The sequence below is a fragment of the Lissotriton vulgaris genome, chromosome 4_1 (genome assembly GCF_964263255.1).
Source record: "Lissotriton vulgaris chromosome 4_1, aLisVul1.2, whole genome shotgun sequence".
NCBI classification, from domain to species: domain Eukaryota; kingdom Metazoa; phylum Chordata; class Amphibia; order Caudata; family Salamandridae; genus Lissotriton; species Lissotriton vulgaris.
In genome coordinates this window covers 1,980,502,349-1,980,646,527 of record NC_141691.1, presented here as the reverse complement: position 1 = coordinate 1,980,646,527, position 144,179 = coordinate 1,980,502,349, and the positions used below count along the sequence as shown (strand labels likewise).

Here is a 144,179-nt window from a genome sequence, read left to right as displayed (position 1 = left end):
AAGAAGAATTGTTGCCGATGGTAAGGGAGGTGCAGAGGCAGAATATCAAACCAGAAATATTGAGTGACATGGGTATTGAGTCAAGAATATTGTGGACGGAGGGCGTGGCTTGCTGCCGAGCGAAATGGCCGCAGCCTAGAGCAGCACCGGTGAAGAAGCGTGTCCCCACATTAATCTGCACACTAATCTGATGGCATAGTATGTACTGAAGGCCCCTGTCGGTGGCTGAACTCCGGCGCAACCCTCCGCCTCAGCTCCGGTGCCGCTTGGAGGTTCGTGAGCACTCTGGGAGTGCTGAGACGCTGGCAGCCTGCTGTTCTTTACCAGGCTGGGGACTAAACTTTGGAGGGGGCAGACCTCCGGGCAGAGGAGCGCGACATCGAGTGTCCGGCTGCTGCGGCGGCGGACGCGGGAACTACCTGAGATGGCTGCACCCCCGGTGGGGGGGGGAGCGTTATCCTCCCTACTAGCCCCCCCTGTGATACCGCGACCCGCTGAAGGCAGGAGAAGGCCTGCATTTGGTGAGTGGGGCTGTAGGGAGGCCTGCTTCGCTGGGCTGAGCCGGGAGCAAAATTCTGCGGACACCGACCTCCGGGTGACGAAGCATGGCGCTGGGTGCCTGAACAATACTGCGGCAGCAGCGGATGAGGCTGCCCCCCGGCGAGGTGAGAACGTCTTTCTCCCCCTCCTGGAACCTCACGACCCACTGGAGACAGTGAGGGCCCGTACTGTGCATTGGGGCTACCGGTAGGTCGCAGCATTGACCTGGCGGCGTGGGGGCCTGCTTTGATCCTCGAGACCTAGGCGCTGTGCAAGCCCCGCATTCAGCTTGACATAGGTGACTTGGTGGTCCTCTGGCCTGCGGGGCGTGAAGGAGCTGGGGCACAGGAGGTGAGGAGCAACGGCGATCGATTGGTGTTCTGGGACTGGGAGCTGCATTGTGGGGGCCTAGCAACGTTGGTGAACTTACCACACTCCACGGACCTATACTGGTGCCACGTGGGAGCGGCAAGCTCTGGGTCCCAGGATAGAACGAGAGACCCTCTGATCATAAGCGTGGGGACTAACTCTCGGTGGGGGCCCCTTGCAGGCTGGCCCTATACTACGAGTGCCATTCAACGGGACAGTGGGCGAGCTGCAGTGTGCGGTGTACCTATACCTGCCCAGAAATCCCCCCCCTTGAGTAGCCGTGTGAGTGGGCAGTGCGCTGCACCCGGGCGATCCACCGCTAACTGAAGAGGACCGTCTCTGGACGCAAAATGGGGGGAAGAGGCCCTCATGCTACTTCACATAGTAGCCTTGAAAAGTATGCCTATAACAAGGACTTTCCTCCACTCTCTCAGCGGAAAGACCCCACAGATAAGACAGCGAGTGACGGCGGTGCCCCCAAAGTAACGCTAGAGGACATTATGGCCGCCCTTACTGGGGTTCAATCGACTGTTTGCTCTACGGAGGTTCAATCGACTGTTTGCTCTACGGATGTTCGCCTCCTCAGGGCTGATTTTCAGAAAATGGCCACCAGTCACGGAGGTCGAGCAGGTAACCCAATCCCTGACAAAAGACACTTCCACATTGCTGAAAAGGGTGTCGCAATTTGAAATGGACAATAAATGAATGGCGGCAAAGCTGGACGACCAGGAGGGACGAGCGTGTCGCAATAACATGAGAATCACGGGCGTTCCGGAGAGTGAAGGGGGCCCGCCAATGGATCTGTACGTAGAGGATCTCATAAAGACCAGGCTTCAGCCCAGGGGACTCTCTACCTTCTTCTCAGTTGAAAGGGCGCACAGGGAGCCAGGAGGCAAGCCCAGACCCGGGGCCCCCCTAGGCCAACTCTGGCCCGCATCTTTAATTTCGGCGATCGAGACGTAATATTACAGACGGCGTGGGTGGCGCTGCCGTTGCGGATCCATAATTCCATTGAGTCCTTCTTCCCAGACTACACGGCGGCGGTGTCAGCACGGGAAACTGCCCTAGTCTATGCCCTTTCCAGCGAGGCTTCGAGTGGTGGCGAATGGTAAAACCCAATTCTTCGAGACACCTGAAGAGGCCCATGGCTGGAGGGATGGCGATGAGCGGAGGGTGGCAGACGTTGGAAACCCCACAGAACAGAGGACAATCCCGATGACTAAGAGCAGGCGGTGGAGAAACTCTGCCAAGAGGAAGCAGGAGAGTGATGATCTGTGCGGCGCTCTGTGACCGGACTAACAAGTAGAAAGAATTTACGAGCCGGAGTTCGCGATCACTGTAAAAGACATTGGACTATAAAGTACCTAGTGCCTTTCAAGCAGGGAATGATGTGGACTGTTCCGGACTTCTCCCCCCCTACACGCAAGTACTGCACATGGGGACTGGGTTTAAGCGCTATGCTGAGTTGGGGTGGCGGGCAGTTCTGAGCCAGTTAGGCAGGGAAGCAGGGTGGAGGGTGGGTAGGCTGGAATGTTCGAATTGTTCTAGGTTCTTTTGTTTTGTTTGTTAACATAGTTATTCAAGGCACACATGATCAACCAACTAGCTGCAAGAGCGTCGGAGTTGTATACCGGGTCACATTTTGTAATGCTGAGCTTTACTTTTGTAAACTATGTCTGCACAAACCCAACATGACACTAGTCCCCCTATGACTCATAGTCTCCGGGACCCCTTTGACTATACCGACATGGAACGTGCGGGGGCTGGGGGACAAAGTGAAGAGAAGTCTTGTACTGCAGTACATAAAGCGGTGCGCGCCTGCGGTGGCCCTCTTGCAAGAGACACACTTGACGGGTTCCACTTGCAAGGCCATGGACAGATGGGAGTACAAAATGGTGGCGCATGCAGAGTTCTCCTCAGGATCTAGAGGGGTGGGAGTGCTCATTAAGAAGAACTTCCCACTCGTAGTGCGCCAAACGATGGTAGATGACCAGGGCCGATTTGCAGCAGTTACCTGCCAGTGGGAAGGGATGTTGTTTAATTTTGTCTGTGTACATCCCGCCAACTTTACATACACTGGCGCATTCTGCGCTTACTGCATTCCTGCTTGCGTTGCCAGAAGCAATGACTATGTTGGGGGGCGACTTTAATGATATAGTGGACATTACGGTAGACAGGCACCCCATAAAACTGACATCACCACATAATCAACGTATGACCGGATTTCTTGATGCCCTGGGGCTCAAAGACGCCTGGAGACACCGACACCCTAGTACTAGGCAATACACCTTCCACTCTAGTGTTCACAACTGTCTCACACACATAGATTACTTCCTGGTGACAGCAGACGGCCTAGAGGGAATAGCAGAGGTAGATATCTGCCCTAGGGGTATTTCTGATCACTCGCCAATACTGTTAACCTACACGCGCCATCTGAAGCTTCGGTGCAGTCTATTCCCCATTCATCCAAATTATTTACATATACCGGAGGTGGCAAAGGGTATCACGGAAACTACCACACACTTTTTCCAAGAAAATACGGGGTCGGTGGAATCGCCCAGAACTCTATGGGAAGCTTATAAGGTAGTCACAAAAGGGCAAGCTATATCACTGATCACAGGGTACAAGAGAGGTAAACAGGCTGAACTCGATAGTTTAGAGGCGGACCTTGATGAAGCGACTGCTCAACACACAGATAATCAGATGCCTCACACTGCACAACGGGCATGGCTTAAACAAAGCGAGTATGTGGCGTACCAGAGAGAAATGGTCTTGGATAAACTCCAGGCCACGCATCACAGGGTGTATGAATTGGGGGATAAGGCAGGGTAAATGCTAGCTTGACTGGACAAAAAGGAGAAAGCAGATAGGATAATTGTGCAGCTGCATACGCCTACGGGCTCCTTAGTGACTGCCCACAGTGATATAGTAGACACACTAGCAGACAATTTTGAGAATGTATATGCCTCCCGCACCACGTTCACGATCGAGGACACACGGGGCTATATTAAAGATATTGCTATGCCGCGGCTTACACCGGAAGCGACGCAGCTTCTGGAAGCTGACTTCACAGTCGATGAGGTGCAGATGGCCATTGGTTCCCTGGCGTCCGGCAAGGCGGTGGGCCCAAATGGCTTTCCTGTCGAGCTCTACAAGTGCACCGCACAGGTGACAGCACCCTTCCTCCTAAGCATGTTTAATGACAGACTTCAGGCTGGCGAGCTGCCGAGTGACCAACGACTGGCTGCGATTGTGGCAATCCACAAGCCAGGCAAGCCCCCGGAGGACTGTACCTGCTACCGCCCAATCTCCTTAATTAACGCGGAGCCAAAGGTGTTGGCCAAGCTTTTGGCAATGCGATTGAACCCACATCTTTCGTCTCTGATAGGTCCCGATCAGTCTGGATTCATGCCTCACCACAGTACAGCGCTTAATCTGTGCAGACTGCACGCATTATTAGCTAGGCGAGCCTACCTCCAAGAGCCGGCGGTGATCCTCTCACTTGACGCCAGTATGGCGTTCGATACGGTGGAATGGCCATATCTGTTTGCAGCACTGCAGCACTTGGGGTTTGGTCCCAAATTTTGTGCCTGGATCTGTCTACTCTATAATAACCCAATGGCGCACGTGGTGGCCAATGGACACATCTCAAGAGACTTCCCGCTCGCATGTGGTATGCGGCAGGGCTGTCCTTGTCCCCCCTATTGTTCGCGCTAATCTTAGAGCCGTTCGCAGCTTGGCTCCGGTGGGAGCCCTCTATCAGAGGGATCCGCTGGACTGACGTCTGGGAGGATCGCATATCCTTATATGCGGACAACGTATTATTTTATCTGACCTCCCCTACAAAGTCCATCATTATGCTACTGAACGTATGCAAGAAATTCGGCAGAGTATCTGGCTATAGGATAAATTGGTCCAAATCTGTTCTCTATGTGCTGACTGGGCCGCCACCGCTGTTGCCTCCGGATTGCCCACTGCGAGTTACAGATGAAGCCTTTAAATACCTGGGCATATATGTGACGTCTGACCCCAATGAGTTTTATATCAAGAATTTGAAGCCCTAATTAGACCGATTTAAACGTGATGTGATGGTGTGGCGGAATCGCCCCCTCACCCTTCTGGGAAGGTCGGCGCTTTATAAAATGATGAAGTTTCCGCGTTTTCTCTATGTCCTCGAAAACACGCCATTCTTAGTCCTACAAACATACTTCCAGGCCATATCAACAGAGTTTCGGGTTTATTGTGGGGGAACAAACCGGCGCGGATCGCACAGGACAAACTGGTGCGCAGCTGGTATGATGGAGGGATAGCGCTCCAGAATGTTCAGTTGTACTACTGGGCCGTGCATCTTAAAATAATTAACTATTGGCTGCACAGCCCACAAGACGAGCCGGCTTACCACGCTGACAGACAAAGCCTGGAGGAGAAGGGACTGATGACAACTCTGTACAGGCGTCATAAGCCTCCGGGATTGATAGGCCCTACTGCACACACAGTCCATATCTGGTATCAAGCGCAAGCCCGATTGCGATGTCTGGGGACGATCACACAAATGACACCCCTGTGGGACTCTCAGCAGCTGGGCTGCCTCTGCAGAAGTAAGATATTCCAGCACTGGGCTCTACACGGTAGGGGACCTCTGGAAACAGGGGACGGTAGTCGATTTTGCGCATCTACAAACACAGTATGGCATGGCCAGACGGAGAAATTTAGATACTTCCAAATCCGACATGCACTCCAGGCAGTCATACCATTGGGTACTTCCCTACAGGAGGCCACCCCATTGGAGGACAGACTTGTGACGGAACACATGGTAAACAGGGCAACGTCTCTGACGTACCGCAAGATAGTCAACAACTTGCCAGATCCAACGCCCAAGCTGAGACAGACCTGGTCCTTGGACGTAGGCGACTTTGAGGACTCAGAATGGCAGGAAGCCCTATCCTCACCCTGTAATACCATCCACATTTCGCTTGGACCAACTCAAAGTGCTGCATCGCACATATTATACTAGGACAACACTGCATGCAATGGGAGCGGCAACGCACAGGTACTGCCTGCGTGGCTGTGGGGAGGAAGGCAGGTTTGTTCATACCATTTGGGACTGTTCTTATGCAGCAGCATATTGGGCCAAAATAATGCGAACTATTTCCCATGCCCTACAAATCTGTGTCCTGCCGAGGCGATGCTTAATAAACATATGGGAACCAAATGATCTCAATCACCGGGAACAAGTCTGGGCCATGCTGGGTATGCTGATAGCAACACGCAATATTGCTATGCTGTGGGAGTCAAACACACGTACTACGCTCCACAAATGGTGTAAGGATATGGATGAAGCGATGGTGGCGGAAAAGGCAGTTTATGTGCATCGCGGCGGTCCTCAAAAATGGGGAAAAGTGTGGGGGGCATGGAATGAGTTAAGGGGATACATTTGTCATCCGCCAGAAATTGAAACAGGTGAGGACTCATTGTAATAGAACTGCTGTGTCCTGGGGGGAGGGAGGAGCGGGTTGTAAATATGGGACTAGTAGTATGACATGTGTAAGTGTAAATGTATCCTATTATTCTAAGATCTCGATGATAATGCAGACTATAATGACTTTTGATGCATACATGACTGCCTTGATTTGTAAACTAATAAAAACTTTTTTTTTAAAAAAGGAATATTGTGGAAAAAAAATATTGAGGTAAATAATATCGATGTTAAAAATATCAAAATTTGAGTAAGTATGAAATTTGAAAATATCAATGTTAAAAATATAGTTCATAATATCGATTTTTTGTAATTTTATTTTGAAATATAATATATAGTTGTATTTTGTTGATGTTATTTTATTACTTATTTATTTTTAGGAAATAATATATTTTTAAAATTCTTGGTTTATATTTTTGAGGAGCGGGATGTTGGGTTTATAGGGGAGGGGTATATTTAAAATCCATTTGTTTTAAATAAATAGATTTTATCAAATTAAAACATTTATTATTCATTTGAATTATTTTAAAAAAAAAAAGAATTTCTAAATAATAATAAAAACGCAGTTGTTTAGGGATTTAGGGCTAGATGTAGGTAAATAGTATTTACCGATTCGAAAATACCGAATTTTACCGATTCGGTATTTTCGAATCGGTAAATGCTATGTAGCTAAAAATTCGGTAAAAATTACTGAATCGTTAAGATTCAGTATTTACCGAATCGATATTTACCGAATCGGTAATTGCCATTCATTCCTATGGGCCTCTAGGCCCATAGGAATGAATGGCAATTACCGATTCATTCATTCCTTTGGGCCTCTAGGCCCATAGGAATGAATGGCAATTACCGATTCGGTAAAATAGGGAAAGAGTCAAGGGTGGTAGGGTGTCACAATGACACCCTGTTGCACCCCTGAATAGTGCTTGTGTGCGAACGTGGCACACATACATGCCCTAAGGGCATGTATGTCTGCCACATGGCACTGGTGTAAATGCACAGATTTGCATTTACAGAGGTATTCGTTTATTTACCACCAACTAATAGTTGGGGGTAAATAACGAATCCTTAAGGCACAGAAGCACTCTTCAACGTGCTACCTACATGTCATTTACAGATTTGGTAAATACCGAATCGGTAAATGATGATTCGGTAAATACCGATTCAGTATTTACCGAATCTGTAAATTGGCCACCTACATCAGAAAAGCCTATTACCGGTCGGTAACGGCCGAAATTCGTTGATTTCGGCCGTTACCGACTGGTAATAGCCTTCCTACATCTGGCACTTAATTGTTTTTTGTTTAATTTTAAAGTGCTGAGAATAGAAAAAAAATGAAATTCATTATCTTTTTATGATTTAAAAAATAGTCAATATAAAAAAATGTGTGAGTTTGTTACATTAAAAAAATGAATTTATTCAAGTTTATTATAGGACTAATATATATATGCAATATGGTTAGTAGTTGTAATTGGTATTTTTAAAAATGTTTACAAAAATGTACAAATGTTAAATTAAAAATAATAATAATTAGTGTATTTTAACATAAATGTATAAATTTTATATTAAGAAAAAAGTAATTTGTGTTTTTAAAAATCTTTACAAAAAGTTATCCATTTTAAATTTACAAAAATATTTGACTAATATTTAAATATATTTCGGGAAAAACAAAAAAAATTAAAATTGATTTTCAAATGATTTAAAATATGATTTCTTATAATGTTTTATATCTTTCATTGAAAAAAAATAAAAAAAGTATTTTGGAATCTATTACAATGCGGCCCTTAAAAACCCTGAACTTTGGTCAGAACCTTTACAACTGCATTGTAATGGGCGGGTCGGTATACTTTCCGACCACCTAATTAACATATACACACTCAAAAAATAAATCAACCCCTTTATCCCAGCTGGCTTCCAACGGGCATGGAGAGCCTGTCTGCCATTTGGAATCTGGCCTGTGGTTTCAAGGGCAGAGCTTTCCGCCCTTAAGATTACAGTGCACATTTCTGACATGGTTTCGATGCCGGTCTGTCCGACATGGAAACCATGTCAGAAAGCGTGTTTGGGGGCCCACAGCAAGGCCCACTTTGGTGCCAAGGGGGCACGTTGATTCCTGCACATTGTGGCAGGCACCTTGAGGAGCCCGATACAGGGTGCAGGGATGAACTGCACCCCCCATTTCATTATGTGAAGATGCATTACGCCGGTTAACAGCCATAATGCATGCTCTCATAGTGAAATATAGGCATATAAAAAAAAACAATTCAATCAAATCCTAATAACGCGGTCAGGACCACCAATGGGATGTCGATCGGTGCCATGACTGAGACGGTATTGGGCGGAAGGAATCCCAACCGACATCAAAATCAGGCTCTAAGTGGCTAATTAAATCGCACTCCGACTTACGTCCGCCCACCACCCTATCGGAAACGGGACCTCCCGACAGGCTGTCGGCAGAGGCATTATAATGCGACCGCCACCATGGCGGCTGCAATGCAAAATGCGGACACCTTATATATCCCTGCACTATGTGGCAGGCACCATGCGGTGCCTGTTCCATGGTGCAGGGGTGTGTAGGAGGGGCACCTTAGGTCCCCCGAAAACCCACAGCTTAGGGCCGGGGGGCCTGATACGGGTCCCCAAATCCCCTTTCTGCCTGCCTTTTTTTGGTGGGTTAACTGCCATGAAAAGGAGGGCAGAAAGAGACATCATATTCTCTACATCGGTGCCTAGTGGACAGCACATTTGTAGGGATATGTTTCCTCTCCAACGCACTGGCGGGCTCAAGGAGCCCATCGGATGCGTGGCGGTCGTTCTTTCTGACTGCCAACAAACTGCCGCTATTATAATATGGAGGATGGGAACTTAATTACGATTGCGGTGTGTACGCCAACATCCGGCTGTTGGTGGCGGTCTCACCGTCATCGTAATCGGCCCTTAAGTTTTGAAATGTAAAAAAAATGGTGTAAATAGAAATGTTCTGAATTTTTTTATTATGTTTATTTGGAAATTAAACGTTTATGTGTATATTTTAGTTTTACTAAAATAAATATTGAATAAAAACAACAATTTTACATTACTGTATGATAATTTTTTTGGGTAAGAGAAGTATTAATAAATGTACCTTTTTATTCATTATGTATTTAATGTTGATTTAATTAATTTGGTTTCAAAATAGTGATTGTTTTTTGTTTAGTGTTTGAGAATATTTGTTTAGTTTTAATATTTTGAAATTGATTTGTTTTATGTTTTTCTGGGTTAGGGTTTGGTATTTTTTATGATATTTGTTAGTTTTGAGCAGGAATAGTAATTGTTTGGTTTTATTATCCAGCACTTTTCCTGAATTTAGGGCCTGATTACGATGGCGTTCAGAGGCCACTCTGAGGTCCTGTCGGAGCCGGAAAAACATAATTTGGTTGCGCCGGAAGAGATCTTCCAGACCGCCATATTACAATTTTTTTTGTTTAAACAATTTTTATTGCAGCATCAAAGTTACACAGCTTACTCATATTACTGCCCGTCTCCGTAATTCGCCCACCCCCAATAGGTCTCCCAGCATCACACAGCCATTCAGCCCACATCCCGGAGGCAGGGCGGCAGAAGTCTACGACCTGGGATGGCGCTAAATGATAAAGCAAGAATGCGAACAAAAAATTCAGCATCAATCAAGGTAGGGCTGTCGAATGACGGTGGGTACTGATTTGGGTGCGGGCGGGGATTCCCTTTCAGGTGACGAATCAGACGATTGATCCGGAAGGTAGATATGTGGGGGTGGCGGGGAGGCTCTATGGTAGGGAAGTAGCGCTCTGTTGTATCTACGCCCCGAACTCCGACCAGCCCCGCTTCTTTGACTCCATGTCCAGCTTCCTGGCTCAGTATCTGGCGGGGCAGGTCATACTGGGAGGCGATTTTAATTCCATTACTGATGTCACCTTGGATAGGTCTCACCCCCCACTGATTGCATCCCCGGTGCGCAGAGTGGCGAAGCAACGGTGTGACTGGCAGGCTGAGTGGGGGCTGGTTGATGTATGGCGGGGGCAACATCCTGGGGACAGGGACTACTCCTTCTTTTCTGCACTCCACGAGCTCCATGTCAGGATTGACACGATCCTCTGCGACCCCACCACTGCCGCTTTGGCGAGGCACACTGAGTATCTAGCTAGGACCATCTCTGACCACAATCCCCAATTGCTTTCCCTCCAGTGGCAGCGAGTGAGGACAGCGATCCCCAACTGGCGACTGAACCCGGACACGTTAGAGGATCAGGTCTTCCAGTCAGAGGTCCGTGAGGGGGCGGAGTCCTTCTTTGCGACTAATAAGGGAACGGCCTCCACTAGGGGGTTAGAATGGGACGCATTCAAGGTAGTTATGAGAGGCCTATGTATTGGGAAACACATCAGAGAAAGGAAGGTGGTACTGGAGGAGGTCAGGAAGGCAGAGGATGCATGGAGAGAGATGGAGAGACAGAGGCCGGAACAGGGGGCACTGCAGACACGGCTCCTGGAGGCAAGGGAATTGGTGGCATCGGTGACCGAGAGGCTGAGATGCTATGATTACAGGCAATACACAGAGAGGGTCCATGCATAGGGCGACAAGGTGGGCACACTGCTGGCGAGGCTGGCAAACCCGGAACCGCGAGGAGGTGCAATACTGAGTGTGAAGTTGGAGACAGGGGATATCGTTTACTCACAGAAGGCGATCCTCTCACGTTTCACTGGGTATTATGAGACCCTGTACCAGAGTCGCTCAGAGACGGAGGATGGTGCCCTATCCGATTATCTGGCGGAGATCACTCTCCCACAGCTTGACGGGGAATAGGCCAAGTCCCTGGGCGCTGGGATCACACTAGCAGAGGTTAGGGGGGCCATCAAGCATATGGCACGGAGGAAAACTCCAGGGGTGGATGGCCTTCCAGTCGAATTTTATGCTACGTTCGTAGACATATTGGCGCCCCAGTTGTTGGAAGTCTATAATGAAGCGTTGAAACAGGGCCGGCTGCCCGGCTCGATGAGGGAGGCACTGGTGGTGCCCCTGCTGAAGCCGGGGAAAGATAGTACGGATGTGACCTCTTATAGGCCGCTATCCATGTTAACAGTGGATTATAAAATCTTGATCCGCATCCTGGCCACTAGATTGCTGCCGCACATGACGTCATTGGTTCACGAAGATCAGGCTGGCTTTATCCCCACTCGAAATACCTCTGCTAATATTCGTCGTCTTGTGCGAGTGTTAGGTAGTGAGCTGAACCCGGACGATTGGCCTGCAGTACTGTCCGTCGACATAGAAAAAGCTTTTGATAGTTTGGGATGGGGCTATTTGGATGAGGTGCTGAGAAGGTTTGGCCTCGGATCTGGGTTCAGGCGCTGGACAAGAGTATTGTATTCCTCAGCTACTGCCAGGGTGCGACTGGGCTCGGTGATCTCCTCCGCATACCCGGTCCAGAGGGGCACGCGATAGGGGTGCTCACTATCACCCCTGTTGTTCGCCCTAGCTATTGAACCTCTGGCAATACGAGCTCGGTCGGGGTTGGTGCACGGGGGGGTCGTTTGCTGCGGCGAGCGACACCATATATCACTGTATGCAGACGACCTGCTGCTGTTTTTAGAGGACACGGATAGGGCGCTGAAGGTAGCAGTGAATGCGCTCACGGGGTTTGGAGCCCTGTTGGGTCTAAAAGTGAATTGGCGTAAGACCTGCCTTTTCCCGCTGAGAGAGGGGACATCACAGCCGTCGTTACCGGCATATGTGATATGGGAGGACACCTGTTTCACCTATTTGGGGGTCAGGATCTATCATACATCCGAGGGGTTGCTGGAGCGGAACCTGGGCCGGTGCCTGAGAGCCCTGCGGGGCTCAACGACGTTTTGGGCCACACTCCCGCTATCGGTGGTACGAAGAGTGGCACTACTCAAAATGGTAGCACTACCACGCCTCCTGTATTACTTTAGGACCTTGCCTCTATGGGTCCCACCAAGGTTCTTTAGAGACCTGCGGACCCTCACCATTGGGTTCATATGGTGGACCGGGAGGAGGCGAGTAGCACTAGACACGTTACGTAGGCCGAAACTCGAGGGAGGGATGGCAGTCCCGGATTTCGAATTATATTATTTGGCGGCGCAGCTGCAGATCCTCACACAACACGTGGCAAGGGAATTTCGGGGACCTGACCAGCACAGAGAGAAGGGGGTCCCGAGACATGTCCTATCTTATATTGTAATGAACCAGCATCTTGATGTGCGGGATCTGACACTTGAGGAAAAAACGTTGCGACTATGCTGGAATAGGAGTCGGAAACGGGCGGGAGTAGTACACCCGTACGCCCCGGAGATACCTCTGGGCATGTTGACGGCGTTGCCGCACGGAGGGGATTGGACCCCCCTTTTCGAGTGGGAGGAGCTGGGGCTGAAATCTCAGTCCCAGAATGTCTCATGTCGTCCTCAGACGCCGAACCCTCTTCCAACACCTCTCTCTGCGACCCCGTGATGGCTGCCGTCGCTTCTAGGGCCCCTTGTTTGTCCGCCGCCAATTGCGCAAGCAGCAGGGCCTGCTGAGTCTTATGTCGTTTTCTGAGACACTGTGACTGGCGTACCCTCGCCGGTTTGGGTCGATCATTCTCAGCTTTGTGTCTTCGATCAGTACCCGCTATGTATGTCTCCAGCCAGGTCCAGGCCTCATCCGGCGTCATGAAAAACTGTCGCGCCGTCCAGGATAATCCGTAGTTTAGCCGGGAACAGTAATGAATATTGAATCCCCTCAGTTCTGAGCTCCTTTTTGATCGCAAGGAAAGAAGCCCTAGCTCTTTGGATTTCCTGGGTATAATCCGGGAAGATGGTCACCAAACTGTTCTCCACTTTGAAGGGACCCAGCATCCGCGCATTTTGAATCAGCAGATCCCTATCCTTGTAATGGAAGAGACGAGCCACCCCCGGCCTGGGAAGGCGCCCCAACGACGGTGGAGTGGCCGGGACTCTATGCGCCCTTTCCAACGTGAAGAAGGGGGATAAACCCTCCGGTGCCACTTGCATCTTAAACCAGTTCTCCAAGTATGCAATCATGTCCGCCCCTTCAATTTTTTCTGGCAAGCCGACCACTCGCACGTTGTTGCGCCTATTTCTACTTTCGGCATCCTCCGCCCGTTTCTCCAGTGCTGATAGCCGTTGCAGTGCCCCCTCCAACTTCCATTCCACAGTCACCACCGCCGGTTTCAGTTATTGCACCGTCACTTCAGTGTCCTTCACCCGGTCCACCAGCTTCGAATGATCAGCCTTCAGGAGGCCCAGCCCCGTTGCAACCTGCGCTATGTCGTTATGGAGAGATTCTTTGGTCGCTGTAATGGCATCCAGGATCTGGTCCAGTCGCTTGCCCAATCGTATCTCTACCTCTGAGCCCCCCATCCCCTCCTGACCCGTCGGCGCGGTATTCAGCGGCACCTCGCCTCCTGCTGATCCCGGCTTCATCGCGCAGGCCGCACCACACACTATCCCATGTAACAACGCCCTCCGGCGTGACTTACTGCGCTTGAGGCCCGCAGGGCTTCACCAGTTCTCAGCAGTCTGTGCCACCAGCTAAATAGTAGATCCTCCTCAATCACCTCCCCTTCGTTTAGTGCAGTCCAGGTAGCCCCTGCGGCTCCACCACGGTCCAAGGTCTCCGAGAATTGGCAGGCGTCTGATGCTCACTTGGTTTCCAGTCCACCAGTTCGCCACTGAGTCCCGAACACTGGCATCGCCCGGTTGTCAGTCCCTCGCCCCCTCGGCCGACGGCCGGAGCGCCAAGAATAGGCACCCCCCGACACAGCCAGTCTGGGACTCGCACCTGTAGGCCCCCAGCAAGCCCCTTCCACAACCAGCCGGCAGCCCCCCGCCTGAAATCCTCCCGTTGGGGCCGGACACCTTACTGGTATTGCCTCACTCTCCGGTGCCTCGCGGTCCTGTTCCGCAATCTAGCGCTTTCAGCTCCCCAGGGGTAGGTCCTCTCACATCCGAGTTCACCCGGTGCTCTGCTTCACACCCCACCAACCTTGAGGCCTGCTCCGATAGGAGGCCGGACATCAGCCGTCCATGCCCACTGCGTGGCGGGGGAGGCAAGGGCTGCCGTACCTGCTCGCGGGTGGGCTCCGCCGAGTCAAGGAGCGTCCTGCAGCTCTCTTCACGCCGTGGGCCCTTTCCTGTGGGTCCGTGCAGCAAGGTGGGCTCTCGCCGGCTCCCCGGTCCTCTACTCCGGGCCTGTCGCCGATGCGGGTGGGCTCTGCTCGGTGTGCCTGTCAATCCAGGGGCAGTCGTGGTCGACACGGGTAGGCTCCGGTCGAGCCGCGTTCGCACAGGGGACACCCAGTGTGTCCGGTGGCCCTCTCCCGCCCAGCTGGGCGAAGCGTGCAGCCACAGGGGGGGGTAGCTGCAGGCCCGCGCGGCCCTCCGTTCCACGAGCGTCACGCGCAGCTCCTCCTACGCTGTAGTTGCTGCCGGCACAGGAGGGCACTGGCTAGTCCGTTACAATTAATCTTTCGCAACCGGGCTTTGCTCTGGCCCTCCACAGAACCCCGATCCTCGCCCAGGGGTTGTCACTGCTCCCCGGGTGTCCGCCCTGGATCCGCCATCTTAGGGCTGAAATCTGGCCTGGCTCACCGCTGGTCGGCGGTGGTCGCCCTCCACGGCGGCTCCCCGGAGGATGCAGGTCTCGGCGCCCGGCAGCCGCCGTCTCTGTCCAGCCTCGCTGTTGCCGTCTGTTCCGCCGGACCCCAGGACAAGTCCGCTCCCCACAGGGCTATCGGGGAGGGACAGCCGCCATCTTGGGAGCTCCTTCACGGGCTGCCCGGCCCCAGCGCCACTAAAGAAAACTCCGGCATCGAGACTCCTCCAGCTCGGATGTCGGGCCTCAACTGTGCCGCTGGCGTTCCTACACCATCTCCACGGTCCCAGGCCACTGTAGACCCCGATTTTCAGGATTAATAGGGGGATCGAGCGCAGAGCTACTAATAATAATAAAGAGCTTATAGAGCGCTCAGTAACGCCATCACGGCGTGTCCCCGCGCTGAAGCTATCAGTGAACCGCGAGAGAGCCTAGGATCTACGTTGTATATAGATGTGTTTTAAGCATGGCCCTAAACCGCGATTCACTGCTCTCCAGTCTCAAAACTGGCTGCTCCATCGGCGCCCAAGCCACGCCCCCCAGACCGCTATATTACAATGGGGAAAGATAGGCATATTTCCATCTGCCGTGGTGTTTCAGAACCAGACAGGAAAATCGGACGTCTCCATTGGCCCCTTCCGACACAGCAAAGACAGCAGTGCGGAAGTGCGCATCAACCACCCTCTCCATTACAATGCGCCAATCAGGCCATCCGACCATGGAGGTAGAAAAAGCTCATCTGAGTTGGTGGAAACAGAGGCACAGATAGAAGAAACTCAACTCCACACACCTCTCCACTTCCTTGGATGTCATGGATCCTGCCTTACAAGTACTGCCACTGCTCTACCAGATCCACTACTACCAAATATGACGCCATCGCTGATGCCACCCAAAATAAGTCAAACATATATCAACTAATGTATATCCCGCTGTCAAGTTCAGGTCCCCAAAACCACAAAGCTGGCCCATACCACGCTCCGCAGGTCTGCCCGACCCCAAGATGACCCAGTCACCACTCTGGGACAACTTACCTGTGGACCTCAAACATCTTGCTGAACACAGAAATCTATTACCATGTCCCACCCTCCTGCCGGGCACAAAGGTCCATTGTCACCCCTGCAGCGAGGGGTCCATTTACCGTCCAGACTGCTGCCATGTGAGCTGCCCGTGCTGGTCATGTAATAACAGCGGCGCAGCGGTGGGCAAAGATGAACATTTAGAGGCAGATGGGCCTCAAACACTTCACTGGCCACAAAGGGGCCAATACCAATATATACCAATAATCCACATTTGTAAAGCGCACAATGACCCGTAAGGGTCTCTAGGCGCTAGGGGCCTTCGGGAAGATTAAGCAAGCTATTGCCCAGAGTCACATGGTGCTGGGCTAATCTGCCGCTGGGGATCGAACCGTGATCCCCAGATTCCGGAGTCAGTTGTCCTAGATGCGGCGCCACACCTTTTCCAAGTTGTCATTCCCCCTCCCACGCATTAACTGCCATAATCCTGACAGCATATTGATCACAGACAGAGATCACATTTACATGGCAAATGCACCAGACTCACCATTGCCTTACTTGCCCTGCACTAAATAAACAATTTTCATATCTGCAACACTCATCTCCATCACACAATCCTTTTATATATATTCATTTTCTTTCTCTCTCTCTCTCTCTCTCTTGTAATGACAATTGAACACATACATGCACTGGTCTGTGGAAAGGGCCGAAACGAAAACATCACCCCTTCATCCTTCTAAAACCCATGACCTATTTACATCCCACAGCAACCATATCTGGACATGAGGGGGCATCACGCGTCAAGGTTCTGCCAGTGACAGCAATGTATGCGCACCAAACAGTGTGCTCACACCACTACAACCAGGGACACACATACCTGACCTCACCTTCAAGAGCAACATCAGAAAGCATGCCAGCACATTTCACTCTCCATAATCCATGAGTCACTCCAAAAAGGCCCCTCATTGCACTCACACTCTCATCAGCAAACAACATTGACACAAGCAGCAACAACATACCACATGACTTTTGACCACATGCAACTCAAACCCCGCAGCAAATACCATTGACCCAGCTTGTCACATCTGGAAGCACACTTCTATCACAGCTGCAGACATTCACAGAACTTGTACAAAACTGCATTCATGCACAGTAAACATGTCACCACATCGTGACGCCAGCACAATATGGCAGATCAAGGAGACAGAAGTGCAGCTGTCCCATAAAGCAGAGAGCCTGGACTGATTTTAGCACAAAAGCTTTCCTGCAGCCAAAAGACTAGACAATCGCAGAACACGGTCTCATTCTGCCTCTGAAAAACCTCTACAAAACCAAGGGCCCCCCAGCACTTCACCTTCAGAGTAAAGGAGCTACTCCCCTGCACTCCAGGCACCAAAACCGCATAGTCTGAGCTCTCGACTTGCAGATCCCTGGCCAGCCAACACCACAACTGCCCAGGAGAAGGTATTGCAGCTCTGAAGGAGCAACTCTCAATCCACACCAAGTATGAAGGCACCATGATCTACGAAGCGTAGCAGAACTAAACCCGGGGTACTGGATGATTTGCAACCCAAGACCAACTACAATAGTCCAAGCTGGACTCCAACTGCCAGAGGGCCAATCACCTGGTGAGGGAAGACGGCCCCCTGAGACCCACTCGCTGAGTGGCACAGCTGTCCTGCACCTGTCCCTCTGTGGTGCTTTGCCCCTGACTGTAAAGTACACTTTGGGCACCAGAGCTTGGATCACCTGCTTGCTCTGCACCCAGTCCCTCGGCAAGGGATTGTCTGAAACCTTGGTACTCCTGTGGTTCTCAGGCCCTTGTGACCTCTACATTCTTGAGTGCCCTCGGATTTGCCAACAAGTCCCCCTGTGTAGCCTCTTTTTAGGTGCTTTTTCCACCCCTTTCTTCGTAGTGCACCAGCTATTAGCTCTCCCAGTACCCGGCTCTCGCCCCAATCCGGGATGCTCCGAAGAAACTGGTGGTAGAACTTTGGACCCTGGCTCCTTAAAATTCGAATTCTAAAAAGGTGAACTCCTAAGTCCTACTGCACTATGATTTATTGCATTCTAGGTTTGTCTCCATATGATAACATTGTGTGTAATTGCTCAGGACTATATATTGCTTGTACTTAGCTTGTTATTGCTGAAACGTATTACATGCTTACATTGCACTGAAGTTCTTGCTTCAATATATATATATATATATATATATATATATATATATATATAAATAAAATACTTGCTATTTTTTTTCTTTCAAATCGGTCTCAACTTCATTCTTGATTGTGTGTACAACAAATGCTTGGCACTACCTTTTTGAGAAGCCTAACTGCTTGCACACACTACCACAAAATAGAGCGTTAGTATTCTCTATTTTTCCCTCTGCAAACAAGTAGGGGTCTCTCTGACCTCTCTGCAGTGTACCCCATTGCTGTACACTATATTGAGAGGGGGGTTTCCTACACTGAACATCCTGGACTGGCCTCTTAGGAGGATAGGTCCGAAACTGCAGTGTCCAAAACAATTCTCATTAAGGGGAGCATCAGAGAGGGAGAAAGGTGTGACTTCAGGAGGTTGAATGTGAACCCCAACAAGTGGAGCAGGTTTGCCATAGTCTGGAGGTGGAAGACAACAGACTGTAGTGAAGCCACCTACAACAGCCAATTGTCTTGGTAGGGAAAGTCGGAAACCCCTGACCTGCACAGATTAGCTACTGCCACGGCCATCACCTTGGTGAACACCCGAGGGGCGCTAGTAAGATCCAAGTGGGGCACGGCAAGCTGAAAGTGCTCTTGGCCCACCGTGAACTTCAGGCAACGCCTGTAGGCAGACAGGATGGGAATGTGGAAATATGCGTCCTGCAAGTGAAATGTCACCCTCTAGTCTCCGGGGTCCACAGCAGACAAAACTTGCACAGAGCGTCTTGAATTTCTCCATTTTCAAGAAGAGGTTGCGAAAGTGCAAGTCTATAATAGGACAGCGACCTCCATCCTTCTTGGGCACCAGAAAGTAGCAGCAATAGCAACCATAACCTACTTCTGATGATGGCACCCGCTATATACCTTAGCCAACAGAGCTAACACTTCCTGATGGAGCATGTAGAAATGATCTTTCGTCACCTTGTCGTAAATGGGTGCCATGGGTGGAGGGTCCAAAGAGTGGCCTCTTTGGACGAGCTGCAAAACCCAATGGTCAGTTGTTATTGATCTTCAGTGGCGCAGGAGGGCATATACTGCCACCCACTGGATGCCCATAATGGTTGGAGGGTGTCTAAGGGCCACAGTGCAGCTGTAGCATAAGGTAGGAGAGCCGGGAAGGCACAGTGATTTACAGGTAACCGAAGCAGAAGCTTACCCATAGTTTAGCCATTGTAGTAACTAATACTTTATAAGATGCCCAGGGCATCTCTTGGCCTAAAGCTGAACGAGGCCCAAGGTTTTCTGGAACACCAAGATTGTTTCAGATGAATAAAATGTTCTTCGTTAACAAAGAGCTACTGAAGATAGGAAGCCCCCAAAGAACAAGTTACTTACCTTCAGTAACGCTCTTTCTGGAAGAGACTATCTAGCTGCAGGTTTCTCACCTTTTGAATATTCCCTAGGCGTCAGACTGGATCTGGAAACCTTTAAGCAATGATTCCGCATGCCGGAAGGTGGCAGCTTGCGGCTCCTCCCGATGTCAATCCACTCCAAAATTTACATGGGGCCTATATACTTCAGAATTTACATGGGGCCTATATACGTGCCACTCCAGTGCTCTGACATCAGTTGCTTTTGAGACTGTCTGCGCCCCCAGACACAGAGCCCCAAAACGAAAGCGGTAGACAGTATGCTCATTCTTAGATTAACCCCTTCGCTGCGGCTATTCCGCCGCAGTGCTAAGGGGGTGGGGCGGCCGCGCGGCGGTGCTTGTGACGGAACCGCTCCGTCACGGCTCGCGGGTGAGCTGTGCTTGTGACGGAACGGTTCCGTCACGAACCCACCCGCCCATTAAATCGTCAGCGCAGGCGCGGAATTCGCGTGACGGAACCGTTCCGTCACAAGCACAGCTCACCCGAAGCTTGTGACGGAACGGTTCAGTCACAAGCATGCAAGGGGTTAAGGATCTTATTAAGAGTAGAGTCCAACCACAGAAGGGAGAACATCAGTGAGCAAATATGCAGCTAGTTAGATTCACTAACAGAAAGAGCATTAATGAAAATAAGTAACTTGTTCTTCTGAAAGAAACTTCTAGCCGCCGATTCCTCGCCTTCTGAATAGATACCAGAGCAGAAACCAAAGGAGGAGAGCTGTCGATGGACTAAACCCAGGAAATCCTGCAGAACCAAGTTGGCAAAGTGCCCTTGCTGGCAGACTTGGCTATTCAGACAATAGCGTTCATGAACATATGGAGAGATGCTCATGAAACGGCCAGGCAGGTGTCCAGGACTAGGACAGGGATTCTGCAAGCCAATGAAGTGATAGCAGCGTTGGCCCTAGTGGAATGGACACCCAGTCCATCCAGAGGCTGCTTCTTGGCCAGTGTGTAGCAGATCTTAATGCGGAGCCCAATCCAGAGTGAGATAGGTCACTTCAACACAGCCTTGCCTTTTGTTTGCTACAGTGAACACCACAGGCTGAGGGCTGATTGTCCACTAAGTGATCTTTGGTGTAATCGGTGTAGAATCTGAGCGCTCACTTAGGTTCCTTGTAATGTAATCTCTTCTCCTCCTTAGAGGGTAGAGTTGAAGCATAGAACACAAGCAGAGTGATGGTTTGGCTGACATTACATGGTGTCACAGTTTTCAAGAGAAAGGATGCCCAAGTACGCAGAACCAGCAGTTGAAGAAGAAGGTGGTGTATAAACACACAAAGCTTGAAGCTCACTCACAAGCCATACTGAAGTGATGACATCAACAGTTTTGTTGGTCAAAAGCAGTAAAGCACAACTATGTAGAGGCACGAATGCAGTACACATCAGATATGAAAGGTCATTAAGGTCCCATTGGGGCAACACAAATAGAGAGAGGGGAAACAAATGTTGCAGCCCTTTCAAAAACTGCATCTCAACAGGTGATTTAAATAAACAGGGCAGATCAGGAAACCGGAAGAAGGCTGAGAAGGACAAAAAATAACCTTTAACTGTACGTAGAGAAAGGCCTTGCTGGGCGAGAGACAGAATAAGTGAACATCAGACAGTCTGGCCCAGAGGGATTCAATTTGGTGAGTGCAGAACCAAACCATACATTTGTCTCAACGACAGGCACATACAGGTTGATGCCTGCCTGCTAAGATGATATCATTCAACTCCGGAAGAAAGTCGAAGGTGTCAGCTGTCATTGCTCAATCTCCATGTTTGAAGGTGGAGGTTGCAAAGGCCAGGGTGAAGAACTCTACTACTGTGCTGTGACATCAGAGAGGCAGCCTGGCAGAGGAGATGATCAAGCCCAGAGTTCTGGATACCATAATCTCTGTACCCAGTCCGGGGCCATTAGGATGACTTGGGCATAGTCTAACCTGATCTTCTTGAGATCTCTAGGCAGGAGTGGCATTGGCAAAAAGGCACAAAGGAATTCCAAGGTCCACCCAAGGTGAAACGCAACTCTGAGTGAGAGATGCCTTGGAAACTCCAATGTGCAGAAGTGAAGACAATGGGCATTGTCAGCAGTGGGGAACACACTGAGCCAAGGTTCTCCCTATTGGTGGAAGAGACCTTGCACCACCTCCAGAAGCTGCCACTCGTGATTCACTAGGTGCCAACAGCTGAGCTTGACCTGAAGTCCAACGATCCTGCCAGGTGGTACACCACCAGAAAAATTCTGTGGTGGTCTAGCCATTTTCAGAGGTGCAAGGCCTCCTGGCACAGGGTCTGTGACCCCACCCAGCCCTATTTGTTGGAGTACCACATGGTGATGGTGTTGTCTATGAGTACCTTTACCAACCTTCCCTGATGGATGTCAGAAAGGTCTACAGTGCCAGGCTGATGGCCCACAGATTCAGGTTGATACAGAGCTGGGACTGCTGGAGGCTAGAGGCTTCTGATCTCCACCTCTCCGATATGGCTGCCCCAACCCAGAAGAAATGCACCAGTCCCCACTGTCCGCTCTGGGTGGGGACAGTTGCTGACACCATTGCGGTCCAGTAGGCACAACTGCAGATCTTTCACAGTCTCCTTTCATATCTGGTTGTGGTTGGAAGGTCACCTTAATGTTTGTCCCACTGATACTTAAGATCCAACTGCAGAGCTTGTATAAGCCACCTGGCGTGCTTGAATAGAAGGATGCAGGAGGTGTTCAGTCCCAGAAGCCTCATAATCGACCTCACTGAAATCCAGGACCAAAGCTGAAAGATCAGATTCATAGCCTTAAAGTCCTGGACTCTCTTGCCGGGGGAAAGGCATGGAACCGAACTCTGTCCAGATGGCTCTGATGAAAGAGATCACCTGGGAAGGAGTCAGGTGTGACTTTGAGACATTGATGATGAACTCCAAAGATGACAGGGGGATTGCTGTAGTCTGGAGGTGGTTGAAGACTGGCAACCCTGATCTCCAAAGGTGCGCTGCTACCTCCGCCATCACGTTTCTGAACACCTGAGGGTCACTGGGGAGACCATAGGGAAGCACAGTGAAAATGCTCCTTTCCCACCATGAACTTCAGGTAGTGCCAATTGGCCGGCAGGGCGGGAATATGGAAATAGGTTTCCTACATGTTCAGTATCCAGGGACGATGCCAGACAAGACCTGGGCCAGGGTGCATTCTGAATTCCTCCTTTTGGAGGAAGATATTGAGAAGGTACAATTTGAGAATGGGACAAAAGCCACCATCCTTCTTGGGCACCCCAAAGCAGCAGAAATAACAATCACGACCTACTTCTGGCACATCCCCTTTCTAGATATCCCCTTTGGACAAAATCGCTTTGACTACCCACTACAAAATGGGGAGATTACCCTTCATTAGTCGTTGGGTGGATGGCGGAAGGAGTGGCGGGGGTGAAAGAAAAGGTAAGGTGTAGCCTTTGCAGACAATCTGAAAGACCCACCTGCATGAGATCATCACTTGACAACCCTTGTAGAATCGGTTGATCCTGCCTCTCACTGACTGGCTGTGATCTTGGGAGGGTACATTAAAGGAGCTAGGTCTCTAAAGGTGCGGAAGGGGTGATGGACTGAGAGGCACGCTGACCTTGGCTGGTGGGGTGGTGAGCGCCAAACCTCTTCCGTGAAACTGCTGGTGTGGGAAAGGCTGGCAATAGCGAATGCCTCTGCAAAAGCCACAAAAGGAAATTTTGAGACATTTCTGACGAGGCTGGGTGGAAAGGCCCAGAGAGCAAGCTGATTTTCTACTGTCTTTTAATTTTTCAAGGGCTAAGTTAGTTTTGGTACCGGACAAGCGAGTACCATCAAACAACATGACCCATTATGGAGGGCTGGTCATCACCCTTAAACCCATTGAACCAGAGCCACGCATGTTGGCAAATTGCTACACCAGTGCCTACAGCATGGCCAATTGAGTCAGTGGTGTCCAAACCACAACGACTTCTGAACTGGGCCGCATAACAGCTTATGCGAGGACAGGGCAAAGGTCTTCTGGAATACAGGAGAGGACTTGTGCCACTGAGTCTCAAAGGTCACGAGTGTAATGACCAAGTAAACAGGAGGTGTTGATTGACTTAACAGTCAAACTGGTGGAGGAGAACAAGCTTTTTCCAAAAGTCTCCACTTTCTTAGATTTCCTCTCAGAGGGAGTGCTAGGGACATTTTTAGGGTTTTTCTGGCTACTGGAAGCTTGTACCACAAGACTTCCTGGAGAGGGCTGCTGAGAGAGAAAAGCTGGGTCGCCTGGGACAGAGAAGTAACACCTGCCAATTTACTAGTGAACTGGGGGGCGGGTGAACAAGTTACTTACCTTCGGTAACGATATATCTGTAAGAAACAGTAGTTAGTATTAGATTCCTTACCTTAGAATATCCGCAGGCGTCAGTCTGGATCCGGAAACTTTTGCGTAACAGTACCCCTGCGCGTCGGCAGGCGTCGTCTGCAGGCGTCCCCTGCGGCTCCGCGTCTGTCGTTGGCGTCGTGCGCCGTGATGACGTCGCTGGAGTATATAGACGCCGCCTCCGCGCGCTGACGTCAGTTCTTTGCACACAGCTTTTCCGCGCCAGAACATGCAGAGCCATGTGAGAACCAACACTGGTGCCATTTTTGAAACACGGGCCCTGAAAGGGATGTCCCTAACCCTAGGTATCAGTTCGCAGAACGGGGAGGATGGGTGGGGCGGTAAGGAATCTAATACTAACTACTGTTTCTTACAGATATATCGTTACCGAAGGTAAGTAACTTGTTCATCTGAAAGAAACAGGTTAGTATTAAATTCCTTACCTTAGAATAGATACCCCAGCAATACCAACCCCGGTGGTGGGTCTGCGAACCAATACAATCTTACACCAGAAAGTCCTGGAGGACAGAACGGCCAAAGAAGCCATCCCTCCGGACTGGACTGTCCAGGCAGTAGTGCCTCGCACAAGTGTGCAGCGAGGCCCACGTAGCCGCCTGGCAAATGTCCAGCAAGGGAACTCCCCGGCCCAGGGCAGTAGTAGCCGCCGTGGCCCGAGTGGAATGGGCCCTCAGCCCAACAGGAGGCTCCTTCCGAGCCAAAGAGTAGCACGCTTTGATGCACAGAACGACCCACCGAGAGATGGTCCGTTTATTTATTTATTTATTTTTTTTTTTTTGTATGTTCTTATATAGCGCTCGACTACCCGGAGGCATCTCGGCGCTTGCCTTGGGAACCCGTCCTGGCTTTTCCCTGTGAGATAGCCCCTAACGGGCATCCCCAAGGTGAAAGCCAGGCATCCCGCCGCAGGGGGCCGTTGTGGAGATTAAGCAAGCTTAATGCCCAGAGTTGCAGAGTGTGAACCCATGATTAGGTCAGGCACCGAAGCGAGAATTATCGAGTCCGTGGACATTTGAGCTCAAGACCCTGCCGCGTCGGGAATTGAACCCTGGTCCCGGGTCTGACCTCTGCTTCAGGGTCTGCCTGCTCTAACCAGTGAGCCACACTTCTCCACATGTACCGCCCGCCCCTTCTTCGCACCCACGTAGCCAACAAACAGTTGGTCATCCACCCGGAACTGGCGTGTGTGATCCATATAAAATGAAAGTGCACGTTTTGGGTCCAGACGATGGAGCCGCTCTTCATCCTTTGAAGGATGCGGAGGCGGGAAGAAGGAGGGTAAGGTGATGGACTGCCCGATGTGAAAAGCAGAGACTACTTTGGGCAGGAAAGAAGGTCTAGTTCGTAAAACCACCTTGTCGGGATGAATGGACAAGAAAGGAGGTTTGACAGGAAGAGCCTGGAGCTCACTCACCCTCCTGGCAGAGGTGATGGCAACCAGGTAGGCCGTCCTTAAAGCTCTCTGTCAGGAGACAGAGAGGACAGGAATGAAGGGGCTCAAAGGGAGCACACATCAAGAAGGTCAGAACCAGGTTCAAGTCCCACTGAGGCATCACAAACGGAACAGGTGGATACATGTGTGTGATGCCCTTCAAGAATCTTGTTACAATGGGGGACTTGAACAAAGAAGGTTGATCAGGCAACCTTAGAAAGGCCGAAAGGGCAGAAAGGTAGCCCATGATAGTGCCCAGAGCAGAGCCCTGCTGGGCAAGAGAAAGAAGGAAGAGAAGAACCTCAGAAAGAGGGGCAGAAAGAGGATCCACAGCCTTTGCTGTGCACCATGCCACAAATTTGTTCCACCGACAGGCGTATACCGATTTCGTGGAGGGACGCCTGGCTGCCAGAATCACATCACAGACTTCAGGAGGCAAGTCAAATGGCCTCAACTGTTGCAGCTCAATCTCCACGCATGGAGGTGGAGGCTGGACAGGTTCGGGTGGAGGACCGTCCCCTGCTGCTGCGACAGAAGGTCCTCCTGAAGGGGCAGGCGGATCAAGGGACCGACTGACATGCTGAGTAGCTCGGGATACCAGAACCTTCGAGCCCAGTCCGGAGCCATAAGGATGACTTGGGCCCGGTCGCGCCTGATCTTCTTCAGCACTCTGGGCAGAAGTGGTATAGGCGGAAAGGCGTATAACAGACCGCAACTCCACTCGCGCCGAAAGGCGTCGCGTGCGAGTGCCGTCTTGGAAACTCCAACGCGCAGAACTGATGACATTGCGCGTTCTCTTCTGTGGCGAATAGATCTAACCAAGGCTCTCCCCATCCCAGAAAGAGGCCTTGCACCACGTCCGAGTTCAGACGCCATTTGTGATCCATCGAGCACCGACGGCTGAGTTCGTCCGCCTTGGCGTTCAGAGAACCTGCCAGGTGTTGAACCGTCAGAGTCACGTCCTGACGTTCCAGCCATTGCCAGAGGAGCAGAGCCTCTTGGCAAAGGGTCCACGACCCCACCCGGCCCGGTTTGTTGCAGTACCACATGGCGGTGGTGTTGTCTGTGAACACCTGCACTACACTCCCGCTGACAAAGGGGAGGAATGCCTTCAGTGCTAGACGAATCGCCCGCAGCTCCAACAGGTTTATATGGAGCCGGGACTCCGCCGGAGACGAGATGCCTCTGATCTCTGCCTCTCCCAAGTGGCCTCCCCAGCCCTGGAGGGACGCGTCCGTCACAACAACGTGCTCCGGTTGGGGAAGGGAGAGGGATCTGCTCCTGACCCAATCGCGGTCCGTAAGCCACCACTGCAGTTGTCTCGCAGTGCCCTCCGAGATCAAGACATGGTCGGACAAGTTGCCCTGATGCTGGGCCCACTGAAACTTCAGGTCCCACTGCAGAGCCCGCATTCGCCACCGGGCGTGATGCACCAGAAGGATGCAGGAAGCCATCAGCCCCAGCAGCCGCAGCGTCAACCTGACCGAAACCCGGGATAACGGCTGGAAGATGGGAATCAAAGCCTGAATATCCCGGACTCGCCGTTCCGGAGGATAAACTCGAAACTGCGCCGAGTCGAGAACCGCTCCGATGAAAAGGAGCTTTTGAGAGGGACACAGCTGTGATTTCGGCACATTGATGGAAAACCCCAGCTCGTGCAGGAGGTCTGCCTTCATCTGAAGGTGGTGGACGACTGTTTGGGGTGAGCCCGCCTTCAACAACCAGTCGTCTAGGTAGGGGAAGACTGAAACCCCTAACCTGCGCAGATGGGCTGCGACCACCGCCATCACCTTTGTGAACACCCGTGGGGTGCTGGTAAGGCCGAAGGGGAGCACGATAAACTGAAAGTGCTCCTGGCCTACCGTGAACCGCAGGTAACGCCGGTGGGCCGGCAGGACGGGGATGTGAAAATATGCATCCTGCAAGTCCAACGCTACCATCCAGTCTTGCGGGTCTAGAGCAGCCAATACCTGAGCCAATGTCAACATCTTAAACTTCTCCTTCCGGAGGAAGTCGTTGACGTTCCTTAGATGCAAGATAGGACGTAGGCCCCCTTTGTCCTTCTTGGGTACCAGAAAGTAGTGGGAATAGCAACCACGCCCTACTTCTGGCCCAGGAATGCGCTCGATGGCCCCCTTGGCCAAGAAGGCGGTAACTTCCTCCTTCAGAAGTGCCAAGTGGTCCCCCGACACACTGTGGTTCTGCGGTGGCATGGCTGGCGGAGTGGTATCGAAGGGGAGGGAGTAGCCCCTTCGGACGATCTGCAGCACCCACCTGTCCGATGTTATCGTGCGCCAGTGGGAGTGGTGATGGCGAACCCTGCCACCCACCGGCGTCACATGGGCCTGAAAGCACGGACTAGGAGGATTTAGTGGCGGATGCTGCGGGGGAGGTGTGGTCTGACCTCGCCGTTGTCCCCGACCGCCACCACAGCGGTTTCCACGGCCGCCACCGTGTTGATAAGTCTGTTGCGGCGCGTGGCTGGCAGCACGTGTGGGACCGCCCCTTCCTTGGCCACAAAAGGAGCGAAACGAACCCGCTTGCTGGCGCTGGGTCGAGAGACCCAAGGACTTGGCCGTGACCCTGGAGTCCTTGAAGCGCTCCAGCGCGTGGTCCGCTTTGTCGCCAAACAGGCAACTGCCATCAAACAGCATGTCCATCAAGGCATTTTGGACATCTGCCGAGAAGTTGGCGGATCTCAGCCAGGCGTGGCGATGAATCGCCACCGTAGTGGACATCGCTCTGCCCAGCGAGTCGGTCGTATCAAGACCACACCTGATGGAGTATTTCGCTGCGTCTCGGCCTTCAATCATAGCCTTGCCGAGCTTAGCCCGTACCTCCGGCGGGCATTCTGGCGGCAGGTCCGTGACCGTATCCCACAGAGAGTGGGTGTAAAGGCCCAAGAGGCATGCGGTGTTGCAAGACCGCAGTCCCAGACTCAGGGATGAGAAGACCTTCTTACCATATTGGTCGTACCTCTTAGATTCCCGGTCGGGCGGGGCTGACGGGAATGCGGTCTGGTTAGTCGAGGCCTGGATCACCAGACTCTCAGGGGTGGGATGGGTGGACAGGAACTTGGGGTCATCCGTACACGGACGGTGGCGTCTGGCCACGTTCCTATCAACAGGCGAACCTGAAGCGGGCCTGGACCACGTGCCCAAAAGAACGTCAGACAAGGCCTCGTTGAAAGGCAGCAGTGGCTCCTGTGGGCATGACTGCGGTTTGAGGACCTCAGTGAGGATGTTAGTCCTCACGGCCGCGATGGGGAGCTCAAGGTTTAAGGCCTTGGCAGCCCTCATCAACACCACTGAATAAGCAGCCCCCTCCTCCGTAGCCACGGTAGGAGGCGAGACAAAGCCAGGGTTAGGCGGAGTCATCTAGACCACTGGCGTCACCCAAGTCACCTGTCCAGTCCACATTGTACGGACACTCACGTGTCAGAGGGTCCTCATACCCCTCCCACTCCTCTCCGTAATCTACCTCCTCATCATATTCCGGATCAACCAGGTAGACCGGCTCCTCGGGGTTCACAGACCCCATCGGCGTCGGACTCTGTGTCGGGCGACGCCGGTTCGGCTCCGGGCCCGGAATCGGAGAGGGAATGGGGGCAGCGCCGCCCGGCGCACCAGCGTCGTGCGGGGTCGGCGGTAGCCCTGATGGAAGCGGCGCCGGAGAGGTCGGTTGGCCAGCCGGCGTCGATCCTGAAGGCCCCAGCGGCGCCGGGACTGGAGCCATCGGCGGCGTCGGGGCCGGAGCACCCGACCCGCTAGGGCCTCCGGACAGGGTCACAGGGCCCGAAGGCGCCGAAAGCCCCGTCGGAGGAGCCAGTTTCCTCATGGCCATGAGGAATTCTTCTATCTCCTCGGGCGTCGCTCCATGCCCAGGGACCGTAGGGTATGGAGCAGGCCGCGCAGGCGGCTCATGCGGAGCCGCGGGGGTGGGGCCACCTGAACCCCCGGCCGCATCGCGTGAGCGTCGGGGGGAGTCGGGGGTACGATGACGACGCCCCGACTTCTTGTGCTTCCTACCTGAGGAGCCAGATGAATGGTGACTACTTCCGGAGCGTTCGTGGCGGCTCCGCGACCGCTCCCTCGACCTCCGGCCGGACCAGGACCGTTCTTGACGCGGGGCCGACACCCGCAGCTCGAGTAGCTTGCGGGACCACTCCCGCCTAGCTTTACTCGTCAAGGCCCGGCAATCGACACAGGAGTCCACGTCGTGGTCGGGGCCCAGGCACCGGAGGCAGTCGGTGATGGTCCGTGACCGACATCGTGCGGTCGCAGTCATCACAGTTCTTAAAACCGGGCATCCTACCGGCACCGTAAGAAGATAATAAGATCAAAAAACTTTGGTCAAAGACCGGAGTACTGCTCTTTGGATCTGTGCTAACTGGCGCGGAAAAAAGAAGACCTGACGTCAGCGCGCGGAGGTGGCGTCTATATACTCCAGCGACGTCATCACGGCGCACGCCGCCAACGACGGACGCGGAGCCGCAGGGGACGCCTGCCGACTCGCAGGGGTACTGCTACGCAAAAGTTTCCGGATCCAGACTGACGCCTGGGGATATTCTAAGGTAAGGAATCTAATACTAACCTGTTTCTTTCAGATACTGTATTTAGCCCATAACCCTAGAAGGGAACCAGTCAGGACCTCATTAAAGGGGAGATGTTCCGAAGCAGTCTGTCCAGGCTGCAGGACTTCGGTAAAAGACTTTGGTTTTGACCTTCATAGCGAGGAACAAAAGATTGACGACTTTGGTTGGCCTACACATGACCATGATGTAGGAGAGAGATTCTTAAGTGGCTGGGCCAGGAGGAGAAAATACGGCAGTTTCCGAGGAAGTATAGAGCCCACTACATTCTTGTAAGGCTTCACACCAATTATTATTGGGAAAGGGCTGAGCAAAGTCATGATCCTGATCATAGTCATCATCAGAGTTAGTACCAAAGTGTAAATGCAATGAATGCTATCTCCCTTGAGGTAAGTTGGGTGGAGTAATCTTGGTTGGATTTGGTTGCGATGCCAGCCAAAGTCGAATTGGCAGTGAGTCTGCATTGGAGAGGGCAACAGCCTGTTCAGACTGCACGCCAGAGGATTACAGATTAAGAACCGGGCTTTTCCCATCGGATCTCCCTGTGGCTTATACTCTAAAAAAAGTCCAACCCGTCTATAAAAAGAAGATAAATAGAAAGCATCGCCCCAGTTTAGAGCACCGACGATCTCACGACCATGTCGAGCCGAATAGCGCGCAATCTAGCTCTTTTAAGACTGTTGGTCTCATCATCCCCGCAAACAAGGAAAGCTCTTCTATGCTCGGCGTCTGACGATTTAGTAGCAGCGATTTCTGAGATAGCCCTAAATACCTTGAAGGGCAATGTCCCTCTGAGTCCTCAGCAGCTCCGAGTGCTTAAAAAGAAAAGAAATCTGGTTAAGAAACTGAGCAATAAAAGGATCTCTATTAAAACTAAAAAAAAGTCTTGTCAAGCAGTCTGGGGGCTTCATAGGGTCGCTGCTAGGCATTGCTATTCCGCTTCTCTCAGGACTGCTGCGCCGCCGGTGATGGCTCACTTTGAAAACATGTATCTCGTGCCTAAACATCAGCTAGACAAAATGCGAAGTCCCCCAAGCGCTGATACTGATATTAGAAAATCAGCCACCGATCTGTTGGACGTCGAGATGCGTGAAATTCTTCAACGTAGCGATTTACCGGTGCACGAAAAGGCCAAGCTTTATACCGCCATCCTTCAAAAGTACCTGAACTTTGTCCATCATGGTAAAATGGAAAAAGAGGGCCTGACTTCATTCATGCCTGAAAGTCATGAGCTCCAAAGTCATGAGCCCCCGGTTTCTACCGTCAGAGAACCTGAATCGCCAGCCTTTAATTTAGTTAATGAAGTTATTAACAATGTTAACCCCCGGCACAAAAAGAAAGCCGAATTACTTCTTAATAAAATTAATCAAAATAAAGACATTGCTTTCTGGAATGATAAGGGGGAACTTCTTTATAAAGGTAATGTTTTTCGCGGTTCAAACCTGCATGATTTGGTCAGAGGCGCCACCCAAACACACTCTTTCGATAATAATAAAGTGCCTGTCGGTTGGGATGTCTTCATGCAGAGTCTAGCAGAATTGAACATACCGACATCTGTGCTAGGCAACGGCGGTCATCGTATCTACTTAGAAGATTTAAAGAACAACGCTGTTGCACCTTTTGTTATTCCTTCTCCCCCCGCAACACCGTTTTCACATGACCGTCATAGAGCACCCTCGCATGCCTACCGAGTTACCTCTGATAATGCTCATGACCCCTTAACCACCCCCGTCCAAGCACTCCCGCCCAAAAAAAGAAAACTGTTCAAGAGACCGACTTGGTTGTCTGAATAGCACCCTGGATTTATCATAGAGATCTGTGATTATTACTGTGGTAACTAAATATTGCTTTATGTAGCTATCTCATTTTTTTTATCAATCCTTGTAGTTTTGAAAGATTTTATGCTTGGTGGCCATACCGCATATTACTGAGTGTTGATAATATGCTTTTTGGTTTCTTGATTTTTATGTACCTCATTTTATGTTTGCTGCTGATACTGCGGTTTATATAACACAGAGCTTAATGTATTTCATGAATACCGATACCTCATTAATCAAAAGCTGTAAAATGTGTTTTCTATAAATTATAATTGTATTTTATAGCTATTGTGATTATTATCGGGTACCAAAAAAAAGATGCGATTCCTTTTTAAAAAATGTTATGTATCTTCCGCTGATTTTATGTTTGCTTTTGATTCTGTGATTTATATGCCACCGAGATTAATGTATTTGATAACAACCGTTACCTCACTAATAATGATAAGCTAGAATTTGTGTTTTCTATACATTATAATTGTATTATAGCTATTATGATTATTTTCAGTACCAAAAAAGATGTGATTCCTTTTTTTATGTATCTTCCTCTGATTTTATATTTGCTTCTGATACTGTGATTTATACAACACTGGCCATAATGTATTTGATAACAACCATTACCCCATTAATCATAAGCTGGAATTTCTTTCAATTTTTCTATTGTCACTAAAATGTTGTCATGTATACGTAATTCCATATAATAAAACTAATGACATAAAATGTGATTTTCTGTTATGTAAAACGTGATTTAAATTAAATTGCAAATACTACCCTGAAATAAAACTTGTCAGTGCTTTGATTTTATATTTAATAAAAAGCAATTTTTTATCTAAAATGCGTTATTTTTTTTTTAATAATGTGATGATATGACATATACGCGTAATTTGCCGTTACATTACCTATATCCGGCTTATGGAGCCCCATAAAAACTCTAAGACATGCCCGGACATGTCTGAACTACATGTAAAACGATGTCCGAACATGCCCGGGCATGTCTTGTTTTTTTACCTAACCCGTTTTCTCGCAAGGTTTTTTTTTATATCAAACTTTTTTTTATATCAAACTTTTTTATATCAAACTTTTTTTTATATCAAACTTTCTTTATATCAAACTTTCTTTATATCAAACTTTCTTTATATCAAACTTTCTTTATATCAAATTTTTTTAAATATCAAACTTTTTTTTTATATCAAACTTTTTGTATATCAAACTTTTTTTATAAAAGGGGTGGGGCCAAGGGGGCGTGGCCACCTGTCAAAAAATGCATGGTGACGAGTAGTGTACAACCTATACTACTGACATGCTTGGGTCTGGCATGGGTGCTGGTGGCAACGTCAGTACTCGAGCCAAGGGCTGATCATAGGGTTCTTTTGGGGAGCGTGGAAGTTGATTCGGCTGTTGAGGTATGCTGGTCCGTTGTTGTGGTGGGCTTTGTGTGCGTGGGTGAGGATCTTGAAGGTGATTATAGCCTCTATGGGGAGCCAGTGGAGTGAGCGTAGGTGTTGGGAGATGTGGCAGTGTCGTGGTCGTTTGAGGACCAGTCTTGCGGCAGCATTCTGGATGTTCTGTAGCTTGCAGTGAGGTTTTTGTTCATTCCGTCGGAGAGTGTGTTGCCGTAGTCAAGTCTGCTGGTGACTAGGGCGTGGGTGACTGTTTTCCTGTGCTCAAGAGGATCCAGTTGAAGGTCTTACGTAGGAGGCAGAGGATATGGAAGCAGGAGGATGTGACGGAGTTGATCTGGCGGTCCATTTTGACCTCGGAGTCTAGGATAATTCCAAGATTGGGTGCATGGTCCACGGGGTGGTTGGGCTACCGAGGTCGGGGGGCCACCAGGTGTTGCACCAGGCGCCGGGGTGTGGGCCCATGAGGAGTACTTCTGTTTTGTCAGTGTTGAGTTGTAGTCAGTTGCTTTTCATCCATTTGGCGACAGCTTTCATGCCTTCCTTGAAGTTGTGTTTGGGCTGCATTGGATAAGGAAATTGTGTGTCGTCTGCGTATGAAACAATGTTGAGTCCATAGGTTCTGACGATGGGGGCGAGACGAGCCATTTAGATGTTGAAGCGCGTAGGGCTGAGGGAGGACCCCTAGGGCAATCCACAGGTGGTTGGTGTAGGGTCCGAGAGGAAAGGGGGGGGGTCTGGCCTGCTGCGTTCTGCCAGAGAGGAAAGAGTAGATCTAGTCAAGGGCTTTGTCCTGGAAACCTGCGTCGTAGAATCTGCGTATTAGGGTGCGGTGGATACCGTGTCAAAGGCCGCTGAGAGGTCAAGGGGGATGAGGGCTCCTGTTTCTTTTCCAGTAGGGAGCGGATGTTGTCTGTTGCAGCGAGGAGGGCAGTTTCTGTGCTTTGGTTTATTCTGAAGCCCGATTGTGATAGGTCGAGGAAGTTGTGCTCTTCGATGAAGGTGGCGAGTTGGCTATTCAGGGCTTTCTCAATGACTTGCTGGGAACAGGAGCAGGGTCTGTAGTTTGAGGTCCATGGGATCCGCCGAGGGCTTTTTCAGGAGGGAGTTGATCTTGGCGTGTTTCTAGTCCTTGCAGGGTTTAAAACTGGTTTTCTTAGGGGGGTGCTGTCCCTTGCAAGCAGTTATGGATTTGAAAGAAAGTTGCAGAAAGTAATTGCTAAGAAACTAGGGAAGCTTCACATCCGCGTCTGTGAGGTGCAGAAAGAAAGAAATGCATATTAGCGCACAGGAGTGGTGCCAATATAGACCACTAGGTCATTTCCAGGCGGGAAGGCGTCTTTGCAGAACTGCAAGGTGTCACCTTCTGGCGCACAGAAGCATTGCTGACATTTTTTTGATCCAGTCGGATGCCTGGAGAATATTCAAAAGGTGAGGAATCTTCAGATAGAAGTCTATCAGAATAAATTGGTTTCAGATGAAACACTAGGATTTACAACAGTATGCAGCATCAAAACTGTATTTTCCCTATGAAAGCCTGGAGTAAGAGAGTAAAAGATTCTCTCGCTATCTTCTAACACTCCATCTTTAGGGCATATTTCAAGTCACCAATGCTGCACAGCAGCCTGCTGCATAACCTATGTCCAATTTGGGAAAACAGTCATGCAGTTTACACCTTTCCTCTACAGTTTAGCATCCTTACAAGGGCCATTTGGAGTTGTCAGACTTTATTTTATCACTAGTAAGTGGACTAACTGACTCAGCAACTGGGTGCAGTATATAGAAATCACATCATAAGGATTAATGCTTACCCTGGCACTTTCCCCGTCTGTGGTTTTCAACTAGATTCAACTGTCAGAAGGAAGATTTATTAGAAGGCTGTGAATCAGTAGCCCATAGATGACCAACCTTACTCTTTCCAGCACTGGCATCTTGATATTTGCAATTCACTAATGCATCTTTTGTCTGTGAACCGTTAACGCTTGTGTATTTGCTTCCTCTCCTTAACTGGGGTGTTCTGTTCTAGGATATATTTACAAGCTTGTACTGTAATTGTATTGCACAGATTATATGCCCTTGAGGATTTCCCAGAGCTTGACCCATGTGCCGTGCATACAGCCTTCTTAACATCTGCTATTCACCTAACATGTAGTTTCTACTCGGAAATGTAATCCCATCCTATAATATGAAGTGTTACTTTCTCCCTACCTTCGGGTGCTACTACTGAGGTATTGATTGTGCAATACCTTTACTCAACATTGTTCTGTATTTTACTAGTCGATTTTTTCCTGTAGCATTACACGTGGCCCTCTATGCGGTTTGTCTCCGGTGATGTTTGCAACTTGTGTCTCATCTGGAAACCCATATTGGAAGAAAAAAAATCGACACATTCATTTTTATATTGTTTGGCGCCTTTATTTGCTTAACAATTATGTCTCTGTTCGACTTACAAAGTATAGTAAGATTATCTAACCCAACTTTGCAAGTTCAAAGAATTCAAATACTGTTACAGAACAGGAAAAAGACACCAAAAGAAACATCATTCGAATTATAACATTTTGGTTTTTACATGTAGCCAGAGCAAACAATAAGGTTTCACAATCTATAATATGCTAACGTGGTACAGAGATGGTGAAATTGTACATTCTCTAGGCCACATCGTAGACAATAAATATATACTTATATTGCACTTTAAGATGAGAGTAACACTATGTTCTCTTCTAAAATATATTTTTCTTAGATAATTTACAGTGCAAGAAACTTTTTTCTAATTATAAATACTATAGATGTTTCAAGTAAGTTACCAATAAAATAAAGCAAAGAACATTATGTATAAACTTGTCCACTCTCACCTAGGAAGCAAAACAGTCACATGACGGTTAAAACCTTCAGCCCCCTGATTAGTGTTTCCTCCAAGACGGGAAACAATCGAACAAACAAAAAAAGCCCCTCTGTTTATTAACTGAACACATTGTTGCATTTTTGCATAATAAACATGAGGCTATTACTTGCCATACACAAGAGTGTTTCGTCCTAGACAAAACAGTGGCTGAAAAGAAACTATGTGATGTTCTATACCGAAAGAAAAAACAGAATGCCCTGTTCATAGTAAAGTAAAAAACAAAAAGGTTGTTAAATGCACCACCACCTTCGAAGCAAAGCCATGTTTTAGGATTGGCCAGATGAAAACTCTGTAGATTCTACTTATTTGTTTTACAAATCAGATGTGATCTCCAGCAAAGAACTACTGTATCTCAAATGTGATTTTGGAGATAGATGCACAGCAGAAAAGCAGGTCTCTACACAAATGAAATAGGCGGAGAGAGACAAACAGGAGATACCTAATTTACTAAGCAATGCAGAAACCTACAAATCTCATTCAGAATATGGTGTACCTACTTGGGCTAGTATCTGTGGATTGCAGCCGGATAGCTGATGGGTGACCGGTGTCCAAGTATTGAAAGATTTGTAAGAATAAGCACTAATGCTGAGATATGAAAAGAAGCCAAATGTTTTTATTTACCACAACCAAGAAATTAAAAATTAATTTTTCATAAAAATTAAAATAGCTCAGTTTGTATAAAATGAGGCAAAGGTTTGAAACGCAAGCCCTCATGGTCTGGGCAGAAGTGCCTAAGTAGAGTTGTGCTATTTCTGGCACACCATGGTTCTAGTGAAATGCATGCTGGTGAAAGTGGCATTGAAAATATGCTTCCTGACCAAAACGAGCAAATGATCAGTGCAAGTGTGTGCTGCTATATTTTGCTAGTTGCATTAGAGTGTGGTTCTATTCAAAACAGTGCGGATACTGGTTTACTTACAGAAACTAACAAGGTTAAAAAAACAATAACATTTGTTAAAGCAACCAAACCGTATAAAAACACACCAACCATAAATATTTTAAAATATATTTGTGCAAACTGTTAAACATATTCTTGACGGGTGACTGGGATAGGTTAGGAAAGGCATCCTAAAGCCTGATAAGTAAAGTTACACATTAGTTAGGCTCTAGGCCTGTAGTTGTACTCAAGAGCAGGACATTAGCAGAGGCATTTTGGCCAGTGCCAAACCTATTTGACATGAGCAATATCTTTGAGCCCAAGGCATTTAAAATCAACAAGCCCACAAATGAAGGAAATGACAATATTTGGGAGGTACTCTACCAACATACAAGAAATATTGTTCAAAAGGAAAATCATGTTAAAAAACACGTGACAATAATTCCATCAGTTTAGTAGTAGCCAATGGCGAATTTTTATAATGGGAAGTAAATGTTGTATGAATCCTATTTTATCCATTTATGTGTACTTTGCATACTTTATTTCTATCACAAATGTCATGCTTTTCATTTAAATTCCTCCCACGCAAGAGTGTTTCGAGCTGAAAAGAGGTCTTGGAAACTGCAAACTTGTGTCTTGCAAATTACATGTTTCAAGGAGAATTGTTTTTTTTTCCGCCCACCTAGTTTGTGATCCGTGCTCTAGTGAATCAAGGAGTCAGATGAAAAGAACAGTTATTTACTGAGCTTTGAGAATAGACAGACTGCAGAAACTGAAAAAATGGAGGCAATAAGTCTCAGCATGCAGCAAATGGTTAAAACTCTTCTCTCTAAATCTAGCTTCTTATCTACATGAAAGAAATATTATAACATTGGAATGTGGAGCCTCCATTGCAGACAATGGAGTGCTCCATGCTTCTATGGGCCGGTAAAGGCCTGCAGAGCAACATTCCAATGTTGTTTAAACAAAGGCCTCTCGGAGCCCTAGGGGATTTTAATCCCCTCTGGCTCCGAGAGGCCTTTGTTTAATTTGCTAGAACATTCTCCCCTCTAGTGGCAAAATGTTCTTATAGCTTTTCGTAGCTGGGCTATACCGGCTATTAAAGTCCTGCTCCCTTTTTAAAGGCCCTCGCTAAAGGGGGCCTTTAATAGTTGGTATAGCCCGCTACGGTGGGCTATAGTAAAGGTTCTAGCCAATTATTCGTATCTCTAAAGTCAGTTTTCTAACCATTGTTCCATAACAGGAAAGTACCAGCTAGGGTTATGCTGACAAGTCTAGAGGATATGACACAACCATCCTGATATATTAATATCCTTCCCTATTTAATTATTTTATTTTTATTTGTGTTATGGCCACAGTGTGCGCCACACTCAGTTACAATTCTGACCTTGATGCATAGCTAGAAAATGGAATGAATATCAGAAACCGGAGATCCACCGAGCACTGATGGATTATGCTCTTTTTGTAAAATTTTCTAAGCTAAGCCCGTCCTTAGTTGCTAGTCCATGGAAGTGTTAATATTTTCTCAGCACTACAGATTTACCAAACGGAGGTTTCCTTCCTCCGGTATGTAGAATTCACATCTTGTTTCATGAAGTAAGTATAGAAGACAAGCACACATTCTTCCAATGAAGTAAATTAAGACTTTAAAAATAGATCAAAAAACTGCAGAGAAGACTATAGAAAGCATCACAGAGAGAAAGACAACAACACATCACTACATCTTTCGGTCATGGAAAGATAAAAGAATCTGTAACCCATAGGTTCTCCATAACCTTTTTAGTTCACTTCGTTTACAGAAAGCTTGTTAATGCATGTCACGTAGAGTGAAGCTAGAGGAAGGAAATGTAAGCATAACCTAACCAACACCAACCAGTAGTAGATGGTAAAGTACAGAGATGCTTAAAAAAGGCTTGTGCATTTCCAGTTTAGCCGTGCAAATATTAGGTCATTAAAAAATAAAATCACTAGGACTTATGAAAAACCTTGTCCTTATTTAGTTAGACCGCCCAAAGCACTGGAGAAATGTGAACAAGTGGAAGTAGTTTTGGTAGTTAGACTAGAAGGCCATGGCTCTAAACTCTTCTTTTCCACTTAACAACACAGTCTCAACATATATTCACCCTGTGCCTAAATTCCTTTATCTGTCAAAATTTGCAGGGCTTCCATGCACACAGCACCAGGAGTTTTGACCATCTATGGAAAATATCTATCATCTTGTATCTAAGTAATCCAGGACACATGAAGTAGACGGCCGGTTTCACGCAGATTTTGTTGTGGTTTACTGTGGCAGTACTCCTGGAGTTTAGTAATGAGCCTGGGGTGTTACAAGCTAAGTTACATCTACTCATGGGAAAATCTGTCTGAATCGAGTACATGAAGTTTAGGAGTGACTGATATACTTTCAGCAGACGTACTGAAAATTGCATAAAAAGGCTTAAACAAACAGTAAATTATAATCTTCCTCCTCTTGGACATATGCATGAAAAGGTCACTAGTGCTTTTTGATAGTTATCCTTTGGGTCAAGTTAGAATGTATATGATATTAAATAGGATTTTTTTTAACCAATTCCTATTAAGTAGGTTTAAAACAAGTAGCATGACTTAATAAACCATCATAGCATTTAAAGCACTGTAATATAAAGGTCGTCCAGCTTTAAACTAACCTGTGCTGGTTGCGACACAAAAATGTTTTCCCTTTCTGAATATATGTGTAAATATAACACTTTCAAGTCTCTAGCGCATAGCGAACAAATGCACTCTTTCAAAAAAAATACCGGGTTACGAGGTGCGCAAATAAACAAAAATGGAAATAGAAGGCATACTTGTTTCAGAGCTTCACCGTTTTTGAAAATTACATTAACATTTTCCTGCAGAAAAAATCTGCTAGCTGGGACCGTTTTTTAACAACGTTTTTTTTAAATCGTGAGTTATATTACACATTATGGTTTTCATTGCACAGTAAAACACTGCAACTAGTTTAACCGCAAATGCACAATGAATAATTGCATTTGCATCTGAAGTATCTCGTTTAAAAAATATAAGGCAACAAGACTTTTGCTTCCCGACATTTTCGTGAACCAATCTCATTGAGGCACAGAGCGGGTTTCGTTTGGAAGTCATTAAGAAAGTTCCTAGGTAAGATTCCGTCTGGTTGTGTGCAGCACAGTAAGCCACAGACTAGAAACAGTGCAAATCGTATCATCTTCAAAGTTTGGAGTGTCATACATAAAGAAAGACTCATTACGGCCTTTTACGAACTATTCCAGATACCTAACAACAAGTAACTGTTCTCGGTGTTCTTTGGGGGTGAGCGCAGGGTTGCTCCTAATGCCGATACTGTTTACTTCAGTGACTGAGATAGGAAAGGGGTCAACTTTCCACAAATTACACGTATGCCTAGTTGTAATTAAACATGGGCTGCTAACACTCTGGAATGCATTTGAGTCCAAAGCCTCCATTACGAGTGGTACAAAGAGTAATGAGGTATTTATTCAACCAAGTAAATACCGACACGAGTTTAGGTTTTTACTAGGAACAGTAAATACCTCTTATACTAAGCTTTTACTTTGCATACGGTTACAAAGGTCTCTGTAACTACTAGGCATTTTGCCCCACAGGAAATATTTGGCCTGTTTGACCTGTTAAAATTGATCTGGATACAACTTCCGTACGATGCTTATGGCAGAAAACTCCTAAGGGGTCGGAAATGTTATCTAATGTTAACAGCAGTTTGTCCAGGCGTCTGAAATTAGCTCAACCCCGGAACAGGGATTGTATTTAATTTTAAATCCAGCATGCAAACCCTTCAAAGTATCCAGTCTTGGCATAGCTGCAGATGTCAGGTAGAACCACAGATGAAGGACTCAACATGAAGGAGGGGTTACGTTTTATGCGTTGCTCCTAGGTGTGAAGGACAATAGAGTTGAAACTCCCATCTGAAGACTGGTGTAGCAGTGCATTTACTTTGATTTCTTAGCCTCGCACGTGGCACTTTCAGCTCTCAACCTCCTGCTACTGGCGTCGTTAAAGCTGATCAAGTGCACCACTTCCTCTGGAAATTCCGGGGACTCCACCTACAAACAAGAAGATGGGCGATAAATCATATAAGCCTTTTTGATTTGACACATAAAGCACCTGCACACAAGAAACATGGACTGATTCACCACATTAGATGCAGGATGTGCAGCAACACTTCATCAACCTGAAATGGCAGAACGCAGCAGCAAGACACCATTGCGTGTATGGAAAGCTGGACATCCGGTCGCTGGAGGGGAGTGTCCTGTCAGTATTGGACTTGGCAGAAGTTACTGAGGGCTAGAAAGCCTGCAAACCTGCAGGACACTTTAAACTGCACTATGCTATTTAAATAAAAGTAGATAAGGGATCTGTCAAGTCCACATGCACTCAACGCACACTAATTTTAGAATTCCCCTCAAAAGTAACATGAAATGAAGTTACCCACAGTCACGGTTAACCTCTTCAGCGCGGCGCGAATTTTCACGCTGTGCTGAAGATTCGAAAAACGGGTGTGGTCATGATGGAACGGTTCCGTCATCAGCATAGCCCAACCGACGCTGATGACGGAACCGTTCCGTCATAAGCATCGAAGGGGTTAAGTGAGACCATCAATACACAGTAAAATGTAGTAAAGTATAAATGAAGATCCAAACAGGTAGAGACTTGTTGAACACAAGTTTATTCGCAGCACAGAGCAATACAGCAGATCACCATCTGGCCAGGCACCAACTGACCCAGCTGGAATTCTTAGGTGGAATCATAACATTGAGAACATACTAAAGCTCCACGTAGGAAACAGAGAAAACAGACTAAACACAAAAGAGCTATTTACAACATAAAACCACCACAATTTGCAAGCAGCAGTATAAAGTAGCTACCTATCATATCCTTAAAATCATGGAACCAATGCCATTGAGATGAATGTACACAATACAGCACCTTCATCCAAGGATGTTATGAGACATAACTACTGAGGGGGCATACAGGACAATGACGAGCCACAATACACAGGCTATCAAAGTGTCAACATAGTAGATAAGGATGCATAGTCATTGTCACATGCAGACACTTCAGTGTCACCCATCAGGTCAACCAAGTGCTCAACCTCCACAGGGTCAGATATGGTGATGGTCTACATCAACTTCCTGTAAACCAGGCTGTAAGCTTCACTTGATAACGTCAGAGAGTTGGTGGATGCTGCACGGTTCTGGATCGGACACACTATACTGGGAAGGAGGTGGTCAAGTATTGGGCTAAAAATAAGCAGCAAACTTGGCATAGGAGCCCCAGGTCCTTCATTGCTCACTGTGCTATATTAGAAGGGTTACAATGTATGAACTTCCAGCAACAAGAGGATCTTTGTATTAAAAGAAGTAACCCACTTACCTGGCTACATGTAATATAAATGTGCCATCTGCATTTTACATTATGTGCTTTGCAGGGGACATATTAACCCTATATGCTACTTTGATGCATAACTGGGAGCAAACAAAACACATATCTCTCCTGCAAATGGTGTAACCTCTAGAGTGGTCTTAACATTATTATTATTCCCTCAGATTTACTGGACACACAAAGATTCCACAGCTGGTGCCTTAACACCATAACATTTTTTAAATCGCAGACTTTGCAACACATTAAGCAGAACAGATTTACTGCCACATTTCTCTTAGCTGCCAATTTCTTTGTGGCAGACTTTCTAAAAATTAAACGCATAAAATGACTTAGATTTTGATGTTGCGTCGCTTTTTTGGCACAACCGCAATGCAAAATGCCACTTAAATCTTTTGATGTGCTCAAATATATACATGATAGAACTGCTGGACATACGTCTGATGTTTTAAGATATGAGGTCTCTTCCTTTGAGGTCATGGGTTGAGATGTCACTTCTAGTAATACAACATGCGATGCCACGCAACGGGATGTCGTGCATAATGTGTAACTTGGTAACTCCTCACACTTTTTGTTTTGAGGACTTGTGCCCTGTTTTTCAGTACCATCTAGGACTGGCAAACCCAATAGGTCTTGCCCATGTGAAAGCTATCAGCTTTGCCAAGGTCTTTTTGTAGAGCTGTATGGTTGCTATGCAGCATCGTAAAAAGTAAATTTTTTTTAAAGTGCTATAAAAGTTCCTAAAAAGGGCTTTGACACACAAAGGTAAATAAAAAAAAAGCACGTAAGAGTTCATTTCTTATAACCTTTAACCCTTTCGATGCTGATGACGAGCTCAGCTTGTCATCACCCACGGGTGGCGTGTGCTGATGACGAGCTGAGCTCGTCATGTATCGCGGAAAAGGGAAAACAGCCGCACAGCGCAAAAATCGCCGCAGCAGCGATGCGGTTAAGCGTGCTTTAAAGCAGCCACGCTGCTCTACAACATGGCTAAAAGCATGGGGGTAGGAAGTGTGGGGGACGCGGGGGACATATCCCCCCCAGATTTTGGAGTGGGGGGACCCAGGGGACAAGGGTGGGGGTGTCGAGGGGACAAAGGAATTTCCCTCTCCTGTGAACCGCAGGGCCATTAGCACGCAAAAGCGCATAATGGCCCTACACTCGACTTGTGACCTGCCTCAAGTTACCTGTGATCAGCTGCATGCCTGATAGGGCTAAAAGGGATTAACACCCCCCCTCCCTTCAACCCCCTTCTCCCTCGTCGTGTGTCTTAAGCCGGGGCTGCTGCAGCTAGAGTTGCTGTGCGCTCGGCTGGACAGTGTCTGGTGTCCGCCTCGGTCTCTGCTACACACGTTTTCACAGGTCTTTAAAAGACCATTTACATTAATTTGGAACTGGCTAAGAAGGCTTTGTTGTTTTGTTAACTTATTCCAGGACCCCCTCTTCCCCGGGGCCCCACTCCGCCTATTCTCTATTCCTTACTTACTTAATTTTATTTTTACTGTCACAGTAGGAGAATGCATTTAATGAAAAGGCATCTCACAAGTAGGGATGCCACCTTTCCAAAAGAAAAATACCTACCATTTGTTGTTTGCAGAGTCCGCAAGAGAACTTTTTGTTGAGAATATATTGTTGCTTAATTTTATTTTTTGTTGTAATTTAGTCTAAAATGTTGGTTTTTCAGAGCTAGGACACTGCTTTGTCGGAATGTTTTAAACCTGAATACCAATTTTCCTATGGGGGCATTCATTTTTAAACGTTGAGTGCAATTCTGTCTTAAAAATGTACACGCTTTTGTTTTACTTGTATACTGTGATCATTATTGCTTAGCCTCAAAATCAGTGACAACTTCTGCAACAATACGAGCTAGAATCAGGATAATTTCTCTCATTGTTGACCTCTGTTAAGGTTAGTTTTTTCTGACTTCAGTCTCACTTTGTTGATGATAATTGCTCAGAAGTGACCACAAGCATGTGTGAGCACTGTTAAAAGATTCTACAAAACCAGAAAATATTTTGTGGAGCAGTTATAAACATGCAGTACATTTTTCATTGAAACGAGTTTGACTACTTTCAGTTATGTGCAACATATGTTCTGAAGCGGATATCTGTTGCTAGCAAGGCTTGCATTTTGTAAATTCAAAGGGGAAAACTTTATTGACCAACGATTTTCTTAGGATGCAGCCAGGCAAATGTGAACCTGAAACCATGTTTTTGTAATTTACCACAGTGGTGACCAGCTTGCAATTGATGCTTGAACTCCTGTTCGGCTTTGTAGTTTTCTAGTGCAGGGGCTACAGCGTCTGGAGCTGGCAAGAGTGCCTGTAACATGTTGGAAACCAGAAGACTATTTCTATGGCACTCAGCATAACAAAGTAAATGATTTTGCTGATTCAATGCAGGCAAAGAATGGAGGGGGATTGCTGGTGAAAGGGTGCAAGGTCAGCAGTCTATGTATGAAGTTGTATGGAGGCTCCTCTACTGTGGAACAGAACGGAGAGAAGGTCCCATCCCCCACCTGATACAGCAGAAAGAGGAAAGGATGGCACCCGCAATATATTACTATTTTGAATAATGTATAGAGAATCTGTTTTCATTAAGTTTCCCTAAAGGGTAAGGCAGGTAAAGCAGTAGCAGCAGGTCAAGCTTTTCTAACACAATAAAAGCAAATTTACTAATTGAAGTGTGAGTGGCAGTGTGTGTGAGTGTGACAGAGTAGTAAGGTACAAAAGTGCAAGAGATATAGTGAGAGAATGTGTGTGTGAGAGTGTATGCATGCTATGCCTCCAGAGGGATTTTTTAGAGGTACCCAAGACTATTGCTGCAGTATCCATGGTAACTTTTTGGCACTGTAATATTGAATGTACTCATTGGCATATGGGGCTCGACCATGAAAAAATTAGGACCTTGGCATAGTGGAAGTTCTTTCTGACATAAGACATTTGAAAAAAATCAGATTACTCCTAAAAAAGCCAGGCCTCCTTTGTGCACCTTGAAAGTACTGGAATATTTTATGAATGCCCCATAAGGGTCTGCCACATTTTAGAAATTTGATCCCACAAATTTCAAAATATTGTCAGGGAAGAAGTCAACTCTCCCTTAAATCTACAAGAAACTTGGTAAATTGTTTTGCTTGCTTCAATCTGGGGAAAGTATCCCACCCCACCAATTACATGGATGTTTTTCCTCATATAATGGCTATAAGGTTAGGTCTGTCCCCGTTTCAGGAAATGCTTGTGCTGCCCCATTGCTGGGAGCTTGACCAGCTTTAGGGCGGTGGGACCTGTTGCAGCCGCACCTCGTTGACTTTGGTGAGGGACACGGAGTTTACAAATAATTTTTGGTTTAACAGCAAATTAACTTCCTTGTGCATCAGGCAGTTTACAGGAAACAATAAAAATGGCAAGATAACTCTAGTGATTAATGTTCCTACTAGTGAGAGTTCGAAATTTTGTCTAGTGAAAGTTTTGGCTCATCGTAAAGTAGTGCGGAGGGTTAATGTGGCTGCTGCAAAGAACATGTACCATGCAGATCACAAAACTGAGTGAACTATGAGTAGCACTAAAAACAATAGACATGATTTTTCCACATTTGGTCTAACTACTTTATGAATGCAAATAACAATAAATCATAATTTGACTATATTCCTGCCTTTCTCAATATTTTTCTTCAAAACTATCCGATTATATTTGTTTACGGGCGTACGGTCTCATGCAATGGGCGATTTGTATAGGGACGCTGGAAAGTGCACAAGGTTGTCCCTGTCCCCCCAGAAATGTAGTGTCTCCTACACCCCTGGTTAAAAGACCTTGGCAAATCCAATATCTCGCACTTCGGCGAGTACTATTGGCTTTACGATTGCTTGTTTAAAACACATGCAAATAGCACTCCACAAGAACAAGCGTTCCCCGCCGCTGAAGGTGTAATAGGAGCATTTAGCAGCGATTTACTTTTAGTTTACCCAGTGGAGCATTTTTTTTAAAGAAATAGAACATCAGCATCGCTAGAAGCAAATGTGACTGTTTAAGGCTAATGTGAAGCATATAGTTTGACGAATACTTAGAACTCAAAGTTATGACATATTCTTTATGTATCCAACAATGACTTGTGCATTATTATTATTTTAAATAACGAAGCAATAAATTACTTACATACGTGCCATTGTAATGACGGGGTTGACACCTTAAAATGTGCGATTAAAAAGGCATAAAAACACATAAACGGGTCATGCTGTGTTGTTAATCCAATTAAAAGTTCACGAATGAACGTGTGTCCTGTCCTAGCAAATCGAGTACTACCCTTACCTGTTGCTTGAAGATGTGATGCAAAGCCTTCTCCGGAGAACAATGCTGGACGTTCTGGCGGCTGATTAGCAGGGCGCACACATAGCCGTCCTTTCGGCTGACAAACCGCTGCTCCAAGAAGAAGGAGTGCTTGTCCCAGCAGAGCAGGCGCGTGCTAAGCTGGAAGGGCTCGAGCAGGCGCATGGGGCGGCGGAAGCGGATGGCGCAGACGCCCGTGACAACGCTGGCGCCCTCCGCGCGCAGCGCATTCAGGATACCGCTGCACCTGAAGAAGCAGACGCGCGCGAAGTCGGCCTCGCGCTGGTAGCGGCTGTTGTTCATGTGAAACATACAGCCCACGTCTGTGGGCATCACCCGGCCCTTCACGGTGTGGAGCGCCATCACGTCCCGCATGCCAGGTTTCATCCCAGCTGTAAACGAAGCCACTGGTCCCCGCAACCAGTACCAGCCGTCCAAAAATGAGAAAAAACAGCTGGTCACGCCTAGGCCCACGGACAACCACTTGGTGAGCTCCGCCGTGTCCATCTCCATCCTTCACGTTCGGAGGCTACCACAGAAGTCAAGTTTGGCAGTTACCACAGCGCAAGGTTCTAAAATAAGCACAACCGGTCCTAGAAAAAAGCGGAATTCAAATCCAGCTCCCCAAAAAAGGACGATGACAGATTAGGTACACATTATAACAAGTTTACAGCAGTTATAATATGATAATACACTAATTTAAAATGGCGGAGTTTTAAAAGGCTACTTATACTCGCCTCTAATTATTGTTTACAAAAGAACTACAAATGAAAATAAGTAAACCGCACGGTAAACTATTCATCACAGCAAAATAAGTGCTTATTCGCTACCAATTCCTTAGCCATACGTGATCATAAATAACAATACAATTTAACACAGACTTTACTAGTGGTCATCTTTTGTTAAGTCACACCTGTGTAAATCCATGGTATAAAAAAATATATTTTTAGGCCAGACCACCCTCATGAAATAAACATAAATAAACAAGCAATAATAAAACCAATAGATTTGTTGTTGCTGTCAGCTTATTGGCCTTATCAATGCTTAATTTTTAATGTTTATGTAATGAATGGACATGCAGCATATAGCTTGGTAGGATTAATATGCTTTACTTTACTTCTAGATTAAGCAAGGCGGCCAGCACAAAGGGCGCAGGTCCAAAGGTGCCAATCAACTCATTTGGCCTGTTCCACTAAAAAGCGATTTATTTGCCACGGTTGTGAATGATCCAGGACCGCACAAAACGCTAACAAGAGAGAGGTCTGTTGACAATTAAAAAATGAACATCATGACACCCCAGATTCTGAAAATAAAGAGAGGAAGAAATGTAACAGTATAGTGCCATATCATCTTGTCTAACTCAAAGTTGGACTACATGTCCCATTTGATCTTTGAAATACAATTGCTCTCTTCATGTTGCAGCAGATTAACTGATTGTCAAATAATGTCACCAGTTATGAGAGGTGTGCCATCATCTTCTCTATCAGCATTTGCCTACTGTCCTGTACAATGCTCTCTTATAAGTTCCATCTTTCTCCATTTTTTATGGCTCATTACAAGTTGTTGGGTATGCCAGGATTGTGTGCACCTTAGCAATGTGTGCCTTATGGGATTACCTTCATAAAATGTAGTTTTTCTAAAATGTATCTGCATCCTGCTAACTTTTTAATCCTTAATCTTAGATGTTTATTATTCCATTTCTTTGGCTATCACCTATGCCCATCATGGGTTAAAGTTTCCGCATGGTTTCAGCTCATTCATAAGTTCAAGGGAAATCGGCCACTAACCTAATTGACATTGCTTCTGTAGGACTTTTAGATGTACTGTACTGTTGCTTTTACATTCAAATTTCAAAGGATCACCATTTGTAAGTTTCCCTTTACATTAAGGTATACTGACTTCACCAGTCCATTACTTCGAGGATAGTAGGGTGTTGTCCTTTTGTGTTTTAGGTCCTTAAGCTCTTATATATTCTCTTGTATTTTCTACAACATGAATTGTTTGCACACCACGGTCGGTGATTATGTCATGGAGTATTCCTTCCCTACTAAGTACCTCTTCAATAAACTTGTTTTTATTTCACCTCTTTCCATTTGCTAGCTTCTATCCAAATGGTCTAATTAGGGCCTCGTTCAACCACTCAAAATGAGTTTGCTCAGCCACTTGCATCATTCCAATAACTGCAGTAACTTGTATGGGCAAGCAAATCATGAGATGGCTGCCTTATGCACATCACTCAAAGTCTGAGCTCTACGAGTAATTTCAAAATTTACAAATAATTTCAAAATCCCTTGTCCCATCACATACATGTGCACACGCTACTGTGGAAATTTGTCAGGAACTCCTGATTGTGACTGCGGGCTACGTTGCGCCAGGGTGAAACCCAGTTGAAGCCCAGTGTGAATCAGAGTGTTTTATGCTAAACTGTCTTTCATCAGTAGAATATAATAAAGCACTTGTCAGTTTAGCTCACTAAATATATTTTAGGGAGCACAAGCCTTATCAAGATGTGCTGCCTCATAAGAGGGCTTCTGGGTGGAAGAAAGGAAAAGAAAGAAACATCATGATTGGGGTCTACGGTGCGCAAAGGTGAACCCCAATCGTAGTCCAGTGTCAGTTAGTTATATCCACTTCTGTTCCTTAAACAGAAAACTGGTGATATCAGAGACAGAGAGGAGCATGTTGGGCTGAGCAAGCACCGTCTAGCTTAGGTCCGGTGCCTGGGGTCCCTTGTCCAGGACGCGGTTAGTGAGTTTTGCAGCCTATTTTTTTTACATCTTATGGTGATCTTATGTTGCATTATGCAAGTCTTCACCTTGCATGTTGTCATTCCAACGTACCAAAGAATGCAAGGGCAAGAGATCAGATATATAAATTTTTCGCTGATACAATTGGTGTGCTGTCTGAGCTCCCATGGCTTGTTGGTGCTAATATCAATTTCGAAAGTGTATGTGGTTTGTGCACACACACTCCACAGGAGCCAAACAGAAAATGTCCCTTCATCACTGGAAGCCCCCAGAGAGTGTTCGGTCTCGCCGCTTTAGGTGTCCTGGGTTTTATCCTTAAGGTTACTGCTTCGTTTGATGGCTAATGGAGGACGTTCGATCAATCTTTCTCCTTTGTTGAGAATCTGCCAATTCTTACAAGTCGATTTCTTGATCTAGCTGGAGAGTGTGCAAAAAGGGTTGACACAGGTCAACCTTGTTGTTGGCTCATTGGGTTGGGTGACCTCCAACAAACCATCTCGATTGTTGTTCCTCGCCCTTTTCGCTGCTCTCTGGACAATGGGAGGTAGATATGCTCAGTCCTGTAAATGTCCCGACAGATGTTGCATGTTCCTTGTATTTCTGAATGTAGGAGAAACTCTGCCAGAGACGCAGACACAGCCCAAATGGAAGCGTATCTCTCAGGGATTTTAGGTGGTAGCTGGTATATGGTAGTAATGCATTGCGAGTCATTTTGTTTTAAATACAATTCCGCCTCCAAACCACCTGCAGAGGTAAAGAGAAGTAGATCCATGAATGGAAGGCACGCCTTGCTAAATTTTCACATAATTTTCAAGTAGGGGTTCAGAGCATTCAGCCATGGGTGGGAGTTCAATCAATCAGGCAATTGTGAAGCGCCCTACTCACCCGTGAGGGTCTCAAAGCGCTGTGGGGGCGAGGGCAGGAGGAGTTTGTGGGCTCGGGGAGGAGGTGGGGGGCGGGGGGGGACAACTGAGATTTGGTAGTGGAACCCACATCACCAAGCCTGATAACCAAGATGCCATCAATATATCACTTCCACACGATGGTGTGGGAATGATGAGGATTATCAGGTGCCAGTAGCCCTCAGTCCCAAAAGGGTACATATAGAGATATGCCAGACTTGGGGCAAAGGTACACCCCATGGAAGTACCGGACATCTGAAGGTACAGATAGTCCTCAAATCGAAATAAATTTTATTTCATTGCTAGGCATCTACAACCAATGATAACAAAAAAAACTGGAGTGATAGTATCAAGGTCTTTTTCTCAAAGTAGAGCCTCTATTGTAGTCAGGGTCTCGCTCTGAGGGATACATGCGTATAGCGAATCAATGTCAAACGAGACCAGGTAGTCAGGCTCGTCTGTGAAAGGCATATCAGCCAGATGTCTAAGGACATCCGTGGTCTCCTGAAGGTATACAGGCATCTCCCGAATGAGGGCCCTCGGGAAAAAAATCCACAAACTGGGACAGGGGATCAAGAAGAGATCGAAGCCCAGGAGGATTGGTCTGCCCAGAGGTGGTCCTTTGGTTTTGTGGATCTTGAAAAGGACGTAGAAATAAGGGACAATTGGATTAGTCATAAGAAAGTCAGCTACTTTTGGAGTGACCCAGCCATTATCCTTGGCCTTTTCCAGTATGCTTTTAATCGCAGTAGATAAGCTCTTGGTGGAATTACATTTAAGAGTGTGATAAGAGCATCTATTGTCCAACTGTTTGAGGCATTGGCTCTGAATGTGGCAGTGTCCATGATTACTTTGGCTTCCCCTTTATCTGCTGGTTAAATGATTATCGAATCATCATTACTGAGGGGATTCATGGCCGTGAGTCCCTCTTATGGCACATTATATAAAAGGGTTTCTGTTTTGGTTCTAAAGCTGGAATCCACTTCTTTGAGTACTGCTTTTCAAAACTTAGCATTTCTAGTGGTATGGTATCGGGCAGATGGTTGAAAGAAGACTTCCTACTAAGATTAGTATTGGTCAAAGCAGTCTGAATGCTAGTTGTGGCACTCTCTATAAAGTAGAAAGGTAATCTAACTTTGCGAAAACATTGTGCTTGATGCACTAGGAATTCATTTCCTTTGTAAGTGGGCACAAAACCAAGGCCCCTGTTGAGCATCCTCAATTCACCAGGGGATAATACTCGGCTGCTCAAATTCACTTACTCACTTTGCCACTGGATTTAAGCAAGCCTGGCTGAAGACTGCTGTAATGCCAGAAACCTGTCCTAGGAAGCTTGATCCGGTCCAGGGAAGGCATAGCTTGGCAGTTCGGGCTGGACAGTTCCCATGAGGCACAGGGTCAGACTGATTTGCACATGGCCATGTCTGAACTGGGGTGGCAGAGTGGGTTAAAGAACGGTGATGGATTAAACCCAGATCTGTTGACTGGGTGTGAGTGTTTGATTGGTTCAGATGCTCCGTCCATCACCACCCCCCTTTTGTACGAAATTCACTACCAAGCTGTGTTGCTGCTCGTCCTCGGTTGGGGGTTGGTCTTGGTCATACTTAGAGTGTGATGTGGAGATGGAGAGAGGGCCCAAATGTACCTGTGCTTGTTGTTGATGTGGTCTCCTCCTGCCTCTTGACCTGCCTTGGCCATTTCCTAAAAAAGCCAGGTTGTAGAAGGGTGGGGGGAGGAGGTTTCACGTGTTCCATTGGTGGTTAAAAATTGGGTGTCGGATATCCCCATGGTAAAGCGGGCCACCATTGTTGTTGGGGTTGTCCCAAATGCTATCCCTGCCACCTCTCTCTACCCCTTTTTGGGGGGCCTTTCTGTTGTGGGCCACTCTAGCTGAAGTCTCTGTCGCTGGACCACTGATCTGTCCCAGAGGAGGAGTAATTAGAGCCATACTTTCGTCCCTTTTGGTTAAACTCAGGTTGTACGTAATTATCACCGATATAAGTGTACACCCTCTCTAGCAAAAATCGTGCTAGGTCTTTCTTAAATATCTTGATTTTCCTGGTTAACAGGGACTCTTTAGAAAAGGTTTTGTGGGTCTTATTGGCTCAATTGATCTGTTTAAGTGGAGTGGCTAAAACTATGGTTTTAAAATGCGTTTCTAAAACTTGGATCTCAACCAGGATCGGTCAGCGATACGTCTGGCCGTACTGATGATGAGGATCAGCCAATCCCTGTGGCACCGCCATGCAATCAGGGACCAATCCTTTTTGAAAGCCTTGTCCTCAAGGAAAAGTCTGGGGGCATTTGTCACAATCAGATCAGTTGGCGCACAATTGCCCTGCAATTATTCAGTCATGATGGCACCATGATTAATGGTGCCAGTATGTGATCGCTTTTGGTCAAGTAGTTTGGTTCCGTCATCAGACTGTACCACTGAAGCAGTCTGTGTAGTGCCCAATAGGCTGGGCGTGGTCAGATCGTCTGGACTATAGCATCCTCAAATGCAAGGCCTTGAAAGTGTGTCATAGTTCTCTCAATTCAAGTAGAAAAGGAAGGGAAAGACACCTAGAAGAGCCTGGGCGAGCTAAAGACAAGATCGCCCTCAAACACAAACAAGAGAGAAGACCCGTAGCTGCTCGCAATCATATATCACTAAGAGGGGGGTAACAGTCCAAGGAGATTTAAAGACCTGCAAGAGTTAGTTTCCCAACCTATACCTGTAAGAGTGAGCTCCCCAACCTATACCTGTACCACAATCAAGAAACCCTTGTGTCTTAAAGACAATACAGAACTGTCAAAGGAAGAACCTAGGCGCAAAGGGATATCCCTTTAAAAGGATGAATTCCATCACCCACCAAAGGTGGCATGCTTCATCATTGGGAATCTCCTCCTGCCATGATGCCTGGTCACGGCATGGGCTACACCCCCTCTCTGAGAGGGAGGAGCTTAGGGATGTGTTTTTGTAAAGAAGGGTACACTACATACCACAGTGAAGAGCTCAAGATAGTGGGGATAACAGAGCAGGTAAAAAGTGATGCTAAAACTAGCTCCAAGGTACGCATCAACCCTTTATTTGTGCATCCCTGGGCCAGGAATAAAAACAGAGCACTTGCGGGACAAACATTTACCAGTAGTAAGTGGCAAACAGTGGACATGTTTCAGACTAGTCACCCTCACGTTGAGGTGTAGTGACTTTCTTCAGGACCAACTTGTTAATGCTGCTGCTCAATGTGTGCAAATATCGAAAAATCATGAAAAAAATCTAAATCAAATATACAAAACCATCCAGTCATCCTGTACGTTAGTCTTAGATTGGTGGATTCACGACAAATTAGAAAATTAAATATTTTTAACAGATAAATAAAGTGTCTATAAACATAGAAACAAAAGGCAAAATTGAGAATAAAAAAAAAATATTGTAAACGTGGAGGAATTTGACATAGGAGAAAATTGTAAGTTGGTATCCTTATACAGATTTGTGGGCGCACTGCCAGTGCATCAAACAGAAAATAGTATAGACGATGCTTGGTCTCAATATAAATAAGAAAAGCTCCAACCTTCCCAATAAAATTTTTCTTTTTTTATATTTGTTTGTGAATTACAGAAGCCATTTCATCATTGATGTCTTTGTTTGATGAATGCTTATTTCAGTATTTTTGTGTATTGTTTTCAGTTCAAATCATTGAAATTCTTTAGAGTGGGTTCGCTGGATCCCAAAAAGGGCTCAGTGGGTGCAGCAGGGGGGTTTCCAAAAATGATTTAGTGGGGGTCCTTGGGTTCCAGTAATGATAAAGTAAGGCTTTCCACGGAAGTCAGAAGGTTAAGAACCACTGCTGTACACCCTACTATTTGTTCTGTTGGTCCTTGACTTGAGGCAGCTGAGGTGTCAAAGGCAAACTGCAGGTGCTGTGCAGAGCACGGATGATAAACGAGAGTTCATTTGTGACATATAGCAACATATACCGCTCTTCCTTCTCTCTCTAGAACCACAATGCGCTTTAAGGTAAACACGTCGCTGCTATGTAAAGCGTACATATGTATATATATATATCTGCTATGTAAATGACTGGATATGCCCAGTTCTAATCTCACCCCCACTGCGCAGCCTTGAAGTGGTCTAAGCAGCTGAAATGAAATACGAAACTGATGAATAATAAATGAGCAAGTCTTTTTACCTTAAAGAGCTTCTGTCCAGGGTTTGGAAAAGCTGTTAAGTGGAAGGACGTAAGATGTTGGCACCACAAATATATTCATAAATAATGTCCCTTGCTCGTACATAACAGCAGAGCGTGCCTAGCCTTTCTTCATTCGCTGTTGGGTTTCTAAGCGCACTGAAGTGCCTGGCAGGTAACATGTTGATTAAAAAAAACCTCTTATTCCACCCCCATGTTTTATATGTAGGACACGAAATAAGAGGTCTACAACCAGTACGCCACGCCTAGATCAAATAGAAACATTTGTAAACCATCACCCGGAATGCCCACCATCTAGGTCTTTTCATTTCTGTAATTTTGTATTGAGTAAAAAAAAATATATATATATTTACATGGAGCATGAGATATACATGAGTGGAAAATCAGAGAAAGAAGAAAAGAGGGAAAGGAAGGGGCGGGTTTATGTGATGTTAGGTCTAGGGGTCCCCACATGTTCGCCTGCCTATGGGTTTTCGGAGAGTGTTTCGCTGTGATGTTATCTGCCCCCCTTAAGAACGTGACCCAGTTGAGCCATGCTTGGGGCGCGGCTTTTGAGGTGTCCTTCCAGTTACTTAGGACCGTTTTGACTGCCGCCGTTAGCAATAGGTCAATGAGGTCGCGATCTTCTGTCGTTGCGATTGACGGAGACGTAAAGCCTAGGACTAGGCTTAGGAGATCTATGTGTATGTCTATTCCTGTGATCTCATTAATGAGTGTCCCAATTCTGTTCCAGAATCCCCTGACCTTAGGGCAGCTGAGCAGGAGGTGTTCTAGGTCCCCCTTCGCTTTGTGGCAATTCCAGCATGTATCGCTGTCTCGGATCCCCATAGCGGCCAGGTGGGCCGGTGTCCAGTATGCCTTGTGCATTAGCCAATATTTGGTCTGGTTGAGCGCTGCAGTTATTTTCTTCCTAGTGGAGGATCTCCACATCTCTGCTTTCTCTGCTTCGCTTAGCTCCCTTCCTGCTACCTCCCCCCAAAAGTTTGTGACCTTATCGTTTAGTTTGGAGTCCTTGGGGCGGAGGACTTTGTATAGGTGTTCCACTTGGTGTCCTAGTGTGTTGAGACTGGCTGCAAGTTGTATGAGCGGAGGTATGCGGTTGTTGAGGTTTGCCTTCCTGATGAGTACTTTGATTTTCAGGAAGTTGTAAAGCTCTATGCTTTGTAGGTTGTGTGTTTCTTTGATTGTGTCGAAAGTTGTGTATGCGCCCTGTTTCAGAAGGTCTTGGTCCGTGGAGATGCCATGTCTATACCATTCGTGCATGTCTAGGACCTTGTCTCTGTATTTCAATTTTGGGTTGTGCCATATAGATTCAAGTTGGCTGCCTCTTATGCTAGATGTCAATAGTTTGTCGACGCTCAGGAGAGCTGTTTTCGTGTTCTTCAGGACGGGGTTCTCCTTAACTGCTGGGTGTCGGGTGGCTGTGAGGAGGGTGATGGGGTTCATGCCTTTTAATAGTCCACGTTCTAGTGTTAACCATGCTGGGGTATATTCCTTCCTTGGGTCTAACCAGTGTAGTCCCTGTCTGGCTATGCATGCTACCTGGAATCTTTTGAAGGTTGTTATGTTCAGACCGCCCTGATCTTTTGTGAGCCTGAGCTTGTGTAGGCTTATTCTGGGGTTTTTCTCTTTCCACAGGAAGTTGTTAAGTATCTTGTCTAGTTTCTTGTGGAAATCTTCTGTGTTCGTCAAGGAGAGCATGGTTAGCATGTAGTTGACCACAGGTGTTAGCATCATTTTTATCGCTTCTACCCTTCCCCACCATGTGGTGAATTTGGGTGACCACCCCTCCACTTTCTCTTTAATTTTCTTGATTGTGGCCTGTTCGTTGTGCTCCAGTGTCGTTCTTAGGTCTCTCTCAAAAAGGATGCCTAAGTATTTTATGGGCTTCTGTTGCCATGTTAATCCGGAGTTCCCTAGTACCTCTCTTGTTGTGTGGATATTTAGGGGTTTGCATTCAGATTTATCTTTGTTGAGCTTGTACCCCGAGACTTGGGCGTATTTGTCGATAGTGTCAGTCAGTGCTCTAATGGATCTTTCAGGGTCTTCTGTGACTATTAGGACATCATCCGCATACGCCGCCAGCTTAAAAGTTTCTCCCCCTATTGGTATCCCTACTATATCTTCATTTGCTCTAATCATCGTGAGGAGTGGTTCAATGGCTAACAGGAATAGGGCTGGTGAAAGTGGGCAGCCTTGTCTTGTGCCCCTGCCTAGGTTGAGTATGTTAGATGCGCCTGCATTGACCACCACCCTGGCTTTGGGGTTGCTATATAGGGCCATCACCATCTTCCTGTAGTTCGGTCCTAAACCGAATTTCGCCATACAGCGCAAGCACGCAAGGAAGGGCCAAACAGACCGCGAAACACAAGCAACATAAAATGACAAACACCAACCAGGCAGCATTGCAACAGACATTAAGATAGTGTCCCTAAATGTCAAGGGTCTCAACAGCCCGGTCAAAAGAAGGAAGGTGCTCGAGCACCTTAAGAAACTCAAAGGAGACATCTATGTGCTCCAAGAAACTAGATTAGAAGCAGCAGACATCGGGCGCATAGGGGCAAACTGGATATGCGAGGTTGTGGGATCTCCAGCACAGAATAAGAAGAATGGGGTAGTAACAATTATCACCAAAAAATCCCAGCTAGCAGTGGCAGGCTCACAAGTCGACACCCAAGGAAGGACACTGGTGACAACTCTCAGAAGGGCAGGAGAAACATTTCATGTAGCGAACATATATGGTCCCAACACCAAAGATAAATCATTGTGGGAGGGGGTGGGATCACAACTACACACATTACCACTAGAAGACCTGCTGATAGTCGCCGGGGACAAGAACCAGGTTCTAGACTCAGCGATCGACAAACACCCAAACAGGCCGAGCCAAACAGCAAACAACCCTAACATCCTGAAGAATCTCTGCACCAAACTCAGACTGAGAGACCCATGGCGCCTAAGCAACCCAGACGCCAGAGAATACACATTCTACTCCAACCCACATAACTCATACAGCCGAATAGATTATATTCTCATGTCAGAAACACACACCCACCTCATAGACCACACGGAGATAGGACCCAGATCAGTATCAGACCACTCGCACGTAAGTCTAACCTTGGCGGGCAGACATAACGAAAAGCCAACCCGCAGATGGCGATTCGATGATAGCATACTCCATCACGTCTCAGCGAAAGCCGAGATAGAGGAGGCGATAAAAGAATACTTGCTAATAAATGACGCACCAGAGACAAACAGGGAGGTACTATGGGACGCACTAAAAGCCACCGTACAGGGTGTAGTCATGACGGTCAAGGGCAGATTAAACATAGGAAGGAACAAAAAAATTTAAGATTTAGAAAATGAAATTAAAAAACTGGAGAACAGCCACATAGCCAGAATGGAAGACAAGAACACACTCACGAATCTGACCAAACACAAGTACGAACTCAATAGAATATTGAGCGAGCGAGCAGGGACCTGGATTAACAAATATAAATCTATCAACCTCTGCACTGCAAACAAGGCCGGCAAGAACTTAGCATCCTACTTAAGAGGGAAACAGCGACAACACACGATAGGGGCTATCAAAGAAAGACAGGGCAACTCCATGACTGCAAACAAAGAAATACTAGAGGTCTTTAGAGATTTCTATGAGGGACTGTACACTAGGGATGATACACTAAAGGAGGATGGAGGCAAAGAGCTGCTAGGAACTATAACCACCCCTACATTATCAGCCTGTGAACGAGATATCCTAGAGCAAGACATAACGGATGATGAGATAGCCAAAGCCACAGCAAGCCTCAAGGATAATAAAGCGCCAGGGCCAGATGGCTTCACAGCTAGCTTCTACAAAAGCTACATGCACATCCTCAAACCCACAATGAAACAGGTATTCACAGAATGCGTCCAGACAGGTCACATGGCCCCCTCGATGGCTGAGGCAAACATAATTGTCATACCTAAGGAGGGGAAGGATTCAACTGAGGCTAAGAACTACAGACCGATCTCCCTCATCAATGTAGACTGCAAGATATACGCTAAAGTACTTGCCAACAGACTCAATGCACACCTACCCAAACCATCTATGTCTTTAAATACACGAGCAACGACAGAGAGAGGAGAGTACAGATTTCTAATTTAAAACATTTATAAAGCGCAGCGTGCACCGAACGGTTTCTTGGCGCTAGGGGAGGGTATTGGCTACAGAGGCAAAGGTGAGAACCGGTGGTAGAGCCGGGAAGGGAGGATTACACAGGGAATGCCTGTTTAAAAAGGAACGTTTTTAGTTCCTTGCGGAAGGATACATAATGGGTGGCCGCGCGTAGATGGTCTGGGAGGGAGTTCCAGAACGTGGGGGCCAGGGTGGAAAAATTGGACCCACCCCACTTTTTGCGCCTGAAGCGTGGAATTTGAAGGAGGGATTTGGTGGAGGAACGGAGTTCTCTGGAGGGAACGTATTCATTTATTAATGAGGAAATGAAGGCGGGGGCGGTGCCTTGACGAGCCTGGAAAACCATGCAGGCGGTTTTGAACAGAGAGCGTTCCTTAACGGGGAGCCAATGGAGCTCCCTGAGGAGTGGTGTGGAGTGATGATAGCGTGGGAGGCCAAAAACCAGCCGGGCAGCTTGGTTTTGGACCAGCTGTAGCCTCCTTAGACTGTATGCTGGTATGCCGTTGTAGAGAGCATTGGCATAATCCAGTCGTGATATCACTAGAGCGGCCATGATCATTTTGAGTGCCTGGGGGGAGAAGAAACGAGCGACAGTGCGGATAGTTCGGAGGGTGAGGAAGCAGGAGGAAACCACCGAGCTGATTTGAGAGTGAAGGGTGAGCTGGTTATTCATTTTAACCCCCAGTGTTTTGACCGTGGTAGAAGGAGTGGGGGCGGGACCAAGAGTAGGGGGCCAGAAGAGAGAGTTCCAGGGACTGGAAGAACCTCCGGTAAGAACCAACTCGGTTTTGTCCGGATTTAACTTGAGATGGTTGTGATTCATCCAGTCCCTGATGAATGTCATGGTGTGCTGGAAACTGGAGACAGAAAGAGGAGAGGAGGATAGATCAAATATGAGCTGGAGGTCATCTGCGTAATTATACACGGTGACCTCCAGCTGCTGGAGAGCGAAGATGAGGGGAAAGATGTAAATATTAAATAGTAGGGGGGACAAAGAAGAACCCTGGGGGACACCACACGTGACGGGGAGTGGGGTGGTTGTGAAATCTCCTAGCCGGACCGCCTGGGTGCGGTCCCTCAGGAAGGAGGAAAGCCACACCAGGGCGGATCCCTCAATTCCGGCCGCCTTGACACGGGACAGTAAGATGGTGTGGTCTACCGTGTCAAATGCGGCGGACAGATCGAGGAGTACCAGCGCCTGGTGTTTGTTGTGATCCATGCCCTTCCTGAGGTTGTCCAGTACTGATACCACGACTGATTCAGTTGAGTGCCTAGGTCGGAAGCCAGCCTGGCGGGAAGCCAGTCCCCCATTGGCCTCTACGTGGGTGCGGAATACCGCGGTGACATAGCGCTCCAGCACCTTGCCCAGGTAGGGCAGCAGGGAAATGGGGCGGTAGTTGGCTGAGATGGAAGGGTCAGCGCCGGACTTCTTTAGAATGGGCACTATGGTGGCTGATTTGAGCGTAGTGGTCACTACTCCCTGTGCTAGGGAGTTGTTAAGGAAGGCAATGGGAGGTTCAGGACAAGAGGAGTAGATTTGTTGGAGGATTCGCGCCGGACAGATGTCTGCCGGAGAACCTGATTTTACTTTGGGGAGTAACTCCAGAAATACCTCTTCGGTGAGGGGAGGGATGGAGGTGAGAAGGTTTTGAATGGTAGGAGGGGAAGGATCAACAAAGGCAGACGAGGGGGGGGGGGGATGTTGGCCTTAATGGTGGCGATCTTGTCAAGGAAGTAGGTGTTTAGTTGGTTGCATAGAGGCTGGGATGGGGGGATTTGAGGTGAAGCCCTATCAGAGTAGGCCAGGTCCTGCACTATGCCGAAGATCTCCCTAGGTTTGTTTTCAGCAGACATTATTTTGGTAGAGAAATAAGAGGTTTTAGCGGCAAGGATTGCGGTCTTGTAGTCGGCGAGTGATGTCAGATAGAGGGTTTTAAGTGAGGGACAATAATTTTTCCTCCAGTGTCTTTCTGCCTGTCGAACGGACAGTTTTAGTTCTTTTAGGTGGTCATTAAACCACCTATTAGACTCCTTAGGTCGCCGAACGGAGATGCGACGCAGGGGAGCCACTGAGTCACAGCCTCTAGCCAACCAGGTGTTAATGGACTTGGCTTGAGAGTCGGACGGCAAACCAGAGAGGGACGGGATAGAATTCAGAAGGTGGGACGTCAGAGTGGGAAAGTCAACTCTGTTCCAATTCCGCGCCCAGGTATTTTTGGCGTGGAGGACTTTGGGTACCGGATTGGGAGAGATGGAAAAGGAAATAAGGGCATGGTTGGCGTGGAGGACTTTGGGTACCGGATTGGGAGAGATGGAAAAGGAAATAAGGGCATGGTCGGACCAAGGACAGGGGGAAACCGTCACTGGGGAGACTGGAAGATTGAGGGACCAGACCTGGTCAAGTATGTGACCATGAGAGACAGATGTTGGAAAGACATCGCTGACGGCCACACTAGTAATCCTTCAATAAAATTAACAGCGTAAAGATACTAGCAGGGTCAGGGAGAGTTCACAAAAGTGATACACGTGTTTGAAATCGGAAAGCTGGCACTGTGCTGTAGCACATCACAACAGATTGACACACCATGCGTTCAGACTTCCTTGTGCTTTTCCTGCAAGGTGGCAAGCATTCTCTCTGTCTTACCACAGCTCCTCGTGCCTCTGGCTTTTTGTGTTAACATCTCTTGAATTGACGTTGTAGTTTCCTGCTGGACACGTAATGAGGTAACACCTCCCTTGGGGCAGTGCCAACACTCACCCCTAACCCATCCAACACAGGCATCACTAGTCCGGTGCCCTTCTAATAATAGGGGCTGGGTGCACGTGCTCTGGGCCAGTTACACCCCATTACATTAGTATCCGCATTGTCCTACACCTACCAATGTGGACCTAGGGCCCCAAACAACATCGGCGACGAGGCAGGATGAGCTCTGCCTGCCGCAGCCTACCATCCAGGTACCCTCTCACCTCAATCTGCTGGGGTGATGGGTTGCATTCTGTCCCGAGTAAGAGAAGTCGGCACACATACTGCAGCCTGAAGCACTGCTCTGAGAGTGAGGAAGGCACCCTGAGTGAGGCTTCGTGGTACTTCCTACGCAGTGAATGGTGATGCCCTGGCGAAGCGCAACTACAACAGGTGAGTGGTGCCAGACAGTGGTGCTGGTGCCAGACAGTGGTGCTGGTGCCACCATGCCAGACAGAACAAGCACTGGAAATGTAATAGGTCTCCCATTTGACGATGTAAATAGCAATGTCTTTTACCCATGTATTATGGAGTGTATGTATGTGGTCTGTAGTGTAATTTTGGGGGTTGGATTGGAATGGTTAGTTGTGGAGCAGCATAAAGCATAAGGAAGGAGAGTGAGGACGTGAAGAGCAGCACGGCTGTTAGAAATAGAGGCCTCTAGTTGGCAGAGGTAGGTACCTTTGTCCAAATAGGGACACCTGCTTCTAGTCAGGGTAAGGGGGATACACTCCTAAAATAACCACTGCTCACCCCCTTGGTAGCTTGGCACGAGCAGAGAGGCTCATCTCAGAGGCAGTGTGTAACGCATCTGTGAACACATACAGTAACACAGTGAAAATACTACAAATGGACACCACACCAGATTAGAAAAATATGTAATCTTTATCTAAACCAAAACAAGACCAAATGACAAAAATCCACAATACAGTATCAACAATATCCTTAAAAATAGGTTATTCACTCAAATAAAGGTTCTAGCAACAAATAACTCCACCTGGAGTTATTACAACCTCGTGACAAATGAAAATCCCAAAGAACGGCGCTGACCAGGAGGTGCGCGGCATCAGGCCTGGAGTCAAGCAGACCTACAAATAACAGTACCTTGGAATTGATGAAAGCAAAGACGGTGCACGGCGTCAGGGAGTTGATTAGTCGTTGGTGCCTGCGGCGTAGGTTCCTTACGACCCCAGGGGAGGTGATGCCTCCGTTCCTTACTTCACCCCAGGGGAGGTGAGACATTGGTTCCTTATTGTGTTGGGGAGGTGACATCACGAATGGCGTCGGTTCCGTACGACGTCTATGGGTTCGGGAGTCACCCACGTCGAGGATCAGCTCCGCGTTGATGGAGCACCACGTCGGTGAAGTCGGGGGTGCGGCGCGTGTCAGGACAGTGCGTCGTGAACGTCATGTCCTCTACTCCGGTGCAGGCAGCAGCCTTGTGGACGGCTTCAAAGTCGATGCGGCAGGACGTCGGCAGGCGTCGGGCCTACGGTGCAAGTCGGGGGGCGGTGCGTTTTGCCCTTCACGAGCAGTGACCAGGGCATCGGTGCAGGTAATGGCGTTGCTCTCCAGCGTCGGTGTTGCAATTTTCTTCTGTAGCACCTGAAAAAGCAGTTCCAGATGCAGGGAGGCAGAAGGGATGACATCTTTGTATCCCCGAGACTTCAGAACTTGACACAAGCTCAGTTTCAAGCCCTTATAGATTATCTTCCTCAAGCAGGTGGCAAAGCAAACAGCAAAGTCCTTTTCTCTGTTCCTTGGCAGCAAGTAGCCAATGCAGGCAGACAGCAAACAGCACAGGGGCAGTATTCCTCCTGGAATGGGGTCTGGGCCCCTCTTTTTAGCCACATAAATTATTTGTTCTCTGAAGGCAGAAAGCGTCTGTACCCAGCCAAAACCAGTTCTGTCTTCACTGGTGCCTCTTCCTGTCAGGAGGTGGAGACAGCATTGTCTTAGGCAGACAAGGCCCATTCAGGTAAAAAGGAAATCTCCTGCCCCTACTCTAAATGCAGCCCAGCTCTATTCAGCCCAGCCCAGACTCATCAGACTTCTAAAGCCACTGCCCCTCTCCAGCCCCTGTCATCCAAATGCCAGGCATGCAATACACAAACCTAGCAGAGGCACATTAGATGGTTAGGCAAGAAAATACCTACTTTATAAAAGTGGTATTTTCAAATGCAGAATGCAAAAATCACCCTTACTAAAAGATGCATTTTAACATTCTGAGTTCAGGCATACTAAACTTTACTTTTCCATCTTGTTCCTAGGGTCAGGTTTTTTTTTTTAAGATGTTGTAAACAAATGCCCCATACCGTCCTATGGGAACAGATAGCCCTGCAATAGTGAATCACTGCCAATTTCGTTTTTCACTATCAGGACATGCCACACACACCAGGGCATGTCCTACCTTTCACATACAATGCACCCTGTCCACAGGGATATCTTGGGCCTAGTTTACGGGTGGCCGATACGTAGAAAAAGGAAGGTTTAGGGACTGGCAAATGTGTGCACTTGCCAAGTCGACATGGCAGTCCCAGACTGCACATAGGCTCTGCAATGGCAGGCCTGAGTTACATTTTACCAGCTGCTTTTGTGGGTGACACAATCAGTGCTGCAGGCCCACGGCAGCATTTGACTTACAAGCCCTGGGCACACATGGTGCATTGTACTAGGGGCTGACAGGTAAATCAAATAACCCAATCATTGAATATAATCAGTATATCAATTTAACATGGGGAGCACTTGCACTGTGCAACCGATTAGCAGTGGCAGTGCCCAAAGCATGAATCCAGCAAAAACATATCACAACAGAGGAGGCAATCCATCAAAAATGGAAGGGAGACTCACGCCAATGATGCCAGGTCTAACACATGTACCCTCCAGCTGAAATGTGGGGAGAATTACCCTTCCCTTTGGGAGTGCTCTTCACCAAGGTGGAAAAATCTGGACAGACCATCAGTGTTGCAGTGTTCTGTAGCAGGGCGGTGTTCCAGCGTAAAGTCCATACCCAGTAGGGAGATGAACCACCTCAACAAATTTGAGTTCTCACCCCTCATCTGCATCAGCCATCTGAGGGGCCTGTGGTCGGTCTGAACCCGGAAGTGAGTCCCAAGCAAGTATGGTCTCAACTTCTTCACTGCCCAGACCACAGCAAATGCCTCACGTTCAATTGCCCTCAACCTCTGTTCCCGTGGAAGTAACCTACTACTGATGAAGGCTACAGGTTGGTCTAGGCCCTCTTCATTAATCTGTGATAGAACAGCCCCCACGCCATACTCTGAAGCGTCTGTCTGAACAATGAATTATTTTGAGAAGTTGGGTGCCTGAAGCACTGGTGCTGTGCACATGGCAGTCTTCAGGGCGTCAAAAGCCTTTTGACAGGTGTCAGTCCAGTTCACTTTCTTGGGCTGCTTCCTGAAAGTCAGCTCAAGGGTGCAACAATGTTGCCGTATCCCTTGATAAACCTCCTGTAGTACCCCGTGAGTCCTAAAAAGGCTCTCACCTGTGTCTGAGTCTTTGGGGGTTCCCATGCCAAGATGGTATCAATCTTGGGTTGAAGGGGCGCCACTCGGCCGCTTCCTACCTGGTGACCCAAGTGCACAACGGAGCCTTGCCCGATCTGGCACTTACTTGCCTTGATCGTGAGGCCTGCCTTTCGCAGTGCCATCAAAACTTCCCAGTGGTGCTGCAAGTGTTCTTCCCAACTGGCGCTGAACACTGCAAGGTCATCCAGGTAGGTGGCACTGAAATCCTCCAGCCCTGCCAACACCTGGTTGACCAACCTCTGAAAGGTGGCAGGTGCATTCTTCTTTCCAAAAGGCATAACCCGGAATTGGTAGTGCCCATCTGTTGTGGAGAATGCTGACCTCTCCTTAGCCCCATCAGTCAAGGCGATCTGCCAGTACCCAGACGTCAAATCAAACGTGCTGAGGTTCCGGGCAGCCCCTAACCGATCAATGAGCTCATCAGCTCTGGGGATGGGGTGTGCATCAGTCCTGGTGACTGAATTGAGCCCTCTGTAGTCCACACAGAACGGGAGTTCTGGTGTGGTACACGGCGAGGCAGCCTGTGGGACCAAGACCACTGGGCTGGCCCTAGGACTGTTTGAGGACTTAATGACGCCTAAAGCAAACATCTTGGAGATTTCCTCCTTAATGTAAGCCCTAACCTTGCCAGTCACTCTGTAAGCCTTGTGCTTCACAGGAGGACTGTCACCAGTGTCCACATCATGGACGCACCACTCTATGACACCAGGAACCAAGGAAAGTAGATCAGAGAATTGACCCAACAGCTGGCGACAATCTTGCTGCTGATCAGGGGCCAGTGTGGCAGAGAGGCTGACACCCTCCACTGGCCTATCTTGCTCTGTTGCAGACAGGAGGTCAGGAAGAGGCTCCGTCTCCTCCATTCCATCATCTGTCGCTAGGAGCATGCCCACTTCGGACCTTTCTAAGTGGGGCTTTAGGCGGTTAACATGCAGGACCCGCAAGGGGTTCCTGGGAGATCACAAGTTCACCAGATAAGTGACATCACTCTTGTGCTCCACCACCTCATATGGACCGGTCCACCTGTCCTGGAGCGCACAAGGCTCCACAGGGGCCATGACCCAAACTTTCTGTCCAGGTTGAAGCTCAATCAGAGTGGCATTCTGATCGTACCACCGCTTCATTTCCTCCTGGATGGCTTCCAGTTTCGCCTGAGCGAGATCCCTGAAACGCAGAGTTTGGTTCCTTAAGGCCAGCATGTAACTATACACATCCTGGGGAGGTTTCCTGGGAGATTGCTCCCAGCCTTCCTTGACCAGACTCAAAGGTCCTCTTACTGGGTGACCATACAAAAGCTCACAGGGGCTGAACCCTAGAGACTTTTGTGGCACCTCACGGTAGGCAAACAGAAGGCATGGCAAGAGGACGTCTCACTTACGCCTCATTGGTTCTTCAAGACCCATGATCATGCCTTTAAGGGTCCGGTTGAATCTTTCAACCAGCCCATTTCCTTGTGGGTGGTAAGGAGTGGTGAACTTGTAGGTAACACCACACTCCTTCCAGAGAGACTTCATACAATTAGAAATGAAGTTTGTACCTCGGTCAGACACAACCTCTCTGGTGAACCCCACACGGGAGAAGATCCCAATCAGTGCACGTCCCACCACGGGGGCAGTCACTGTCCTGAGCGGAATGGCTTCCAGGTACCGGGTGACATGGCCCACGAAGACCAGGATAAACCTGTTGCCCATGGCTGTCTTGGGGTCCAGTGGCCCCACAATGTCAATGCCCACCCGTTCAAAGGGGGCACTGACTACAGGGAAAGGTTGGAGAGGGGCCTTTTGCCTCTTTCCACTTGCCTGGCAAGTTCGACAGGTCCTACATGGGTAACTGAACTTTTCCGCATCCGGGGCCAATAAAAGTGGGAGACAAGCCTTTCAAAGGTCTTGTTCTGCTCCAGATGACCAGCTAAAGGTACATCATGAGCCAAACCCAGTAGGAAGGCTCTGAAGCGCTGGGGTACCACCAGCACACGGGCTGACCCAGGCTCAGCAATTTTAGGCTCGCTATACAGGAGACCATTCTCCCAGTAGATCCAATGTGATCCAGACTGATCACCTGCTGCCTGGTTTGTGGCCTGTTGCCTCAAGCCCACAAGAGAAGGGCACATCTTCTGCTCTTCACAAAATTCCTCCCTGGAGGGATCCCCATATTGCTGCCAATGGGTCAGCTCAGGTAGGTTCCCCAGTTTAGAAATCTGCTCCCCTGTATGTTCCAGGGCATCCCCCTTAGAGTCTGCCTCCTCCTGGACCGTGGGAACAATGGGGGCTGGTTTCCCACGCCCCCTACCTCTTCTCTTTAAGGCAGGTCCCTGGGCCATACTTTCAGGCTCCTGGGTCTCTTGAACACCCTTAGCTGCCATAGACCGAGTGGTCACACATGCCCACTCAGGCAGACCCAACATCTCCAAACGCGCCTTCCTCTCCACCTTAACCCAAGGGGCGCTTTCTAAATCATTGCCTAAAAAACAATCAACATGCCTGGATGGCCTCACAGCTACTTGAAGAGTACCAGAGACCCCCCCACTCGAAGGGAACTTGAGCCACTTTGCAATGGCTCTCTGTGTTGTCAGCGGCAACAACTGGGCAGAATGCATGAGGGACTACCTGCTCTTCAGAGACCAAGTGATCCTTGAAAGCTGTCACACTTGCTCCTGTGTCTCTGAGAGCCTCCACTCTATGGCCATTGATGGTCACCCACTGCCTGTATTTTTTTAGTGTTCCCAGGCAGCTGAGTTTTAGGGATCATCTCAAAGTCTCCTAATGAGACAAGGGACATTTCTACGGGACCCCACCAACCTGGGGCACCACTCTCCTCCTCACCCAGGGCTACACTGGCCATCTGACGGGGTGTAAATACTGTCCTTTCTGAAAACACTGGGGATCATACCAACGGTGTCCCACCTGCTTACACTGAAAGCAGGTAACAGGCCCCCTATGAACAGGTTTACCTGTTGGGGGACCTGACTTTTCAGGGGGAGGCTGCGAACCCTTACCTTGGTTCCTTTGGGAATTACTTTGGGGACCTTTTTGGAACTCCCTCGGTTTACCCTGGTCCCCCCCCCCCCCACTCTTCTGCTGGGGACCCTGCCTACCTTTGGCGGAGTCTCCCACAAGACCCTTGTGGACCCTGGCACTGACCCTGCGGTCCGCCTCTTCAGCAAGCTTTCTAGGATTAGTCAAATTGCAATCAATAAGGTGCTGGCGTAGCTCTGGATAACAATTAGCAGACAAGTGCTCCCTAGCAATCAAATCAAAGAGCGCTTGAAAATTATCAACATTGTTACCCCTCATCCAACCATCCATAGCTCTGCAAAAGAAAGGCACATATTCTACCCAAGTGGTTCCCTCCAGTTTCTTACAATTACGGAACCTCTGTCTATAGAGCTCTGGAGTAAACCCATACCTTGTCATCAATGCTTCCTTCATGTGCTGATAAGACATCCTATCCTATGCTGGGTAGGTCTAATAAAGTATCCCTCCCCTCAGTCAGAAAGCGGCCCCACAACCCCGCTCCCCAATCCTTCTCAGGGACCCGGTGGGCCAACATTGCTATCTCATAGGCTGCAAACCACTGACCAATATCTTCACCTTTGGGAATATCTTAGATGACATCCTTGGGAAGATGTATCCTGCCTTCTGAAGGCATAGATGGTGCGCTGCCACCAGAGGGATTGATTCCTAAGCCCTTGGCCTTGATCTCTAACTCCCTCAACATTCTCTCATGCTCCATTCTCATTCTCTCCATTTCCAAAGATAACCTGTTATTCTCGGTTTCCCTCTGACTCTCCATCTTAAGCTTAACCAACTCCAGCTTGTGCGCCATTTTTCTCTCCCTGTCTTCCAACTCTCTGGGGGACAGGTCTTTGGAAGAGATGCTGCTGCCAGGTGGGGACGCACACCTCCCCTGGCTGGAAACACTGGCCTATCAATTTCCCCATCTGCATCCCCAACATGCTCCACCACAAGATCAGGGACATTTCTGGCTTCTACCCAGGCCCTCAGCGCTTTTTGGTAGTCTTCCTTTTTAGAAATGCCTGGTATAGCAACTTTCAATTTCCAGCAGAGATACTTGAGCTGTTTCACAGTGTAGGTTTCCAACCGCTCTTCCTCAAAATCAAGATCCATAGGTGCAACAGATGCTGGTTTACTCATGGTTGTAAGAATTGGGAGTTTTCAGGAAAAACTAACAGTCCAAGTGTTAGACCCGTCTGCTTCTGAGAGTCCCCTCACCACTATGATTTCTTTTGTTCCCCTGTACCTCCCAAAATTTGTCGCTTTTGTCTACCAGGACCTTTTGTGTGCCGTTTCATGGGGCTAGATGTTCCTTGACGCCCAGTTGTTCACAAGGTTTTTGGCACCTATTTACAAGACACCTAGTGAAACCTGTGACATTACAGACTGGGATTGGCAACCTGAATGAATGACCTCAAAATGGTGGCCATCCATTTCCCTCATGTGAGTGACTCCCTTTGGAGCCTCCATGAACCTTGACCTTTCAAGGTTTTGGCGCCCTTTTATTTGGCGCACATTCCTGACAGGAATTACCTTATTTCCCTCAGGTACACAAAATGGCTGCTCTAGAACCCCAGTATGGTGGCTGTTAGGGTCCCAAATACCCCAGAAGTGCCATGTCATTGGCCTAACCCAAAGAAGGTTCTAGAACCTACTGGCACGAGCCAGCACCTCAGGGCACTGGCTATATAAGGTCCAGTCCCTGGCGGCCATTTTAGATGACCAAAAGACTAGATAGGATAATGATGTTCCAGATCTAGGTGAATAAGGAGATTCCAGACTTGACACCAGATTGACCCTGCCCTGTTGACCCCTGAGGCAGCTGGTAGCGCGGGCAGTAGAGCAAGCAAGAGTCACTGGCGTGGATCCTGACTGGCGTTCCAGTCAGCTGTTTGTGCGGTGACCTTGCGCCTACAGCGCCTGCCCAGCGAGTGCCTCGTCACCCCCAAGAGACTTTGGCCGATTTTCGTGTGCCTCCCCGCCTCCCCGCCCCCCCCCCCCCCCGGTGGTGAATTACGACTGACTCGGGTCGCGAGCCGAGAGCAAGTTCGCCGCGACCGCGAGCGTCTTCTGTGCCCCTTGTGTGACAGGCGCCTCCAGCGAGGAGCTCGGACGTCTCCGAGCTCCACCGGCGTAGAGTGCTTCCTGCGCAGACTGAGGTGAGGTGGTGCGCCGGGGCGGGGAAAGGCCGGCCTTCGTTGGGCAGGACTACTGTCTCTGCCCCTCCCCAGTGGATCGGCGGCTGTAGCTGTGGGCGGGAACCATCCCTGTTTGAGGAAGTCGGAGGGAGGTCCGTGGAGCCCCTGAGAACCCGTCGCTGGCGAGAGAAGTGCTGAACCCGACTGAATCGCTTTTCGATTGCAGCGATGTGAGGTGGGCCCGTTTCTTCAGGTGGGAAGCGCTGTTATAAAGGAACTGTGAACCGGCATTTATTTGACTGAGCGCGAAGATTGTGTGACCTCTTCGGCAGCCCCGTTTGGCAGTCTGAAGACTTGGAACTGGTGCCTCCTGAGTGCTAGCGGTGACAGAAACCCCTAGGCGCGCTTAGACCCCCACCGGCAAACAGAGATCTCAACCGGGTGGCAGCCGAGTGTAAATGAAGTGTTCACTGTCTTTCCTTGCCTTTTAGATATACAAGCATAACCCCTGTGTGATTCTTAAAGAGTCCCAGCACTCCCTGTTGTGCCCAGAGAAGCCTGTGTACATTAATGGTGAAAACGTCATAAACTGTAAGAGTAATCTTTCCAACCCGAAATGTATTTGCAAATGTAGTGTTTCTGAAGTATTTAATTGGTGGCAGCGATACCAGAATGAACCTGTAGATGTTCTTGTAACTGAACCAGTATTTATTCTGCTATACAGAAAGTGATATTTATGCTATTTATTGAAGATATTTATTCTCGATATTTATTCTATTTATTGACAATATTTATTCCTGATATTCATTCCATTTATTGATGAACTGTACTCCTAAGCTTATTTATTGAATCTATTCCAAAATTGAAACCCAGCAAATTGTGACCCAAAAGAAATGTAAATGTGCTTTCCTAATTGATCCCCATTCACAACAGAGAATTTTTACATAAAGGAATCGTATTTTTTTTACAACAGTGGTGTGGTGTGGTGTGGTGTCCTCCTTTTTGGTGGTTGTACAAGGAGATATTATTGGGTCAAAGCCGGCTTAACACGACAGCCTTCACTTGCTTTGACACTTGAGCCAAGCTACCCCCTTTGTGCTGGGCTTGCCCATCGCAGGTACAACACCAAGGAAAAAGGATTTTTAAAAAAAGTAAGTGCACTCACTAGTAGTGTACACCAATCACTGTATATGAAACACAAATGCAAAGTCCAAATCCTCACCGCTGACCACCAATGTTAGATCTAGGGGTCTCTAGTTGGCAATGGTTATCACCTTTGTCCAAATAGGGACCCTTACTTCTAAGTCACGATAAGGGGATTACACTCCTTAATAACCCCTGCTCACCCCCTTGGTAGCTTGGCAGGAGCCGACAGGCTCATCTCAGAGGCAGCGTGTTAAGCATTTATGAATATACACAATAATACAGTGATAACACTACAGATGAACACAACACAAGTTTATATAAAGAATACTTATTTTTATAAAACCTAACACAAGACCACCAATGACAAAAATCCACAATACTACACTTAAGATTACTTAAAAGATGATTAAAGTCTCTTGCTGTTAAATGCGACAAAGTTCTCTACAAAGTACCTGGATGCGTAACGCAAAGTGAACAAAAGGCTCACAAAAGGGGAGATGCGTCGGTTCCGTGACCAAAGGGGAACATCTGAGTCCTTCCTCAATGCTTGCGGAGAGTAGGGGACTTGTCGTGAGCCTCACCGGTGCGGAGGTGATGCGTAGATTCTCGGCCTGCGGGCCCGTTGCGGTGCGCAAGATGGCGCCTTGATGCGATGAGATGATCTGGTTGCGATGCGAGAAGATGGCGCCCTTGATGCGGCAATGCAATGACGATGCGATGGCAATGCGATGACGCCCTGGCAGCCTTGCGACGACTCTGTACTTTGGAGCCGCGACAGGCCCTGCGACACGCTTCTCCGGAGATGCGATGGCGTCACGCTTCTCCGGTGATGTGACAGCAGACAGCTTCTATGAACACACACTTTCAGGGAGCTGCGGCGAAGGCTCGCTTCTCCGGTGATGCGATTATTTCAGCTGCGGTGGCGACACGCTTCTTCTCGATCCGTCGCGCTTCCAGCTCCCAGCGGCACGCAAGTGACTGGAGTCACAATTCCCAGCAAGGAAATTCAGGAGAGAGCTGGAGGTGAAGTCTTTTGTCCCTGAGACTTCAGCAGGAGGCAAGCACAGTTCAAGCCCTTGGAGAATATTCTGTAGATGAAAGTACTTACAAAGTTCCTTCTCCTTTTCCTTGGCAATGAAGCAACCACAGCAGGCCAACCCAGCAAACAGCACAATGGCAGAGGGGCAGTCCAAACTTCTGCAGCTTCCTTGGTTCTTATCCTTGGCAGAAAGATTTCTTGTTCCAGAAGTGATCTAATTTCTTGGGATCAGGGTCCCAATATTTATACCCCAAAATCCTTTGTTCTTTGAAGGCAGAGAGGCCTTTGCCTAGTCCAAAGCAGTTCCTGAGCACTTTGTTTACATTACTCTTCTTTCTTTCACTGTGCAGGGCAGAGACATGAGCCGCCCCACAGGAGGGGGAGCCAGCACAGGGGAGGGAAGATCCAGCTCTGGAGCACTCTGTTGACAGGATTCCTCTTCTCCTTTCACTGTGCAGGGCAGAGACATCAAACAAGCCACAGCGGGTGGAGCCAGCATTGTAGAGGGAAGGCCCAGCCCTATTGAGGTCCCAGGTGCACTCCTCCCTCCCATCTGGAAGTAAATCTCTCTATTCACCACCGGGCTGCCCCAGCCTGTCTCCTGGAATTCCCCAGCCTGTCTCCTGGAATTCCCCAGCCCTGTCACACACAAACGCAGACAAGGAATACACAACTCAGCAGAGGCAGGCTCAAATGGTTAGGCAAGCAAATACCTGCTTTCCAAAAGTGGTACGTGCAAACACAGAATATTAAAATAAACTTTACTAAAAGATGGATTTTATTATTCCGAGTTCAGGCACACTAAATTAGAATTCCTACCATGTTCCCTGAGTCATTTAGGATTATAAGAAAGTAATGATCTAACTGCCCATTCTAACCTATGAGAACAGGTAGCCTTCAATAGTGAAAAACGAAAATGGCTGTAATTCACTATTAGAACATGCTACACAAATCAGAACATGTCCTACCTTATACTTACAATGCACCTTGCCCTTGGGCCTACCATAGGGGAGTCTAATATGAAGCAAAGGGAAGGTTTAGGGACTGGCAAGTGGGTGCACTTGGCCAAGTCGACATGGCATTGCTAGACTGCACACAGGCCTTGCAATGGCAGGCCTGAGACACATTTTACAGGCTGCTTCTGTGGGTGGCACAACCAGTGCTGCAAGCCCACCAGTAGCATTTGACTTACAAGCCCTGGGCACACATGGTGCACTGTACTAGGGGCTGACAGGTAACTCAAATAACTCAATCATGGAATCCAATCAGTATATCAATTTAACATGGGGAGCACTTGCACCGTGGCACTGATTAGCAGTGGCACAGTGCCCAAAGCATACATCCAGTAAAAACATATCAAAACAGAGGAGGCAATCCGTCAAAAATGGAAGTGTGACTAACGCCAATGATGCCAGGTCTAATAACAAGCATTTGCCGCGCGGCTGTGAAAGGCATACAGCCGCGAAAGTGATCGTCATCAGCTGTGCACGTCACACGCGCACTTGTGCGCGCAATAGTGAGCTGTTCGGGCTGGACTGTTCCCATGACATGGTCAGACTGATTTGCATATGGCCATGTCTGAACTGGGGTGGCAGAGTAAGCTAAAGAACGGTGATGGATTAAACCCAGATCAGTTGACTGGGGGTGAGTGTTTGATTTGCTCAAACACCCCGTCCATCATCCCCTTTTGTATTGTTTTTTTTCGCCCTAAATTGGCAGTGAGTTCCTTGCTCACTTTTCCACTGGATTCAAGATAGCCTGGCTGATGAGTATTATGAATCCAAAACCGGTCCCAGAATGCTTGTTTCCGGTCCAGGGAAGACATGGCTTGGCAGTTCGGGCTGGACTATTCCCATGACAGGGTCAGACTGATTTGCATATGGCCATGTCTGAACTGGGGTGGCAGTGAGCTAAAGAATGGTGATGGATTAAACCCAGATCAGTTGACTGGGGTGAGTGTTTGATTTGCTCAAACGCTCCGTCCATCATCCCCTTTTGTATTGCTTTGCGCTACGAAAGAAGCATTTCTCAGAGCACCTATGAAAGTCTCGGCCAGAGCAGCGCATGCGCTGGTACAGACCGAGACCTACAAAACTGTAAAGAAAGCAGCAGACACTTAAATGTGTGTAAAGAAAAATGTAGTCTCAAGAGGTAACATGGTTTCATGCCTCGTGCTTTTATAAGTATTAGAAATACACCCTTTGGTGTTCCAAAGAGAATGACAGCATTGTCAATAGCAAGAACATACGTGTAGTATCTGGTCCATGCTGTTTGCGTGTTGACACTGTGAGGTCACTGCCTGCACTGATGCTTCAGCTCGCACGTGTGGCACGCAGGGAGATAAATAGGTTAGGGTTTTGACAGTTGAAATCTGTGGAGCTGTGCGACACCGCACTGTTTTCATGTCTGCGGGATCAGCGCTATTCTTCTTGGAATAAACATTTTTTTATATAAATATTTTTATTTGCATTTTTAACCAACAACAACACAGCTGGCACGTCACAAGTGATTCTCCCCCCACCCAGGCAATCCCCCCTCTCTCCAACCCCAGTGACAACATTAAAATTATCAGTACAGCAAGAGCCCGTTTCCGTCCACCAGGCATCTTTCTGCAGTGTTCTTTTATTGTCCAGCAACTCCCCTTGGGTCTAAGGCCTGTAGCCTGCCCACTATCATCCTGGAACCCAGACACGTTCAGTAGGACCCTCGGCGTGTCAGTCTGATCCCAGACCCCCATCTAGACCATGGTACCTGCTCCATTTCCCCCAGACTCTGTGGAATTTCCGGGGGCAGCCTCTTGCTTTATAGGTAACTCTTTCCGCTGTCATATACAGGTCCAATCCCCTTCTCCATTCCCCCACTTGAGGAGGTGACAGCGCTCCCCACGCCCGAGCCACATCCCGTTTCGCCACCACCAGAGCCAGCATTGCAAAGATCAGGTGTGGGCGACTCAAGTCTACATCGTTAGTTATCCCCAATATTACAAACTTTGGTTCCACAGAAAGCTTGGAATACGCATTATTGAACATTCCTCACCCGAAGTCCTGTCATTTCTACAATAAGCTCCAGCATAGGGCGTATCAGAGTCCTGAGCACTAGAATATTGTTGTACCTTGATTTCTCTTTTCCCTGCTGCTCAGCCAGTATGAATGGGATGTGGATGAGGAATGTTAGAATGTTGATGAGTGAGCAGAATGCTGGAGTGCTTGGTTGTGTCAGAGACACACAGTTGGAGACTGTGTGCTGAGGAGCTAGAATGTTGCTCCTGGTGGGGCCTTGAATTATCTTAACTACCATCTTGCATCTAAGCTTAAATAAACCTCTAATTGAATTATACCTCACGGCTACGTATTCATCCTTGTAACATTAGCGACGATCTGGAGAAAAAACCCTGCGTGTACTGGCTCCTAGTTCACCTGAGGTGAATATATTTCAATTGAAAACTAGACTACTTGAATTGGAAACTACTGAAATAAAGAAACTTGAAAAGTAAGGAATTCAATGCCTCCTCTAGTCCCACCAGTGTCCTCTACCATCTGGACAGCCTGCCCTGGGAGTTTAACCTTCCTTGCGTCCATCTTGTGAACATCATTCTAGTGTCAACAATGATCAACATTGAATATATAGGTGTGCGGTGCATCGTGACAGTCTGAGCACCCTGCGGTGAGCAACCAGCAGCTTCTCCTGTCTCAAGATTTATGTCAAACAGGGACCTTATCCTTGTAAGAATTGGACTTTTTAGTCCTTCATCACTTTTGTTCATATTCAACTTTGCCGCATTTTTTTTGCTTTGAACCTGGGTGTGTCAGTTGCGCTCACCGTGAAGCCAGCCATGTCATGAATTTTGAGAAAATGAGCAGCCCAACAAGAGTCTCAACATTGGTGAGTTTTTGGCGATGTATGTTTTGGCATGAGTTTAGTGAGTTGCCCACATATACGCCCATCAAACTGTGACAGTGTGCCCATTTAAAATTGCTGTGAGCCGCGTGCAGCGCCAGCCGTTTAAAACAACTCCATCTCGGCCCCCCGCCCCATGGTCGGAACCTTCCTCTGCCTAAAAAAAAAGGAGGTCTTGATCTTGGATATTGCGGTTATGGGTAATATCCACTATTTGAACCCTGACTTGAATCTGATGATGTATCCGAAAAGGTTATAAATCCATTTCTTGATCTACCCCGATACTGTAGATTCAAGGAGTTCGGATTGTTATTTACAAAAAAATCGTCTTTCAGAAAAGGATAGACCTCATCCCATTTAAAGTACTTGATATCCTTCTCAACTTTTGTGATTTTTAAGTTAGTATTATGGATTGCAAAATCCGCAAAGGTATTTTCAGCTGCTTCCAATAATTTCTTAGAATCCTTAATTGTGCCGTCTCCCAGGATTTCCTGTTCTAATCTTTCAATTTCTTTGAGTTCCTCCTCATCTAATCGTAGGGCTGTCTCGACAGAAAGGGCAATCCAATCGATGGAACATTTAGTGCCAACGCCTCCAAAGCGATTTAGGTATGTTTTATCATTTGTAAAAATAACCGGGATGTTTTTGACTTGTAGGCCAACCGGGATGGTATTATTCTTAAGGTGCTCTGAAAGAACCTGAGCATGCAGCCATGTCCTAATGTTTTTCTTTTTAAGTGTTTCTATTTTATCTACATTGGTAGCCTGTGATGTTAACTTGTCACCGCTCAATAGTGATGGAGTTTTAGATAATTATGTACTTATCTCTGCTTCACTATAGGTGACTGTGATAGGCTCTGACAAATTATATAAACTACTGGATTTTCTCTAAACTGGAGTAGTGCGTGTTGACATAACCATCCATATATCCAATTTAAAAGGTACAAATATTTTATTTGAGCTATATAGGAAACAAGTACAAGCAAAATTTACCGAAATATTAGATCCCACAGGCGGATCGCAAGATTATTAATAATCAATATACCCTCACACTTAACCAAGTGTAATGAAATTCTTTTTAAAGACAGGGGAACCCGAATAACCCAAAGGCATCTGGGAATAAAGCAACTTAAACAAAGACAATGCCTATAGTGAACTTTTTTTATATTTTAATTGTCGAGAGGACACCACTAATTGCCCTTTCTTAGCCTAGAATCATGGTCATAAAGAAATAAATCTAAATTGAATCAAAGAATCTTGTTATCCTATATACATTAAAGCTACATAAATCACTCGTAAGAAAAATATTAAAGCTGTATATTATTTCTTTTAGCTTATTTAATCTTATTTTTTTTAGTACCTCATATTTTTACCAAACATATATACAAACCACATATACACAATTTTTACAATAAACACACATGACAAATTCAAAGGTAACCAATTATGTTGGTCTAAATAGCCCATAATTATTTCAAATAGAAGGACGTTGACTTGCAATTATGTCACAACATTCCCTTAATATGGTCATCAACAAAAAACATATATAGGAGGTTCAAAGGGTAAATTATTTTCTCCCTCTAAAATATATCAGGCTCCCAAATCATATAATGACATATATTCTATCTCAATTTTCTTATGTTGATGACTTATCATATACAGTCGACGCGTTTCAGCCTTTTTTCTACTTCAGGCCTCTTCAGGACATTAGGGCAATTCAACCAATCTATTCCTATAGGTTAAGATGTAAATAGACTATTAGTATATGCTCCTTTTTACATTCTATTATCATGTGTACACACACCTGTTAGAAATCAGGCAGAAACAGGAATTATCTTGAAGGATTTATTTCTAGCAATGCAGCACAGCAACTCAGCATCTGGCTGGCAGGCAGGAACAGTGGCAACTGACCTGGTGCCTAGCAGCAGTACAGGTTCTAATAATAGTGGTAAGAACACTGAAAGATGCAATGCATTTAAAGAGACATACCATTCAATGAAAATATATACAGAATGTAACACATCTCCCTTCCATAAAAAGAAAAGAGAAAGTAAAATAAAAGCCTAAGTAACATAATCAGCCAATCTAGGAGGAGGACATCTAGAGCGAGACGATATCTTAACTCTTGAAGAAATGTCATCATTGGGATGCAATTGTACACAAGGCTCAGAATTATTTAGGAATGAGGGACATTTGGCAACACGTTTTATGTTCCATAACTTGCCATCCTGAGTGATAACACTGTTGGTAAAGACTTTAACAATCTTCATAGGCTTACCAAATTTGTTTGAACACTTTGTGATAAAACCAGGTTTTTTAATCCTGACCCAATCCCCAATGGACAAATTAGGTTCTTTGGTCTTCCATCTGTTGTCATACCATTCTTTAACCTTACGCTGTTTACATTCAACTTTTTGTGCAACATCTTTTAACAAATTCTCGGAAAAAGAAATATTTAAACATTTGTCTTTTAACCACCATGGACAAATTGAGGAAGCTGGATCCCGCCCTTTTAACAGACGGAAGGGACTGACTTCAGTTGTAGAATGGAGAGTTATTCTATATAACCACAATTTTTCTCTTAGCGAATTCTTCCAACTGGACCCAACTTTAATGACATCAGAGACAAAACCTTTCAAGCCTCTGTTAAAACGTTCGACCAAACCATTTTCATGTGGTTCATAAACAGAAACTAAAGAATGCTTAATATTGAGTTGTTTAAGAAAATTTTCCATCTCTACAGAAGTAAGTTGCACCCAGTTATCAGTAACCAGTACTGACGGAGTGCCCTCCCTGGAAAATACTTCCTTGAAGAAATCTATCACAACATTAGTGGAGACTGAAGAAACAAATCTGACCTCAGGCCATTTAGAGTGGTAGTCCACCAGAACCAAAGCATAGCGGGAATCAACTGGAAGACACATAAATGGACCAGAAATATTGAACGAAATTTTCTTCCAAGGTTCACTTGGCCAAGTAGAACACTTCAAGGGAGGAACATTAACTTTTAACATTCTTTCACTTCCCATACAAACCTCACATTCTCTTACCTTGCGATCTGCCATTCTATCGATACCAGGCCACCAAAAGTAATTTCTTATGAGACGCTTCATAGCCGACATTCCTGGATGCATATTATGTGCCAAATCCAAAATTACCTTCTGTATACCCACAGGAGGAACACATTTGCCAGACTTGAAGATCAAATCATTTTCCAATTCTAGCTCATCCATGACAGAAAACATAGGTAAAACACTATCTGACAAATTCTTTTTGTCAGGCCAACCTTCCAAAATAAACTTCTTAATACTCTGTAAGGTAGCATCCTGTTCATAAGCAAGTTTCCAAGACTGTTCAGAAATGTCATTAAAAGAACCTGACAAAACATCTTGTAAACACATAACAATGTCAGCATCCTCAGCTTTCCCTACAAAACTAATCTTGCAAGGCATGCGAGACATAAAGTCCGCAATAACATTCTTCTTACCAGGAACAAACTCTGGAGTAAAACAGTATTCCTGCAATCTTGAAGTCAGTCTGGCTATGCGAGCAGTAGAACTCCATCCACCCCCGGTAGACAGAATGTTAACGAGGGGTTTATGGTCAGTCCTCAACAGAAACTTACTGCCCCAAATATAGTTGCGAAAATGTTCTATGGCCCAAACACAGGCCAACAATTCTTTTTCAATTACAGCATATCGCCGTTCCGTTTCATTGAGTGTACGTGAAGCAAAGCAAACATTCCACTCCTCCTTCCCAGAAATTTGAGATAAAACAGCACCTAACCCGTACATACTGGCATCCACAGTGATTATGCACATTTTGTTCATACAAAAAGGTCTAAGGGTGGGAGCTTGTAAGATGTCAGACTTAATAAGCTCAAAAGCTGTTTGTTGTTCTTGTCCCCAAACAAAAACAGAATTATTTCTGAGAAGTCGTCTTAAAGGTTCCATCTTAGATGCAAAGTTATATACAAATTTACTGTAATACTCGCACATACCTGCAAACGAAAGTAATTGTTCCTTATTCTCAGGAGGAGGTGCATTAGTAATACCATCAACATTTGATTTTTTTGGAACCACCCCATCCCCGGATAATGTATGTCCCAGATATTCCACAGAATGTTGGAACATTTTACACTTGCTAGCCTTCAATGTAAGACCATTCTCCTCCAACTTCCGACACACACTACGTAGATGTTGTAAATGCTCATCAGTTGTAGTTGAAAAAATTAAAATGTCGTCCTGGAAACACTTTACAAAGTTATCAAAATCTCTAAACAAATTAAACATCACCCTCTGAAATACTGAAGCCGCCGAAGCTAAGCCGAACGGCATTCTGGTATACTGGTATAAACCTTGAGGAGTAATAAATGCTGTTAAACATTTTGAGTCATCAGTCAGTGGAACCTGGTGATAGGCTGATCTTAGATCCAAAGTGGAAAAGACTTTCGCCCCTTCTAACATTGATACCACTTCATTTATATTGGGCAGTGGATGACAGTCTACTATGATATTAGCATTCAGGGCTCGAAGGTCCACACACATTCTCAAACTTTTATCGGATTTCCTAACTAAAACGATGGGCGAAACCCATTCTGCAGACTCTTATCGGTTCAATAATTTTCTCTGAAACTAAATCATTAAGCATTTTCTTCAGCTCCTCTCTAACATTAATGGGAACGCCTCTCAATTTTTGTTTGAGAGGAATCACATCCTGTTTAAGTTTGATTCTGTGGGAGTAATCTTTAACCATACCCAATTTATCTGAAAAAACATCTTTAAACTCGGTTTTAATTAACGTAGTAAAATTGGTTAATTTATCCTTTTCAACCAAAGCAATGTTACATACTTCCGCATTCACATCCAACATCACTGGATCCACTGCACGAGGATTGAGAGTAATCCCAAACTTCCATTGGTCTCTCCAACCCAGTACATTAATACCTTTGAGAGCTATATACAACTTGACACTCACACATCTTCCTTAGAACGTGAGATCTACAACAAAAAAACCTAACATATCAATTTTGCTTTCATTGAAACTTAAAGCACAAATATCAGGTGGTAAAATGTTTTTAAGACAGAGAACTGCACTTAATTTGATATCAAAATATTCCTTGGTAATAATTGTCCATGGAGAACCTGAATCAGCCATAAGGTCCAATTTGATATTTAACACTTCAACTTCACATAGTGGTTTTTTAATACCAAAAGAATCAGTAGGATCATTAACATTCGACATAGCCTCCTTCAAAAACACAACAAAACCCTTATTATTACCACAATGGTTACCCGCACATTCACACTTACATGCTTTGGAAGTTTCTTCCAGAACAGATGCCATCTTTACCTGTGCATTCGGAACTGATCTTTTTATGTCCTTACACATGTTGGAAAAATGTCCCATCCTACCACATTTCCTACATTCTCTGTTAATAGCAGGGCAACCACCATATGAGGCTAGATGAGTTTTACTACCACATCTAAAGCATATATATGTTTTATCAAATTTTCTTACAGTGCCATGAAAATTTGTCCTGCTGGAATTAAAATTGGAACTGGGATGAGACCCTACACTTGAATGAGGCTCTGTGCGTTTGAGTGCACAGACTTCATCCACACACTCAGTTTTATGTTCAGTATGTTTTTTAACTGTACTCATCCACTTCTCGGACTGTTCTAACGATTTAGCAATGGCAATAGCTTCGGACAATTTAGGATCTCCTAACTCCCAAAGTCGCTCTTCTGTTTTCTTGTTCTTGACGTGAACAATAATTTGATCACGTAACATCTCATCACACATAGTGCCAAAATTGCAATGAATGGATAAGGACCTGAGAGCAGTAATAAAATCATCAAATGATTCAGAATCATGTTGTGCTCTAGTATAAAACTTATATCTATTTAACGCAATATTTGTAACTGGTTTAAACCTTTTCTCTAGTCTCAATAAAGCTTCCTTGTATACATTAGTACCCTCACCCTCACCTTCAGCAGGTGGAATTTGTGGGAGAGCCCTAAAAACCATTTGCCCCTCTGATCCCAAACAGTGTAAAAGAATGCTTTTCTTCCTTTCAGCTCCCATGCGTTCCCCGTCGATTGCCTTCATATAATTAATGAACTCCTCCTACCAACGTGTCCAAGGTAAAGGAGGGTCCCCTTTATTTTGCAAAAATTTGTCCGGTGGATCGAACTGCATGGCCATGACTTAAAGTATGTGTGCCCTTCTATATATACCATGTGAAATAATATTCACTAATATGAATGAAGTTCACCGTTGAAAAAAAAAATGAAAGGCAAAACACAATCAAACAACAAAAAAAATAGTAAATGCACACCAATAAGAATTCAGTATTGTCTCTTAAGTCAGTAATACTGAAGAGTCAAATGTAAGCTGAAGAGAAAACAATTTGTAAGCGCCACCACTTACTTGAAGTCCATCCAAAAATAAAATTCGTGAAGCAAATCCTAAAAATAGCGTAAGCGCCACCACTTACTTGAAGTCTATCCAAAAAAAATAAAATCTGTGAAGCAAAAACCTGGAAATAGCGGAGATTGAGTCGAAGAAACGAAAGTTAGCACTGATCGACTCGGAAACTCGTTGCCGTGGTAACCGATATAACAAAATGGCCGCACGTAGTTTCCAAAGGACGTAGGACGTTCCGTTTTCCTTGCGTCACGACGTCCTACTGAGCAGTGTTCTTCGCGTGAATGCGCGCATGCGTCTTGTTGCTGTTAGAAGTACTCACGCGGGTCGAGGAGGTGATGCAATGGAGAGCGTCTTTGTTTTCCTTTGAAATGTTCTCGAGTCCCACGGTGACGGAGAGGCTCGCGCTAAGGAAGCCACGCCGAGATCAGGTAAAACAACCTCGCGCTTCAATGCGCTGACGTTTCAAATGGTAACAAGAATATTAAAATACAAATACATATGAAAATGTATTTCTCCAGGATAAAAGGAAGTAGAGTTACCGGATTTTCAGAGAAGTAGAAAGAAACGTCCTCTTAATTAGTTCTTCTGGGTTCAAAGTTGATTGAAAGTTCACAAACGATTTTACTCCACACCTGTGCTGCTTTAAAAGTTGATGGAGTTGAATTTGTTTTCTTGTTGACCCTCGTCGCCAAATTTTGTTAGAAATCAGGCAGAAACAGGAATTATCTTGAAGGATTTATTTCTGGCAATGCAGCACAGCAACTCAGCATCTGGCTGGCAGGCAGGAACAGTGGCAACTGACCTGGTGCCTAGCAGCAGTACAGGTTCTAAGAATAGTGGTAAGAACACTGAATGATGCAATGCATTTAAAGAGACATAACATTCAATGAAAATATATACAGAATGTAACAACACCACTCAACAGAAAAGATAACCAACTCTAAGAAACACAAAAAAACAATCCAATTGTACTCTAATTCCCTCGAGGTTATAGCAGCACATAGTTAATTAAATCTAACACCCAAAGTGACTGGGATATATTAAACACATAAATAAATGCCAAGAAATTATAATAACTAAAAGCCACTATACAATATTACAAACTTTGGTTCCACAGAAAGCTTGGAATAAACATTATTGAACATTCCTCACCCGAAGTCCTGTCATTTCTACAATAAGCTCCAGCATAGGGCGTATCAGAGTCCTGAGCACTAGAATATTGTTGTACCTTGATTTCTCTTTTCCCTGTTGCTCAGCCAGTATGAATGGGATGTGGATGTGGAATGTTAGAATGTTGATGAGTGAGCAGAATGTTGGAATGCCTGATTGTGTGAGAGAGAGAGAGACAGTTGGAGACTGTGGGTTGACACACAGTTGGAGACTGTGGCTGAGCAGCTAGTAACAAATATCAATGCGCGAGTCTGATTGGGTACTTTTTATCTGTATTACAATGACTAAGCTAATAAGATTCCTCAGCGAGTTGAAGTGTTTGTGTGTAATCCATCAGTGAAAGGAGTAAATCCGAGGTATTAGACCTGTTTAGGGGTTGAGGTTGTTTGCCTCGGATGTCCAGGGGCCTGTCCTACTAGGACTCTGCAAACTGGACCAAAGACAACCCTTTCTGTACCTGAACCCCAGGATAGCGAGGACGAGCTGTCACAAGCTTTTCAGGGCGAAGGTGTGGGGGTGCTCACACTTAGAGCAACAATCAACAGACCCAATAAAGAAAAGGTCCACACAGTGTTTTTGTTTGCAAGAAAGAAAGTACTGCCGGGACACAGCAGCATGTCTTCAGCCTCTACTCTGGTTCTGAATTCACCCCTTCTTTGCAGGGTTTACTCAGGGGTAGCAAGAATAAGGCCCATGTGCAGTGCAATCACCCTTAGCTCGTATGTGTGCGGTTTTAAACCTTTTAGCCTTATTCCTTCATGGGAAGATCAAGTCCTCTCAGGGTTGCTTCAGGACTATCTGGAACCCAGGCAAGATACCCACAGGTGCCCACAAAGCCCCTAAATTAGCTCACAAGAATACTTGTGACACTAGTGGCCTACTGGTAACCTTTGGTGGAGTTTCTTTGGCACCAGATAGAGGTCCACATTTGTCAGCACTCACCCATTGTCGTAGATTGACAGCATTGGGTTAGCATTTAGCTGAAGCCATCCTGCATTCAGAAGTTATCTTATCCGCTTTGTGAAAGCCATTTTGTATTTCTGGCAGCCATTTTGTTTGCCATGTGCTCTGTCCTCCCTCAGTGTTAACTGCGCTTGAAAAACGGCCTAGAGAAAAACTATGTTCAGCATCTTCCACTTCGCACATGCCCAGAAGTACCTAGCTAGTAGAATGCACCTGCTTCTCTAGTATAACTGTCAGGCTATTTTTGCTGCTGTATGGAAAAGTAACTCTCCTCCCATTTTGTTGAGCAAGTAGATCTTGTATGCCCATCTTAGTCATTTTGCATGTTTACATGAGCCAGGACTACCCCTTGCATTTATGCTTACTATGTAATCCTAAGCATATATTTGTATGCCCATCTTAGTCATTTTGCATGTTTACATGAGCCAGGACTGCCCCTTGCATTTATGCTTACTATGTAATCCTAAGCATATATAAAGCCCCAGTTTTCTGTACTCCGGAGACTGCCTCATTCAGTTGCTAAGGCTTCTGTGTGGCGTAGTCTAGCTCATTTGAGGTAATAAATATGTACTTTTATATTTCAGCTTCTGTGCCAATTTCTTCTTTGTTGATTTAAAAGGACTAAGTATCAGTGAGACCCCTGAGAAGGAAAATTAATTACTTCACCATCAATCATTTTGCAATCACGGTGGCCTGGATGGAGCAACACGATGTGACCCATGCAGTCTCAGTCGCAAGAAGAAGGGCATCCTGAGATGCAGTCACTACCAGATAGTAGGAAGGTGCAGTTGTAGCCCATGCCTGGGCCAACTGGGCGGCAGGTGTAGCCCCCAGCTGGGCCCTTAGCAGATTCGGCCACAGGGTCATTCAGCAATATTTCAGATGCAGCCCCACATGGGCCATTCACCAATATAGCAGATGCAGCTCTGCAAGGGCCATTCACAGATATGCACTCACAGCCCCACTTGCCCTTCAGAAATCACAGATTCACGGTTAATGCCAGGAACTGATAAGAATCTGGGGGAATGAAGGAGGAAGAGGTGAAGGGGGTAGGAGGCCCACTGGTACCAAGATGCTCCTGGATTGCTCCCGATTAGTCATGCTTCTTCTGGGTGCCGCACAATCACCAGGGAAATCTTTCAACCTGCAAGAGAAGGCAGATTCCTTCAGTCTAAGCAGGCAGGTTTCTAGGGGCTTTAGGGCACATACACAGCTCTTCTAGAAAGAGAACCAGACTTCAGGTGAAAATGGCTGTCAGGCAGACACCAACCATGGTTGCAGAGCAGTTCTCTGAGCACCTTGAGGAGCGCCCCCTTCCTAGGCCATAGAGGACTTGGAACTGGAAAAAATTAGGGTAGCTTGGATACCACTTTAATACACCACTAGCAAACAGGAGATGTGTATGCACGGCCTCAAACTGTATAACCAGGTTGGTGTTGCTCTTATTTCAAGTGTCCATTTCAGGTTATTCTCGCGAAACAGCCTTTGTGTAGTGATGTCCCTCACAGCACAGTTATCTCCATTCTGCAACAACAACAACTGAGGCACAAAGTGGTGTGATGTTTCTGCACCTATCTGTCCTCAGCCAAACTGAAGGAGTAATCAGGGAAAGACAAGAGAGTAGACCTCACCTAAAGGCCTCCTCACCTTCCACATAACAGTCTGTAGTCCCAGCCCTCACCTCTACCATCCATTTAAAGGCAGTGCTAGGGAGACTTATCAGCAGATTATTGCTAACCAAAAGGGCCACATACAATATCTAAAGGAGCACTGCCTCCACTCCCCTAATGTCAGTGTCCAAGACTCCACACTTCAGCTACAGAAATGTGAGCAATATGCAGCCACTATGAGAGAGCAATGTCCACACCCTCCATCTTCTGCAAGGTAAAGCCAGATCCGTACTAAAAGGTTCCCACTGGTAACCTTCTGGTCTCCATTACCCTGGCTAACTTACATACAGCACATTAGTACCACATGCCAATATGCTTCACACACAGTCAGGATGTTAGTGCAAAGGACTTGGCAAGTAGATAGAAGCAGAACTGTACACATGTGCACAACAAGGCCTACACTCCAGTGATCTTTAAAACAAGTATGCAGCTATCACCGCTCTACAAACTAAACACAATGACAGCGACAATTGGCCTCTGTCACAGATGAGGGCAAGCTTTGTGTGGCCCTCCAGGTCACAGGATAAGTAAATAAACTCTCATAACCTGGGGCAGGCATAGACCTTTGTGCACATGCTAGATTAGTTTGTTGTTTGTTTAATGTTTTATAAAGCACAAACCAGACCCCAGGGGGAATCGGAGCGCTTTACATTTAGGATTGTTGCTTTAAAAGTTACATCAGTTACAGGAGCATAGTAAAGTACAGTAATAACAAGCATTGGAAATGCAATAGGTCTCGCATCATTAGAGTTAGTGCTTTTAGAATTGTTTATGGTTTTTTTTTGTAAATCTTTAGCATTTTCGTTTCCTGTAGCCAATGCTAAAGAATTACAAATAAAAAAAGCTGTAAACCTTTCTAAAAGCTCTAACTCAAATGCTGTGAGACCTATTGCACTGTCGGATGGGGTTTTTTGATGGTGCTGTGCTGGGAGAGAGAGTGGTGAGGGGTTGGAGAAGGGAGGGGGCGTAGAGCAGGGGGCGGAGCTATTGTATTAGTGCTCAACCCGTACCTCTGGGTTTTTCAAAAGCATTGTGGGTGAGGGAGTTTAGATTCCATTTCTTTGCGGCGAAGAGATTTCACTTGTGTCATACAGTATCTGCCAAAGCCAGCCCATAAGTGAATGTCCTGATATTCAACAACATAAATTATTAAACAGACTTTTTGATCTTCAAGTACATTAGAAGACAAACTTTTACTACAAATCTATCAAGTTTATAAACAGTACAATTATGACTTGCGTAATCCGCTATTGTGAATTCATCGGATCTAAATGTTTACTTCATTTAGTCGATTACCAGGTCTCAATAATGAAATATTCGTATAATTTTCTTCAAAAGCTTTACCCACAGAATTTCCTCGATGTCTACCCTTATTGGCCCATCAATACCGCATAAAATACCTAGACCATCTTCCCCGACGCTGACTCTCAGCCCATTGTTTCGTTTGCGCTGGCAAAAATGGAACGTTTGGAGAATGAATTAGACATGCAGGGCAGCCCCAAAGGTGTCTGTTGCGAGGCTAATGAACATGTCTGGAAATGCACAGGCAGAGGGGAGTGGCCGCGGCGGAGCGAGCTCGCTGGCTTTTGTCACAACCACTCTGCAGAGCAGGAGGGGCAGTGTAGATGGAAATGGAGGAGGGCGTGAAGGTGGGGAGTTGGGGGGTTGGGAGGTGATGGTGTCGCCGTCCCCAGTCTTTTCTGGCTTGCAGAAGGCTACTACCTATGTGAAAGACCACACCAGTGGCAGATGGTGACTTCTTCTGGGGTGGGGCGACTTTGGAAGAGTTCACCTTGGAGATTTGCAAGTAACGCTCTAATCTGCGACTTACTTTGAAAAGTAAACGCTCTGGGGGTCCAAACCTGAGCGGCAAGGTTGTGCTGGGAGAGAGAGAGAGTGGGGAGGAGAGTAGGAGGAGGAGGGGGGAGGAGAGTAGGGGAGGCACGGCCTAGCGGCCGTGCAACCAAGAAGTGAAGAGACAAGACGGAGGGAAGGCAGAGAAGGGGAGAGGGGAGGAGAAATGCGACACGGCGGGCAGGGGAGGGGGCGGAGCGGGGAGAGGGTGTGAAAGCAGCAGGGGCCTGGAGTGCGGCTGAGGGAACTGAAAAAATGCGACACGGCAGGCAGGGGAGGGGGCGGAGCGGGGGTGTGGGAGGAGTGCGCCTGAGGGAAAATACATGCAAGGCAGGCGGCTGGGGGCATGTGCACGCACTTTTAAGCTCAATGCGCATGCGCATTGAGCTTGAATTTCACGGGCACTGCAAGGAATCGCCACGATTCCTTGCAAGTTGGTTAAAGACTGTTTAAGCCCCCATAGTCTCGCAAGCTCGATGCGCATGCGCATCGACAGGCGAGACCTAAAAACAATGTTGCTAGAGTTCGTAGGAGGGAGGGAGAGGAGGAAGGAGCCAAAAGCAGGGAGACAAGGAGGAACTGTGTCCAATGTCCGGCTGGGTAGGTGACGGTCGAGGGGGAAACCAGGGCCAATCTCCTGTACAGCTGTCTAGCAGCTTCACCGGGCATCAGCCATGTTGCTCAGGTCTCAGCAATCAGGAAAAAAAAAAAAACTGTTTAGACCCGAACGTATCAGAGCGCTTTACATGAATTTCCACAGTGTCCCAAAATCACATCAGTTACAGGTTACCTCAGTTGCAGGCCGCATATAAAGATAATGGAGGGTGAGGTCAAAGGAGCGTAGAAGGGTGAGGGGGTAGGGTAAGGGGTAGGGTAACGGGGCAGGGGGGCGGGGGGGAGACGACGGGGAGAAGAAGGGAAAAGTCTGCCCAAGGTCCAACTGGGTAGGTGACAGCCAAGGGGGAAGTCAACAGCCCACCTCCTCAATAGCTATCAGGCAGCTCCACCGGGCATCAGCCAAATAGATAGGTCTCCATGGAATTTTTTTTAAAAATCATAGAAGACTTGATGAATGGGGCGTAGAGGGAAAGGGGAAGGAGGGAGATTCGACAGAGACAAAGGAAGGTATGTCCAAGGTACGGCTGGGTAGGTGACGGACGAGAAGGAAGTCCACAACCCATCTCCAATTTAGCTATCAAGTAGCTCCACCGGGCATCAGCCAAAAAGCTAGGTCTCCTCTGTCGGAGGAAAGTTCAACATGGTCGGATTAAGGTCAGGTTGAAGTTCGGTTTATGTCCCAGTGTAGAAGCAAAACGTGGTAGGGACTACTACGGCAGCCATCTTGAGGTCAGGCAAGGGAATTCGGAATTTGGTGTTACATAGGACCGGTCCCAATGTTACTGTTCGTTCGAAGGGAGGTGTTTGTTGAGCAATGGGGCAGCTAGAGGCCAGAGACAGTGACTGCTAGCCTCCGAAGGAGGAGGAGAGTATAGCAACAAGGCTCCCCTTTTAGGCCGCCATTTTATGATCACGTGGGGCACCTCCTATATCCCTCTCACTCTTCTCTTAAAGATAAATTAGTCTCAACAAAATGAGGACAAGTCTTGAGGCCCTGTTGGTTAAACGTTGGTGGATGTCAGACGCCATTGCCAAAATAAATGCAGTCTGGCACTAGGGGCAGGGCAACATGCCAGCTTCCTGTGCATTTCTCGTGCATAGGACAATCCCGTACCAACACCAAGTTAGCAGAAGCAACGTTTTTTTCCTTCCAAGTTCGATCGCATGAGCACCACTATGATATTTATGTTATAAACCATCAGTGTAAACAGCTTCACACAGCATTTGCATTTTCTTTTAACTTACAGACAGGTTTGTAATGGCAGATCTTTTTAAAGAGTTTGGCAAAGGTATCTTCCTCCTGCCTATTATCAGAAAAAAGGCATGAGGGATATTTTCACTGATAAATTCGACATCTGAATTAAAATGTTTCCTTATGGTAAATTCAATACAGGCACAAAAGAAACAATCTAAATAAAACGGAGAGAGGAAAGAACATTTAGTAAGCGAGGTTGGGCACTTGGGTATTAGGGCTGCTGACAAGCATGCCATCCCTGTCCAGCAAGAGAAGCAGCACAGCCGGAGAAGGCAGACACTTCTTTCATCTTACCAACCCCATGGAGCGCAAATTGAGCAACCAGCCACACAGATGCTTGTCACGTACAGAACACAGAAGAAAGAAGCAAAATATAAGTCTTCAGCAACAGTGGATAGAGCCTAGAACCGTGGTAGGAGAGGAGCAGAGTCAACCTCCACAATAAAGTTAACAATTTTCAACATAAGCATGAGGATAAGGAGAAAGGCAAAGAGAGGAAAAGGTATACCAGAGAAGGTACCCTGAGAAACAAGCATTTGCAAACGTGATTTGCCACCCTAATGCAGGAGCCAACTTTAGGTCTGTGGATGAGGGCAGCAAGGCATGAATTACTACAACACTGCCAGAACCATCATCAAGTCATGGTTACTCACAAGATGCCAGGAATTTCCATCATTGTGCCAGGAAGAAGGTTATGTCAGGGTGAGGTAAACTCGAGCAATGGATGCCCATAAAATGCTAACAAATAACCTCATACTTCTAGGGCCGCCATTATGCCATGGGTGGGCACCACTGTGCCATAAATGCACACATGCCTAGAATGACTGATTGTGAAAGGACCATTATTATGCTAGACATTATATTAGTAGGTGTGCCCACAGTAAGCCAGGAATAACCATAATAACAGGGACTGGATTTTTACCCCAGATGAGCACCACAGCAATAATGCCCAAACTTTCCATGAATTATCATCATTACGCAAGAGCCTACCATTTTACCAGGAGTGGGCAATGGACATGTTCCCAGATGTCCAGAGTTTGATTACCATTATCACCATTGTGCTATGGCCAGCATTTTAACAGGTTGGCAATGGGCACAACACTCATACCCACTCCTCGCACGCATTCTCAAACTAGGAACCATGTGTGTAACATTCAAGACTTTTTAAATATGTATCTTTTGATGCAAAACTGACAACTGCTGATGCTCAAGGCTACCTGTCCTCCTTATCACTCATAGGAGGCCGGGAGGGTCGGGAGAGCAGACCCCAGTGCCTGAGCCGGGCCCAGAAAAAGGATCACGTGGAAGCATGTCAGAGGAGAGGGAGGGATTCAGCAAGCGCATGTGCCTGAGAAAGGAGGTGGCAAGCTAGAGTGTCCTGGATAGGTTGCTAGGTGGAAGAGGGGGGTACTGGGCATGTATCAGGGTATGGGGGGATGGTGTGTCTTGTGTGACAGAGGAAATGCCTTGGGGAGACATTGGGGGCTGCTCTGCACTTCTTCCCTGCCCCTGCCCCTTATAGGACTATTCGCCCTGCCCGTCTGTGGCAAACCCCTCCTGTCTTGGCAGGGTTGGCCCTCATCATTCCATCTGCATGGGGGTAGTACCTATGCTGTGGCCGACATAATACGAGAGGGTGCTGCTGGGAACCAGAAGTCCTGCAGTATCCTAGACCTTGTTATCTTGGCAAGTGCGAGTGGGTGACATTGGAGTATGGTGCGAGTGACAACAGCCGTGCAATGAGGCGGCTTTGTGATGGGGATTATCTTGTAATACTCTTCCCCTGATGAAATGCCAGCATAATGGATCCTTTTGGTTTTCCCCTTGCAATAGAGATGGAATTGTTTTTCACTTTCTACTGAATGGTAACAGGCGCTTTCTTTTCTATTACTATTAGGCCGTGGCTAAACTACTATTTTATGCCATTGAGGTAAAACATAAAAAGGGGACAAATAAGGCACTAGGGAAAGGCAAGCAGGAAGCATGGAATTGTTTAATGTTGGCCACAATATTAAGGATCAAAGCTGGTGTTTTTGCCTTTATTTTCAGAATGAAGATTTGTCTAGAACAGGAAAGTCATGCGCAATGCAATACAGGAATATTGGTAGCTTTGAAAAACATTTGTGCATCCGATGATTGTGGTACGAGTATGTAGTATTTGTGCTAGTTTGCAGTGATGCCTGAATGAGCCTGATGCTACCTAGGGACGTCTAAAAAGCAGGCTACCACAATAGTACCAGCTATGCACAGAAACCACATAATGGCAACAGAGCACTCAAAAGCATGTTAGTTCAAACTACAAAAGTAATTTGGCTGAGAACAAGTCTACATTTCTTTCAACGATAAAACAAGAACAGGCAATCGTCCATACAGCTAACACGTGTTTCACCCCACTGGACTTTCTCAAGGCTGTAAAGGAATATTGTGAAAACCACCATTATAATATCACAAACTTAGTAACAATACATCATAAAGCCAGACAATAGTGAAATACGATCAATGGAACACATTCTGAACTCCTAAACAATGAGTTTGTCATGTAAATCAATAGGCATAAAGTAGATAAACGAAATCCAGGTGTTGGTAAGGAACCCAAGCGAAATAATAATAGTATATTAGTGTGAGAAGTTGGCCCGATATGCAACGTTCGCTATTCTAGCGACCGCTATGTATCGTTCCAACGACCCTTATGGTGTTTGGTTGTAAGTCAACCTATAGACCAGCTATCCTAGTAGCATGGATACGAGCAGTCTAAGGCTAAAGACTCGAGAGGGCGCGTTAAGCCAGCTGTTTACCACACATGTACCCCTTGAACACCCAGTGAAAGGTCACCACACAAGTGTTATGAAAATAAACAGTATATTTATTAAGAATCACAACAGCCCTGTACTCTTTATGAGGACAGGGTACTAAGCACAAACCAAATCTCTTTAGCAAATACTTCAAGTGCACAGTTTAAAGACAAGTGTCCTAGGACACGGAAAGGTTAAGGCAAGTCGGAAGCGAGGGACTCGGGACCCTAGAGTAAGGAGGCTATGCAGGCACCGAAATGCCGAGTTACCTAGCCACGAGGGCTGCGGCTGCACAAGTCTTACAGGCGTCGGGGTCTTCGCTGACGAGCCAGGAGCCGGAAGAAAAGGAGTTGCTGGCCGGCGACCAGTGTTTGAATAGTTCGTAGAGATTGATGAAACCTGAAAGCAGAGGGGACCAAGTTCGTACTACTAGCCAGTAGTCAGAGGGTACCAGGAAGGCACCGGTTGGCTGTCACCTCGACCAGGTGAGTGGGCGACGCTAGGCTCTGCAGTCTCTCGGACCAGGAGGCGTTGTCGGCGACCACGGTGGAGGTGCGAGCTGTCCCACGACGGATGTCGCTGTCGGCGTCTTGGGTGGACCAGGAGGGTCCGGGGTGCCTCTCAAAAGATGGAAGCAGGGGCCAGTCTGGAGCAACCAGACCGGCAGTGTTGATTCTTGGTCGTCGTCACAGAAGGGCACGAGCCAGCGGCAAGTGACCAGACAACGTGCTGAGCAGCGAGCAGAAGGGCCCCACGCAGATCGTGGAGATGCTGGGAGACTGCACTTCGGTGCTGGAGCGGCTCAGGGTCGGGGCTTCTCGGACCCCAGAGCACTCACCAGAGAGTTACCTCGATGGTCGTGCTGGTTTTTAAGAGCGTGCAGGTTCTGATGATGGCCGGTCCCTCGAGGTCTCGTCGCACCCACAGATCACAGCTGAGCTGATGACGTGGGTAGAGGTCAGAGGTGCCAGGGAAGCCGGTTCTCGTCGAGCTGGGCCGTCGGATTCCTTGAGGAAGGACTTACAGCAAACCGCAGAGTTCTTAGATGGTGCCCGCTGATGCAGGGTGACTACTCCTTAGCCACAAGGGAGAAATCTTGAGAAGAGTCTTGAAGTCCTTTCGTAGAAAGTATTCTTGATTCAAAGATGATCTAATTTGGAAGGGTCCCCGCTCCGGCCTTTATCCTAAAGAAAGGGGTGGGTACATGACTAGGTCCTGCCCTAAGGGTGGGACCAGAAAGGGGGGTAGTTACGCCCCTCTCCCCTGCCGGACTTTCCCCAGGCCAGGGCTGTCGCCCCTGGAACTGGTTCTAACCGGCAGATGCGTAGTGAGCACCGGGGTGCCACTCCGCAGTCACCTTCTCGCCAAAGCCCTACCTACCCAGAATACACAAACCCTGTCTGGGACGGTGCGAACAGCGCCCTCGACAGGAAACCCTTTGTCCAAGTGCTCCTCGCTGGAAGGACTCCCAGCAGCAGGAGGTCAGACTTGTGTCTGTGGTGGCAGCATCCATTTTGTGGAGCTGAGGCTTTAGTTAACTTTAACCGGGGTTCACAGTTACGTACACGTCGTGTCCCTCTAGAAGGGCGGAATGCTAACCTCGTCGCCAGGGTTGGTGAGAGGGCAGCATCCCGATTCGTATGACACCTTACTCGACATGCCTTGATAACGCGATACCGGAGTTACCGATATGGCACGCGTTATCATGGAACAGCCATTGGGTCTTGATTCCGCAAGCTGCAACCGGGCTCGGCTCGGGCCAGAGCTTAGTTCACACGAGCCCATGCACTCTGCCTTCAGGATTGTCAAGGCCTGCCATAGGAGTGACTGATAGGGACTCGGGTGTCCATTGTATGGTTAGATATAGAGCTACTATATCTAAAGCAAAGGGTGATTACACGTCTTCGCCCCAGCTGTCATGCAGCCAGTTGTGTCAAATTTAGGAGGCCAGCCAGGGGTGGCATAATACATGCTGCAGCCCCTGGCGGCCCTGGGTACACCTACGCCCTGAGTTACAGGGTCTGATAAGGTGGCCCAGTACCAATTGGTATATGCACCTAGGGTACAGCTCGTAATTTAGAAAGAGAACAGCCAGGCTGTGGGTCTGATTGGCAGGCCCACAGCCAGAGAAAGTCGTAAACCAGTGAAACAAAAGCAAAAAATCTGGGTGATCATAGGATTGCAGACCCTACTCTCCTACATGACCCCCCCCCAAACGTCGGAACAACTAACTAACCTTGACCAGGTAAGTCTTCTTGTTCTAAGTGGAAATATCTGGAGAGCCCATCGGCATTGCCATGATCAGTACCAGGTCTATGTTCCACTGTGAAGTCCATCCCCTGTAGGGAAATGGACCACCTAAGCAGTTTGGGGTTTTCACCCTTCATCTGATTTAGCCACAAGAGGGGCTTATGGTCGGTCTGAATCTTGAAGTGAGTGCCAAACAAGTATGGCCTCAGCTTCTTCAGGGCCCAAACCACAGCAAAGGCCTCCCTCTCAATAGCTGACCAATTCTTCTCTCTAGGGGTCAGCCGTCTACTTATAAAAGCAATGGGCTGGTCTTGACCATCAAAATTCAGTTGAGAAAGAACAGCTCCCACACCCAACTCAGAAGCATCTGTTTGGACAATGAATGGTTTGGAGTAGTCCGGACTCTTGAGGAGAGGCGCCGTGCACATGGCCTGCTTTAGGTCATCGAATGCTTTTTGACAGCTCGCTGTCCATTGAACCTTTTTTGGCATTTTCTTACTTGTCAGTTCATTTAATGGTGTCACGATGGACCCATAGTTCCTGACAAACTTCCTGTAGTATCCAGTCAGGCCCAAGAAAGCTCGAACCTGAGTCTGGGTGGTTGGAGGAGCCCAGTCCCTGATGGACTGTATCTTGCTCTCCAGTGGCTGAACCTGACCTCCACCGACAAGGTGGCCCAGGTATACAACCTGTGTCTGCCCTATCTGGCACTTGGTGGCCTTGATAGTGAGACCTGCTGCTTGCAGTGCCTCCAACGTCTTCCGCAGGTGGACCAGGTGATCCTCCCAGGTGGAGCTAAAGACAGCAATATCGTCAAGATACGCCGCACAGAAGTCATCCAGCCCAGTAAGGACATGATTCACCAACCGTTGGAAGGTGGCAGGTGCATTTTTCAGACCAAAGGGCATCACCACGAACTGATAATGCCCACCAGGGGTTGAAAATGCTGTCTTAGGCTTGGCGTCCTCAGCTAACCTGATTTGCCAATACCCAGCTGTCAGGTCAAACGTACTTAAGTAGTTGGCCGAAGCCAGCCTATCAATAAGCTCGTCTGCCCTTGGTATTGGGTGGGCGTCAGTCTTAGTGACTGCATTGAGACCCCTGTAGTCTACGCAGAACCTCATCTCTCTCTTACCACCCTGGGTGTGAGGTTTCGGCACTAGAACTACGGGACTAGCCCAAGGGCTATCCGAGGGTTCAATGACTCCCAGCTCCAACATTTTCTGCACTTCACTTTTGATGCAGTCCCTGACGTGATCAGGCTGCCTGTAGATTTTACTCTTTACGGGCAGGCTGTCACCAGTGTCGACCTCATGGGTGCACCAATCGGTCTGACTGGGTGTCAGAGAAAACAGATGTCGGAACGACTGAAGAACCTGTTTACAGTCGCTCTGTTGATGGTCGGAGAGGCTGCCGCAAAAGACAACACCATCTACCGAGCCATCGTCAGGATTCTGAGAGAGCAGGTCGGGGAGAGGATCACTCTCCTCCTCCTGTCCCTCATCTATGGCCATGAGCAAACTCATGTCCTTCCTGTCGACATATGCTTTTAGCCTGTTGACATGAAGCACCCTGTGGGGGCTCCGGGGAGTTCCCAGGTCGACCAGGTAGGTGACCTCTCCCTTTTTCTCCAGGATGGTGTGGGGCCCGGACCATTTGTCCTTGAGTGCTGCTGGGGCCACTGGCTCCAACACCCACACCTTCTGTCCGGGCTGATAAACAGTCAAGACAGCCTTTTGGTCATGCCAAGCTTTTTGGAGTTCTTGGCTGGCCTTAAGGTTTTCGGATGCCTTTTCCATGTATTCAGCCATCCGCGAGCGGAGGCCGAGCACATAGTCCACTATGTTGGCTGCAGGCTTTTTGAGAGGTCTCTCCCATCCTTCCTTCACCAAACACAGGGGTCCTCTTACAGGATGCCCGTACAAAAGTTCAAAAGGGCTGTAGCCAACCCCCTTCTGTGGGACTTCTCTGTAGGCGAACAAGAGGCAGGGGATCAGGACGTCCCATCTACGCCGAAGCTTTTCCGGTAGTCCATGAATCATCCCTTTTAGGGTCCTGTTGAATCTCTCAACAAGCCCATTGCATTGTGGATGATAGGGGGTAGTGAACTTGTAGTTAACACCACATTCCTTCCACATAGCAGTTAAGTAGCTCGACATAAAGTTTGCACCTCTGTCGGAGACGACCTCCTTAGGGAAGCCCACTCTGGAGAATACTCCAACTAGGGCTCTTGCCACAACAGGTGCTGTAGTGGTCCTAAGGGGAATAGCTTCAGGATACCTGGTGGCATGATCCACTACCACCAGTATAAACTTGTGCCCTGATGCTGTCGGTGGTTCCATGGGACCGACGATGTCGATCCCCACCCGTTCAAAGGGCACCCCCACCACAGGCATTGGTATAAGGGGGGCCTTTGTCGTGCCACCTGACTTACCACTGGCTTGGCAAGTGACACAGGAGCGGCAAAACTCCTTGGTATCCTCGTTCATGTGAGGCCAGTGAAAGTGCGAGACAAGCCTGTCCCACGTTTTCGTCTGGCCTAAGTGACCTGCTAAGGGAATCTCATGGGCCAAGGTAAGTAGGAAACCACGCTGAGACAAGGGGACGACCAGCCTCCTGGTCATGCCAGGCTTGGGGTCTCTTGCCTCAGTGTACAGGAGTCCATCTTCCCAGTATACCTTGTGGGTACCTGTGGCGTTCCCAGCAGCCTCAGCAGCAGCCTGCTGTCTGAGGGGTTCAAGAGAAGGGCAGTCTAATTGGTCCTTCCCCAGATCTTCCCTTGAGGGTCCCCCTGAGCCCAAGAATTCAACTTGGTCAAGTTCGAACTCTCTCGGCTCAGTTTCCCTCAATTCCTGTAGGTCAGCCTCCTCTGAGACTTGATCCTCGACCTGGGGCAAGGGGGAAGGCGCAGCCTTAACCCTACTGCTCTTTTTCTTGGGAGGTGTCTGGTCCGTTGTTCCAGGATCCAGCACCTGCTCAGTGGGGCATTTCCTGACCTGCGACCTAGTCACAGCGAACACATGTGCTGGCAAACCTAACATTTCCATGTGAGTCCGGTGCTCCACTTCTGACCATTGTGACGACTCCAAATCATTGCCCAACAAACAATCCACTGGGAGGTCTGGACTAACTACAACCTTCTTTGGGCCAGTTACCCCTCCCCAGGAGAAAGCTACAATTGCCATACTATGATTGGTAGTGACATTGCTTGCATTGGTCACCAGGAATTCTGTACCTGGCATGATCTGTCCAGGGTCCACAAAGTTAGGCGTCACCATGGTGACGCTGGCACAAGTGTCCCTATAGGCCTGAGCCATCTTTCCATTTATGAAAGGCGTCTGTCGGTATTTGCCCAAAGTATTGGGGCTTACGTCAGGGGATGCGTCCGCGTCCCCTGTACTGACAAGGACAGCCTGAGTGAGTGTGCCAACTAAGTTGTCACGCCCCTCAGAACCCAGGGTTAACCCTACTAAACCCTTGGGAGGCGCACTACCACTGCTGACTGTACTAGGGGGCACAGGTGCCTTAGGGGCTGCAGTGGCAGGAGTCTGCCCTCCTCCTTTCTTGGTGCACTCACTAAACCAGTGAGACTTACTTTTACAGTACTGGCACCATCGTTTGGATTGGCCTTCTTTCTTCTTTTGGGGAGCCTGACCCCCACCCTCTTTGGGTTGTTGGGGACCTGTCGAAGACTTCTGGTCATTTTGTTCCCCCTTAGAATCTTTACCCTTCTGGTCTGCTTTCTTCTGACCACCTTGATTCTGGCCCTGGTTCTGTTTAACTCTCGTACGAACCCATTTGTCTGCCTTCTGCCCCAATTCTTGAGGAGAGGTCAGATCCGAGTCGACAAGATGCTGATGCAACAACTGGTTCTGACAATTGTTTAAAATTTGTTCTCTCATCATCAAATTATACAATCCTTTGTAATCAGTAACCTTACTGCCCAGCAACCAGCCCTCAAAAGCCTTAGTGGCACAATCGACAAAATCAGACCAGTCTTGAGACTGCGTTTTCTGGGTATCCCTGAACAGCACCCTGTACTGCTCAGTGGTTAGGCCGAACCCTTCAACGAGTGTACTCTTCAAGACTTGGTAATTGTTAGCGTCCTCTACCCTTGTGGTGAGGAGCTTGTCTCTTCCTTTACCTTCAAAGGAGAGCCACAAGATAGCTGCCCACTGACTCTGGGGAACGCCTTGCACAGTGCAGGCCCTCTCCAAAGCAGTAATCCATTTGTGGATGTCGTCCCCTTGCTTAAAGGGGGGCACTATCTTCCCAAGGTGTTTCGTATCGAAACTCTTTTCCCTATTACTAGGTACATTGCTGCCACCAGTGGGGACTGCCCCACTTAACTGTTGCTCTCTAGCGAAAGCAAGCTTTTCTTTGGCCAGGGCAAGTTCTTCCCTTTCGATCCGCAGATTAGCTGCCCTTTCCTTCGCTTCGTACACTCTCCTCTGAGGGGACGTCATCCCTCTTTGAGAAGAGTTGTGAGAGCCGTTGGTATGAAGGGATCTGCCAGAGCCTCTTGATAGAGATCTGGCTCGTCCATTCCCCATGTTAAGCTGACCTGATAGTGGCCCCAGGGGTCCCCCAGTACCGCTATCATGTCTGCTTAAGTTGGACCTGCTTAGTCTGACGACTTCTACCTGTCCCTTATCTGCCTCGTCCCCAGAGAGATCCTCATCCTCATCCTCCTCCACATCCTCGTTCTCGGTTGCGAGATGAATGAGGTCAGGATCGTCTCGGGTTCCCTCGAGGGGAGGCATGTCTCCTTCTGGATTAGAAGAGCTACGAAGTTTCTCAGCTCTCCTGGCATCATAAGTCTCCAAGAGACCAATCAGAAAGGACGTTGTGGGGTTAGACCCCTGCTGAATCTTCCGGGAGTGACACAATCGTCTTAACTCCTTGAAGCTCAGCACAGTATATCCTGAAGGGATGACCTGTGGAGGGTCAACTGACACAAGGGGAGACTCAGAGTTTCCTCCTTGGCCCGACATACTGTTTCTAGTGTGGTGTAAGTGATGCACCTACCTACACTATGTGTTTTCCTACTTTTCCCTTGCTAAGAGCTGTAGCCAAGGTGTGCTAAGCCTTGAGGAGCTACAACAGCTGGTTCAGTAGAACTCAGAGTATTCTAAGCTTTAGTTATATGTACTAACAGTACTTGTGCGATCTTTCAACAAGATATTCTTAGGATACGTGTGGTAAAACAACAGCAAGCTCAAATCCCAACCGCTGCTCACCAATGTGAGAAGTTGGCCCGATATGCAACGTTCGCTATTCTAGCGACCGCTATGTATCGTTCCAACGACCCTTATGGTGTTTGGTTGTAAGTCAACCTATAGACCAGCTATCCTAGTAGCATGGATACGAGCAGTCTAAGGCTAAAGACTCGAGAGGGCGCGTTAAGCCAGCTGTTTACCACACATGTACCCCTTGAACACCCAGTGAAAGGTCACCACACAAGTGTTATGAAAATAAACAGTATATTTATTAAGAATCACAACAGCCCTGTACTCTTTATGAGGACAGGGTACTAAGCACAAACCAAATCTCTTTAGCAAATACTTCAAGTGCACAGTTTAAAGACAAGTGTCCTAGGACACGGAAAGGTTAAGGCAAGTCGGAAGCGAGGGACTCGGGACCCTAGAGTAAGGAGGCTATGCAGGCACCGAAATGCCGAGTTACCTAGCCACGAGGGCTGCGGCTGCACAAGTCTTACAGGCGTCGGGGTCTTCGCTGACGAGCCAGGAGCCGGAAGAAAAGGAGTTGCTGGCCGGCGACCAGTGTTTGAATAGTTCGTAGAGATTGATGAAACCTGAAAGCAGAGGGGACCAAGTTCGTACTACTAGCCAGTAGTCAGAGGGTACCAGGAAGGCACCGGTTGGCTGTCACCTCGACCAGGTGAGTGGGCGACGCTAGGCTCTGCAGTCTCTCGGACCAGGAGGCGTTGTCGGCGACCACGGTGGAGGTGCGAGCTGTCCCACGACGGATGTCGCTGTCGGCGTCTTGGGTGGACCAGGAGGGTCCGGGGTGCCTCTCAAAAGATGGAAGCAGGGGCCAGTCTGGAGCAACCAGACCGGCAGTGTTGATTCTTGGTCGTCGTCACAGAAGGGCACGAGCCAGCGGCAAGTGACCAGACAACGTGCTGAGCAGCGAGCAGAAGGGCCCCACGCAGATCGTGGAGATGCTGGGAGACTGCACTTCGGTGCTGGAGCGGCTCAGGGTCGGGGCTTCTCGGACCCCAGAGCACTCACCAGAGAGTTACCTCGATGGTCGTGCTGGTTTTTAAGAGCGTGCAGGTTCTGATGATGGCCGGTCCCTCGAGGTCTCGTCGCACCCACAGATCACAGCTGAGCTGATGACGTGGGTAGAGGTCAGAGGTGCCAGGGAAGCCGGTTCTCGTCGAGCTGGGCCGTCGGATTCCTTGAGGAAGGACTTACAGCAAACCGCAGAGTTCTTAGATGGTGCCCGCTGATGCAGGGTGACTACTCCTTAGCCACAAGGGAGAAATCTTGAGAAGAGTCTTGAAGTCCTTTCGTAGAAAGTATTCTTGATTCAAAGATGATCTAATTTGGAAGGGTCCCCGCTCCGGCCTTTATCCTAAAGAAAGGGGTGGGTACATGACTAGGTCCTGCCCTAAGGGTGGGACCAGAAAGGGGGGTAGTTACGCCCCTCTCCCCTGCCGGACTTTCCCCAGGCCAGGGCTGTCGCCCCTGGAACTGGTTCTAACCGGCAGATGCGTAGTGAGCACCGGGGTGCCACTCCGCAGTCACCTTCTCGCCAAAGCCCTACCTACCCAGAATACACAAACCCTGTCTGGGACGGTGCGAACAGCGCCCTCGACAGGAAACCCTTTGTCCAAGTGCTCCTCGCTGGAAGGACTCCCAGCAGCAGGAGGTCAGACTTGTGTCTGTGGTGGCAGCATCCATTTTGTGGAGCTGAGGCTTTAGTTAACTTTAACCGGGGTTCACAGTTACGTACACGTCGTGTCCCTCTAGAAGGGCGGAATGCTAACCTCGTCGCCAGGGTTGGTGAGAGGGCAGCATCCCGATTCGTATGACACCTTACTCGACATGCCTTGATAACGCGATACCGGAGTTACCGATATGGCACGCGTTATCATGGAACAGCCATTGGGTCTTGATTCCGCAAGCTGCAACCGGGCTCGGCTCGGGCCAGAGCTTAGTTCACACGAGCCCATGCACTCTGCCTTCAGGATTGTCAAGGCCTGCCATAGGAGTGACTGATAGGGACTCGGGTGTCCATTGTATGGTTAGATATAGAGCTACTATATCTAAAGCAAAGGGTGATTACACGTCTTCGCCCCAGCTGTCATGCAGCCAGTTGTGTCAAATTTAGGAGGCCAGCCAGGGGTGGCATAATACATGCTGCAGCCCCTGGCGGCCCTGGGTACACCTACGCCCTGAGTTACAGGGTCTGATAAGGTGGCCCAGTACCAATTGGTATATGCACCTAGGGTACAGCTCGTAATTTAGAAAGAGAACAGCCAGGCTGTGGGTCTGATTGGCAGGCCCACAGCCAGAGAAAGTCGTAAACCAGTGAAACAAAAGCAAAAAAATCTGGGTGATCATAGGATTGCAGACCCTACTCTCCTACAATTAGCTCAACTGATTTCGGTGAAAGGGGAAGAGACCTTTGTTGTCTCCCCTATTATGGTGAGATGTCCAAGAATAGAGAGGAGTACAGTCCACCAGCTTAGCATGCCTAGAGAAACACTTGAAGGTATAGGGACCCCAAAATCTGAACCGAAGTGGCAGAGGAGAAAAGTGAACCTCATCAAGTGCAACTACATACCCCAATTGTGAGATTACAATGGAAAAAATGAGGAAATGTCCATAAGTAAGTAAAGTACATACCCTATATATAAACGTACTGACTAAATTGAGTATAGTACAGTATACTATGGGAAGCAAAATATATGAAGAAAACATGAAGAAATCGGAGATCGTCGCAACTCCAGAGATCGTCGCATCGTGCCTTTGCGAGAACAAACTTCCCACGGAACCTACGCACCAGAATCTTACAAGTGGCCTTCCTCCCCATACAGACCGGATTTGTCGCAACACGCCCGCTGCTGCAGCGGGGCTGTCGCAAACGCCTCCCCAGGGTTCTCAGGAGCAACGCATCGCTTGTTTTCCACCGCACCAGCTTCTGCTTTTGAACTTTGTCGCAACTAAAAAGGTATTGTGAGTAAACATGACGCAACTGTGAACTTTTCACGCAACTGTGGATTATTTTATCGCAACCTAAGGAACTTACATTACAACCTTAAGAACTCTTTTTGAAACCATATTCTTGAACTGTGTATGTTGGATTTTTGTCGTTTTGGTCTTGTGTAGTTTAGATTAAATACCTTTATTTTTCCAAATTGTTGTGGAGTCAGTTTGTGGTGTTTTCACTGTGTTACTCTGAGTGTTGGTAAAAATACTTTACACATTGCCTTCTGATTAGCCTGGACTGCTCGTGCCAAGCTACCTAGAGGGTGAGCAGGGGTTATCCCAGAGGGTTTCCTCCTTACCCTGACTAGAATCAAGGGCCCCGATTTGGACAGTGGTACCTACCCTTGCCAACTTGAGACCCCCAGTTCTAACATTGGTGGTCAGCGGTGCGGATTTGAACTTGTATTTGTACTAGACCCACAGTGATTGGTGTACATCACTAGTGAGTGCAGACCACTACGCCACCACATACTACTGGTTTTTGATTTTTGATTCGATTTTTGAGTAACTCTTCAAAGCATCAGGTCTGCGAAAGGAAAGAGGGCAGAAGTAGAATTGGAGTTTGCCATTGGAGATTTGTATTCATACAAAGCTGGGCAACTTAGGAAATTCTGCCTTGAGTTTGAGTGCCCCATAAAGAGCGCCTACAGAAAGGAGGAGCTGCAGAGAATCTTGAATGCCCATTGGGCGGCACAAGAGGGAAATGATGATGTGAATGGAGAGAATGGTTTTCAAGTCACAGATCTGCCAGTGGGCAGAGTAGGCTCAGGAGCTGGCAGCAACCACTCCGGTAGGGGCCTCTCCCCAGAAGAGTTACAAGAGAATCAGAGAGTGAGAGAATATGACTTGGTAGTCATGAAAATGAAAATGAGGCAATTGGAGTTGGAGAAAGAAAGGGCAGCGGAAGACAAGAAAGAGGCCCGTGCCCTAGAGGAAAAGAAATTGCTTTTGGCTCATGAGTTGAGCCTGAGAGAACTGGATCTTAAAGCCAAGGAGGTAGATGCCAGTTCAAATGGTGGCAGCGCGCAGCCAGTGCATGGGGGTAAAGTATATATTCCCAAAGACCTTGTACAGAATTACCATAGGAGTGAGGATATTTATGCCTGGTTCACTTCGTATGAAATTGCATTGAAGATGAATGGTGTGCCTGATCAGTATTGGGGGCGGGCCTGTGGAAACATTTTGCGTGACATCCGTGAGGTGCCAGTGGGTGTCTGAAGAGCAAATCATCCCTGATGTACTCCGCCCTGTAGTGGCAGCTGACAGCTCAGTGCGCCTCTGCAGGCTGGCTCGTGTTCCCTTTGAATAGGGGGCGGGGGGCGGGGGGGGGGGGGGGGGGGGGGGAGTCTCTGGTCTTTTGTAAGTAGTTGTCAGCGATGCCTTGCCTGTAGACTGTCTGTTAGGTAACGATCTGGAGAGTTCTCCATGGAAGGATGTGGAACACAGAACTCATTTGGAGATGTTGGGTTTGCCTGCGTGGATCTGTGTGACCACGCATGCTATGGCAGCCAGTAAGGGTGACTCAGCAGAACTGGAGCCTGAAACAGTGGCCCAGAGACCTGCCAGGAGAGGAAGAGGCAAGGGGCGCGGGAAACCCGCTCCAGCAGTTCCCACGGTCCAGGAAGGAGCAGAACCCGAGGGGGATGCCCTGGAACCTACAAGGGAACAGGTGGCCGAACTGGGAGACCTACCTGAGCTGACCCATTGGCAGCAAGAAGGTGGTCCCTCCAGGGAGGAATTCTGCCGGGCGCAGAAAGAATGCCCTACCCTCATTGGTCTGTGGCAACAGGCGGCAGACCAGGCAGCAGGTGGAACGTCCAGAGATCACTTTATCTACTGGGAAGATGACCTACTATATAGCGAGCCTACGTTTGCTGAGCCCGGTGCAGCCCGTGTGCTGGTGGTACCCGAGCGCTTCAGAAACTTCCTAATGGGTCTGGCTCATGACGTTCCTCTTGCAGGACATCTGGGGCAAGACGAGACCCTGAACCGGCTTGTCACCCACTTCCACAGGCCCCAGATGAGAAAGCACGTTGGTTCCTTTTGCAGATCTTGCCAAACCTGTCAAGCCAGTGGCAGGACTGGAATGAAGTTGAAGGCACCCCTTCAACCCTTCCCAGTGGTGAGCACCCCTTTTGAGCGGGTTGGCATAGACATAGTTGGGCCCCTGGACCTCAAGACAGCCTTAGGCAACAGGTTCATTCTGGTCTTGGTGGACCATGCCACCAGGTACCCGGAAGCAGTCCCTCTCAGGACAATCACAGAACTCGTGGTGGGCCGTGCATTGATGGGGATCTTTTCCTGAGTGGGGATCCCCAGAGAGGTTGTCTCCGAACGGGGTACCAACTTCATCTCTAAGTACATGAAGTCTCTGTGGGAGGAATGTGGGGTAACTTATAAGTTCACCACTCCTTACCACCACTCCTTACCACCCTCAAGGAAATGGGTTGGTTGAAAGGTTCAACCGGACCCTAAAAGGTATGATTATGGGCCTAGCGGAGCCCATGAGACGGAAGTGGGACGTCTTGTTACCATGCCTGTTTGTCTACAGGGAGGTGCCTCAGAAGTCCTTAGGGTTCAGTCCCTTTGAGCTCCTGTATGGCCACCCTGTTAGAGGACCTCTCACACTGGTAAAGGAGGGGTGGGAGAGATCCTGTGGGAAAACCCCCCAGGATGTGTTCAGCTATGTGCTGGCCATTCGCAACCAGACACAACACTTCAGGAAGCTCGCTCAGGAGAACCTGGAAGCTAGCTAGGAAGAAATGAAAAGATGGTACGACCAGAATACCACTCTGGTCGAATTTCAACCTGGGCAGAAAGTGTGGGTGATGGCGCCAGCGGAGCCTTGTGCGCTCCAAGACAAGTGGACTGGGCCATATGAGGTGACAGAAAAGATAAGTGACGTAACCTACCTGGTTAACCTGAGGACCCCCAAGCAACCCCTGAGAGTCTTGCATGTGAACCGCCTCAAACCACACTTTGAGAGGTCTGAAATGACAATGCTCATGGCTACAGATGCAGGAAGGGAAGAGGATAGTAATCCTCTCCCTGACCTCCTGGCAGCTAAGGAGCAAGACAGGTCAGTGGATGGTGTGGTCCTCTCGCCCACCCTGACCCCAGAACAGCAAAGAGACTGTCGCCAAGTGTTGGGTTAGTTCTCTCGGTTCTCCCAGACCCAAGGTGTCACCATGATGTGGACACTGGAGATAGTCTGCCTGTGAAACAGAAATTTTACAGGGTAGCTGACAAGGTCAGGGCCAGCATCAAGGAAGAAGTTTCCAAGATGTTGGCGCTAGGGGTGATTGAGCCTTCCAGCAGCCCCATGGCTAGCCCAGTGGTCTTGGTACCCAAAGCTGCTGCGCCCAGTGCCACTCCAGAACTTCGGTTTTGTGTGGACTACCGTGGGCTCAATGCAGTCACGAAGACTGACGCACACCCCATCCCCAGAGCTGATGAGCTCGTGGATCGGTTGGGAGCTGCCCAGTACCTCAGTACCTTTGATTTGACCTCTGGGTACTAGCAGATTGCCTTAACTGATGGGGCCAAAGAGAGGTCTGCATTCTCAACGCCACAGGGGCACTTCCAGTTCCGAGTCATGCCCTTTGGGTTGAAGAATGTCCCTGCCACCTTCCAGAGACTGGTTAACCAGGTACTGTCCGGGCTGGAGGAATTCAGCGCCGCATACCTGGATGACACTGCGGTGTTCAGCTCCACATGGGAGGAACACTTGCAACACCTCTGTGAAGTGCTGAAGGCTCTGCAAAGGGCAGGCCTCACTATCAAGGCCAGCAAGTGCCAGATAGGGCAGGGATCTGTGGTGTATTTGGGACACCAGGTGGGGAGCAGCCAGGTGGCGCCCCTACAGGCAAAGATTGATACCATTCTGGCTTGGGAGCCCCCCAAAACCAAGACAGAGGTGAGGGCCTTTTTAGGTCTCACCGGGTATTACAGACGGTTTGTCAAGGGATATGGCACCATCGTTGCCCCCTTGACAGAGCTGACTTCTAGAAAGCAGCCCAAGAAAGTGAACTGGACCGAAGCCTGCCAAACTGCTTTTGAAACCCTGAAAACTGCCATGTGCACAGTGAGTTCATAGTGCAGACAGACGCTTCAGAGCATGGTGTGGGAGCAGTACTCTCACAAATCACTGAGGAGGGAGGAGACCACCCGGTAGCTTTCATTAGTAGGAGGCTACTCCCCAGGGAACAGAGGTGGAGTGCGATTGAGAGAGAAGCTTTTGCTGTGGTCTGGGCTCTGAAGAAGTTGAGGCCCTACCTGTTTGGGACTCACTTCAGTGTTCAGACCGACCACATGCCCCTCAGGTGGTTAATGCAGATGAGGGGTGAGAAGCCAAAACTGTTGAGGTGGTCCATCTCCCTACAGGGAATGGACTTTACGGTGGAACACCGCCCTAGTACAGAGCACGTCAATGCTGATGGTCTGTCCAGGTTTTTCCGCCTTAGTGAAGAGAACCTCCAAGAGGGTGGGTAGTTCTCCCCACTTTCAGCTGGAGGGGACACGCGTTAGACCTGGCATCTTTGGCGTGGTTTCCCCCTATCTTTTTACCTCTACCTCCTGTATTTTTGATGCTTTGCTGGATTTCGTTTTTGCTGGTTTAGATGCTTTGGACACTCTGCCACTACTGATCAGTGCCAGAGTGTAAGTGCTCCCTATGTAAATTGTTACCATGATTGGATATACATGATTGGCATATTTGTATCACCACAAATTCCCTAGTAAAGTGCACTGGGTGGGCCAGGGCTGGTGATGACAAATGCTACTAGTGGGCCTGCAGCACTGATTGTGCCACCCACATGAGTAGCCCTAAAATGGTGTCTCGGGCCTGCCACTGCAGTGCCTGTGTGCAGTCTAGGAACTGATGTGTCCTCCTGGTCAGTGTCCCCACTGATCAGGCCTAACCCTTCCCTTTTTTTGCACATTAGTCACCCCTATGGAAGGCCCAAGGTACCCCCCTGGGCAGGGTGCCGTGTATGTGAAAGGTAGAGCATGTACTGGTGCAGGTGACATGCTCTCGTAGTGAAAGGCAGCCATTTTCGTTTTTCACTATTGTAAGGCTTTCTTGCTCCATAGGTTAACATGGGGGATGCTGGCTACAGTGGCTACCAGCATTTCTTCCCATAGGAACAAGATAGGACATAAGAGTCTAGTATCCCTGAACTCAGAATTTAATAACACATCTTTTAGGAAAGGTTGTTTTTAAATCCTGTGTTTGAGAACAGCACTTTTAGAAAGTTGCTGTTCTCTTGTCTGACCCTTCTGTGTGCCTTGGCCTGTTTGTGTATTGACTGTCTGGTTTGAGAGTGACAGGGGCTGGGGATTCCCCCGGAGGCTGGCTGAGTCAGCCCTAGGCTGAATGAAAGCATTTGCAACCTGAGTGGTGGGAGGAGTTAGCACCTGGGCCTGAATAGGGCTGTGCTTGCCTACCACAATGCTGGATCCACCTCCTACTGGGCGGATGACGACCCTGCCCCTCACTCTGAAAGGAAAGGAGAAGCCAGGCAAACAAGGTGCTCAAGCAACACCTAGAACTGGTTCAGACCGGGCTCAGGGCCCACATGCACAAAGAGAACAAAGACTTTTAGGGGTATAAGTACAGGACCCCTGACAACAGAAAATTACATTATCCTGTAAACAAGAAGGAACCTCTGCCAAGGAGAAAGCTTAATCTGAAGAAGGACGACTGTCCTGCTGTTGCTCTGCTGGACTGACCTGTTGCTTTGCTGCCAAGGAGAGGGGAAGGACTTCGCTGCTGTGCTGTGCTGTGACCCCTGTCTTGAAGAAATCTCCAAGGGCCTGAGAAGAGCTGGCTCCCTGTTCTGAAGTCCCAGGAACAAAAAGGACTTCACCCACAACTTCCCTGAACTCTGCTGAGAGAGTTCTGTCCATCCTAGAGTGATTGATCCAGTTGTGGGGCCTCTGGAAATTGTACCTGTGCTGGGAAGCTTGAAACTAATCTTGAGAGACTTTTTGGAATTGAAAAGTTATTGCATCGCTCGCTGCGGAGCACATCCCCGACAGTGCGAGAAGTTTCCAGCCGCTACGAAGGTCGAGATAGTCGCAGCGCCTGTTGCCACTGTCAGAGCCGTCGCATCCTTCGTTTGCGGGACGCACCCGATCGGTGCGGGAAGCCTAACATCGGTGCGAGTGTCGTCGCAGAGCCGGTCGTCGCTGGGTGAGATCGCCGCACAGCTTGCTTGCGGACCGCATCACGTCGCTGCGAGTGTCGTCGTAGAAGCCATCGCATCGAGGAGCTGCGAGTGAGAAGAGCATGGCGGAGTGAGCTTAAGAATGATGATGGATTAAACCCAGATCAGTTGACTGGGGGTGAGTGCTTGAAATGTTCAACACTCCGTCTATCATCCCCTTTGGTTTTGCCCCACTATATTAAGGCACCTGGGTGCAGGTTAAAACCAGCGCCGGCACAGTGTCACCCAAAACAACAACGAACAACGGGTTGAAACAAGGATGTGTGTTGGTCCCCATCCTTTTCAACCAGTACACTGCGGATTTGGGGGACGCCCTGAGAGGACCCAGCCTAGCAACACAGAGATTAGGTTCCATGAGGCTGCCGGTGCTACAATATGCCGTTGACACTGCCATAACGGACCACACGAGGGTGGGCCTACAAAGAGCTCTAAATGCACTGAACCAATTCAACATCGATAACAAACTTACAGTCAATCAGGGGAAAACAAAGGCCGTCATTTTTGGGAGCTACCACCTGAAAAAGAAAGCGCACTGGCTAATGGGAGACTTAAAAATCAGTACAGTCACATCCTACAACTATCTAGGGGTTTGGCTCACTGAACGGGCCAAGGCAAATGTACACTTGAAACAGAAGTCCTCTAAGGGTAATAAGATCATACTTTTGTTAAAACAATTGAGCGTACACCTGACCAGCCCCAATGCTGAGCCATTACTGTCTGCCCTAAAGGCAAAACTGCTGCCAGCCATTAGTTATGGTCATCTGGCTTTCCCGGGGTCGCAGGACGCCCTTCTCATTGCAGCCCAAGCCAAAGCGTATTTATCCGTTTTCTCCATCTCAAGGTCGGCAAGGAAGTCGAGGTTAAAGCTGGAGCTAGGCTTGGCAAGTCCAGACCTGATGTGCCAAGGGGAGATTATAAAACAATACTTTAGGATCTTAAGGGCCCCAACAAGTTCCTTAAGGCAACAACTGAGAGTCATCTTTGAGGGGCCAAGATCAGCATGGCACTCCAGCCTTGGCAAAGCGCTCAATACATTAAAGATCGCGTAAAATAACATACCATTGCCAGAAATTCCATTAAACGCCTGGAAAAAAAGCCATAAATAGACAACTCAGCGAAATTTCATTTGGTCAGGACCTTCAATCTCTTCATTCCAGCCTCCACTTAGCCCCGCTGAACAGCTCCTATACGGCAGGTAAAGCACAACTCTACCAAAGCGAGGCACTGACACCACAAGCCCGAACCAAAACTCTATGAGACTATGTGTATTAGGAATCACTGACTTTAACCCTGCATGGGCCCGCAAGGGCTAATCCACAACCTGCAGACTGTGCTCCTACATGCAGGAATCCTGGCTACATCTCCTACGCTGCTGCCCCGCCCTTAGGAACGAACGCAGACGACTTTTTTGCTCAGTTTGTATCACTAAAGGAACCAATTCATGTAGCGAAGCGTCAGCCTTATGCTTCTCTAATACAAACACGATGACCTTGGCGAGACTGGGGAAATATATCAATCAGATTAGGTTTGCATTAAAGGTGCAGACGAACACACTGAAACTATGGCGTCCAGCACGGCAAAATAAGGGGGGGATGAAGCAGACTACACGCAAACAAGTATAGACCTCTGCATTTACTCACCCGTTCTGAGACTTTACCAGATTTATGGCTCTAAATGAAAGGGCAAAGGAGATCTGTTCTACAGATTGCTGAAGCAGAAACCACCAAGACTTACGTAGGTGCTTCAGAAACTTTGTGCAAGGACTCACGTCAATGACTACCGGCACTGGCTGAACAAGTGGGCGTTACGGGGAGGGCACATAAACTAAATTTCATCTGATGGCTTATACCTCGATTGTGACTATTGTTTTTACCTTCGTGTTTTATACTTTTTACTGTAATGATTTTAATTAATTGTACAGTTATTAAATAAATTCAAATTAAAAAAATTCACTGCAGTAGCGGAGCAGTATTTTTTCTCGCCGACGGAAACTGCAAAATGTTGCAACTAAAGGTTCCGAATACTGTTACAGTTACATCCAAGTCAAAGGTGGTCAAACATTCCTCAGATTCTGTATAATAATGTATGCCATCATCTCTTTATCATTTTCAATTCCTGCACTTCTCAGTACAGGTACGATATTTTAATGACAAATACAGTTACTTCTCAGTAGCAAACAGTATTCTGGGATAATGAGTACCTAAACTTCTACATTTTTATTGAAACTAGCACAGCAATCATTTTTGTGTCATTCTCATGAGAAAACTCTTTATAGAGGACGGTACTTTCTGTTGATCCACTGTCATTCACCAAAGTCATTCCAGCGCACGAACACATCGCCAGTAGTAATTACTGTACATGGGTAAATCTGACGAGCAATTTAAACCATGTGCATTAATAACATGTAAAACTACTGCTTTCGTGCATTAACAGACACTGACAGAGCAAACTCTGCTTTGCAATTCATGTACACATTAACCAACGTGATTTAAAAATCTACAATTTTATTATGAAGTGAGCTGTAAGCACATACTGTTTTAATGAGGCGTCCGGTTTAACTTTCAGCGCGGCGCGAATTTTCGCGCTGTGCTGAAGGTTCTAATGAGCCAACGGGCTCATGACGGAACGGTTCCGTCATGAGCACAGGCCAACCGACGCTCATGATGGAACCGTTCCGTCATGAGCATCGAAGGGGTCAAGCGCAGCTGATCTCTTCATCGCGGATGTCGCTTTCATTTTGTAAGATTCTAGGCTCACAGGTCTAAAATGAGAGAAGGCTCCCGTGTACGAGTGAAGGTTTACACTGCGTGCCGGCAATCTTAGTGTCAGGTGAAGAACTTTGCAATTCTTAGCTTTCGCCTTTACAGTGCTTGCGGCCTCTTTGCTATTACGAGTTTTACCTCCAAACTGTGACTGACGGCAACTTCACTCCAGCCCGGGTCTACACCACAGGGGTCCTCCAGCTCCTGACGGAAATGCTGGGGATGGCAGCCCTGTCTCATTTTATACATATTTATAGACGCAGGTAGCACATCTATTTCTCAGGCTACACAGCCCTGGCCCCTCACAAACTCCTGCTGCAGAAAGTAGAGTTATGCCTCAGGGTATACAGAATGTACACTTGCAGCCTCACTCCCCAATGTCAGCAGAGCTATCCCCCAAGTTGCACAGAACAAACATGGGCAGGTCTTGAATAGCTTTACTTTGGGTTTCACATACTTGACAGTGGCATTGATGTATCCTGGGAATTGTATACCATAGAAGTGCAGGGGTTTGGTGACACTTCAGTTCCCAGATCACATGTTCGCTTTGACTAAAAACCCCAGATCGGTCTAAGAGAGCTACAGACAACACATTTGGCCTCTCCTTGAGTTTCACATGGGGTACCCTAGTATCTCCAATGATTGCTCAGGGAATGGGCTCTCCAGTCACTTGCTTACATTGGAGGCATTCTAAAAACGTGGACCTACAAATGCTTCTGTGAAGCATGTATGCCTTTCAACATATCCTACCTAGTTCAGATCCCTTCTTTCCCTCAATCTACTCTCAGACACTGCTCACCCTGCACACTCACCCACCATTTACTCTGCACAGTCACCCTGACATTTGGCTGGCAGTCAGATACTACTCACCCACTATTCACTCAGTGCGGACTCTGCACTCACACACCAATAACATACCTCTCACCCAGCACTCCTATACGTCACCATGAACTCAAACCGCTCATCCAGCCCTTCTACTATTGAAAAAACGCTCACCTTATACCCACACACTTCTTACCATGTACAGGGTAACACCTCTCACCCTACCCTTTACACTCACACAATTCTCACTCTGTACTGAACACACAATCACTATGGATTAAGGCACTTTTGCCCTGCACTCAGACACTTCTAAACCTTCATTCATGAACCGCTCACCTTGCAGAGAGCACTCGCACAATTCTCCCTGCACTCATAAACTTTCCCCACACCTCTTTACTGATTATGAATCCCATAGGCAAAACCGAATGCATTTACCAATACTTTTTATAGTAGAAGTAGACACGGTCTTTCCCAGTCCGTGGTATTGGAGACTCATCTCAGAACCAAGGCCATATGCCTCCGGGTCTCTGGCAGAATGCTTTCCTTGGTGATATCCCATAGTTCTTGCACAGCTCCAATATCCCAGCAGCTCAGAATCCAAAATTAAGTTTGGTTAAGGAACAACAAGCAGTAGCAGATTAAGGGCACAAGAAGAAAAATATCATGCCTCCTAATGGTCAAGGACTTCACGATCCCTGCCGTGCAGAACAGGTCCTTTAGCCTCGTGTTCTCGCACCCTTTAGAGACACCCTACACTTAGGGTCGAGCCTAGAGTCAGCGCATATGCGCTCCTCTGCGAGGCATGCCGTATTCCCTCCTTGAGGTTTGAACATGCCCACTGCTTTTTCATTGGAGTGGAGAAGTGTGGCTCAGGGGTTAGAGGCGGCAGACCCGGAAGCTGAGATCGGTCCTGGACCGGGGTTCAATTCCCCACCTCGGCGGGTCTTGGGCTAAAAATTCCACGAACTCGATAATTCTCGCTCCGGTGCCTTCTCGACTCACGGGTTCACACTCTGCGACTCTGGGCAATAGCTTGCTTAATCTCCACAACGGCCCCTCGTGGCAGGATGCCTGACTTTCACCTTGTGGATATCTGCTGGGGCTATCACACAGGGGAATATCAGGACGGGTTCCCTAAGCAAGCGCCGGGACACCCACTGCGGGTAGCTGTGCGCTATATAAGCTCAACTACATTTACATTTACATTTACATTTACATTTACATTGGTTGTTTGGTCTGCCTTTACAAACTGCATTGCTTTTGTTGATGGATAGTGTACATTTGACCCACCTTGTTGCTGTTTTGTTACCACCCTGGCTACTGAATCTGCTACATGGATCCTTTCACTAGTGAATAAGTGTTTTGTTTCAATGCAATACTTTTTTTTTCACCATCTCCCTTTAGCTTGCGTCAGTAGTTGCATTTCATGTAGAGCACAACAGTCATTCTCTCCTAATTTCGAACATCAACAGCTACCCAGCTTATGTGCTGGGAGACTGCCATGAGATCGATTTGCAGGGTAATTGGAGATGAACTGCAGCCAAAAGCATTACATCTGAAGGAACTGCAGCTAGAGAGAAGTTAAGTGGGAACAGCGCGAGCCGCGACTGAAACAATCAAGATTCAAGAAGAATATGCAGGACGGAATACATGGAATAGCGCGACTCGTGACTGAAACTAATAGAATTTATAGAAAGAACTCGACGATGGAAACAAATTAGAATATGTGCCTGACAAAAGCGGCGAGAAAATTAATTAGTTGGGACAAACACTAAATGAATACACGGCCACCCATTGACTGCTAGCAAGCAAGTGAAAAGAGATTCCTTGAATGCAAAGAAACTACAGAATGAAACCTGGTTATAATCTATGAGGAATATACAAACGCAACTCCTCAGAAAATCAGAAAGCCCTGATGAGAATCCAGGCATTAATTTCCTATGATTCGAAACGCGTCGGCATAGTAAAGAAACACAGAAGAACAAGGATTTAAATCTTGTATTCTATTAATCTAGAATTAAGGGGCCGATTATGATTGCGGATAATCCGCATCCTCCGGGCCAGCGGAAGCCACCGCCGGCCCGGAGGATCCGCTGCGGACTGGAAAAAGACCCCCCGCCAGATTAGGATGGCGGGGGGGGTCTATTTTCCGTCCGCCGCTTTTCCGCCGTGGTCGCCTTCCGACCGCGGTGAAAAAGCTCTAACATGGCTGGTGGTGTCTATTAGACACCGCCAGCCATATTAGGGTAGCTGCGGTGATATGCCTTTTCACAGCCGCATTTCCGCCGTGGAAAGGTATACGGTGTTGTCTTCGGGGGCCCTTTGCGGGCCCCCAGGGGTGAAGGAGGGTAGGGGGGTGCACATGGGGCCTGCCTTTGCGTGCACGAAGCGGCAGGCACCACGCGGTGCCTGCAGCTTCATGCATGCAAAGGTAAACATGCATTTTTTTTTAAACATTGCGGCGTGTGCTGCTTTAAGCAGCACCCGCCGCAATGTTAAAAATACAGGATGTGACCGCTAGGGTGGCGGTCACATCCTAATTAGCACGGAGGGACCTCCGCAGCCCCTGCGGACGGTCCCTCCTCCTCTGGGGTGGCGGACGGACTCAGGTCCGTCCCCCATCCTAATAGGCCCCATAGTTCTTTGTGACATACTAAGCGATTAATACTATTGTGTTCCGTGGATATTTGAGATATTCTATCCAAAAAATGTTTAGGACATGGATTAATTTATTGTAACCTGTAAATAAGGTTTTGATAATTGGTCTATTTATTCACAATTCTTTTTGTGTAAAGTTGTGTACTGTGATGTATTTTGTGGAATCTGTCTTAATGAATATGTGGACTTTAAACGTTTTGTTTAATTTTACGTAGAAGTAATTTTGTATGTATTGTCAAAAATCTGGATCATTTCTCCTTTTCACACTTTTATAAAAAAGGTAATGAAGATATAAATGTATGAATAAGAAGGTATAAATAAAATACCTGGACAAACAAAACGAAAAGTGTTTGGCCATTAAGCACTAAGTTTAAAAGCTTATGAATAAAATGAGGTTCAGGCACCCCCCCTTTTTTCTATGTATATATACGGCCCTGCCTAGGCCTTGTCCCTTAGGGCCAAACTCCTTATTTTTCCAAAAGGAGACTGCATCAAGCAGCGCAGAGAGCTAGAGCGAGGGGCTGGCTCGTAACACTATTTGGAAAACTGAATCATTTTGTCAGCGTATGTCTCGGTTTTGTTTTGGTTATTAAGGGGAGTGCACACAGAAACTTGTTTTCGGTCCCCACACAGATTATACTTGCTTTCCTATTGGACATCCGCTGCGTCACATGACACTGTCGAAACCAATCAGCGCTGGTGTTCTTCAAAGTGCATTTAACCCCATGGCACTGTTATTTATGTAGCATTGAGTACTGTTGTGTTATATTGATTGTATGTGCTTGCTTTCTCATACCGTTCAACAGGCACTGGCAGCAGCAAGGCCTGACCAAGCAGAGAGCCCATTTTACTGCCCGGATTAAGTTTGCTGCCCGGTAGACAACACGCTCAGCTAAAATACTCGCAAATGAAGCACACTCTGCCATAGCTGCCAAGGTTTCAGATTGCTATGTGTAACATTTTCTTAATTTCAGTGCAATTATGAGTGACATTTCAACGACTATGAGTGACACTTTTTTTCGCGAGCAAAATCTAGCTATGAAGACAAGAGAAATATATAAATGTCAGGAATTACACCCATTTGAGCAACAAGGAACTCTAAAATGAGTTACATCATAATCCACAAGCTGTGTTACTGAGCAGTGCGCCCTGGTCCTGCAGGCAGCCCACTATCTGCCAAACCCTGCTGGTGGCACCATCACCCCACTCATAGTTTGTCACACAGAGCTACACTACATACAGGCTCTGCTGACTCAGTGATGCTTGGTGCACTGAGAAGTTACGTTGGCAAGCACCAGTGTCTCTCACAATCACCTGACCCAGGTGGGAGCGACTAACACAGCTTACAGTCAGTGAGAAGACAGACTGCTATGTGATATGCAGTCCGTTCTCAGCTGTAACAGGGCAGACAGGTGGCAGCTCAGAAGAAAATCATGGCTGTGGCACAATTATAAAACAATTAAATATCAGGGGTATTGCCAAGCAGGCCTGCGCACGTGAACAAAAACAAGAAAAATAAAGATGCGCAGTTAAATTCGGCCCAAAGCTGAAACTTGCACTCCATGAAAACTTCTCAGAAAACGAGCTGCTCAACGAGGCCCTCTATCGCCTCTGCAACACGTTATGAGACAACTTGCAATTCTAGCATAACCTGATGTGAATACAGAGACTGCAAGCTGCCCAGATGAACAGACTCTGAGGCCCCTATACACATTGTTTTCAGAAGTATAGTGCGATATATATATATATATATATATATATATATATATATATATATATATATATATATATATATATATCCTCTTCAACCGACTGGTTCTCCTTGGTCTTCATGAAGGGAAGGTATGAGCCATTTTTCAGTTGTGCACTCTCCCACATCAGTTATGTTTGGGTTTTATGGATACATGTGCTTAGTCCCTTTAAAACAGATTACATGGTTTTAAACAGTGTACATTCCATTCTGCCGATCATCGGTATATTCCATACCTTCTCCGCTGCTGTCTGTCTTCAGCAACCCCTGCTCAATGCAGACCTTCTTGCACCCCCTACAGCTGCATAATTCTGGAAGCAAAGGGCGAACGGCCACTCTTTCAGTGCCGCTCCTTCTCAGCAATTGATCAAGTTTAATTAACCGGCCTAGTTTTTTCTGGACCTGCTCCATTGCTGCATACAGTTATCCAAGCTCAATCATTATAGTAAAAGAATGGACAACCAGCAGCACGGTGCGCGCCATTAATAAAACAATTTTCAGCATGAAGAGATAAATCACGAGGCACTACTTACTAACTTTCCGACACGATCATTCTTCAGACGGGCCGCACCATGACTCCCTCCGCAGCAAACACCGGCCTGGGCATGATGGGTGGCTCAGCAACTCCAATGGCTGCCCCAGTCTGTGCGGAGGTTTTAGCTGAGCCGCTGGTCGGGTCCGTTGCCGGTTTGAAATAAATAACTATCGCACAACTTTGTCATACTGAGAACAGCGCTGCCATTGCATGCAGCCTGCCACGAGTTTCATTGTACTGTAGCCGCCCCAAACTTCTTAGTTTGCGCTCGCGTGACCATCACTACCAATGTTGATGGCGCCTCTGATGATCTCTTGAATCCCGCTGCTTCTCTGACCTGTCAACCACCTTACCACACTTCCTCTTGGCTCCTCCAGGACGTGACGAGGCACGAAGTCCCAATCTCGGGGGCCCCCACAGTGCCACACAGCTGCAGCAGCCACTGCTGAGGGGAGGCCCCGGCCGCCCTCGGATCTGATGAGCGGCATCTGAAAGCCGGGTCGCAGCAGCAAATGACATGCAGCCAGGCAGCAGTGGAGGCATGATTGTAACATTGTAGCACTCCAGAGCTGAGCAGTCAGTTTTTTAACTATTAAGGTACTGAAGAGAGCGCTGCTTTCAACGCACATCTGTTAGAAGCAGCAGAACCGGGGCACAGAATATGCTACAGGCTCCATCGGCGCACACTGGCACTGCAGTGTAAAAGTGCCAGGATTAAGTGCGGTGACGCGGAACACCACACTGAAATGCATTAGTGTCACACACGATGCGTGATACTTGACAGGCATGCTCTGCTATGGTGCATTTATCGACTACCATTCTGTGAAAGACAGCTCGTACTCTGTCTGTTGATATACCGAAGTTGCATATACGGACTCCACAGCCAATGAGCACTTCAGAATTTTGTGCAGGGCTTTAAGATTGGCAGTGTTACGAGATCACCCAACCCTCACAAAGGATTTACTGAATATGATCAGTTCTACAGCTATAGGATTGGGTGTCATACAACCCAGAAGTACTGTAATTACTGACAAATATCTTCCATTCAAAGAAAGAGAAATAACAGTGAAAGGACATTAGGCTGCATTTACTTACGGTTTTTGTAATTAACGGTAATTGGTCATCTTATATGGTGAACCTGAGAGAATTCCCCATGCAGGTAATTACCCTAATCAATGCTTAAAACAGTTTTATTCTCCTTAGGGGAAATAGTAGTAGGAACGCGTTATTTGGATATTGTTTAATAGAGGACTGTCTTAGGCTGTTTAAATCCTATTGGAATATAACCGTTAATACACAAACCAACTTGAAGAGCCCGTTTCTCACACCTGTATAATACTGAGCACTGCAACTATAGCTATATGTGTTTAATAGGATATATATTGTGATTTCTCATGTTTGAACATGGAAGCCCGTTCAAATGTTGTCTAGCTGCTCCATGGACAGTTCTGATGTCGTGTAAAGTGATTTTAACCTTTGTTTCACTGGCAATTTAGCATTTCATAAGTGTAGGTTGGCTTTGCTCAGTGGTGCCCAGGCAATTCCGAAAGCTGCGTTAATTGTTGTAATAAACTTACTGCAGTATAGTAATGTGCTTCTGCCCAAGAAGGATTATAACCAAAATTCCTAAACGTGGAAGCATCATTGTATTTTACTGGAAAAGGCCATATTAGCAACATTAGAAGTTTGATAGTGTTCTCAGAACACCGTTTAGAAAGAATATGCGAGTAAAACTATACAAATCAGCAGCAATAATCAAGGGTTCTGTGCCTAATTGTACAGTATCTCATATATGTCTTTGTATTTTATATGCAGTATTTGTGTACCACATATCTAGCCAAGCAAGACAATGGAGTGTACTACACTGGACAGTGAACATGTAACATTTTATATTTAACATTTTGATTTGCCACTATCCAGCTTTTAAAAGTGTTTGTCAGCACCGCCGTCTATAAGCATCACTAGAGCAGCCTGCGTTTAAGAGGTTGCCTTAATTGCAGGCCCATAACACACACCTGGTCATGTGAACGATGCGAGATGGACTATAATATTCTTCAGCTTATCCGGTCTTTCTCTTTGTACACATCTTTAACCGCATCGCTGCGGCGGCTTTTCCCGCTGTTTGCGGCATTTTTGAAATTACCGCGTTACATGACGAGCTCAGCTCGTCATCAGCACACGGCAGGTAAGCCTGATGACGAGCTGAGCTCGTCATCAGCATCGAAGTGGTTAAAAGTCTCATTGTCTCAGCCCTGGTCTCTCCTTTCACTTCTTTTTATTCTGTGTGCCTCTTAGTCTTTCCTTGCATCTCAGTCTCTCCTAATCTCAGTGCCAGTCTCTCTTACTCTCCCTTGCTTACATTCTTTTTCATCTCTTTATCTTTAATCCTCCTGTCTCTCCGTTTCTGCGCGGTTGTCCTTTCCATTCTTTGGCAGTCTTTTTGCTGTGTCTCTCCTACCTGCTCTGTATGTTTCAGTCTAGCTGCACCTCTATGTCTACTATCCCTCACTTTTTCTGCCCATTCCTACTCCCCTTTTTTCACTTTCTATTCGTTCCTCCCCCTCTAATGAGCTAGCACAAGAAGGGAAAGGCTTCCTAGTGACTAACCACCCAGGCAGTTTTATAAATCCTCTATTTGGCACGGGTGCCAGAGAAACGTAGCCAAATTGTGATTTGTACAACTCTGAAATTGCATCACTCAAGACATGACTCACCCACCTGCATGACTTAATGTGCAGGATGGAACTCAATAGATGGCACCTCAGGAGCTTTGCAATTTATTTTTTGCGCCTCCAGCTGGTCGCTCCACTCCCGACTCAGTTATTAAAGTGAATAACCAAAGGGAGGGGGAACTGGATACATTTTAAGCCTTAAGTTTCCATCAATTTTCTAGGATGCTGATTTTATGTACTGGCTGCTTTCTCTACAGCTTGCACAATCTTAAGAAATTAAATGTATAGTTGATCTGTGAGGGAGGGTTTAATGGAAATTAGAAACATGGATTGGCAATCCACACCTTCCTGTTCCATTTCATCCACCATGCTTATTTCTGTTTTGCTCTGCTTTCATTGGTTATTTTCTTCTCCTTTTTAGCTCAAGTGCAGACAGCGCATGTACTGTCTGGAAGGCCTGCTGTATTTGCTATAGGATTGTAATCCCGCCTGCTGCTTGCCATTGGTTCAATCCTGCCTCACTCTTCTTTGCTTGTTCCTCATTGGCTGGTGCTCCTGATAGATCACTTTCATTTCTCCCTCGGCAGCACAACCAACTACAGTGTCCTTACCCTGTAAGAGCTTGTGTGCCTTAGGGGACTTCTTGTTTTGTTTGCATTGCTAGTGTTTATTGTGAACAATTTTTCACTGATGGGAATGTGTTTTGAGCGGCTACGTGCCAGCTCTGAACAACTCTTCATATATGCAAATGTGTGACTACGTGCGTGCCTTTATCAAACTGTAATACTAGAAGCTGGTTCCTGGCATACGGTTATTTACGCGTTTGTCTCTTTTTTACTTTTTTTAGGTTTAACTGTTCCTTGGAGAATTATTTAGAGGCGCTATAACAAATATATAGAAGCATTTCACTGCTGACTAACATTTTTTATTTCCTCTGGGACGGCATGTCAGGTTTCGAGGTGGAATGTGTGAGACTTCTCGTGTGTGGCAGTGAATTGTCTTGTACGTGTTTTTCCAGTTATCCTAGTGGCTGAGCTCAGGCCATCCCCCATTCTGTGTCTAAAAGGGGATCAGAGATGAAAGGCTCTAATGAGGTTTCTGATTCCCGCCAATTGATTGGGAATAGAAGTTTTGCCTGGCCTGCATTTTGCTTTTCACCCGAAGTCTATTAGTGGCTGCCATTAATGAAGTTCTCCGTCAACAGCGGGCACACACATAACAAATGCTGCTCTCGCCTTTACCTTTCCATGCATATTTTAATTTCAACACTTGATCTCGCATTACTTTAAAAACAAACTATTTCCCACCAGCATTTGTTGTATGTTTTATCATTCCTCTGAGAGGGGTTTAAATGTGTTCAGGAGGATGTGGGCCCATATTTTTTCATTTCTTCAATGATGCATACTGAATTTTTAAGAAAAGGAATTCCTTTAAGAAACGAAATTCACAAAGGCATTTCTATACATGCATTCTTTAGTTCCGTTCGAGTTCCCTCTTCTAGCTCTTCTCTCTCTTCTCTCTCCCCCACCGCTCTGCATTTCTTCCTGCAGTCCACTATGCAAAGGATGACGTCTTTTTGAACTGGTGAACTAGGCTCTGGTAGTACTGGGCTATAGGGTTGTTTTATTGAAAGCAGAAGCATTGTCACTAAAGTGAAGATAAAAAACTTTAATGCTAGCCAGTGCTCACCTAAAATATCACTTATTACAAGAGAGTCATAGCAAAGTAACATGAAATGATTAAGAGGGGATTTAGCCCAATTTCAGCAATATGGCCTGTATTACAAACAAACGATATTTCCAGTGTTTTATGTAGTGTCTGGAGGCAGATTCAAAGTGTGCACTATTGTCCATCAACTAAGGAACCCAAGGCACAGTCACATACTGTGATGTGCCCAGGACACCATCTTGTTAGCTCTTTAGGTTTTTAAGCAGTGGCGGCTGGTGACATTTGAAAGTGGTGGGGCGTAAACTGATAATCATAGTGCACCGTAGCGAGCGAGCGTAGCGAGCGAGCCCAAACCCCCTAAGGAGGGTTCGGGGGGAATTCCCCCCGAGAAAATTTTGAAAAAAAAGCGGAAAAATGGTGCATTTTCAAGCAAATTTGAGAAAGCAGAAAGGTTAATAAAGCAATTGTGGAAGTGCAGGTATTACATTATTACAGAGATGTCATATAACATAGGTAGCTGCTTATTCAGTATAACCACAGAGCTTCATAACAGACTTATTCCTATAGTAATCTGTTCTCAATCTCACTATGCCAGGATTAAGGCGTTGGATAATTTTTAATGGTGGTGAGGTTCCGTGAATTCTGAACCTGGGTCATAAAGGTCGTGGTTCTGTTACGATTTTGGTAACAGTGAACCGTAAACAGTGAGTTCAGCAAGTATGAGTGTTTTCATCATGTTACACCGATGGATTCACTGTGTATTTGAAGATTTTGTTCTGAACCATGGGTTCCATTTTGTGCATGGCAGCCATTTTGTAGGTGCCCTCACATAGGCTGATGACTTTAGCTGACTGCTGGATGACCTGAGTGAACTGACCCTGTTGCCTGAAGCTGACCTTGTTAGACCAGTTTCTTGCCCAGTAGCTGATCAAGATTAAGGATCAGAGCACAGGAGATTGTAAAGTTTGGTATACACATGCACACCCAGTATCCTACCTCTCATCTGTTTCTGTTCCTTCTTTTTATGACCTGTTTACGATATGGGTTTGTCCAGCTTGTGTAAGAAGGAATGTTGGAGTTTTTGCATGCTTGCAAAAGCTAGGACTGCCCTTTACTTTTGTGCTGAGTCATGTAACCCTAAAACATATAAAAGGCCTCTGTCCTCTGTATTCCTCAGACTACCTCATTCAGTTACTACGGTTTCTGTGTGACGTGGCCTCATTTATTAAATTTAATAAAGATGTTGTTTCATATTTCAGCTTCTGTGCCAAGTTCTTTATTGATATTAGGAAGACCCCTGAGAATGGAGATTTCGGATTTCCTCAGCGCTGCCATTTCTTTAATGGGGCTGTGAAAGTCCCACTGGGGTCCCACTGTGTCTGCCTGTGTGTTTATATTGGTGTATATATATATTAAACACTATTAAAAAAGCAAGCTTGTTTCATCAAAAAACACTCACTTCCTCCTATTTGTGAGAATATTTAAATGAATGGATTAGTACGACTGGCTGCTTCTGGTCACAATGCCTTTGCAATGCAATCACATCGGCCTTGTTTCACTAGATCATGGGTACTCACAAACTTTCTCTCGGGGGCCAAATTTACAGTGTGGTTTGTGTCTGAGGGCCGCACTGGTGGGGGCGGGGTCAGTGGGGGAGGGGGCGGGCTAGAGGGAAAAAAACTGACCATGAGGTTGATCACAGGTCCCTGCAGCGGACGCCTTCGTCCACTGAGCCACCAGACCCGGCATACACACATTTCTCTCTCTCTCTCTCATTCTTTCTCTGTCACTCTCTCGCTCTCTGTCTCCCTCCCTCCCTCTCTCTCTCCCTCCCTCTCTCCCTCTCCCTCTCCCTCTCCCTCTCCCTCTCTCCCTCTCTCTACCTCTCTCTCTCCCTCTGTGTCCCTCTGCCTCACTCACTCTGACTGTCTCACTCACTCTGACTGTCTCACTCTCTCTGTCTCCCTCTCTCTGTCTCCCTCTCTGTTTCCCTCTCCCTCTGTTTCCCTCTCCCTCTCTCTGTTTCCCTCTACTTTCCTCTATTTCTTTCTCCCTCTCTATCCTTCCCTCTTCCTCCTTCCCTCTTCCTCCTTCCCTCTCTTTCCTTTACCCTCCTTACCTCTCCCTCCCTCTCCTTCCCTCTCTGTCTCCCTCTTTCTCCTTCCCCCTCCCTCACTCTGATGTCTCCCTCACTCTGATGTCTCCCTCACTCTGATGTCTCCCTCACTCTGATGTCTCCCTCACTCTGATGTCTCCCTCACTCTGATGTCTCCCTCACTCTGATGTCTCCCTCACTCTGATGTCTCCCTCACTCACTCTGAGGGCTCCCTCACTCACTCTGAGGGCTCCCTCACTCACTCTGAGGTCTCCCTCACTTGCTCTGTCTCCCTCCCTCGCTCTTTCTTTCCCTCGCTCTCCCTCTGTCTGCTCTGTCTCCCTCCCTCGCTCTTTATTTCCCTCGCTCTCCCTCTGTCTGCCTGTCTCCATCCCTCGCCCTCCCTCTGTCTGCCTGACTCCCTCCCTCGCTCTCCCTATGTCTCCCTCGCTATGCCTCCCTCGCTCTCCCTCACTCTGCTTCCCTCGCTCTCCCGCTGTCTCCCTCGCTCTCCCTCTGTCTGCCTCTGTCTCCCTCCCTCGCTCTCCCTCTGTCTGCCTGTCTCCCTCCCTCCCTCTCCCTTTAGCTGCCTCTGTCTCCCTCTCCCTATGTCTCCCGCGCTATACCTCCCTCGCTCTCCCTCCGTCTCCCTCGGTCTCCCTCGCTCTCTCTAACTCTGCCTCCCTCGCTCTCCCTCTGTCTCCCTTGCTCTCCCTCCCTCTGCCTCCCTTGCTCTCCCTCTGTCTGCCTGTCTCCCTCCCTCGCTCTACCTCTGTCTGCATGTCTCCCTCCCTCACTCTCCCTCGCTCTCCCTGTCTGCCTCAGTCTCCCTCGCTCTCCCTCGCGCTGCCTCCCTCGCTCTCCCTCTGTCAGCCTCTGTCTCTCTCCCTCGCTCCCCCTCTGTCTGTCTCCCTCCCTCCCTCGCTCTCGCTCTGTCTGTCTGTCTCTGTCTCCTTCCTCCCTCCCTCTCCCTCTTCATCTCATCATGCCTGTGTGTGCCCGGGCTGACACAGGTTCTGGGCACACACACACTCAGCCAGCCAGCCGCACCCGAGCACTTCACACCTCTTTACGAGACCATTTGCATGCTAATGAGGCTTTGTTCAGCTCCTAGGCCCCTGCAGCCCCACTCTGACGGAAATCGCCCGGCCCTCACAGAGAGTCTCTGCATCGCGCTGCCGCAGGGGTGTTTGCTGAGATTCTTAAAAAAAAAAAAAAAAAACACGGGTACGATGTCTCGGCGGGCCGCCAGGGAAGGCTTGCCGGGCCGGCCCTGGCCCGCGGGCCGTACTATGAGTACCCGTGCACTAGATGAACCTATGGTCATGGACTCCAATTGCAGTGGCGTCACTCAGTCTTTAATCCTTCATAAATCAGCAAAACAAGCATAAGTGCAGGAACACAACGAGTCAGTTATCACCGCAAACTTACTTCATGTTCTATACAGTTTCAAAGTCGCTCTCATTGCAACATCCTTTCACATTTACTCAGTCCGACAGTAATCTGCACCTTTCATTCTTGGATGCATAGTCTCCTCGTCTACCCAGGTTTCAGACTACGAATCACCACAAAGTGAGCTGGAACTGGGGAGACAGCTAACGGAAAAGGAATGGGGCAAGATATATTTCAGAGCTAGATAATTGAGAATACTGAAATATACTAAAAATACTGTAATACTGAATATTTAAAATAAATATTTCATTTCAGAACCGGAGTGTTGGACTTGGACCCCTGAGCCCGTAATATAAGCACACTGTGACTCACTGCACAAGAGCACGTTGCAACTTACTTGGCCTGATATATTTTTAAAAGGGCTGCGATCAGTCTCTTAGACAACTTGGAGGCAAAATTAACAAGCATTGAAATGCAATAGGTCGCGCCTTTGATTAAGTTAAAGCCATTTGCTTTGCTAATGGTATTTTATAGCAAAGCAAATGGCTTTAACTTAATCAAAGGCCTATATTAATGCTGCTGTGCAAGCTGCAAGGGTGTACAGTGCGCCCCTCTATTAATTTTACATGTAAGGTAATGAAGGATTATAATGCTGCCTTGCATGCTGTGCTGTAGTACACACTGCTTCTTCATCAATATAAAAGTTAAACTAATGGATGAATGATTATTAATGCTGCTCTGCAAGCAATGGAGGGCCCCTCCAATAATATTCCGATGGGGCGTGTGGGGAATCGAGATATGGTAGGGTGCCATGCTGAGGCATGGTAAGCTGAGAGTGTGGTGAGAGAGAGTCTGAGCCAGGGAGTGTGAGTATTTGTGGAGGCGAAACTGCCTGTAAGAGAATGGAGCAGTGTCTGAAAGCATGTGTGAAAGAGAAATGTGTGTGTGCAAGAATGTGTGTGTGATAGGCTATTTTAGAAAAAGTTTGAGTGTGTGTGAGTGCTCATGCAAAAACTGCGGAACCGCCTCACCATACACATGCACCCCAATGCTGCTAAGTCATAGCCGTCCACCCCCTCACAAGATAGTTGTAATGCTCCTTGGTTAAGAGTGGGCGGCAGTTACAAGTCGTTGGCGCCACTTCTGGAGTCTTAGCTGAGGAGCCAATAATCCTGTATTAGCAGGTGCTCAGTATCTGCCCCAAGGGGTGGCAGTACTTTAATTATTAAAGTACTGCCACCTCTAAGGGCAGATACTGAGCACCTGCTGTAGGGCGCTGCTGTCACCATTTCACAAGACCTGGCGTGGTTATCAGGGGGCAAGGGTCAGGGAGTGGGGGTAGTCGAAGGGCAAGATGCACTGACAGTGCACACAAGGGTGTTCAGCTGTCCTCTCAGCCTTCTGCACTGCATGGTTGGAAACATAGTATCACTGAGAAGAAAAGAAAAACGAAGGAGCACTGATAATAAGTATTAAAGATGAAATGTTGAGCAGTGAAGGTGAGGGGTGTGAGGCACACGCATCTCATTGGACAGACTCTACTGAACTAATACCTGCTTAATAGCATGTATATGAGATTGGGCTCAATTCGGTTTTTCCCCACTGATTTTCTGTTCCAAATGTAATTATCCGAACTTGTTTAATTCTGTGTTCAATGAATACCAGGTGTTGTTATTGCCCTTATGTTCATTCATATATAATGACTCACAATACCATGCCCCTGTTGCCGCTAATGGAGAACCACAATCTATTAATATTAAGTGTCATATTGCTTTCCTAACAGTCAAATCATGAAGGAGATTCTGCCTCACAACGCAATACTTGACTTAGGTAATTAGTTCCTCTGTGACCTAAAACACGGTCATTTAAATATTGGCTCTTGGGGTTGGGGGGCGATGAAGGGATCTCTTCAGTTTTGCTATTCTGATGATTAAAATGCTGCTGTCACAAGTGTCATCTTCTCAACATTCTCTCGAGCTCTTACGTCACCACATCGTTAGAAGGGGTATGAGCATTCTCACGAATTATCCCTGAGCGTGCAACATTTCTTTTAATATTGTCACATAACGATACGAAAAGAAAGGCACGCACGCCGCCAGCTGCACCTCGCATAAACCTAAAGCGTTTCCCAGACTTGACCGGTGGTGGTGGATGTGTTGTGTAGGTACAGCCCCCCCACCCCTTCTGTCCGTATTGGCCAGGCCACATCTGGTAACAGCAGCTCGTGGCTTTGCCATTCAGTCTAAAAAACCACAAAGTGACCTGCCTTGAGAAAGCCTGGCCGAGACACCCGGTCAACCAATGCCTGCTGTCAGTAACAAACTCGCCCCAGTCACGCAAAATACTGCCTGCTGTCGGGGTGGATTATAACAGTCTTTTAAATGTATGCCGCCGGTATTGCATACCGTCGAAGGTATTAGGCCAGCAGCACGTTATCCTTTCATTGCACTTGTCACGAAATTCACCAGTGACCCTAACATGGACAAGTGTATGTTAAGGGGCAGATGTGATAAATAAAGGCGGGGGCTTACCGTGCGTGTTCCAGTGTGGTATTGCCCTGGCCCAGTGCTCGCTCAGAAAAATCCCTGGATCATTCATCGGCACGAAGCGAGGGAATCGCCTCCTGCAACTCCACCCCACCCCTTCCCAGGTCATCAGAGGGTGGGGTCAGTGACGCTTACCGACCCCACCTCATCCTATGACGACATGGGAAAGGTTGGGACGGTGATGCAGTCTCAGCAATGATTGACAAGAAGCTCCGGGAAGTACAGGGCTGATGCCCTGCACGCCCGGGCTGCTTCTAAAATGTGGCGCTGCTGCGCGTCATAATTGGGTGGTCCCAGAGGACCCTAATTACAGCCGACCAGGGCCTGCGCTAGGTCCGCCCTGCGTAGCCAAAAAAACTAAGAAAAGTTTGTCGGGCACATGCGCACAGCGTGCATGTGTCACACTGGAAAATGGCCTGGTTGCCTGACCCTGCAGTTTGTGAGAGTCAGAGTGATAGAAAGGTAGGCACGGCCGCACGGAGGAACTGATTTGTTTTGTTAGGCATGTGGATGGATGGTAATTGCTTTTGCTTTAAGCAGTTAAAACATCCACATGCTTCACAAAATTAGGAGGGCGGAGCCCCGACGCCCAGGCACAGGAACCGCCACTGCCCACTCTAATCCAATATACCCCACTCCACTTAACTATAATCTACCACAATGAACTCCAATCTACCATACTCCAATCCACCTAACCTAGTCCACTCCAATGTACTCCACTCCACCCTAATCTACCCCACTCTACTTCACTTCAATCTACCCCACTCTACTACACTGCAATCTACCCCACTCTACTACACTGCAATCTACCGTACTGCAATCCACCCAATCTACCGTACTGCAATCCACCCAATCTACCCCACTCTACTCCACTCCAATCTAGCATGCTCCACGCTACTTCCACTCTACCCGACTCAACCTCACTACAATCCATCCCACTCCAATCTACCACACTTCGCTCCAATCTAACCCATGTCACCCCAATCCACCCCACTCCAGTGTATCCCAATCTACTCCACTACAATCTACTTCACTTCATTCTACTCTGCTCCACGCTACCCCACTTCACCCCACTCCAACCTACCCTACTCCATTCCACTCCAATCGATCCCAGTTCAAACTACCCCACTCCAATCTAGATGAGTCTACCCTACTCCACCCTACCCACTTCATTACAATCTACTCTACTTTAGTCCACTCAATCTACCCCACTCCAAGTACCCCACTCCAATCTGATCTGCCCCACTCACCCCACCCCACTTCACTCCTCTCCAATCCACCCCACGTCACTCTTCCCCAATCTACCCCATTCTAATCTACCCTTATACACCTCACTCCACTCTTCCCCAATCTACCCAGATCTAATGCACTCATAACTACATCAATCCACCCTAATCTACCCCTCTCTACCCCAATCCAACAACATTGACCCCACTCCACTCCAATCTACCCCACTCCGCTCCAATCCACCCCACTCTACACCACTACAATCTACCCCAATCTGCCCCACTTCAGTCTGCCCCACTCTACCCTAATATACCTCACTCCAGTCTACCCCACTGTACTCTAAACCAATGTACCCACCCTACACTACTTCAATCTACCCCACTCTACTTTAGACCAATCTACCCCACTCCACGCTACTCCAATCTACCCCATTTCACTCTACCCCAATTTACCCCATTCCAGTCTTCCCCACCCGACGCCACTTACGTTTAGCCATGCTGAACTGCAGCCACACTGGTGTACAACATGACTAACAACATTGCAAAGCCAATAATTCTTGCATAGGCAAGACCTATTGGTTTTGCCAATGATTATTTCCTTGTGCTACCTAAATGGTAAATAATGACTGTCAGAAGAACTTAAAATCAGGAGGTGTTTGTGTTAGTGATCGAAGAGTATGTGACAGGCCCTTGTGACCTCGCACCCAGAATAGCAGCGCCAGTTCCTACAAGTCAACATTTATGTTATATCACGAGCAATGGGCCTTAACTGATTTTTTAAGGCGACACAAATCAATACCAGCCGACTCTCAGGATTCAGAATGACTTGCCCCCGAAACAATCAGAAAGCCAAGGCTCTAGAAAGGTTTCGCAACCCAGTGAATCCACATTTAGGACTGGAGATCCATATTACAGACAGTGTGATATCAGCTGCCAAAGCTATTGAAAAATAAAACCCTGTCACCTGGGATCAGATTTCAGACAGCAATTCAAGCCCTGGCCTCTCAATTGGATATTGGCAATGATCTGTTCGCAGACAGCCTTGTATTTACTTGAGCCCGATTGTGGGGCCGTTTGCATGCTGCAGCTCATCTCATTAAAGGACCAAAGTCATTTGACCAGATCACCTCACGCTAAATGATCTGCACTATCTACCCTTGAAGATCTGTACCATCTTCATGACCTACCCTATCACTCGCAAGGTTGGCATGATCAACACACCACCTTACCTAACAGAAATACCTATGATCTTCTGAAGCTTCTGCAGTCCAAGAAGACAGATATTGGTGGACTGGAAGTCAAGAAGAGCAGAAAAGGGAAACCATGGAAACATGCCACATGTTAGAATTGCTTCATTGCTCATGCACTGTGGAAGATAAGGGATACCCTCACCCCATTCTAGGAACTCCACACAAGTTAAGAATTCCAGTCCTAGAGCCCTATGACGTGATCTAAAGAGGCACCTCATCCAACGCGCAACACCCATCCTATTATATTCCATTTATGTACAAAATTCCCTATTCTTTCCTGCTATCTTGAATCCCTATCTCTTGTTCCAACCAGGTTCCAACTATGTAAGTAGCATGTTTACATCCCACAAACATAATGTGAGCGAGATAGGGGCAATGAAGACATCTTGATGGCAGGCCTCCCTTTCACACGGGGTATACTAAAAAGCACTGATAGCTAGAGCCTGGGTCCCTAGTGATGAGACTCCAAGAAGTTGCCTTCCCAGTACAATGCATGAGCATATCAGCCAGTCCTCTTTTTCTTTGACTTAATGGACTTGTATACCTGTTTACCCTGTTCGGGACTGTAAGTACCAGAATGGGAAGAGAGAAAACTGGACAGGGTGAGCTAGTCAAAACAGGAAATGTGGGAGCTCGCTACTTCTCGTGAGAGTTAATTTGTGTACTAATTTCTTATTTTAAGACATGAGTTAGTCTTGCTCTTGAAGACACTCAGCACAGAATCATAAATCAGAGTAAGTTTAGTCATGGAGGGTGTTCCCTTTAATCTCAAACATCGCCTAATATATTGCTTGCTTGGGATACACCCCAAGTTAGTTCATATTTTCTCGGTATTACATATTTTAAGACCCTCAGGACAGCCAATGTGCGTAGAGAAGAAACAAAACCCTGCTGCTAAGGATGCGACTGATATTTTATTGTTTAAATACATTTTTTATTATGCTGATAAATAGCCCGTTTAACCCCTCTTCCTGCTTGGTATTGTTATTAATAACTCTTGAACACCTCCGTTTGCGCTTTATTCCTCTCCCAACCCTTGCTTCTCAATACTGCCCGCCGTCCCTCTGTTCATTTAAAATATATATATATGTATATATTCAGAGGGCCCGTCAGCTGTGAAATAGTGCTGGGCCACCAGTAACGTTTTTGAGCTTTGCACTACTTTCTTAATCATTTTTGTAGTATTTAAATTTACCGATCTAACATTGTAGTTGCCAATTTGCCATCAAATGCATTCATATGCATCATTATGCGTGTGCACAAATGTGATTACAAAAAAGCATTAGCAAATCTTCATTTGAAAGCCAAGACACATTGACTTTGCCAATGCTTTTTATCTATGCAATGAATGAAAAGTTTATGATAACAGCAATAACAGTCTTTTAAATGTATGCCGCCGGTATTGCATACCGTCGAAGGTATTAGGCCAGCAGCACGTTATCCTTTCATTGCACTTGTCACGAAATTCACCAGTGACCCTAACATGGACAAGTGTATGTTAAGGGGCAGATGTGATAAATAAAGGCGGGGGCTTACCGTGCGTGTTCCAGTGTGGTATTGCCCTGGCCCAGTGCTCGCTCAGAAAAATCCCTGGATCATTCATCGGCACGAAGCGAGGGAATCCCAAGCAGCCTCCTGCAACTCCACCCCACCCCTTCCCAGGTCATCAGAGGGTGGGGTCAGTGACGCTTACCGACCCCACCTCATCCTATGACGACATGGGAAAGGGTGGGACGGTGATGCAGTCTCAGCAATGATTGACAAGAAGCTCCGGGAAGTACAGGGCTGATGCCCTGCACGCCCGGGCTGCTTCTAAAATGTGGCGCTGCTGCGCGTCATAATTGGGTGGTCCCAGAGGACCCTAATTACAGCAGACCAGGGCCTGCGCTAGGTCCGCCCTGCGTAGCCAAAAAAACTAAGAAAAGTTTGTCGGGCACATGCGCACAGCGTGCATGTGTCACACTGGAAAATGGCCTGGTTGCCTGACCCTGCAGTTTGTGAGAGTCAGAGTGATAGAAAGGTAGTAGGCACGGCCGCACGGAGGAACTGATTTGTTTTGTTAGGCATGTGGATGGATGGTAATTGCTTTTGCTTTAAGCAGTTAAAACATCCACATGCTTCACAAAATTAGGAGGGCGGAGCCCCGACGCCCAGGCACAGGAACCGCCCCTGTTTTTAAGTATACAATTCAAATAAGAGCTATTGGGGTCCCCTTTTCTATCTGCTCAAGTAATTTTTGGGCAGCTTTTTATAGCACAAACCTCACACGAGGACATTACAGAGCTTTACATTAGAAACTGACTTCTGGGTTTATGAACCACACGAAGATTGTGACTTGGCTAGAATCGCAGAGTGCTCATCTGAGATTTAGATGCAAACGTAATTTCCCAGTTTCAATGTCGGCAGATCGGGCCATTAGGCTACATCTCCTACAGCAAAAAACAAATGCAAACACAATTGTTCCATATTTAGTGTAAACCATCACTTCATAAACACCAAAGGACAACGAACACGTTTTCCTTTAAATAACTCCACTGCAAACAAGCATTTGAATGAAATAGGTCTTTCATTTTCATTACTAAAAGTTTGAGCTAATGGCGTGGCATTATTATTATTAGCAATGCCAATAGCTCATACTCACAAATGCGAATCCTATTGCATTATAAATGCGTGTTATGTTTATTTTTCTCGATTTCCTGCTTTCTTTAATTTGTTAATCTTCTGAACAGTTTTGCTTTCTCTACTTCTTCTCTTTTTGATCATTCTATCTTTATTGCGCGGTTTCCATTTTCTCCTGTATTTTCTTTTTACCCGGGTTGTTCCCCTTCTTCATATTCGTTCCATCTCCAGTTCATTTTCCTACTTTCTCTTTCATCCTTTCTGTTTCATTTTCTTTTCTCTTTTACTCCTTTGGTTAGGGAAAAACATTGTCATTTACAACACCAGTACCTTTAAAACTCACAAAAGTGAGACCAATTTGCAGTGCAAATGCTTATTATGCTACTGAAGCTGAGCTTCATTCTTACCTTGCGTTTGCAAAGGTGCTGTACTATCTTGTCCGGAGAGCCGTCCAGAATGTGCTGGCGGCTGAGCACTACAGCGCACACACGGCCATCCTTGGGGCTCACGAAGCGCTGCTCCACGAAGAAGGCGCGCTCGTCCCAGCAGAGCAGGCGCGTGCGCACCTCGAAAGGTTCGAACACTCGCAGGGAGCGTCGGAAGCGCGTGGCGCAAGAGGCCATGACCATGCCGGCGCCCAGCGCGTGCAGCGCCCCGAAGATTCCGCAGCGCGTGAAGTGCGAGAAACGCGCGAAGTCCGCCTCGCGCAGGTAGCGACTGTTGTTCATATGAAGCAGGAAGTCTAGGTCCGTGGGCATCACCCGACCATGCACTGTCTGCTCCTGCAGCAGGTCCCGCACCACAGGCTGAAGCCGGGCTCTAAGCACAGAAAATGGGGTCCGTAGCCAAGACCAGCCGTCCAGCAGGCAGAAGAAGCCGGCCAAGCAGAAGCCCACAATTAACCACATGCTTCGTCCTGCACAGACGCTTCCTGCCTGCCGCTCGAGATCACCTTTGACAGCTGAGTATCACTATCTTGCTGGAAAAAAAAGAAGCACAACTTGCTGTAAAAAGAACCCGAATTCAAATACAGCCCTCAAAAGGACGAGAGCATATTTATCTTTCAAAAGTTTAATGTCGAGAAATATAATTAAAGTGCTGGAAAGGAAGAAATATTCAGTAAACTCATAAAAGGATGTGGGAGGGGATGTGGGAGGGGATGCGGGAGGGGGGGGCGTAAGAAGATTGAATCTACGGTCGGGCATTTCAGCAGAAAAGGATCTCGGCCACCGGACGCTGTTCAATGACAGCCTGTGAATTATGTCTTGTCTTTTAGGTAGGCAAAGCTTTCTGGCTGTGAAAAACGTATTGTGTTTTACCCAAAGTTTACAGCATCGCTGCCAAGGTTTCTGATTGCGTTATGTGTGACATTTTCATAATTTCATAGTAATTATGAGTGACATTCAACGGCTATGAGGGACACTTTCTCGTGAGCAAAATCAGACAATAAAGAGTAGGAAAAATTATAAATTTAAGAAATTACATCCATTTGAGCCACGAGAAACTCTGAGCAGACCTTAAAACTGCTGCAAACTAACATAAATGTAAGGGCACTAACCTAGAGCCAAGGCTTTAAGTGGGGAAAAAAACTGGGGTGCTCCGAAAGGGGTGGAATAAACCTTGAAGGGGTATAGCCTATCTAAGTAGGGGTGTGGTCTAAATAAAGATAACTAGTGTAGCATTACCCCCTTCTCTGACAACCCGTCAGCTCTAGGACTCCTCAGAGCCCCCGCCCCCTCTTTGCGGCAGCCCAGGCTGAGACAGCTTCCCGGGCGCACACACAGCTGCACCCGAGTACTTCACAGGTCTTTGAAAGACCATTTGCATGTTAATGATTCTTTGTCGTTTTTTCACCCCTTCTGTAAAGCCCCTGCATCTCCACACTTCCTACTACTGTGAACACGGGTATTTTGTTCAACAGTGCAAATGCTCCCTCCTCCCCTTCGTCGCCTCGTGGGTATGTGTAGGAAAGTGGCTATTTATATACTGGACCAAAATAAGGTACATTGTGTATAGAGTTTGTTGTACACACTCAGTCAGCAAATGGTCTCACACACTCAAGAACTGAACTCTAGGCCAATGGTTTTGTACCAAAAGATATTGTTGTTTTATTTTAGAACCAACAAGGCATCAAAATATACTTTCTCAGGATGAGTTACTTTAGTTAAATACTTTTCAAATAGGCAATAGACTTTTTGAATGCAATAGTTACAGTTTGTTGCAATAGGCAACACAATTTCAAATACAATGCAACATTGGAATTTCTGGTTAAATGCAATTAGTTTCTTTGTAGATTACTTTTCTAACCACAGGACTAGGACTGGATCCTAGATTCAGTCCAGGGACATGAGCTGTAAACAGTTAAGTAAAAGCGTTTTGGTTACAGTAGTGATTTTTAAAGAATATTATTGTATTTTAAAAGTTGACACTTAGAAACTTTTTCAGTTGAAATTAGCAATGTTGTGTATGGAAGGAAATTCAATTTGCAGGTAAAGTATGTTCACGTTACTTTTGTAATCCAGTGCTGGACTCCTAGGTTCAGCACTGGGACCCCTATCTAAAACAGGCAAGTAATTACGTTTTTATCGTTAGAACGATTTTTAGAGAATATTTGTACGTTTCAAAAATCAACACTTCGAATCTTTTTCAGCAAAAAGCAGGCAATGATATCCTATGGAAGGAAATGCAAGTTACTGGTAAGTACGGTTAGAATTACTTTTCAGGGTCAGTACTGGACTCAAAGATGTAGCACAGAGGTCTCTCCTGATAGCAGGTGAGTAAATCGGAATTCGTAGTTTGTCTGATTTTAGATGAATATTTTAAAGTTCCAAAACTCCACACTTAGAAGAATTTCCAAGTGAAACCAGTCAATGTTAGCCTATGGAAGAAAAGTGAGTTATTGGCTTTTAGGTAAGTACTCGACTGGCAGAGTTAAGGTTCTGGGCATAGACTCAGGGGTCTCCCAGGGTCAGGTAGGTACAGTTGGTACACCCTCAGCGGCACAGGGGCAGCCGGGTGCAGAGGTAGTTAGGCCCAATTTTATCCAATGAGAGGCAGGGGGCCTTCGGTTGGTGGCTGCTGGCTAGCAGGCCACGTGGCTGTGGGAGCTGGGCTCCTAGTCATTTGCTCAGGGCAAATGGGGAAGTAGGATAGGGCAAAGGTTGCACTGCCAGGGGCACTCAAGCGGCTGGGTGCAGGGTGTTTTTGAGCCGTCGGGCGCTCAATGTTATTCAATGTTATGTTATGTTATGTTAAAAAATATTATACCGCGCACGGTCACCAAATGGTTTCACGGCGCTCAAAAAACATATGCGATAAAGCAGGACAACAGAGAAACTCAGTACGCTAACTGAAAAAGGCGAGTCTTGAGTAGTTTGCGAAAGCAAACATAACGAGGGCAAAGCCTAAGAGAGATGGGGAAAGAATTCCACAACGTGGGGGCCAGAAAGGAAAAACACGAACCTCCATGCTTTTTGCGTTTAAACCTTGGGATCTGCAGCAAGTTGTGAGAAGCAGACCGGAGGTCTCTTAAGGGGGTATAGCGTTGAAGACTGGAGGTAGTAAAGGCCGGGGCACAATCGTTGAGGGCTTTAAACACAGTGCAGCCAAGTTTGAACAGACAGCGATAGGCCACGGGGAGCCAGTGCAATCTTCTCATCAGGGATGAGACATGTTGGAATTTGGGCTGATGGAAATTTAGTCTAGCCGCCTGATTCTGCACCAGCTGCAGCCAATGGAGATGGTAGGCAGGAATACCAACGTAAAGAGTGTTGGTGTAGTCTATACGCGAGGTGACCAGAGCCATGATGACAAGAGTGAGTGCCTCAGTATTAAGAAATCTGCAAATCTTGCCGATCCTGCGAAGATGGAAAAAACAGGAAGATGTTACTGCATTGATTTGAGGTCTCATGGACAGGTCGCTAGATATAATAACGCCTAGGCTCTTTACCGAGTTGACGGGACAGGGCGGAGGCCCAAGGGAGGGCGGCCAAAAGCTGGAGGTCCAGGGGTTGGCTGACCTGCCCATCAACACCAATTCAGTCTTGTTAGGATTCAACTTGAGTTGACTGTAGTGCATCCACTCAGAGATCGCGAGCATGGTAGATTGGAAATTGGAGGAGGAAGGGGGGGAGGGATAAAGTGGGAAAATCAACTGTAAATCATCCGCATAATTAAAAATAGTAACGGGGGAGTGAAGAAGGGAGGCCAGGAGGGGCTGCATGTAGAGATTAAACAAAAGTGGCGACAGCGCAGAGCCCTGAGGGACTCCGCAAGTTAAAGGGGAATAAGAACCAGAGTAAGTGGATAAATGAACTGCTTGGGAGCGCTGATGCAAGAAAGATGTAATCCAGGAGAGAGCCACGCCTTGAATGCCCGCGTTGTTGACACGGTCGATCAGGATAGCATGATCGACCGTGTCAAACGCCGCCGACAAATCCAGCAGCACCAGGGCTTGGGCGGTGTTGCTGTCGGCGCCTTGCCTCAGTGCATCCATCACAGCCACAATAACCGCTTTGGTGGAATGCGCTGGCCGAAAGCCAGTTTGCTGGTTATCCAAAAAGAATTCAATGGAGATTTTGAAAAAGAAACAAAGGCTGCAGGCTCGGGGACAGTGGATCTTCTGGAGCGACCAACACTTTGAGGGATAAGTTGGAATCTTGAAGGGTAGGTAGGTATCCCGGAGTTGGGCACAGGAGGCCGGTGGCGCCGGGTGCAGGGGTGTCTTTGGACATCAGGAAATCTTACCCTCTGCTGGTTGCAGTAGGAGGGATCACTGGTTCTGAGTCTGCAGGCGTTGTCGGGGTCATCAAGGAGGGTCCTTGGGCACTACATTCCAGGTCAGAATCGCCTGGGGGATGTCCTCAGGGTCTTTGTCCACTTGGGCACAGGCCGGGCTCGGCGGGTGCAGAGTGGGCTGGATTCGCGGTTCCTGGCTGGCACCAGGAGTATTGCTGTTTGAGCAGAGCCACTGCTCGTGGGAGTCCCAGTCTCTAAAAGGGTCAAGGCAGGCAGGTCCTCCGGGGTTTTCGAGGTTGCTGTCCGCAGGAGAAGTCGGAGTTTCGCAGGAGCAGGTTCAAGGATCAACAGGCCTGTAGGGTTCTGGGGCCAAGTCAGTTGGTTTCGTCCTCTTGTTAGCAGCTGAACGGCAGGTCTTCTTCTTCTTGGTCTTCTTTCTTGTTTCGAAATCGGGATCTAAGAAAGGAAGGTTCAGGGTGCCCCTAAATACTACATTTAGGGGCATTACAGGTAGGGGAAGGGCAGGGACCAATAGGTTCCTGTCCTGGGGTGAGTACACCCCCTATCCTGCTCCTCTCCTGTGGTCCCTAGTACAGAGTTTTCGAACACGGATCATGCATTTGCGCCATGATATAGGCCTATCTCACAGATTGGAGTCTTGGGCTGGGAGGGACGCCCAAAGCACTACCCTCATAGTGGGAGAAGATTACCGCCTCCACCAGTAGTTAAGCAGCACAAGCGCCAGATGGCAGCATACAGTGTAGTGATCAATAGTAATAAACCGGACCTATTTACCCTGTGTCACTGGAGTGAGACCAACAACCTCACACACATTTCTAAAAGGTCCACTGCTGTGTGCTTAACTCACCCTTGACCTATATCAGGTAGATCTAAAGTGCTGCGGACCGCAGGAGTAGTGACTCTGCGCTAGTAGTGTGTGTGCATGGGAAGGGTACAGAACAGGTTTTGAGTAACCCTGGGCCAAGTACTACACTACGCTCGCGTAGTTTGTGAAGTTTGCGCTACTTCGCACTACACAAATTGCTCGTGGCACAGTGCAAATACGCGGGGAGGTCAGGTTTCTCATTGCAAGTGGTCGTGTATGCTCGCCACCGCTCGCCATGAGAAACTACCAGTCCGCGTTGAGAAAGCTGCCACTCGAGTAGAAATCTACTCGAACGGCAGAAAACGACCATTTGCACTGTGCAAGATGCGGTTTGCACTGATTGCACAGTGTAGACAAGCATCTGGCACTGTGTAATCAGTGCGCACAGCATTTTGTACAGTACACTATGCAGTTCGCGTAGCTCGTGTAGTGCGAAGTGCACTTCGCGTAGCTACGCATAGCGCTACTATGCAAACTAGGCCCAGGGTTAGTTTTGAGCAGTACTCAGTACTGTGCAGTCCATGAGAGATTGGTGTTTGTGCTGAGTATAGTATGTATGCTTTTGAGGAATATATGACATGAAAGATGTAGTACTGAACAGTGTGTGCGCTATGAGAGCATGTGCTGAGAATATGTGTACTTGGTAAAGTACAATATATGAAGGGTGAAGTATAGTGCAGCACGCATATGACAAGTGTGTGTACTGGCAGTGTGTGTTTGTGAAAAAACGCACTTTGGTAAAATATAGAAAAGCTTGAGAGCTGAACAGTGCATGCAGACTGAGTGTGTGTCCTGGATGCATGTGTACTATGTAATGGTACCATGCATGGAGGTACTAGTGCTGGACAATAATTGTACTGTGAATGTACTCTAAGTAAGTGTCATTAGCACATTGAGAGAAAAAGAGGCTACAGTAGACATTGTGTTTACCTTTAGTAATACAACACAACACACATTGATGCTGTAGTCAATTAGATAGATACAGTTCTGTTTTGTTAGTACCTGCCCGAGAACTCTTCGTCTACCTATGCTACCTACATCCTTGAAATCTGGGCAATTCCAAGAATTGCATGAGGTGGGCTCACTCATGTAATGTGACATGCTTCATCATAGCCACCTGGTTCCACCCTGGGGGGACTCAACCTCTAGCGTACAGAGAGAGGAAGAGAGAGCTGTAGGGGCCACTCCGGAGATTTAGCCCGTTGCTGCCTGACGCTGCTGTATGTATCTTGAGCAGCCCGACTTCTCCGAGCATGTTCTGATCTCATGAGTGCCCCTGCTGAGGTTATCCACTGTAATGCTGATCACTTCTGTGTTGCAGGAGAAGGTAAGACATGAACTTGGGCCTATGAGCCCCCGGAGATACGCTGCTGAAGGTGCTGCATTAACAACTACAAGGGACCCCAAATCAGTCAGCAGGGGACCTCGGGGGAACTTACTTTTTCGAACAACATCGGTCCCATGCATTCAGGAATATATGAGACAATGAATATAGACAGAATCAATTCTATATTTTAAGCGACATGTCCAGCCGGACAGAGGTCTTTAAGTTTACTCAATAAACAAATGATCCGTACAAATGGAATACCTTCAACTAATCACCAGTGTGGTACACAAGCCTGTGCCCAACCACTAACGGATCAAATACAGAAGGTAGGTTACAAACATAGAAGGGCTTTTAAGGCAAACAAAAGTTTTCTGTATAAATTTCAGTTGTACAGAGAAATCAACACAGCACCATTACATTACATAGCAATCACGTTTTGTACAGGGTGCTAGACAGGTCGACGGCGTTTCGGTCCCCCTATTAATCATAGGGACCATCATCAGGACATTCAATTAATGCCTTAACGTTATTAGCCTCTAATTGCCTAAGGAGGAAATGGAGAAAAAGATATATACATTTAAATACGAAGAACTAAAATACTGAATCAAGTGACTTACGGTGAAAGGTGAACCCATTCTCTTTATTTACCCGTGAGTTGGGACAATTTTTGCAAAAACCGTGAGAGTTTTTTGCGGTCGTGTCGCTTGGATGGTGGTTTCAAAAGTTCCGGAGTTGTTGGCCGAAGTGGTTCGGATGTGATTGTGGGTCGGATTCAAGGTACGGGCAAGGCGAGTACGGGCAGTGCTCCTAGCTGTTCAGGTGAGGACGAAAACGAACGGCAAGTGTGGGCAGTGAATTAACAATGCTACTAAGAGTGGAATTCCGCTATACCGTGCCTATAGAGTGGGAGGCGCAGCGAGATTGGCTAGCCGAGTATTGCCGAGAGGGCTGAAACAAATGCCAGAGTGGCAAGTGCGGGTGGTTAAGGATACGTGATTAGCCTTGTTGCGAAGAGAGCTTAGTGATAATAGAAGCAAGGCTTACCCGGACACTCGTGCGTAACCGGCAAGGGAGTGTAGCCTGTATTTGGTTTAGCAGCCCTGTAATTTGGGAAGTTGTTAGAAAGGGAGGGCAAACAGGGGTAAACAAATACACGCAGGTGACCGTGAGAAACATCTTACCAGGATCAGGCGCGTTTTGTACCGCGTTACAATATCGTAATCCGACGGTGCCAGGATACTACCTATCGGAGAACAAGAGCCATCAGTATATTGCGGCTAAGGACGTGAACGAGGTGAGAGAGCTGCGTGCTGCTGAGAACTTACCGGGTTAGTCGGTAATTCGGTATGTTGCCTGACGTGCTCAGTAGGGGGAGGGAGAGGAGTTAAGAGTGAGTGGAGTGAAGCCGATTGGTCTAAAATCATGGGGCGTGCCGGAGCATCGACATAAACAACGGACACGAAACTAAGCGGCCATGCTGGGTGAGGCAGAGTACATTTCAATTGGGGAACAGTGCACGGTGCAAGGTGAAAAGTGAATTAATATTAAAATTTACGTTTAAAACACAATATTTGAAGTTTAGAAAAAGGGGGTTTACACAGGACAACCAATGTTCAGCCAGGTCGGGGTGTTCAGGTTCAAGATTGCGATTCAGATATCAAATGAGGGCCGTCCGATCATCTTGAAGGTTCAGTCCAGAGTTCAAACTGTCCGTTTTCAGTGTCCATTTGAGCTCTTCTCTGTTGAGCATTCGGGTTAAGTCACCGCCCCTGGGTGGGATGATGACTTGTGTAATCACTGTCCAGCGGATATCATTTTCCGTGTGACCTTTGTTGACAAAATGTTCGACCAAAGGAGCATTCAGTGTTTTGCATCGAATCCGGCTTCGATGTTGAGATATTCGCAGCTTGATTTTCTGCTTGGTCTGGCCCACATAAATTAAGTTGCAGGGACAAAAGATAGCATAGATGATGTTGCAACTATTACAGTTAGCAAAGGTTCTTAATTCATTCTTTACTTCTTTGTATACAAACTCTTTGCAGTCTATTGAAAAATCACAAACAACACATGATCCACACTTTGAATGACCTCGAAGAGGTGATAATGGCCAGTGGTCATGCAGTGTGGTATTTTTTACATTACCAGTTGGTAGGGCTGCCCTAACTAGCTGGTCTTTCAGGTTTTTGTTTTTCCTAAATGCAACAAGGGGAATTTCCCAGTTCAGTGGGCCAGAGTTCAGTATGTGCCAATTCCTTTTTATGCTTTTTTTGACACGATTTGAGATGGTAGAAAAGGTAGTGACACATACCGTTTTATCAGAGGTTTGTTTCTGTTTTGGCTCCAAAAGGGTCTCACGGGGGCAATACCAGGCCCTTTTCATAGCGTTTTTAATTAGGCGCCTTGGGTAGCCTCTGGTTCTACGTTTGTCAAATAGAGTATTCGCCTCACTGAAATAGTCCTACTGCAGCACCATAAACACTTTTGCCAAAAATCCTGAATAGTCAAAGGGATCTCTTTTGTATGCCTAATAGTCTGTATTCCCTGGATGTGGTCACCAGTGATTGGGAAAGTACCCCAAACTCTTTACATGAAGAATGGTTGCACAGGGATTTGTCTGACAACTACTTAAGCCGCTCCTCAAGGGGGATTGTGTTGTTGCATTTGAATATTGCATTTATTTGCATGTGTAGAGTAAGAAATATAATTGTACTTTTTTTCCTAAAAGCAAGTATTTGGCTGGAAATTCATTTATTGCATGTATTGTTTGCACTTTAAGTTATGAGTTGTGTTTAGTGACCTGAATCCCCCTCCTGCCCCCCTGAGGGAGCCTTGACTGCTCGATCACAGCTACCTCTGAGATGCAGTGGCGGTTCCTCCCTTGGGGCGTGGGGCTGTCGCCGCACTGCTTTCTCGCAGTGGGAGAAGCAGAAACATAAAATGGTAAAACTACCATTTTATGTTTCTGCTTCTCACACTGCGAGAAAGCAGAGGTGCCTGGTTATGGCGGGGGTGGACGGATCAGCTGAAAGCCGGGGGGAGGCGTGGCTACCCACTGTTGTGGGCGCTGACTGTTTGGTCGGCCCCTACGGGCTGACAAAAGCAGTCATGGCACTAGCCCTTTTCTCTATGTAGGCTGCAGGCATGCCTCATAGAGAAAATGGCCTCCCATTAGGTGCCCGGCCGGGTGCCGTCCTCACTATTCACAACGCTGCCATTGCAGCGGTGTGATTGGCATAGGTGCGGAGAGAGAGAAACTGGGAGGCTGCCGGTGGAAGATGTAGACCCAGCCAGGAGCGGCGGCGCGTGACCAGGGGAAGGTATGTTTTTTTAAATTGCAATTACCGTCCCGCTACACCCCCTCGCCCCCCCCAATTACCGGTCGCGCTTACCTACGTGCCCAACCCTGGGGAGTCTTGGCGGCGTGGGGGCAGAGATTTATTGCACTCCTCTGTGGCCCCAGATTTAATTTTACAAGGCAAGGAGGCTGCTACCCAGAGGCCCTGTGAGTGTGAAAC

At 47.4% G+C, this 144,179-nt stretch overlaps 1 protein-coding gene across 2 annotated transcripts; it reads right to left on the bottom strand.

Moving 5' to 3' along the window:
- Nucleotides 1–35,589: 35,589 nt before the first annotated feature.
- THEM6 (thioesterase superfamily member 6) lies at nucleotides 35,590–134,681 on the bottom strand. Of its 2 annotated transcripts, none has more exons than XM_086966293.1 (2): nucleotides 134,122–134,681; nucleotides 35,590–41,051 (listed from the first exon to the last, which is right to left on the bottom strand). In XM_086966293.1, exons 1-2 carry the CDS (start codon nucleotides 134,620–134,622, stop codon nucleotides 40,938–40,940), a joined length of 615 nt encoding a protein of 204 aa, XP_086822419.1. In that variant the 5' UTR covers nucleotides 134,623–134,681; the 3' UTR covers nucleotides 35,590–40,937. The 2 variants fall into 2 exon arrangements, with proteins under 2 accessions (XP_086822419.1, XP_086822418.1); XM_086966292.1 differs by lacking the exon at nucleotides 134,122–134,681 and adding an exon at nucleotides 46,691–47,221.
- Between the last annotated feature and the right edge of the window lie 9,498 nt (nucleotides 134,682–144,179).

What these genes read in the sequence shown, in the direction of transcription:
- THEM6 (XM_086966292.1), bottom strand. Translation starts at nt 47,221, where the DNA reads ATGGAGATGGACACGGCGGAGCTCACCAAGTGGTTGTCCGTGGGCCTA. An exon ending in ATCACATCTTCAAGCAACAG is followed by an intron (nt 41,052 to 46,690) that starts GTAAGGGTAGTA and finishes TCTTGTTTGTAG; the next exon opens with GTGGAGTCCCCGGAATTTCC.